This window comes from Triturus cristatus, chromosome 6 (genome assembly GCF_964204655.1).
Source record: "Triturus cristatus chromosome 6, aTriCri1.1, whole genome shotgun sequence".
NCBI classification, from domain to species: domain Eukaryota; kingdom Metazoa; phylum Chordata; class Amphibia; order Caudata; family Salamandridae; genus Triturus; species Triturus cristatus.
Window position 1 is genome coordinate 1,028,144,772 of NC_140589.1, and position 144,179 is coordinate 1,028,288,950.

The following is a 144,179-nucleotide window of genomic DNA, read 5'->3' on the forward strand; positions in this document are numbered from 1 at the left end:
AAAACTGTCTGGCTGAGGAAACGAATCCCAAGGCAGTTGCAAATGCATTTGTTAATATCTCTAGGGGGGATCAAGGGCCTTCTGCTGGTAGGGGAACTCCTGTGTAACGCAAACCAAGAAGAGGTAGTTTGACCCCCCCTTCAAAAGCCCATAAGAACCTTAAAGTTGCTCTTCAAAATGTTGCTAGGTGTGTTAGTGAAGTACGGTTGCATAGGCTAGAATACAGACTGGCTCTAAGGGACAGAAAGGATACCTTAGAGGCTGAAACCTGGGAGGCACTAATCAAAGCTAGCTCAGGTGGAGATTGTACAGTTTTTTGGTGCATTATTAATTCCACTTTTTAGATAGATGATGGAGCTCCTCGTATGGAGATAGCCATTACTGAAGTAGATGGGGTGATACATTTCACTAAAACGTATTCCAACCCCGTCTCGTGTCTTCTCAACAGATAGCTCCCTTGTCCCCCCACCTGAGAAGATCTGCAATTAATTTGGGGTTCACCCTAGATGAGGTAAATAGGGCTCTCATGCGTAGTAAGGGTGGTAAGGCCCCCTGGCTCAGACAGCATCCTTATGGATCTTTATAAAGAGAATATTTCGCTATGGGGCCGTTGTCCATGAAGCATGTGAAGTGAAGGGCTCTTGAGCGCATGGTCGGATGCTTGATTGTTCCGATCTATAACAAAGGAGATCATGAAAGTCCAACTTGTTGACTGATCTTGTTACTCAAATCCCTGGTTACGGTCATAGGCAGGGATTTTTTGGAAAGGCTGGACGGGTGGGCAGAAAGTAAAGACATTTTATCAGACACCCAATATGGTTGCAGAAAAGGTCCAGGGATAATTGAATAGTATCCAAATTTCAATTTATTAATTGGAAAATACACACTGGGCAGGCAAGGCAGCCTGTTCCTGGCCTTTGCGGACTTGTCAAGTGCATTCAATTGCATTAGCCATGAAAAACTGTGGTCCCGCTTAGAAGACTTAGGAGTTGAAACTTAGGATTTGTATGCAGGAAGTAGAGCCAGAGTGAGGTACAGCCTGAGGGGAGAATGAATGGCTCCTTTTACTGTGGATAGAGGGGTGAGACAGGGATATGTCCTTCATCCCTTCTTATTTACCCTATATTTATTTACTAACTTAGGACCAATTCTGGCTAGAGGGTGCAAGGACCTCCCTCAGATTGGTCAACTTCAATTCTCAGTCCTCCTCTATGTAGGCGATGTGGTGCTTAGGGCTCATACACCTTTTGGTCTGCAACATCTTATGATCTCTTTTATTGATACATGGAAGACCCAGGCTTAATTACCAAATTGGATAAAAGATTTTTTTATGAAGTGCGGGAAAGGCACAGTAAGGTGCAATGATTTGTTTATTAACGCTAAGTTAAATTCCACTACCTCTTTATCATATCTGAGGGTTATGTGCTCACAGAGTGCATAATGGAAGGCCACCATGGCCACCATTAATGCCAGGATATTGCATTTTGTTAAGTCAACTGCTGCCCTGACCATCTTTGCACGTAAACTCAGCAATATACCGGTCAATGCAATGCATACAATATACAAGGCTAAATGTGTAACAAAAGCACTTTATGGGTCTAAGCTTTGGGGTTCCTGCAATATTAATTGTCTCCAGATGGTAGAGAACCTATTTTTTAGAAACTTATTGTCAGTTCCCCAGAGTTGTTCATCCCTAGTTGCCATTCAGAATTGGGTATGGCTTTTTTAGCTGACATGTCACATGCCCGCCCCATTCCATTATAGCATAAAGTCTGAACCAGTGATGACACAATCCTGAATGGTAAGGTGATCGAGGGCTGCCTTAAACTGTCTACATTTCTATGACTAGCTAGCAAGTAGTTGTAATGACTTGCGTTGTAATGGCTTGCGATGTAACAATGCGGTGGTTGTAACAACTGCGTTGTAATAGAATGCGTTGTAGCACATTTTTTGTAAACGATGTCTCCCCTCAGTGCATGCGTGTGCCTCAGTATTTCAATGACTGCATGGATTGTAAGTGGGTGTTTACATGGCTGCAGAGGTTCTGCGCAAATGTTATAATGATTGAATAGTGACAGCTTCTTAATTTCGGAAGTCAATAGTTAGTACCTAGGTGATTAGATTAATGTATGCATAGTGCCTGCATAGTCAATGAGTACATCATTTCTGCCTTCCTGATTGCAAGAGTAAATGTGTATTGTCTGGGTAATTGAATAACTCCAGGCATAATGAATAACTGATTTGATGACTGCCTGAGTAGTGGCTGGGTGATTGCATGAGTGACTTGATACTGCTGACAAACTGTGAAAGTACATTAATCGCTGTTAGACACATAACACTTGTCACTATATCTCTGACTCATTGGTTATCTTCTCTTTCAATATTAATCTACCTGTTTTACTGTATATATGCTTTTCTTCTGAGCAATGTGTGAGTGAAATCTAGGTATCACACTTGATATATAATTGCATGCATGGCTCTCTAGAAACATACATTGCTTTGTTACTGAGCATGCACATGCATCAGTAAATTTCTAAAACAAAAAACAAAATTTGGAAATTTTTCAAAGCACAAAACCTTTTGCGAATGACATACCTACATTATTTTTCAAGTATTTTTTCTGCTTCTAAAACGTATATTCAGCATATCTCAGACAAATCATACACTCGAAATAAAGCTAGCACAACAACTCTGGAGTCATTCTGCACTATTAAACCTTCTTAATTTTAAGCAATCATGTTTAAAAAAGAAAACACCCTCACCATCTCCATGAAATTTTAGTATTAAATCAATTTTATTGGCAGAACACAAGGCAGGGCAAACAGGACAATATTGCCTACAACCCAGTGGGCCAGCTAACATCTGGTCTGATCATGATGGCGCAACAAAGAAATAGAGGTGCAATCCCACTACTAGTTAACACAGCGTGTCACCTACAACCCAGAAAGGGCCGGCCGTGTGCAAAAAAAAGAGGGAAGACAGCAGACCGTTCCTACTACGAATGGGTAGGCGTGAAGTCCAGCGTGACATGAGTTTGGGAGCGAGAATAAGCCAACAGCCTGTAATCAATAGTGACTTAAGAGTATTCCGCTTTTAAACAAAGGACAAAGAACTGCAAAAAGAAAAAGGTCTCCCGCCTCCCATCGTTTCTGCCCAGCTGTACGGACTTTCGGGACGCCCATCGTGAGAAAGGAATATATTTCAGAGATGAGTTTCTGATCATACTTTTTACCAATGAGCCATTTCTCGAACGGCCTCATTGGTGTGAGTGCTAGGGGGCGCGTTGTGGCCCTGGAGACCCAGTGCATCATTTGGGAATTTAGAAAGAGATCCTCGCTCTGGAGATTATAATCCTCCTGCAGCTCCTTAAAGGGGATGAGACCCTGGAAATTAAAAAGATGACCTCAGCGCTTGCAACCCCCTCCAACCAACGCTCAGTGAGCTTATTGTCCATCCACGGTGGAAGGCAGGGTTTGAGAAAATCGGGGTCAGTGGCGAGGGAAATGTAGTCAAATTGGCCCGGTAAGAGACCCTATCCCATGTGAGCAGTGTGGGGCAAGTGACCGGCGAGGAGTAGAGTCCTCAGGCGCGTGCAGACCTCAGCAGCCAGGCATCATGCCAGATGTGGTGGCCCACCACCATCTGGTCCATGAAGACCCAGTATTTCTCTGTCATAGGACAGTTCCACTCCACAAGATATCGTAAGAGTGAAGCTTGGAAGTAGCGGGTGATGTTAGGGAAGGCGAGACCACCCTCCTTCTTTGGGCATTGAAGCAGAGTCTTATGCAGCTGAGGCAAAATCGGACCCCAAACAAATCGCTCAATCGCAGTCTGAATGTGGCGCAGCACGTGAGGCGGAGGCTCCAGGGGTAGTGTTTGAAACAGATACAGGGTCCGCGGCAATACATTCATTTTAATAGTTCCCAACCTTCCAAACCATGTCTGGGCAGGCGCCACCAGTGAGCCAGGTCTGCACGAATGCGAGATAAAAGGGTAGTGTAATTCAGCTCCGCTGTTTTAGCAAGGCTTTTGTGGAGGACCAATCCAAGGTATGTAATACCATCTGACACCCAGTCAAAGGCGAAGAGGGTCCGCAGAGGGTCGACCGTTGGCTGGCCTGTGGTGAAGTTAAGTACCTGAGACTCCTGCATATTAATTTTAAAGCCAGAGACTTGGCTGGAAATCCATAGATCATCATAAATAGCCGGCAGGAAGGTCACGGGGTGTGCCACCGAGAAAATAACGTCACCTGCGATGAGGCTGATGAGATGGTGATCTAATCTGAATGGATACCTTGTGCCAAGGGGTTGTCCCGAAGCACTTGAGCGAAGGGCTCCATATAAAGGGCGAAGAGCAAAGGAGAGCGGGTGCAACCCTGCCTTGTCCCATGCCCCACCGCAAATCCATCCGAGAGCAAGCCATTAACCCTAACAGCTGGTATCGGACCACTATATATGCTCGTTACCCACTTGTGAAACCGGGGCCCCAACCCAAAACGCTCGAGAGTAGCGAATATATATGGCCAGTGCACACGGTCAAAAGCCTTTCCTGCGTTGACCGCTAGCAGTAGGGCTTCTTCTTTGGACCGTTGCACCTTATCAATTATGTGGCAGATACGTTTGGTATTGTCCCCACATTGCCGCCCCGGGATGAAGCCCAACTGGTCTGGGTCAACCAAACCTGCCATTCAAGAGTTCAGCCTGTGCGCCAAAATGCTAGAGAACAACAGTGCAGGAAGGATGAAAGTCCATCAGATTAACACAGTTCAGGGACAGCGTGTCCACACAGGTCCATGAGAGCCAAGGAGCAGAGGCCCTCCAGCCCAGCCACGATAAGGATCCCAGAAGCGATCTGGACAACAGCATCAAGCGGGAGACGAATGAGCAGGGCTGCTGGTCAGTGAAGCCAGAACATCTTCTCTTTCTTTCGCCATCGCTGCCGCATCTGGTTTGTGAGATGGGGAGGATTTGCCCACTACCTGCCAGCAACCAGATCTGGTGCCACTGGTGATGGCTGCAGCTTGCTGGCTGGACGAGTCAGGAGGAGGAAGGCCCAGGAGGTCGGCGGCCTCCCGCAGCGATCGCAGATGATGCAATCTGCCCTCATATTTAAAGAAGATACGAAAGGGGTGCCACTAAGCATAGGGGATCCCCTTCTCCCTCAGGTGTTGGGTGATCAGTCGAAATTCTCTCCGCTTTAGCAGGGTGACAGCGTACAGGTCTTGAAAGACCAGTGGGGAATGTCCTCGGAACTGCAGAGGATGTGTGTCTCGGGCCTTGCGGAGGATACATTCTTTCAGCTGGAAGTTGTGCACACATGCTAGGATGTCTGGTGGCAGGACCACGCACCGGCGGGGCAGACCCACATGGTGAACCCTGTCGAACGGCACCTCAGTTGTATACTCCGGGCCCAAGACTTGGCGAAAGAGGGCCGGGACAAACTCCCCGATGTCGTCTTCCTCGGTCCCCTGTTTCACTCCCCAGATGCGAATATCATTGTGGTGGGAGCGGTTCTCTAGGTCCTCCGCCCGCCCCTGGAGCTCGATGTGCTGTTCTTTGAGGTGCAATATTTCCTGTTGCATCATCTCCATTTCTTCATCACGCCCATTCTAGTGCTCCCCAATCTCCAAGACATCGCACCGCACTTCCTGGAGGTCCGCCGCCAACTGATCCTTGAGTTTTTGAAGGTCCACCCTGAGCGACGTCATGAAGGCCTTTGTGGCCAGTGTGTCCGCTCCATCTTAAGGCCCTGTCGTCGCCTCCACCCCTTGACGAACTTGGCCCTGTGTGTCCTTAGGCTGCAGCATGTCCTTCACAGAGCGATCCTTCTTGGGTCGTGCACTCGCCATGCGGGTCTATGTGGTGTTTGCCTCCAGCCACAGGGCACTTCCGGGCGGATCAGCTGACCCACTCACTACAGGGCCAGACACCCCACCACCAGCGGGCAGGTGCGGTAGATAGGGAGCACGCTGCTGGGCTGATGGGTGCTCGAAACCTGTGCAGGCTGCCCACCGAGCCACGCACCTTGACTGCAAGAGACCCCCGCAGGGAGAGCACGCAGCCGGCCGCTACATGTGGTGTGCGGACAGGTGTGGGCCATCGCCTTAGCAACTCCAACGCGCGGTGTCCCCACAGGCCTTAACATGCACCCCCACTCTGCTCCAGAGTCTCTGTCATGCTGTCTTCAGCTGCTAGGCAGCAGGCAAGCCACGGGGTGTTCCATGAGTCTGCCCCACGGAGGCTGTGTGTGTCAGTATGGGGGCAGAGCGACAGCTCCTATCCTGCGCTGCTCACTCACTGGTGCTTGCTGTGGGCCCGCCAGGCCGTTTCTCTCGTGGCGCTGGGTTTGCCGACGTCCGCTGGGCAATTCAGTCTAGAGCTCTCCAGGGTCTCCAGGCCTCTTCCACATGTGCACCCTTTGTGCCCATTGCCTGCCTCCACATCTCCGCACTCACGCTGCTAGGCCGCACACTAGGCCGCTTCCACACCGGGTATAGTCCTGCCGTCGCTGGTTGGGGAGCCACCAGGGGAGTGCCCCCACGCTGATTAAAGAAGCGGCCCCTGCCGTGATGCTGCAGTGTCCCACTATCACAGCTGGGGGGGGCTCGATTACCGTTCTCCGCCCGCCGCAGTACGCGGCCTTCGGTATGAAGCTGCCGGGCGCGTAGCACGGCTCCCCGGGAGATTGTGGCACTGCATCACTGTACCACAGGCCTCAGCTCCTCTCAGCCATGCGGTCTCCGGTTGCTCTCAAGGATCACGGCACTCATCCGATGACCTCCCAGGCAGCAGCAGGGTTTTGCTTGTGTTCTCCGCCTGTTGGAGCATCGGATGGGATGCGATATCAAGGCTTAAGAGCGGCGAGGCCGAAGGGACAGCAAAACACGTCCTATGCGGCCTCCATCTTGGACACGCCCCCTCCATGAAATTTTAATCGCCCTACTGAACATAGATCACCATGTAAACATATGTGTGATTTCTTAATAGATGTACACCTTCAATCGATCTCTCCAGAAATATATACCTCTGTGCATCTTTCAGTAAACTCAAAAGTCCTACCGTATATATAGCTATGCGCAAGCACAAAAAATATATCTCACCATGTAAGCACATGCTAAGCAGTCATATTAGGTAGCCCCTTCGCTGCTAGTCCTTTCCCCCACTGTGCTAAGCGTTTTTTTTGGGCTATTTGGGGTAGTGCGCGCTTAGGCCCCTGTAACTTTTTGACCACATAAGGTATCCACGCCAAATTTGCGTACTTTTCTTCCAACATCATTGGTCTATAGGTACCTAGGGTTTGTGGATTCCCCTTGAGGGGTCCCAGAAATTAGCCAAAATACAGCAAAGTGTTGTTTTTTGGGGGGAAAAACGGGCTGCATCTGGGTTTTTCCCTGCAGATGTTAAAAAAAAGGGTTTGTCGAGCTGAAATCACAATTTTCCCAGCTTTTAGGGAATGAAAGACTTTTGTCAGAAAACCAACACAAGTGAGGTACCATTTTGGAGACCTGGGGGAACGCTCGGTGGGAGGAAATTTGTGGATTCACGCAGATTCCAGAACTTTCGCATACGTGTGACACATACAAAACCATTCACAACGCCACCCGCGGGCCCAGCACATTACAACACTCACACCAGCAGACAGCGCCATTCATGGGCCCATCACATTCACACGCCCACATTCCTGACACAGCAACCACACCAGCTCACGGATTGTGTTGAGTGGCGTTTGGCTAGCAGTGTGTGTAGTGACCAGCAGCTAGTCACTACTCACACACCACCTGCCAAGCGCCAGTCCACGCACACCACACTGCCAGCTAAGCGCCAGTCCATGCACACTGCCGGCCAAGCACCAGTCCAGGCCCACCACACCACACCGCCAGCCAAGCACCAGTCCACTCATACCACCAGCCAAGTACCAGTTCAAACACACCGCCAGCCAAGCGCCAGTACAAACACACTGCTAGCCAAGCGCCAGTCCACGCACACCGCCAGCCAAGCACCAGTCCACGCACACTGCCAGCCAAGTGCAAGTCCACACACACCACACTGTCAGCCATGCGCCAGTCCATGCACACCACCAGCCAAGTGCCAGTCCACGCACACCACAACGCCAGCCAAGCGCAAGTCCACACACACCACCAGCCAAGCGCCAGTCCACGTACACAGCCAGCCAAGCGCCAGTCCACGCAAACCGCCAGCCAAGCGCCAGTCCACGCACACCACACTGTCAGCCATGTGCCAGTCCACGCACACTGCCAGCCAAGCGCCAGTCCACGCACACCACACCGTCAGCCATTTAGGATTTTTTTTTATATAAATAAGAAAACACAAACAAATTGCAAATAGATACAAATCTACTAACACAAAAACTGAAACTAAATACACTACACAAATGCCAACCTTGAAACTGAACAAAAAATATTAAACAATAGAGGCCAGGCAGTTCACTTTACCACTCATGGATACTCCCAAAAATTATTTTGCGTGTGGTACATTCTAAAACAAGCAGGCACACCCAGTTAGAAGGACACTCGGGACAGTAAATACGAGTTTCCTTCCGCATACCTCTTCGCCAACAGACTCTACATCTCCTACTCGGAAAGTCTTTTGAGGGTGTGGGAGGAATGTGATCAGGAAAGTGGTGATCTTTCAGTCTAGCAACATCCTCCACCACTCCAACTCTAGGAACACTTGCCTGTTCCACTAAAACAAGGCTGCCTATTACAGACTCCTGAAACTTAGCAAAAGTCATCTTTGACTCAGGACAAGAATCCTGGAACACAACAAAAGCATTAAAGGTTGCCAAGTGGAAAAGATGGATAGCCAACTTCTTGTGCCAAATGTAAGCCTTACGAACAGCAGCGTACGTTTCCAACCTCTGATCTACTCTGTCAACACCACCCATGTGCCTATTATAGTCTAAAATGCACACAGGTCTGCGCGCTTCAGCAAACTGACCCCAAACAGTCACAGGTGCAGTGCTTTCATCATGGATGGTAGTCAGCATGTAGACCTCTCTCCTGTCTGAAAACTTCACAGTTAGAAGCTCCTCGCAACGCAACGCACTGCACTGTCCCCGCACAAGCTTTTGACAAACAAGTTCTTTTGGGAAACCTTTACGGTTAGAGCGGATTGTGCCACAAGCAACAGTGTCCACTTTGGCCAATTCCTTGAACAACCGCACAGCAGTGTAGAAGTTATCTACATATAAATGGTGGCCTTTGTTAAAAAAAACCTCTACCAAGTTCCCACACAATTTTCTCAGTCACTCCAAAAGTGGATGGACAACCAGGGGGGTTAATCCTGGATTCCTTACCAGTGTACACCCTGAAATTAGAGACATATCCAGTCCTACTGTCACACCGCATATACAGCTTAATTCCATAGCGTGTCCTCTTACTAGGAATGTATTGCCTAAACACCAAGCGGCTCTTGAACAACACCAAAGACTCATCCACTGCAACTTCTTTCCCTGGAGCATAGATCTCAGAAAATCGATCAACAAAGTGATCAATGACAGGCCAAATCTTAAAAAGACGGTCACAATCAGGGTGATCTCGTGGCAAAGCTAAACCATTATCGACAAAATGCATCATCCGAAGTAGAAGCAAATACCTATCACGACCCATGACAGCCGGAAATATAGCAGTTGCCATCAAGGGACTAGTAGACCAATATGAAGAGACATTAATACAATACCCTTAGCACACAACAGAAATAACATCATAGTGTGCTGCATATCAGAATTCCAAAGAAAACAATCAATTCAGAAATCATTTTTTGATGCGAGACTTGTTCTTATTGGTTTTCTTCTAGGTCCTTCTTTAATAACAAGAACTGTGATTCGGTAGAAAAGCCAATGCCAAATGCCAACACGTGTTTCGTCACCTTCTCAATTTACATGCAACTTTGGCTTCAATCAGTATGGTAAATGTGTGATGTTAATTCCGACCCACACGATCCTCCGGCGTGAGTAGTATGGCTTAAAAGATACAGGTACAGTCAACATTCATGTCGTGCGTCGAGAACGCATCCTCTTCTGGAACGGATAGATCAATCTCACGGCGGTAACCTCGAGTACGAGCAGGTTACAGGCGTGAAGTTGTTTACTATACTGATTGAAGCCAATACAGCCTTGAAAAAGTCGCATGTAAATTGAGAAGGCGACGAAACAAGAATCACAGTTCTTGTTATTAAAGAAGGACCTAGAAGAAAACCAATAAGAACAAGTCTCGCATCAAAAAAAAAATTCTGAATTGATTGTTTTCTTTTGAATTCTGATATGCAGAACAATATGATGTTATTTCTGTTGTGTGCTAAGGGTATTGTATTTATGTGTGTACTGTAGCTTCTAGCCACAGTCTTGTTGGAAGAGTTTGGTGGTTCTCCTCTCCCCTTTTAGCACCACACCAAACACCTATCCATAATAGATAGTTGGAGTGAAATTTTCCAGGAGCGCCTTTGTTGTAAAAAAATACCACCATCTTTGTAATTTATCAATATGAAGACATTGATGGCTTCCTTAGCAAGCCCATCAAAAAAGTTAAACCCAAGAACTTCTTCATCTCTTCCAGATTTGTAGGAGTCCACCTGGTAGCTCTAGAGTGGGGCTTAAGGCTGGCACTGTTGTCCCTCAAAAACTGTTCGGCATACAAATTCGTCTGCTCAACAATCTCTGCCAAAAACACATCGTCCATAAACAACTGAAAAAAATGATCGGCAAAAGGTTTTCAGTATTCACTCTACACCCTGGAACACCAGTAAAGTCTGGCAATGCCAGCTCCACCATGCCTGGGGCAACCCAGAGGTCAGCACTTTCAACTGGAAGCCTTGCAGCCCCAGGCTACAGCCCAGATCCCTCTTGCCGCACTATACCAACGGGAAGCCTTGCAGCCCAGATGCCTCTTGCCTCACTATACCAACGGGAAGTCTTGCAGCCCCAGGCTGCAGCCCAGATGCCTCTTGCCGCACTATCGGCACATCAATGTCCTCCTCTAACACAGGCACTTCATCCGCACTAAGAGTAGCTTCATCCGCACTGAGAGTAGCTTCATCATCGGATGATGCCAAGTGGAGAGAAAACTCAATGCCTGAATCTTCCCCTCCCACCTCTGTCTCAGAATCAGAGTCAGTCTCTGGATCATGGTCAGAGGAAGAATCAAAAAGCATTCCAACAACCTGCTGAGCAGTAATCCTGCGGCAAGCCATTATCCTTACTAAGAAAGGAGACTGCACAAACAATTCAACACTGTGCAAAATAAGTAAGTAAAAAAAATGTGTGCCTCTATCACAAAGATCTATATACTCAAAAACTATACGATTCACTTACAAGTGACAGCTACACTCACCAGCACCTACTCTGCAAAGACACAGCAAAAATCAACGATATCCGACTAGAAAGAAAAAAAAACAATTACTCAAAAGACAACAAAATACACATCAAGCACAAATGCAAAACATTTTAGACACTCAAAAAACAGAAGCCAAACATACTGGTATTATTACACAATTTGCAAAAAACACATTCATGCAGAAAAATGAAACTCATTTACATTGTACAAAAAAAGTCTCTTACCAAACACATGCAACTACACAATTTTTTGCAAATCCCCAGCACTCGTTCAAACAATAACTTTTCAAATAATAAATCAGAGTACAACAATAAGTACAGAGTATCTGGAATGCAGGTAATGTTTCTTATTCTTTATTTCCTGTGTGTCTCCAGGCTGGAATATCTCTTAACCCCTTGCGTGCTCATGACAGAACCACTCCGTCATGAGCCACGGGCGGCGTGTGCTCATGACGGAGTGGTTCCGTCATGCTGCGGCCGCTGCAGCCGCTCCGCCCACGCGTCGCTGATTCCCCGCCTGTGTGGGCGAATTAACGAGTGGGCGGAGTCGTGACGGAACCACTCCGTCATGAGCACAGCTCGCCCGTGACTCATGACGGAGTGGTTCTGTTGCGAGCATGGCGGCGCCGCGCTCACCCCGCACCCCCCAGCGCCACGGCAAAATTCGCGCCGCTGCCAAGGGATTAAAACAGTGGCAGCCGACACGTGTTTCATCGCAAAAAGGGTAATATCCCACGACTTTTTCAAGGCTGCAATATACAAACAAATCAATGTATCCCCTTACAACATCTGGAGAACATTAATCAAGGACAAAACTTCTAAGAGGCCAACATGCGAAGAGAGAAGATAGAGACGATATATAGATGTGAGAGAGAGGGAGGACGGGCCGGACTCTTACCTCGGAATCCGGAATCCCGATCCAAACGAGCCCGTTTACGAGTCCCCTGTCTCCAAGGCAACGCTACAAGGGCGGTGACCGGACAGCCAGACACACCCACCTCTTCTGTGTCCTTACAGAGGGAGGTACCCGCGAGACCGGAAACAGGAAGAGATGACCCCGGAAGTGATCCTGGCCAGCCAATGAAAGGAGAGTGGACCGACTGAGGCTGGAATTTTCCTGATATCGGAACGGCGAGAGGAAGAGCCCGAGACAAGGAGAAGCGAAGGAGCGAGGAAGGCGATCCGGAGGAGGAAGTGTGGCGGGACGAGGATCCTGATAAAGAAGGAGAAGCGGAGGAGCAGTGGAGCGAGGAGTGGTGGCATCCGCCGGAGGACGCTGGAGAGCGGCTGTAACTCTGGAGAGTTATGGCGGAGCCGGTGAGTGACAATAGTACCAGAGATCGTGGGGATGGGTATGAGGGAGGCGGATGAGGGAGAACCAGGGGGAGAGGGAGGGGCACAAGGCACTTTTTGAACCACTGGGAGCACATCCCCGATACCTCTCCTAGGACACGTTGAACAAGTACGGCATCCCACCAAGACCATGTTTTCGTTGTGTAAATATTCGTAGGGAACCCCTCCCTTCACAAACCGTGTCCTTAAGTCATGTTGGAGTAGCACAATCCTGGCCATCGTAAACCCCCCGGTGTGGTGACGGGTATACAAACGTATTTCACTCTGCATAGCAGCGACTGACGGCTGTCTTCTCTCCCCTCTTATGAGCCTCCGGGGTGGCCCCGACGAGCCTGACGAGGAGCCTGACGAGACGGAACCAACCAACAGCGACATCCAGTCCATTGACCGTCCTGAAGAAGCAGAATCGCCCACTGTCACTTACCCTGTTGTGGTGGACAATAAAACAAAACGCATCTTTGGAAAAGACATCCACCCTCTGCGTCTGTTTATCCGACCTGCCCTCCCACAATAGATATAAAAAGTCTTAAGGGACTAAGTAGCCCTGAGTAGAGATGGAGAATAAGGTACCAAAATTGGTGTTCAAACTTGAGTAGTGACGATCGTAGATTAGGAATGGGTTGATATTGTATAAATGAAAGTGAGAGAGAAAACCCAATTCAAGAAACGGGGGTGATTGTAGCAACTAAAGGTTTATATGACCGATCAGAATGGTGCAAATCTCATTGTAAAGGAGACTATCATGCATCAGTGCTGATATGGAGTGTCATTCATGTGGATGAAAAACAAGTGTGTTCCCTAAGTTGCCCAGGTTGTGACTAACTAGGCAAATAGTTGGACAAATACCTCTGTCTTAGGAGTAAAAGGCTCCTGAAACAAGAGTAACCAGAGGATAACAGTAATGAGTACCAGATACTCAACAAATTATATCCAAAAAAAACACAGAAAAAAAGGGGGAGGGGAGGGAGGAGTCCAATACCTACATATATTGTGGTTTTAATTCCGTCCCACGGGGGATAAAATCATCTCAATAAAGCTGTACGATGTCCTAAGGTCAGGATGCTGAAAAGTATCACATCTAACGAATCCGAGAGATAAAAAATACCAAAACTAAATAGCTGATCGCTAGATAAGCGCTCGTTTTATTCAAGATTGAGCGGATATGTCTGAGAATGATCAAACAAAGCCAGCAGTCCTAACGTGCGCGTATGGTGCCATAATCCTCACTATGTGCGGGTTAAAATCAACCGCTCTTAGTACGTAATCCAATACCAGAATGAAAGTGTGTTCATAGCTCTGCCCACTTTTTAGGTAAAATCATGCCAGGCAAAATATTGCAAATGCGCGTTCCCCAAGAGGCATACACATATAAAGTAGGCCTCACTTAAGTCAGTCAAAGCAGTTATCAGTAAGGGAACCAAAATTGAGCGGGTGACCGAAGTACAAAGCTCGAATCAAACGTGGCGTCTACAATTATATGGTCATTAAAATCTAATGAGTAAAAAAAGAACATCCAACGCCGCATTATTTGCAAAGTGTATGCAACTTATTGTTGTACTCTGATTTATTATTTGAAAAGTTATTGTTTGAACGAGTGCTGGGGATTTGCAAAAAATGTTGAAAGTTTTTGTTGGCCTTGGTCACAGAGATTGAATTTTGAGGAGGCTAGTGGTTCTCCCCACCCTACGAGCACCGTCACCCAGATATAGCTATCCTAACTAAATAACAGTGATATTCTTCTTATTGGCGCCCACATACCTACAAATATACCACTGTAGCTAGTTCTTTAACATGCAACTGCACAAACAGCAGAAACCACCAGTAACGAAACGCAACCTGCAACAGTCTAAAGAGCAAAAGCCTTGAACTAGAACAAAAAGGGAGAAATAAAGCATTACAATTACAATTCACAAGAAATAAAAACAATTCACATTATAACACGCTATGTCACTACCCAAATGGGGGTAGAAAGGCCAAATAAACGGGCTGATCTGCCCCCGGGGGGGGCAGAATACACATAAACAAATATATGTCCCCTGGAAGCAACCAATAAATTTATTTTTAAATCCCTGGCTCTAGTGGGCTTTTCTGTCCCCCCCCCGGGCCAGAAACGCCAAAAAATATAGGTGATCTATCCCCGGGGGCGGGCAGAAAAGTCTTAAAAATGATTTAGGCCCATAAGGAAGCGACCCTTGCCCAAGGGGTCGCTTCCATTTAAAATTTAAAACACTCCCTGGTGTCTAGTGGGGTTTTCTGGGGGCAGAAAGGCCAATTAAATAAACCGATCTGCCCCCAGGGGGGGCAGAATATACTTAAAAAAAAATATGGCCCCTGGAAGCGACCCTTGCCCAAGGGGTCGCTTCCAATTTAAAACAAACAAATTCCCTTGCTCTAGTGGGCTTTTCTGCCCCCCCCCCGCGGCCAGAAACACCCCAAAAATCAGGCTATCTGTCCCCAGGGGGGTAGAATATAATTTTAAAATACATTTGGCCCCTGGAAGTAACCCTTGCCCAAGGGGTCGCTTCCATTTAAAAATTAATACATTCCCTGGTATTTGGTAGGGTTTTCTGCCCCCCCGGCTCTCGAATCGGCCAAAAAATGGCCGATCTGTCCTCAGGGGGGCAGAAAAGTCTAAATTTAAATTTCCCCCATAGGAAGCAGCCCTTGCCCAAGGGGTCGCTTCCTTTGCACAGAAAATGACATCCCTGGTGTCTAGTGGGGGCATTCCTGGTGCACGATCGCGACGCTGTGAGCGATTGTGCACCAGGAATGCCCTGCATTGAGACATCAGGGGAGAGGAAACACTGTTTCCTCTCCCCCGATGCCTCAAGCCATCCAGATTTGCCCCCCCCCACACCACCGGAGACCAAAACCTACCTCCTCCTTCGTGGACGCTCTGGAACCAAATGGTTTCCAGAGCGTCCAGCGCTTCCTGATGACCTCTGCGCACGCTGTGCATGCTGACATCATGGGGAAGTGTGGGGGGCATCGGGGGTGGCAGCAGAAACTCTTCCGCTGCCATCCCCCTCTGTGGTGCCAAGATCGATGCCCCAGGGGGGGAGCGCCAGCGCTTCCCCTAGGGGTTGTGCTCATGACGGAGCAGTTCTGTCATAAGCACAGCCTAACTGATGCTCATGACGGAATCGCTCCATCATGACCATCAAAGGGGTTAAAAATCACATTGACAAACACATCCCAATGCATACCTAACAGTCCCATAGAGACTGATATCTAGGTTTAGGAGGTCTCCTGAGTCTAATACTTTTAAGCACCCTGCAAATAATTGCGTTTTTGCCAATAGTTTTACCATTGATGAGAGAATGTCCTGCAGAGATAGCTGATCTATAGCAATTGATCGATCTATAGCTAAGACCCCTTTCGAATTGTTCAACAAGGAAGTTAACTATGTCAACGATAAGTGCTTCCACGGAATCCACATTCCTTTCCAAGCACCAACGTACCCATCATTTCCAAATGTTGTTATATCGGTAGTGTGTGCCTGGTACCCAAGATTTTCTGAGGAGAGTTGAAGCTGTTGACGAAAGGCCTGCGAGATCATTGGATCTCCTGACACTCTCCAGGCAAGAAGGTTCAAATTCCCTGAATGAACTAGAGGGTGAATTCTTCCGTCTACGTCTGTAAGAAGATCTACTAGGGATGGAATCAAGAAGGGGAGATCGTAAGCTAGTTCTAGGGAGGTGGGAAACCAAGCCTGAGATGGCCAGAAGGGAGTGACTAGGACAATTGAGCAACGTTGATGTCTCACTTTCTGAAGAACTCTCTGAATCATTGCGAATGGGGGAAAGGCATAAGCTTTGTTCCCTGACCAGCACTAGGAATGCGTTTACTGCTAGAGCACCTGGGTCTGGCATCCAGCTGTAATAGTTTTCTAGTTGGAAAGTTAGTCTGCTGGCAAAAAGATCTATTTTCATTGGCCCCCAAAATTTGTTGAGAGAATTGAAGACAGAGACGTTGAGTTTCCAATCGCTGTGGTCCAAGAGGAACCTTGAGTTCCAGTATGCCGAAATGTTTGATTTCCCTGGAAGGTATTCGGCTTTTAGAGAAATCTTGTGTTCCAGACAGAACATCCAGAGTTTTCTAGCTAGATTGGAGAGGTCTACAGATTTGGTTCCACCTAGGCGATTTATATATGCAACTGCGGACATATTGACCATTTTCAAAATGACAGATCCCCCTTGAAGGGAGTGTTTGAAACTCATTAGAGCATATAGACCGGCGGTCAGTTCTAAGAAGTTTATGTGGTGTTCGGATTCTTCCTGAGACCAAACACCCCCTGTGTTCTGATCTAAGAGACAGGCTCCCCAACCATGAAGGCTTGCATCGGATTCTAAAACGAATTCTGGTGCTGAACCAAAAATTGCTTTTCCGTTCCAAGCATCCAGGTTCTCTAACCACCAAGTCAGTTCTATTCTTGCTTCGGGATCCAGGGAAATGCGATCCCCGTACCAGAGGCCTGAGCGAAGGGCTCTTGCTTTTATTCTCTGAAGAGCACGATAATTTAGGGGGTCAGGAAAGATAGCTTGGATGGAGGAAGAAAGTAGGCCTAGTAGTCTTGCTAGTTCCCTCAAGGATAAGTTCTCTAGTTTCAACACGTGCCTTATCTCTTTCCTGATTTTTGTTATTTTCTTTGGGGGAAGGAGAAGAAGACATTTCGTGGTGTCTACGGTGAATCCCAAAAATTCCATAGTCCTGGAAGGGTATAGTATGGATTTCTCTTTGTTTATGATAAAGCTTAGATTCTCCAACAGGTTTCTTACAGTTTCCAGGTCTTGGATTATCTGAGAGTGGTCTTGTGAAAGAATAAGGATGTTGTCTAGATAAATGATCATGCGGATACCTTTTTCCCTCAAAGAAGATGCTACTGATCTCATTATTTTGGTGAAACACCATGGTGCGGAGGAAAGCCTGAAGGGAAGAGCTTGGAATTGAAAAAGGTGGTTTTTCCATATAAATTGGAGGAAGGGTTGGTGGGCTTGGGCCATAGGGATGGTAAAATAGGCGTCCTTTAGGTCTAGTTTGACTAGCCAGTCTCTTTCTAGTAGTAAATCTCTGAGTAGATGGATACCTTCCATCTTGAAGTGTCTGTAGACAAGATATTTGTTGAGCTCCCTTAGATTTATGACAGGTCTCCAACCTTTGTCTTTTTTCACTACGAGGAAGAGAGTACTTATAAACTTTAGATTCTCTATGGGAACCTCTATGATTGCACCTTTCTGAAGCATTGAAGATATCTCTTCCACTAGTATTTTTTCTTGCTCTAAGGTGAGAGGGATATCTCTAGGGAAAGAAGTTTGATAGGGGGTTTCTATGAAGTCTATCATAAATCCCCTTACTGTGTTGAGAACCCAAGGGTCCTGAGTAATCAATTTCCAATTCTGAAAAAAGAATCTTAGTCTGCCTCCTACTTTCGGGGAAGAAGAAAGAGGGGGAGAGGGAAGGTTTGTACTCACTTGGGGCAAAGTTGGTGTTGGGTGCTCCACGTGATCTGAAGTTTCGAGAGCGAAATCCTCTTCCTCTTTGTGGGTAGAATTCAGTGGTACTGGAGGGTTGGGAACCTCTTCCGCCGTATCCTCTGTATCTGGAGTAGGGCCTGCGATTGAAGCGGCCGGAAGAAAGGCCCCTTCTTCCGGCCCTGCCAAAAAGATTGTTGGTGTTGAAAACCTTCTTCATGTTTTGATGTGCTTTGTCCAGGGCAGTAAAGGTGGATACATATTTGCCAAGTGTCTTGATAAGATCTTCACCAAAGAGGAGTCCTTTAGGATTGGTAGAGGGCTCTTTGATAGCCAGATCGCTCAATTTAGAAGAGATTTTAGTAAGAACTACTCTTCTCCTTTCCGAATTGAGGCTAGCGTTGGCATTGCCCAAAAGAATCAAGGCTCTCTGACTCAGACCTCTAATTACTTCAGTATGGAGGTGTGTTCCATTTATATGGCTATGTTCTGCTGTATCGATGATCCTGGCTAGTGGGCCTAGGATATCAAGGACACGCTCTTGGCAAGTCTTTTCTCGGGTCTCTCCCGAGTTTAAAGAGATATTTTATAAGTTCAGGGTCAAGGTTTGGGGTTTGGCATACTTTCTCATCTATGGAAGGTCTTGAGCATTCGGCTCTTAGAAGATTTCTAGTATCTCTCTCTAGAGGGAACCTTAACCATTTGTTAATGAATTTGCTGACATGTTCATGGGGAAACCACTCCGAGCTCCTAGGGTGTTTTAGATTCAATGGTGAGAACATTTCTTCACCTAGAGGATCTATGATATTATCATTAGAAGAAGAAGAGGGAAGCTCACTTTCACAAGGATGAGAATCGAATTCCTGATCATCTTCATCCAGATCTAGGGCGTATTCATCTGGTACGTCAGAGGCATTGTCATCAAAAACACCGTCTTCAAATTGAAGATTAATATCATGAGCACTTCGATATTTTGTGCCGCTAGGGACACCCTGATAATTTGTGCCGCTGAGGACACCATTAAAAGTCGTGCCGCTAAGGACACCCATAGTGTTTGAGGTGCGGAGACCTCCCGTGAAACTTGAGGTGCTAGGACCTCCCGTGCTCTTGGGGGTTGTATGAATGATATTCTTAGTTTTTTTAAGTCTTTTCCCCCTGATTTCATTGAGATCTTCGTTACATGTGTTATGTTGGTTTTCGAGAAAATCATCTTGGTCAGAGGGAAGTGATCTTTTAGAAGTCACAACCTTGGATAAAGTCTCCAACATACAGGATCTCATTTCGTTATGTATTAGATTTTTAAATGCCTCATTATCAATGTTAGGTATTGGCGCACTGGCCTCATCTGATTCAATGTCAGACATATTGAAATGTATTATTTTCTATGTCTTTTTTTTTTTAAGTTATAAATATTAATAAAAGTGTAATGCTTCCCTCTTATCTTTCCTTTTTTTTTATGGTAATTTAAGGAGTGGTCTAATAAAATAAGGTAAGTTAGAAAAAATATATAAATATACAAATTTAAAATGAGATCACTATATAAATATATATAAACATATATTACTCTAAAATTAGATCACTATGCTAGGTTAGATTTTGTAATTATTAATATTCTGTATAATATTTACTCCTATGGCTTCTTTTAGGGAAGAGTGGGTGAGAAGCAGAGCAAATCAGCTGATCGTCGGTCGAGCAACTGTCACATTGCTCGAGCGAACGATTCAGCAGTCTCCGTGGTACAATGGGGAGGAAAGCACCTTGGCAACGTGGGAGCGCTGCGCGCTCGTTGCCAAGGTGCACTCCTCTAATCGCCCAAATATTGAGAAGCGGAGGTATTAGAATGTCGCCACGATCGCGACGGGAGCGGGAGAGTACCGCCCTTTAAGAATCACCACTGTAGCCAAGCGGGCCAAAACGGAGACAGAGGTAAGGGGGGAGAGCCGTGAGCGGGAGACACGGCTCTCCCCCCCCCAGTTCCTATACGCTGGGCAGTAACGCTGGGCAGTAGAGAACGGAGCAATCGCTGGGCAGTAGAGAACGGAGCGCGAAGCGCCTCGGGGTGGGTAAGCGGGGAACGAAAGTCGATTTCCGTAAATTGGAGATCGACCGAGGTAGTAAGGGAGGAGGGGGGAGTGAGGCCCAAAACTACCGCAATAGAAGGCCAATGACAAGAGGCCAAAGAATTAGGAGCAAGGAGAAAGCCCAACAGTATAAGAAAGCTGTTATACAAATTCTAATCAAGGATATACGATGTCAAATAAGGAGTAAAATAAATCAACTTATCTGCTTGGAGCCGCATTTAAAAGAGGCTGATTGTTATGGTCTCATGCCTTTTATCTTATGTTAACGTTCTACTGTGGAACTTGTTCTTTATGATGTATGCGGCTGCTTGGGACTGCATTAAAAGTAATATGCATAATTTAGCCTCTGGTCTTGTAATGAAATAAAAAAAAACATTTTGTTTAATAAAAAAAATTGCCGGTGCGCGCACGGTGCTCGCACGCATGCGCGCACGGTGCACCACGGATCAGAAATGAATTACTTTTAACCCGATTTCTAAAACATGAAAAGGAGGCAGGGAAGACACTCCCTGACCCCCTAGACCTTCTCAGGGGGTCCCTAAAGGACCTCGTAAATAAAAAAAAAAACATTTCCTTTAATAAAAAATATTGCCGGTGCACGCACCGTGAAAAGCCTTTAAAAAAAAAAAACATTTTAAACTGTTTGTAAGTTTATAGAAGATATTAACTATGCTGTTCAACTTTATCCAAATAAAAAAAAAAGAGCTGAGCCGTTCCATATTACAGGATACAGTCAATCTATAACTATATACATAGGTAGTTTATTGTAAAATAAATATATACAAAATATAATAATACATACATAAATTAGCATTTAAAATACCTTGCAAATTTGCTTAAAAAAAACATAGGTTTCAAACACGTTATAGTTAGGAATTAGCATTTAAAAAACCTTGCAAATTCACTGAAAAAACCATAGGTTTCACACACGTTATAGTTAGGAATTAGCATTTAAAAAACCTTGCAAATTCACTGAAAAAACCATAGGTTTCAGACACGTTATAGTTAGGAATTAGCATTTAAAAAAGCTTGCAAATTCACTGAAAAAAACATAGGTTTCACACATGTTATAGTTAGCTGGACATTTCACTCGTACAAAACCATTGAAATTCCCCCGTTATAGTTAGTTCAGCTAACTATAACTCGCGCGACCACAATCCACTGCTGATGACGTCACATATTACATCACTCACGACATGGTCAGTGACATCACTCATGACATCACTCATGACATCTCAAATGACATCACTCATGACATCACTAATGACATCATCCTTGTGTAAGAGTGGCAGACCTCCTCTTATCCTAATATAAACTTTGATACACACATTGAAAAATACAATCTAAAGTTTTGAAAACTATAGAGATACCAATACCAGTTAGAACAACCTATTCAGTAATTCCAAAATCTACATACGCATCCACTCATTCATCAACACTTCTATATAGTCACTCATACATGTACTCAGTCATCATATGTACTCATACACCTATACATCCTGTTACACACCTACACTCATACATAGAGTTAGTCACACACATACTCACACATGCAAATAAACATCCATTTACTTGCATATACAGCTATACACACACCACTTCACTTACTTCTACAGAAACGTACACATACTTACTCTCTTAAACAATGACTTATAGAAACACATACTTATTTATACAGGAACTCTTCCAATCTCTCACTCTCATATATCCTCACTTATATACATCAATACTCACATATACTAGTTTAAAACATATGGACTTACTCATAAAGACACTATTGAGACAGTCATTCACTCTCTTACCCATACACACACTCTTCCACCCATACTGTCCTGCTCACATACTGTCTTCAAAACACATACAAACAGTGAGTCACTCATTCATGCATCTATACGCTAAGTAACATTCCCCACTGAACCGTACAGACACTCAAACTGATACTCTAAAAACGAACTAATAACCCATATACACACTCATGTAGCTACTCACCAACCCATGCAGCCACTTATACACAAAGTGAGACACTGATACAGATATTTAAATATTTAAACATTACTCACTAATACTTGTATTCACTAAGATACTGTTAATAAGTCAGTTATACAATTAATTTTACAAAAAAAAAACATCCATTTAGACACTTATTTACCCATTTATTCTTCCATTAACCCTTAGATATACATATATTAAAAATATTTATTTTTCAGAAAGACACTAATTCTCTGGATGATGTCATCAGTGATGTCATCAGTGATGTCATTTGAGATGTCATGAGTGATGTCACTGACCATGTCATGAGTGATGTAATATGTGACGTCAACAGCAGTGGATTGCGGTCGCGCGAGTTATAGTTAGCTGGACTAACTATAACGGGGGAATTTCAATGGTTTTGTACGAGTGAAATGTCCAGCTAACTATAACATGTGTGAAACCTATGGTTTTTTCAGTGAATTTGCAAGGTTTTTTTAATGCTAATTCCTAACTATAACGTGTCTGAAACCTATGGTTTTTTCAGTGAGTATATATATATATATCGTAGCTCCAAATCCTCTTCATGTAAAGAGAAATAAGCACTCATGGGAGACGCTCGGAGGAAATTTTAGTCCGAACCAAACAAACGCATTTCAGCGAACTGCCTTCCTCGGTGTTTGTCGACACACCGGGAGGCCGCCATTCTTAATACATGCGTAACATCCGTATGTCAACATAGAAAAGGGACTACACATAGTATCATCGCAGGATGCGCCATTTTGTAATATGCAATTTAGCGATTGATCGATATTCATTTTACCAAATTGCTGTTCAATATTATGAAAAGAAAAATAAACAACCATAGCGATAATTTTTAACTCAATTATACATCTTTTCGAATTACTGTAAACATTCCAATGTGCAAATGACACGTCATTGATCAATACACATATACTCGCTAAACGCCAAATTTATGCCATGAATTGACTGTGACAATGCAGAATTGCTACTACTTTGTATAAGTGTGCAACCTAACCTAGTCTGTATCTGGCGATATCTGTGTTTCCTCAAAATGAATTTAGCCGTGGATCGGCTTAAGTCCCTTTAAAAATATGGACATACTGATACTAGAACAGGCATGTTACTATCATAATTTCTTCTGCCACAGAATATACAGGCATGATAAAACCCACAATTTAATTTATGTTTTGCTGTGGCCTTACCAGATAATCAGCAATTCAAATACCAATTCCACTATAAATTTCATACATGATCATTAAATGTACTATAATTCTTTATCTCCATATTGCTCTACTTTTCCATTGACAATTCATGCAGTTCCGTTTAAGAACCAGGGCCACTATGTCCTATCCATGTTCATAAGTTGATCATCATGACCCCAAGTGTGACGCCAATTCTTCCCCACTGTTCAAACCCTTCGGGGATTTTGTCTGGCAATCCACTAGTTAGCGTGACTCTAACCTTCACAGTTTTTTCAACCAATCGCCCCCTCTGATATTGTCGGGTACGTGGTCTAAACCATAAAACCTTAATAAATTCCTATTACTGGAATGTTTCTCTGCATAGTGCCTCGCTACAGGATATGACGCATCTTTTTTAGTGATTGCTCTTTGATGCTCTAATATTCTAATCTTGAGGGGATGTATAGTGCTACCTATATAACATAGGCCACACGGACATAGTAAGCAGTACACTGCATAAGGGGTACTGCAGGTAATGAATTTGTTTATAATCCTCTTTACCTGTACCTCTGGAATGCTGTAGGAGAGAACTCTTTTACTGTTGGAACACGCCTTGCATTTACCACAAGGGTAGAAGCCCTTCATATTTTTCAGGGTTCCCCCACCCTGGGATTCTTTCTCAAGATGACTTTTCACTACTTTATCTTTCAGAGACCGAGCTTTCTGAATGGTCACTAGTGGATGTGTACGGGATACTTTGTACCAGTTTTGGTGGATGATTGCTGGTTGCAAATAGGGTTGAGTTACCTGCCGTAGTCTTACGGTATAAGGCAGTATGTATTTGCCCCTCCGTTACAAATACCTTCAGATCTAGGTAGTCCACTGCCACTGGACTCACTGTACCTGAAAAGTATAAATTCAGATCATTGTTATTCAGATCATTGATATAACCATTTGCAGACTCAACTCCGCCCTGCCACACTATAAATAGATCGTCAATATAACAATACCATTTGACAACCTTTCCTGTCACATTGCCACAAACATAGGTTCTGGACACCTGCTCCTCCCACCAGCCTATGAACAAGTTTGCATAACTGGGGGCGAAGCAGGTGCCCATCGCCGTACCTGATACCTGTTTGAAGTATCTGTCCTCAAATAGAAATATATTATTTGTTAGACAGAATTTAGTAAATTCCAAAATCATAGCATTGTGTTCAGTGAATCTTAGCTGTCTTTTGTTCAAAAAGTGTTGTAGGGAATTCAGACCATCCCCATGGTTGATGCAGGTATAAAGACTTGTAATGTCCAACACCATCATTAGATATGTTGAGTCCCAGGATATGTCCGAAATTTTGCACAGAAAGTCTTTTGTATCTTTCACATAGCATTTTGGCTCTGCCACAAATGGAAAAAGAAAATAATCTATAAACATAGACATGTGTTTGGTAAGGCTGCCTTGGGACGAAACTATTGGTCTTCCTGGTGGATGCACCTCATCCTTGTGAATCTTGGGAATATGATAAAATGTTGCTACTACTGGATTTAAGCACCTTACAAACAGATGTTCATCCGTTCCTAGCATTCCTTTGATATTCCACATCTTTATCATAGTTTCATACTCACCCACACTTGCCAAATACATTTCACGTGTGGTCAAAACATAATATTTTGCATCCTGTAGTTGTCGAAGTGCTTCCTCCCAATATTGTGTCCTTGTTTGCAACACAACATTACCACCTTTATCAGAAGGTTTTATGATGGTTGTACTATCTTCCATTAGATTTGCTAAGGCAGCCTTCTCCTCTCTGGTTAAATTTTCTTTTCCAACACTCTTCTGGTTCTTACACCTAAAGTTGAGTAAATCTCTTACCATGGCTTCTGAGAACACGTCTATTGAGTCATAGGGCATCTGTGGAACAAACGACGATTTGGGCTTGAAAGGACTTTCTTGCATCCCTTGTTCAATTCCCGCTTTTACCGCTCTTTGTGCCATATCCCTTGCTGAATCTTCCTGATGTACAGACAGTGTATGCAAGTTTTGCAATAATTCTACTGCTTGTATATCATTGCATGTCAATATGTCTGTTGCCGTTATTCTCGATTTTATGGTTTTATTCTCTCTCATAGTAGGTCGTAATTTGAAATACTTGTGCTATTTTAATTTGCGTACAAAACAGAACAAGTCAATTCTAGTTTGCGTGAATTCTAGATGACTGGTGGGGCAAAAAGTCAATCCCAATGATAGAACTTTGATTTCCTTATCAGACAATGTTCTTGGGGTTAGATTTACTACCGTGAGATTTGTTTCACTTATTGTTTCTTGTTGTATCTCTTCTTGCATGTGGCCCAGGATGGTGTTCTTGCTCTTCCTGCCCCACCCTGACCTCCGCGTTCTTCGGTTGCTCGTTCGGGCAGTTTGTTCTTGCCACCCCTTAGCCACGATTGTCTGATAATCTGAAATTCGTCGAAAAAAGGAGTAGTTGTTTTTTCAACTGCAGCATGACTGGCAGTACGGTCATCTTCCGATTCATTTTCGGTGACCTCAGATTCCGATGTTTCTACTCGCACAGTTGCTGTTCTCATTGTCTTTTGTGACAATTCCTTTCTGGGACCATCGAATTTGCGTGCAAATGTTAGCACTCTTCCTTGAAGGTAGTCCTGTTCGTCATGTTCGAGTTTCTCTTGCTTTCTCGACTTAATTTTGTTCTCATATTTCTGCAAGCGTATCTTCATTTGCCCCAATAATTCCTCTATTTCATTTTTATCCTCTTCTTTAGATAACAGTTCCTCTATTTCTTTGATTTCTTGCAGTGCCTTGTCCCGGTCGCTCCAGGCATACTTTACTAGTATTCCTAATGTGCCTTGGCAATACTGTGCTGTGTGATCCGCCCATTCTGTTAGTAATTCCGGGTCCGGGTTTTCATAAGATGGGACAGTATACACTCTTAAACCTCTCGGTACCCTGTTGACTTCAACATAACTTTGGAGTGAAGTTGCCTCCCACCACTTGTGTGTTTCTCGCTCATAAAGTCTCTCCAACTTTACCAACATGCTATTAAAAAGCACTTGTGGACTTTGCATCGATAGAACTGGCTGAATTATCTGTAGTTCTTGTTTTTTTGTTCTTAAACATGCCTTGCGCAGCCTCTCGGCGAGCCGAATCGCTAAACATACTTGATCTCTGTTGGAATCTTTTCCCCGATCGCGTCTCAGTGCATTGCGGGTGCATGAGGTATAGTTAGCAGAACTAACTATAATGGAGGAATTTCTATGGTTTTGTACGAGTGAAATGGCCAGCTAACTATAACACCCCTGAAACCTATGTTTTTTTCTGTGAATTTCTACGTTTTTTTAAATGCTAATTTCTAACTATAACGTCTCTGAAACCTCTGTTTTTTTTAGTGAATTTCAAAGGTTTTTTAAATGCTAATTTTTAAGTGTGATAGTAGTTATACCTATTTTTTTGTACCGATTTTCTACAGTGTTTTAACTGTTTATTTATAAATATTTTATTCATTAAATAACATTATATATTTTTCTGAAAATTGCAAAACAAATTGTAAAAAAAATTAAAACTGAAATAATGAATAGTTTTTTTGTTTTCATTTTTTATTCTCAAAGTGTACACATCACGGTGGGTGCGTGGATTCTAGCCGCCATTTTAGAAAAGTTGTGAAGGATCCGCGTACGGTGTGCGATGGCTGCGTGTTTTTCAGTTACATCATATACATTTAATATTACGTGATGTGCGCGATTGGTATGCGACCAGTCTGCGACTCCTGCGCCCGCGCATATCCGACACATGTGCATTACGGTACGAGATGCTTGCGCGGTGGCGGGTCCCGTGTGACGTCATATATGTACTGGGGCGCGCTGGGGGCGCGACTCCCACAAAAAAAATGTATGTTCCAAAATGATATGTATATGTCTTTAATATACATATTAGGGCACGAGATTATCTAAGATATTCATAAAAATAATATATTTGTAATTATAATAAACTTATATTATTTTTAAATATATTTTCGTGAAGTCAGGTGTGTGCATTGTGAGTGCAGAGAACCAGTTCAGCAGAGCTGCTGTAGAGCCAGAGAAACCAGGTCAGCAGAGCCGTTGTAGAGCCAGAGAACCAGGTCAGCGGAGCTGCTCTAGAACCAGAGACCCAGGTCAGCAGAGATGCTCTAGAGCCAGAGACCCAGATCAGCAGAGCTGCTCTAGAGCATGAGAACCAGGTCAGCAGAGCTGCTTAAGAGCCATAGAACCAGGTCAGCAGAGCTGCTCTAGAGGCAGAGAACCAGGTCAGCAGAGTTGCTTTAGAGCCATAGAACCAGGTCAGCAGAGCTGCTTTAGAGCCAGAGAACCAGGTCAGCAGAGCTGCTCTAGAGGCGGAGAATCAGGTCAGCAGAGCTGCTTTAGAGCCAGAGGAAGCAGGTCAGCAGAGCAGCTCTAGAGCCAGAGAAACCATGTCAGCAGAGCTGCTTTAGAGGGAGAGAACCAGGTCAGCAGAGCTGCTTTAGAGCCAGAGAACCAGGTCAGCAGAGCTGCTCTAGAGCCAGAGAACCAGGTCAGCAGAGCTGCTTTAGAGCCATAGAACCAGGTCAGCAGAGCTGCTTCAGAGCCAGAGAACCAGGTCAGCAGAGCTGCTTTAGAGCCATAGAACCAGGTCAGCAGAGCTGCTTCAGAGCCAGAGAACCAGGTCAGTAGAGCTGCTCTGGATCCAGAGAAACCAGGTCAGCAGAGCTGCTTTAGAGGGAGAGAACCAGGTCAGCAGAGCTGCTTTAGAGCCAAGGGACCAGGTCAGCAGAGCTGCTCTAGAGCTAGAGAACCAGGTCAGCAGAACTGCTTTGGAGCCAGAGAACCAGGTCAGCAGAGCTGTTGTAGAGCCAGAGAACCAGGTCAGCAGAGCTGCTCTAGAGCATAAGAACTAGGTCAGCAGAGCTGCTCTAGAGTCAGAGAACCAGGTCAGCAGAGCTGTTGTAGAGCCAGAGAAACCAGGTCAGCAGAGCTGTTGTAGAGCCAGAGAACCAGGTCAGCAGAGCTGCTCTAGAGCCAGAGAACCAAGTCAGCAGAGCTGCTTTTAAGCCATAAAACCAGGTCAGCAGAGCTGCTTTAGAGCCAGCAAACCAGGTCAGCAGAGCTGCTCTAGAGCCTAAGAACCAGGTCAGCAGAGCTGCTCTAGAGCCAGAGAACCAGGTCAGCAGAGCTGCTGTAGAGCCAGAGAAACCAGGTCAGTGGAGCTGCTTTAGAGGAAGAGAACCAGGTCAGCAGAGCTGCTCTAGAGGGAGAGAACCAGGTCAGCAGAGCTGCTCTTGAGCCAGAGAACCATGTCAGCAGAACTGCTTTAGAGCCATAGAACCGGGTCAGCAGAGTTGCTTTAGAGCAAGAGAACCAGGTCAGCAGAGTTGTTGTAGAGCCAGAGAACCAGATCAGCAGAGCTGGTCTGTAGCCTAAGAACCAGGACAGCAGACCTGCTGTAGAGCCAGAGAACCAGGTCAGCAGAGCTGCTCTAGCGGACACTGACTGACACTGACTGACACTGACTGACTGACACTGACTGATTGACACTGACTGACACTGATTGACTGATACTGACACTGACTGACACTGATTGACTGATACGGACACTGACTGACACTGACACTGACTGACACTGATTGACTGACAATGACTTACTGACAATGACTGACACTGATTGACTGACACTGACTGACTGACACTGACTGACACTGACTGAAACTGATTGACTGACACTGACTGACTGACACTGACTGACTGACACTGATTGATTGACACTTACTGACTGACTGACTGACAATGACTGACTGACACTGACTGACAACACTCTACTACCCTACTACTCACTCTCTACTACTCTCTCTCTACTACTCACTCTCTACTACTCTACTACTCTCTACTACTCACTCTCTAATACTCAATCTCTACTACTCACTCTCTACTACTCTCTACGGATGCATGATTGAACAACTACTGCCTAAATCACGAATTCCTAAACCACGTAGGCTAAACAACGAGCAATGCCAATCCACTACATTTTTAACAACGATTTGTTAAACCACGAAAAAATCCACCTCGTGACTGGCCAATAGATGGCACTATTGTAATAACAATACTTCCACCAGATATTTTTATATTGCTCATTTCCCATTTTCACTACCGTGTTCTTTTTAATCTGCATATTTTTGTCATTTTAAATAAAATAAATATAATAATAGATGATTTGAATAATAATCAATTGTCATTTGATGATACTTAAGTCAACGTATATTTTAACACCCTTCATTCCCTCTCCAATGAGACGCTGACTACCGTAAACACTGTGAGTGAATTTGCACTTAGATTTTTTTTCATTTTCACTTTCCCCCCCTAATTCTATTGAATTCCATGCCTTGCGAACTCCCCTCCTAATAACATACTTAAATCCCCCAGTAAGCTGTTCAAATAAGCACTGGCGGAGAGGCTGTTGAAGATATGTCAACAATACGAGCCTGTATTTTCTGCTCATTTATGACGGAAAGCGCGCAGCTGCAACGCCCACATTGTGCTCTCAGCAATAAAGAGCCGACTCAAAGGAAAATAAACAGAAGATACTAGCTGGTTACTACTCACTGTGATGATTTGCCCGCACACTCCAATGGCTTCCTGCCTCGTGAAGGTACTCAGATGTGGATGTGTTGCCCAAGCTGTCCTTAGCAGATGACTTGTTGGCAATGCCGTAACCATACATATTGGTTTTGCGTTGGCAGTCACAATGGCAGTATATGTTGCATGTGGTGTTTCTTGTGGACATGTAAACCCTGCCATTTCCTTGCCATGTGCGCAACTGGGAGGATGACCTTGTGTAAATTCCCTTTGTGTGTATGTGAGCAGATGCTGTGTGCCATGGCTGGAGCAGCATAGATTTTTTTAAATTTATTATGTCACTGCTGTTTCCAAGTTTCCTAAAGGCGTGGGGGGCGGAAAAGAGTGACGTGCAACACATTGTATCAGTGCCATTGCAGTCCGGGAATCGTTGTTAATAAAAGTCGTGGTTTAGGTCTTCGTTGTTCAGGACTTCGAAGTACAGGATTTGTAGTTGTTCGGATTTCGTTGTTCAGCCAAGTCGTAATTAAAACTTTGTTTTTAGGATGTTTCCCCTCTCTACTACTCACTCTCTACTGCTCTCTACTACTCACTCTCTACTACTCTCTACTATTCACACTCTACTACTCACTCTCTACTACTCTCTCTATACTACTCACTCTACTGCTCACTCGCTACTACTCTCTACTACTCACTCTCTGCTACTCACTCTCTACTACTCTCTACTACTACTCTCTACTACTCACTCTCTACTACTCACTCTACTACTCTCTACTACTCTCTACCACTCACTCTCTACTACTCTACTACTCACTCTCTACTACTCACCCTCTACTACTCACTCTCTGCTACTCACTCTCTACTACTCACTCTCTACTATTAACTCTCTACTACTCACTCTCTACTACTCTCTAATACTCACTCTCCAGTACTCACTCTCCACTACTTACTCTCTACTACTCTACTGCTCACTCTCTAATACTCTCTCTCTCTTCTACTCACTCTCTACTACTCACTTTCCACTACTCTTTACTACTCACTCTCTACACTTCCCTCTCTACTACTCACTCACGACTACTCGCTCTCTACTACTCTCTACTGCTCACTCTCCACTACTCACTCTCTACTACTCGCTCTCAACTACTCTTTACTACTCACTCTCTACTACTCTTCTACTCTCTACTTCTCACTCTCTATTACTCTCTTTACTACTCACTCTCTACTACTCTCTACTACTCACTCTCTACTACGCACTCTCTACTACTTGCTCTCTACTACTCGCTCTCTACTACTCTCTACTACTCACTCTACTACACACTCTCTACTACTCTCTACTACTCCTCTACTCTCTACTACTCACTCTCTACTAATCACTCTCTACTACTCACTCTCTACTATTCACTCTCTACTACTCACTCTAGACTACTCACTATCCACTACTCACTCTCAACTACTCTCTACTACTCACTCTCTACTGCTCACTCTCTACTACTCTACTACTCTCTCTCTACTACTCACTCTCTACTACTCTACTACTCTATACTACTCTCTCTACTACTCACTCTCTACTACTCTCTACTACTCACTCTCTACTACTCTACTGCTCTCTATCTACTACTCACTCTCTACTACTCTACTACTCACTCTCTACTGCTCACTCTGTACTACTCTACTACTCTCTCTCTACTACTCACTCTCTACTACTCTACTACTCTCTACTACTCTCTCTACTACTCACTCTCTACTACTCTCTACTACTCACTCTCTACTACTCTACTACTCTCTCTCTACTATTCACTCTCTACTAATCTACTACTCTCTACTTCTCTCTCTACTACTCACTCTCTACTACTCTCTACTACTCTCTACTACTCTCTACCACTCACTTTCTACTACTCTACTGCTCACTCTCTACTACTCACGCTCTACTACTCACTCTCTACTCTTCCCTCTCTACTACTCACTCTCTTCTACTCACTCTCTACTACTCTCTACTGCTCACTCTCCAATACTCACTCTCAACTACTCTTTACTACTCACTCTACTACTCACTCTCTACTATTCTACTACTCTCTACTACTCTAACTACTTCTCACTTTCTACTACTCTCTCTACTACTCACTCTCTACTACTCTCTACTATCACTCTCTACTACACACTCTCTACTACTTGCTCTCTACTACTTGCTCTCTACTACTCGCTCTCTACTACTCTCTACTACTCACTCTACTACTCACTCTCAACTACTCTATACTACTCACTCTACTACCCACTCTCTACTACTCTCTACTTCTCCACTACTCTACTACTCTCTACTACTCACTCTCTACTATTTGCTCTCAACTACTCTTTACTCCTCACTCTACTACTCACTCTCTACTACTCTACTACACTCTACCACTCTCTCTACTTCTCATTCTCTACTTCTTTCTCTACTACTCACTCTTTACTACTCTCTACTACTCACTCTCTACTATACACTCTCTACTACTTGCTCACTACTACTCACTCTCCACTTCTCTCTACTACTCTCTACTACTCACTCTCTACTACACTCTACTACTCACTCTCTACTACTCACTCTACTACTCACTCTCTACTACTCTCTCTCTACTGCTCACTCTACTACTCACTCTCTACTACTCTCTCTCTACTGCTCACCATACTACTCACTCTCTACTACTCTCTATTACTCTCTCTCTTCTACTCACTCTCTACTACTCACTCTCTACTATTCACTCTCTATTACTCTCTACTAATCACTCTACTACTCTCTACTACTCACTCTACTACTCACTCTCTACTACTATCTACTACTCACTCTCTGCTACTCACTCTCTACTACTCACTCTCTACTACTCTCTACTACTTTCTAGTACTCACTCTAATACTCTCTACTACTCTCTACCACTCACTCTCTACTACTCTACTACTCACTCTCTACTACTCACTCTTTACTACTCTCTACTACTCACTCTCTACTACTCACTCTCTACTATTCACTCTTTACTACTCACTCTCTACTACTCACTCTCCAGTACTCACTCTCCACTACTCACTCTCCACTACTCACTCTCTACTACTCTACTACTCACTCTCTACTACTCACTTTCCACTACTCTCTACTAATCACTCTCTACACTTCCCTCTCTACTACTCACTCTCTACTACTCGCTCTCAACTACTCTCTACTGCTCACTCTCCACTACTCACTCTCTACTACTCGCTCTCAACTACTCTTTACTACTCTCTCTAGCACTTACTCTCTACTACTCTCTACTACTCACTCTCTACTACACACTCTCTACTACTTGCTCTCTACTACTCGCTCTCTGCTACTCTCTACTACTCACTCTCTACTAGTCGCTCTCAACTACTCTCTACTACTCACTCTACTAATCACTCTCTACTACTCTCTACTACTCTCTCTACTTCTCACTCTCTACTACTCTCTCTACTACTCACTCTCTACTACTCACTTTACTACTCACTCTCTACCACTCTCTACTACTCACTCTCTACTACTCCACTACTCTCTACTCATTCTCTACTACTCTCTACTACTCATTCTCTACTACTCAATCTCTACTACTCAATCTACTACTCACTCTCAACTACTCTATACTACTCACTCTACTACTCACTCTCTACTACTCACTCTCTACTATTCGCTCTCAACTACTCTTTACTCCTCACTCTACTACTCACTCTCTACTACTCTACTACTCTCTACCACTCTCTCTACTTCTCATTCTCTACTACTTTCTCTACTACTCACTCTTTACTACTTTCTACTACTCACTCTCTACTACACACTCTCTACTACTTGCTCACTACTACTCACTCTCTACTACTCACTCTCCACTTCTCTCTACTACTCTCTACTACTCACTCTCTACTACTCTCTACTACTCACTCTCTACTACTCACTCTACTACTCACTCTCTACTACTCTCTCTCTACTGCTCACTCTCCTACTCACTCTCTACTACTCTCTATTACTCTCTCTCTTCTACTCACTCTCTACTACTCTCTCTACTACTCACTCTCTACTACTCACTTTACTACTCACTCTCTACCACTCTCTACTTCTCACTCTCTACTACTCCACTACTATCTACTACTCTCGCTCTACTACTCACTCTCTACTACTCTCTACTACTCATTCTCTACTACTCTCTACTACTCAATCTCTACTACTCACTCTACTACTCACTCTCAACTACTCTATATTACTCACTCTACTACTCACTCTCTACTACTCTCTACTTCTCCACTACTCTACTACTCTCTACTACTCACTCTCTACTATTCGCTCTCAACTTCTCTTTACTCCTCACTCTACTACTCACTCTCTACTACTCTACTACTCTCTACCACTCTCTCTACTTCTTATTCTCTACTACTTTCTCTACTACTCACTCTTTACTACTCTCTACTACTCACTCTCTACTACACACTCTCTACTACTTGCTCACTACTACTCACTCTGTACTACTCACTCTCCACTTCTCTCTACTACTCTCTACTACTCACTCTCTACTACTCTCTACTACTCACTCTCTACTACTCACTCTACTACTCACTCTCTACTACTCTCTCTCTACTGCTCACTCTACTACTCACTCTCTCCTACTCTCTCTCTACTGCTCACTCTACTACTCACTCTCTACAACTCTCTATTACTCTCTCTCTTCTACTCACTCTCTACTACTCACTCTCTACTACTCACTCTCTACTATTCACTCTCTATTACTCTCTACTAATCACTCTACTACTCTCTACTACTCACTCTACTACTCACTCCCTACTACTCTCTACTACTCACTCTCTGCTACTCATTCTCTACTACTCACTCTCTACTACTGTCTACCACTCTGCTACTCTCTACTACTTTCTAGTACTCACTCTAATACTCTCTACTACTCTCTACCACTCACTCTCTACTACTCTACTACTCACTCTCTACTATTCACTCTTTACTACTCACTCTCTACTACTCACTCTCCAGTACTCACTCTCCACTACTCACTCTCCACTACTCACTCTCTACTACTCTACTGCTCACTCTCTACTACTCTCTCTCTCTCTACTACTCAGTCTCTACTACTCACTTTCCACTACTCTCTACTAATCACTCTCTACACTTCCCTCTCTACTACTCACTCTCTACTACTCGCTCTCAACTACTCTCTACTGCTCACTCTCCACTACTCACTCTCTACTACTCGCTCTCAACTACTCTTTACTACTCTCTCTAGTACTTACTCTCTACTACTCTCTACTACTCACTCTCTACTACACACTCTCTACTACTTGCTCTCTACTACTTGCTCTCTGCTACTCTCTACGACTCACTCTCTACTACTCGCTCTCAACTACTCTCTACTACTCACTCTACTACTCACTCTCTACTACTCTCTACTACTCTCTCTACTTCTCACTCTCTACTACTCTCTCTACTACTCACTCTCTACTACTCACTTTACTACTCACTCTCTACCACTCTCTACTACTCACTCTCTACTACTCTCGCTCTACGACTCCCTCTCTGCTACACATTCTCTACTACTCTCTACTACTCAATCTCTACTACTCACTGTCTACTACTCACTTTCTACTACTCTCTACTACTCTACTACTCACTCTCTACCACTCTTTCTCTACTACTCTCTACTGCTCACTCTCTACTACTCACTCTCTACTACTCTTCACTACTCACTCTCTACTACTCACTCTCTATTATTCACTCTCTACTACTCACTCTCTACTACTCACTCTCTACTACTCTCTACTACTCACTCTCCACTACTCACTCTCCACTACTCACTCTCAACTACTCTCTACTACTCACTCTCTACTGTTCACTCTCTACTACTCTACTACTCTCTCTACTACTCACTCTCTACTCCTCACTCTCTACTACTCTCCTACTCTCTCTCTACTACTCACTCTCTACTACTCTACCACTCTCTACTATTCTCTCTACTACTCACTCTCTACTACTCTCTACTACTCACTCTACTACTCTCTACTACTCTCTACCACTCACTGTCTACTACTCTACTGCTCACTCTCTACTATTCTTTCTCTACTACTCACTCTCTACTACTCACGCTCTACTCTTCCCTCTCTACTGCTCACTCTCTACTACTGTCTACTACTCACTCCCTACTACTCCACTACTCTCTACTAGTCACTCTCTATTACTAACTCTCTACTACTCTACTACTCTCTGCTACTCACTCTCTTCTACTCACTCTCTACTACTCACTCTCTACTACTGTCTACTACTCACTCTCTACTATTCGCTCTCAACTACTCTTTACTACTCACTCTACTACTCACTCCCTACTACTCTCTACTACTCACTCCCTACTACTCCACTACTCTCTACTACTCACTCTCTACTACTAACTCTCTACTACTCTACTACTCTCTGCTACTCACTCTCTTCTACTCACTCTCTACTACTCACTCTCTACTACTCTCTACTACTCTCTACTACTTACTCTCTACTATTCGCTCTCAACTACTCTTTACTCCTCACTCTACTACTCACTCTCTACTACTCTACTACTCTCTGGTACTCTCTCTACTTCTCATTCTCTACTACGTTACTACTCACTCTCTACTACACACTCTCTACTACTTGCCCTCTACTACTCGCTCTCTACTACTCACTCTACTACTCACTCACTTCTACTCTCTACTACTCACTTTACTACTCACTCACTACTACTCTCTACTACTCACTCTCTACAACTCCACTACTCTCTACTACTCTCTCTACTACTCACTCTCTACTACTCACTCTCTACTACTCTCTATTACTCACTCTCTACTACTCACTCTCTACTACTCACTCTCTACTACTCTCTACTACTCTCTACTACTCACTCTCTACTACTCTCTCTCTACTTCTCTCTACTACTCACTCTCTACTACTCACTCTACTACTCACTCTACTACTCCCTCTCTATTACTCTCTCTCTACTGCTCACTCTACTACTCACTCTCTACTACTCTCGCTCTGCTACTCACTCTCTACTACACACTCTCTACTACTCTCTACTACTCACTCTCTATCACTCTCTACTACTCACTCTCTACTACTCTCTACTTCTCACTCTCTACTACTCACTCTCTGCTACTCACTCTCTACTACTCACTCTCTACTACTCTCTACTACTCTCTGATACTCTCTACTACTCTCTACTATTCACTCTACTCTCTATTACTCACTCTCTACTCTCTATCTCTCTCCCTCTACCTCTCTACCTCTACCTCTCTACCTCTACACCTCTACCTCTACACCTCTACCTCTACCTTACTACCTCTCTCTACCTCTCTCTACATGCACATATATGTGCATGTAGAGAGAGGTAGAGAGAGGTAGTAAGGTAGAGGTAGAGGTGTAGAGGTAGAGGTGTAGAGGTAGAGAGGTAGAGGTAGAGAGGTAGAGGGAGAGAGATAGAGAGTAGAGAGTGAGTAATAGAGAGTAGAGTGAATAGTAGAGAGTAGTAGAGAGTATCAGAGAGTAGTAGAGAGTAGTAGAGAGTGAGTAGTAGAGAGTGAGTAGCAGAGAGTGAGTAGTAGAGAGTGAGAAGTAGAGAGTAGTAGAGAGTGAGTAGTAGAGAGTGATAGAGAGTGAGTAGTAGAGAGTAGTAGAGAGTGTGTAGTAGAGAGTGAGTAGCAGAGCGAGAGTAGTAGAGAGTGAGTAGTAGAGTGAGCAGTAGAGAGAGAGTAATAGAGAGGGAGTAGTAGAGTGAGTAGTAGAGTGAGTAGTAGAGAGTGAGTAGTAGAGAGAAGTAGAGAGAGAGTAGTAGAGAGTGAGTAGTAGAGAGTAGTAGAGAGTAGTAGAGAGTGAGTAGTAGAGAGTGAGTAGTAGAGAGTGAGTAATAGAGAGTAGTAGAGAGTGAGTAGTAGAGAGTGAGTAGTAGAGAGAGTAGTAGAGAGTAGTGGAGTTGTAGAGAGTGAGTAGTAGAGAGTAGTAGTGAGTGAGTAGTAAAGTGAGTAGTAGAGAGTAGAAGTGAGTGAGTAGTAGAGTGAGTAGTAGAGAGCGAGTAGTAGAGGGCAAGTAGTAGAGAGTGTGTAGTAGAGAGTGAGTAGTAACGTAGTAGAGAATGAGAAGTAGAGAGAGTACCAGAGAGTAGTAGAGTAGTAGAGAGTGAGTAGTAGAGTGAGGAGTAATTTATATATATGTATGTGTATATATATATATTCACTGAAAAAACCATAGGTTTCAGGGGTGTTATAGTTAGCTAGACTTTTCACTTGTACAAAACCATTGAAATTCCCCCGTTATAGTTAGTTCAGCTAACTATAACTCGCGCGCCCGCAATGCACTGCTGATGACGTCACATATTACATCACTCATGACATGGTCAGTGACATCACTCATGACATCACTGATGACATTTCAAATGACATCACTGATGACATCACTGATGACATCATCCAGTGAATGTGTGTTTTTCTGAAAATTAAATATGTTTTATATATGTATATCTCAAGGTTGATGGAAGAATAAATGGGTATTTAAGTGTCTAAATGGATGATTTGTTTTTGAAAAATTGATTGTGTAACTGACTGATTAAGTGTATCATAGTGAATACATGGCTTAGTGAGTAATGTTTAAATATGTAAATATCTGTATCAGTCTCTCACTTTGTGTATAAGTGGCTGCATGGGTTGGTGAGTAGCTACATGAGTGTCTATATAGGTTATTAGTTGGTTTTTTGAGTATCAGTCTGAGTGTCTGCATGGTTCGGTGGGGGGTATTACGTAGTGCATAGTTGCATGAATGAGTGACTCATTGTTTGTATGTGTTGAAGACAGCATGTGTGCAGGACTGTATGGGTGGATGAGTGTGTGTATGGGTGTGTTAGTGATTGAATGACTGTCTCAATAGTGTCTTTATGAGTAACTACATATGTTTTAAACTAGTATATGTGACTATTGGTGTATATAAGTGAGTATATGTGAGAGTGAGAGATTGAAAGAGTTCCTGTATGAATAAGTATGTGTTTCTATAAGTGATTGTTTAAAAGACTAAGTATGTGTACGTTTCCGTAGAAGTAAGTGTGGTGGTGTGTGTATAACTGTATATGCAAGTAAATGTATGTTTGATTCTTTATTAGCATGAGTGACTATGTGTGTGAGTAACTCTATGGATGAGTGGCATTGTGTAACAGGATGTATAGGTGTATGAGTACATATGATGAGTGAGTACATGTATGAGTGACTGTATAGGACTGTTGGTGAATGAGTGGATGTGTATGTGGATCTTAGAATTACTGACGAGGTTGTTGTAACTGGTATTGGTATGTCCATTGTTTTGAAAATTGTAGTCTCTATTTTTGAATGTGTGTATCAAAGGTTATATTAGGGTGAGAGGAGGTCTGCCACTCTATCACAATGATGATGTCATCAGTGATGTCATTTGAGATGTCATCAGTGATGTCATGAGTGATGTCACTGACCATGTCATGAGTGATGTAATATGTGACGTCATCAGCAGTGCATTGCGGGCGCGCGGGATATAGTTAACTGAACTAACTATAACGGGGGAATTTCAATGGTTTTGTACAAGTGAAAAGTCCAGCTAACTATAACACCCCTGAAACCTATGGTTTTTTCAGTGAATTTCTGAGTTTTTTTAAATGCTAATTCCTAACTATAACGTGCCTGAAACCTATGGTTTTTTCTGTGTATTTCAAAGGTTTTTTAAAAATGCTAATTTCTAACTATGCCTACAGAGATAGGACATGTGAAGAAAGAAGAAAAAATGCACAGAAAGAAAAAAAAGAAGTGCAGAAAGAAGCAACAGAAATCCTCAAAGACGAACAAAAGTGCAGGAAGAAGGATAACGTGCAGAAAGATCAAAAAGAAGAGCAGAAAGAAGCCTTGTTGCAAAATCATCCTGTACCCTCAACTTTTTCAGACGGACACTGGTGGTAACTGAGTCTGATTAACCAGTCCTAGAGCCAGTGCTATGTTAAAAGACACTTAGAATACAGTGAAAACACCTACATACACTAGGGAACATTTTGCGTTGGGGTCCCCCTGTGATTAGTATGACCTCCTCTGTAAGCCCCTAGTATATAATAGGGCAGGGGGATTAAAACTACCTCTTAAAACAGGCCACAGGGCGTTTTTGCACACGTTAACTCAGGCCCCGTCCCCTCCCTTCACCACTGTGTAAACACGCCCTGTGTCCGTTTTTAGTTGGGAGATTAAGTTAATTTGAATCCTGAGGGTCCCTAGGGTCCAACTAGCCCACTAGGTACCTCCAGTAAGTGCCACAGAGCTGCGTTGCAGAGAAGTGTAAAAAGTGGCACGGCCTGGACCACCTCTCTGCAATGCAGCTCAGTGGCGCTTAGTGGAAGCACTTGGTGGGCTAGTTAGCCCCCAGGGGCCCTCAGTATTGAAGGGAAATTATATCCCCAATTTAAAACGTACCATAGTGCGTGTTTGCACACGTCACCTCAGGCCCCGTCCCCTCCCTTCACCACTGTGTAAACGCGCCCTGTGGCTGTTCTAAGTTGAGAGATTAAGTCCCCTTGAATCCTAAGGGTCCCTAGGGTCAAACTAGACCACTAGGTACCTCCAGTAAGCGCCACAGAGCTGCGTTGCAGAGAGGTGTAAAAAGGGGCTTGGCCTCAGAACACCTGTCTGCAGCGCAGCTCCCTGGCACATACTGGAGATGCCTGTTGGGCTAGTTGGCCCTCAGGGACCCTCAGTATTGAAGAGGAATTAATTCCCCAACTTACAACTCGCCAGGGGGCACGTTTGCAGAGTGCTGCAAGGAGGGGGCGTCGCCTCCGGCAAGATGCCAATCTTTTATTTATTTTAATTTTTTAAGAAGGGGGGCTGTGTGGTTCCCCTTCTTATTCTAATTTATTGGCCCTGATGAACCCATCCCCCAGGGCCTGTCTCCTAATTATATTTTTTTGACCCCAATCCCCAGGGCTGGCCACTGTTTTTTATTATTTTAAAAAAAAATATATTTATAGACACACCTAGGACATGCTGGACAAACCGTACGTACCTATCACCATGACGATTCGCGTGATATTCATTAAAAGGCGACTATGCATACAATGAATCCACGTGGAATGTATTTACACCACTAGTGAAGCTCTGACATGTCTGATGCCCTACCGTGCCTAATCCCGGTAGACACCCTTGTCGTTTATTTATACAAACATGGGTAGCTATTGACGGGCACATTTAATACACATGCACACCAAGCCATTCAAAGGGGATTCGACAAAAATTCGACCAAAACTATGCAAGAAACCCCCCTCAAGATTAATAAAACACACATCCACTGCCGGATGTGTAATACTTTTTATTTTACTCTCTGGAAAGGGGACGAACATCACTTGAGAGTCACAGCGCGCTCCTGGCAGAGCCCAATGCTGTGTTACACCCACCATTGCCTGCTGAGTGCCACACACCTCTGTGTTGTATTCCACTAGCTAGTGCATATGCTATGACACTCTCTAGCCCATGTGCACTGTAACACCACCCCGTGAATATGTCATGCCACACTTGTCTTCGCACGGGTTATATTGCCCCATCTAACATGCCTTCCTCGATGCCTATGTTATAACGCACAGTGCTATGCCATACATATTACAATCTGGGATCCATATCTTTGTCACAGTGCATATGCAACGTTACACTCCCCAGCACATATTTTATATTACAACTTTAGAGACTAGTTAGGTTACACAACACTGCCCTGTGCATATTACACTCTAAGGCGCATATCGCATAGCACGCGCTAGTGCCTGTGCTATCTCGCGCTCTCCAAGGAATCTGTCATTGCGCACAATGTATTGCATATTATATTTCACGCCCGGTTCATCTTATATCACACTTTTTGGTGCATAGTTTATACCATACACTATATCTAGTTTTCATTTTCAATCGTGCTCTCAGGACTATGTTCTATATAACACTGTGTTCACCTACCCTTTTCACGGGCATTACATTTTGCGATAGGGGGTGGAGGGTCAGGGGGTGTTTCTGCCAAGTGAGCCCGGAGTCACAGTCACAAACGTCCTCTTCTTCCTGAATAAAAGTGAGATTATGCTGCATACTTGTTCATATTTTAAGTAGTTCGCACAGACACACGTTTTAAAAACAATAAAGCTCCTAATACCCGCCTTCTCTGAACAGTTAGCTTGCTGCCCCATCCCCCTCCTCCCTATCCTCTGTTGTGTGAATCCATGGACTAGCCTCCTCCCTCCTGCCATGCATGGTCTGATGTGCTGCCACTGCCCTCAATTTAGTATGATGTACCAGTCCACTCCTCCTGCCCTCCATTGCCCAATTTTATGTCCCATCATTGACCTCCTGCTTAAACTCTGTGCTTAGCTTGCTGCCCCCATTCTCCTTCCCCCTGCCCTCCGATGTCTTTGTGCATGCCCCTGCTCCATCCTTTTTGCCCACCATGTTCCATGGACCTGCCACTCCTATCTACTCTGAGTGTTCTGTTGAGCTGCCACTCCCCTCCCACCTGCCTAGCATTGTCAGATGACTGTAACCTGTCCCTGCCACCTCCACCCTGCCTGTCCACATGCCATGCCCCTATCCTCTTCCTCCTGTCCACATGGTCAATTGTACTGCCACACCATTCTGCCCTCCCTGGTCTGTTGTGCTGCAACTGCTCCTCCTGCCTGCCCCGTGCGGTCTGTTGTGAGGCCCCTTCCCCTGAACTTTCATGTCTGTGCACAGGTCCTGACCCTCCCTTCTATCCTCCATCGTCCTTTGTGCATGCCCTTGCACCCTCTTTCTTGCCCATCATAGCCATTGTGCTGCCACTAACCCTCCCACTTGCCATGCATGGTCTTCTGTGCTGCAATGGCCCCTCCCACCTTCCCTGTGTGGTCAGTTAGCTGCCCCTGACCCTCTCCCACCTTCCCTCCATGGTCTGTGTGTATGCCATCACAGTCTCACTGTTGCTCTTCATGGTTTGTCTTGCTTCTAGTGCCCATCCTGTCTGACCTCCATGGCTATCTTGCTGCTCCTGCCCTGCCCCCTTGCCCCCAGCCCTCTGTTTACATGTGCAGACCCCTACTCCCTCCCTCCTGGCTTGTCTGTTCCATTGTAATGCCCCTGATCCGTCCCTCCTGCCCTTTATGGTCTGTTATGCTGCAGCTTTCTCTCCTGTCTGTCCATTATGGTCAGCTAGCTACCATTGCCTCTTGCCCCTCTGTTCTCTGTTGTCCATGTGCATGGTCCTGTCCCCTCCCTCTTGCTTTCTATGGATTGTTCAGCTGCACTCCCGTCCCGCATGCCCTGTGTGGTGTATTTTGCTGCTGCAAACCCTGATGCCTGCCCTGCAGGGTCAGTTTGGTGCACCTCTCCATGTCCCTCCTGTCCTCTGTTATCCAAGTCCATGTCCCTACCCCATTTCCTTCCATGATCCAATGTACCATACTTGCGAACATTTTGAACTTGGTAAGAGGGAGATTTTGAAAAAAAGCTGGGGTATTGTTTTTCCCCTTTGAGTTACATTGAAAAAGAGGAGATTGTAGACAGGAGACAGATCAAATAAAGCCCATTTGAGCTTAAAAACATTGGACGTTTCCTGGCGGAATCGGGTCTGTTGGCATGTATGGTTGTACTACCATTGCCTCTTCCTTCTGCCCACAATGGTCTATTACATTGCCACAGCCTCTCTTGCAAGTCCTGTATTGTTGGTTTGTTGCCCCTGCCCCCCTTTCCACTGCCCTCCATAGTCTGTTGTGCTGCCACGGCCCTTCCTGCCTGCTCAGTGCGGTTAAATTGTTGCCTTTGCACCCTCCTACCTGCCTTCAATTTTCAGAGTCCGTGACCCTGGCCTCTGCCTCTCAACAGCATCCTAATGAACAACTAGATTGCTAACATTCTATATTTATTACAAAAGTGTGGAACGCCTGACGTCATCTTGATGTAATCAAAACTGTAATACCTAGAGCATTTCCTTTAGAAATTACATATATGAGAGGGTCTTATTGGCATCAAAATTATGGTTAGTGCTCTAAAAGACTAAAATAAGGACATATTTTCTGAGTTTTCAAATAGCGACAAAGCACTTTTAAATTATTTGTTATCTTTATGTTTTTTTATCCAGTTGACCACTTGATTAAATGTTGCACTTAGGGGAGAGGATGTGGTGTTACTTCTAGAACTGCAGACTTTGCAACTGGAGACCAGGTTGGAGTTTCTGCTTCAGCTCGACATTCTGTGATTCTGGTCAAATCACATAGGGGCATATGTATGAAAGGAAAAATTAGTCGCAAACGCTGCGAATCGCAAAAAACAGCGTTTGCGACTGATTTTTCGCTATTTCATATATATATGACACACTTCCACACAGAAAAATAAGAAATCACTAAATTAGCGATTTCTTAGGCTGCGAAACATGAAAACAGCGAATTTCCTTGCGAATACTTAATTTGCGATTTCTTAGCTTAGCGAAAATCGCTAACAATAAATCGCCAGCTAAGAAATCGCAAACACATGTATGAAAATTTCGCAATTTGCGATTTTACTAAATTCGCAATTTAAGAAATCACTATTAACACCAATTGCTTGCAGGTGGTAAACTGGTGCAAGGTACTTAAACCACCCCACAATGCAACAGACCCACCCACAATGGCAGCAATGTTCGTGATAGCCAGGAGGCTGCGTATTCGGGCCCTTGCTCAGAGGAGAAGGAGACAGGAACGTATATTCAGGCTGCGCATCACCCTGTTCCAGAACACTGAAGAGGACATCTATGACAAGTACAGACTGCACCCACAGACCATAATGGACCTGATTGAGGAGCTGAAACCCCACTTGGAGCACCCTACACGCAGGACACAAACAATTCCCACACATGTGCAGGTCCTGTGCTCCCTGCACCTCCTGGCGTCAGGGAGTTTTCAACGGGTCATAGCGGAGGTTGGTGGGGTGTCACAGAGTGCACTTTCGCGCTTCTTCCATGTCTTCCTAGATGCAATGCTACTGAGGCTCTCACATCACTTTTACTTCCCCACCACCCAACAGGCATTACAGCAAACGATACTGGACTTCTACCAGATTGCAGGTTTCCCCCACGTCATTGGCTGCATTGACGGGACCCATGTGGCCATCACACCCCCAGCAGAAACTGAATATGTCTACAGGAATCGGAAATGCTACCATTCCCTCAACATACAGATTGTGTGCAACGCTAAGTATCACATCACAGACATCGTAGCCAAATACCCCAGCAGTACACATGACTCCTTCATCTTCAGACACAGTGGAATACACAGACGTCTGAGTGCTGGAGACTTTGGGGAGGGGTACCTGCTTGGTAAATACATTGCACACATCAATACATCCACTACATCACTTGAGGGGGGGGACATTGACTTAACTATTGTGTTTTTGTCCATGCAGGTGACAGTGCCTATGCAGTGCGCGACTTCATCCTGACCCCATACCTGAATCCTGCAAATGCTAGTGAGAGGAGCTACAACAGGGCACACAGATCTACACGCTGCGTCATTGAGCGAACCTTTGGAATCCCGAAGAGCCGCTTCCGGTGCCTGCATAAAAGTGGAGGGGCACTGCAATACAGCCCTGAGACCTGCTGTAAAATCTTGGCAAGCTGTGCAATGCTACATAACATGGCAATGAGGAAAGGCACCACAATTGATGTGACCGATACAGACACATCGGATGACGAGCGCCCTGCTCCCCCTGCCAGACCAGCACCAGGAGTTGGGGCAGCTGCTGGACGCCAGAGACGGACTGAGATCACACAAAACTACTTTTAGGTGAGTATGGATGAAATGAGACAACAAAGCCTGATGATGTGTCAAGTGTTTAATCACACTTCACATGCAAGAAATAGTAATTGTCCCCAGCACATGTTGTACACACAGTGCAGAGAAGGCACAAGTAATAGGGCAAACAGCCTTTTCGGGTTAATGCACCCGTGTTGCAGGCAGTGTCCCCGCAGATGATCACCTCCGTCGCTGCCGTCCAGGGTGAGTGCCCCCCATGGTGCTCCCTTGGCCTGCTACCTGTCTGCCACTGCGGCGTCTTTCACCTGGCAAGGTTGGAGTGATGCTGCTGCGACTTGATGTGTCCTCACTCTCAGCAGAGGCCATTAGTGCGCTGCCACCAGCATTGGCTGTCTGCAGCTGTTCCACAGCAGTGGTTACCTGCGCAAGCCCTCGTGCAATGTGCTGGCAGCAATGTGCCATGTCCACCTGCATTGTTACGCTTCTGCGTGTGAGTGCGCTGGTGGTGGTGCAGAGGCGGTTGACTGCCTTTGTATAATTGTGTAGGCGTGCATTGGCACGTCGTCCAGCCCTGTCATTGGCAGCTTGGGTGTCCCTCAAAGTGGCACAGAGCTCATGTATTGCCGCTACCATGTTCCTATTGTCCTGATGTATGCGGCATAGCTGGCGATTTATTGACCGCATTGCCTTGCTTTGCAGGCGCTGTTCCTGCAGCATGCACTGTTCCAAGCCGGAGAACACGGACCCTTCTCCTTCTGTTGCAGTGCTGCTCCTGGGCCTTGATCTGGATGAGGCCTGTGCCCTTTGCCTTGATGTTTGTGCGTCATGACAGGGCATTTCTGTCACACCCTGACTCCCCTCTCTCCTGTTGGTGTCATCGCCTGTTGCTGGGAATTCCTCGTCAAATGGAGGCAGTGGGGGCACATGTGCGCGCTTCCTGCGCTGAATTGGCTGCTGGTCTGTGTCATCGCTGGAGTCCGCAGGGTCTGCAGGCTCCTCTCCCTCAGCGCTGTCTTCTTGTGGCATGCCATGTGCTGTGGATGTAAAGGGGACTACATGAGTTTGTGTTACTGTCTGTATGTGGCACTCAATAAAGTTACAATTCTTTGACGGCTAACCTCTGACACATTTTCATTCAATGATCCCCAAAACACATATGTTGCATTTAATTTTGATGGTGTCATGGACACACAGTCAGACACAGTACTACGAGTCCCATGATGCATTGCTGTGTGTGCTGTAAGACCTGGCCTGGATTGACATTTTGGGAGTTTACTATGCGCATTTGGGGGAGTGTGCAAGGGATGGGGAGGAGTGCAGGTTGATTTTGCATGAATCTTACCTTGTCTGCTGGATGAGGTGTCGGAGCTGTCTATTGCAGCCACACCACCAACGCTCTCAGGCAGGAGGGTAGACTCCACGAGCTCCTCATGGGGGGTTGGCTGCTCTGCAGTGGATGGTCCTCCTCCAGTCTGATTGGCATCCTTGAGTCTGGCTGCCACCCTCTCCTTGGACCTCTGGCGCATATCGTACCACGGCTTGCGCAGCTCCTCGATGGTACGTGTGGTGACTCCAACAGCATTCACCTTGCTCTGTATTTCCAGCCAGATTTTCCTCTTCCTGGCCTCTGGGACTTTGAGTGCCTTCTTCCCAAAGAGGAGCTCATGGCTGCAGACCATCTCCTCAATGAGGACCTCCTGCTCCTTTTCAGAAAACTTGTGTTTTCGCTTTCTTTTCTCAGCATCCTTGCCCTGCTGTTGTTGTTTGGGATCCATTGCTGGTTGCTGTCTCCAGGAAAGCCTCCTCACACTCCACAAGCAGCCTCTGGGTGTGGCTCAGGTGAGCAGGTGCAGGCAATCACTCCAGTTTCCTGTTTGTGATGTCATCAGCCTGCACCAGGCTTGCAGATTCCCGGTTTTGCGATTTCTTAATTTGCGAATTTCGCAATTAAGAAATCGCAATACGGGATTCTGCGATTTATTTGCGACTTTTAAGTAATCACATATGATTAGCGATTTATTTTTTACATCCCGTTTAGCGAATCTGAATTTGCGTATTTAGGATTCGCTAGAGGGGAGTTTGATACATATGTCCCTTAGTCTCCCCATGTCTACAACCAAAATGAATTTGTTCTTGTGTGATGTAACCAATGCTCATGTAAAACACTCCAATACCTGACAAGTCTGCACTATATAACACTGCAAAAACACAAAATAATAAGTGTTTTGCACACTTCTGTCATTGAGCTATATTTGGGCTACATCTGGGTGATTTTGGGCTACATTTGGGCTCTTTTGTCTCCGGTGGCCATTTTGGGAGATTTATTTGTTATGAAGCTTCCTAATTTCCTCATGTACTGCAGTCTCCTCAGTAGGAAATGCTTTCAGTTTTTTACTTTGATTCCATCATGAAGGTATTCAGATATGTCACACATTTGCCATAAATTCTGAATGTTAGCACTCTAGTTGCTCATTAGATCACTGTAGTAAAACTACTGTTCACCATGGAAGTCTGCTCCTGGTATTAAAAGTGCATGTTTAAGTCTGCATGTCAGAATTTTTTAATGAAATAGAAGAGGATTTGAGAAGTCACTCAAAATGTGCCCTCATTTTCTTTCTTCAGCATTAATCATAATTTCTATGGCAAAATGAACCCCCTCATTGTGTTCCTTTTTAAATTAAATGTTTTAAGTGTTACCAGTTTATTCCAATCAAGATGGCTTCAGGTGTGCCATACTTTTGTCATAATGAAGACAGTAAGCGCTCTAGTTGTTTTTAAGAACACTCTGGGACATTCTGTCATTGGGCTATACTCGGGCTACATCTGGGTGATATTTGGGCTACATTTGGGCTCTTTTGTCTCTGGTGGCCATCTTGGGAGACTTATTTGTTATGAAGTTTCCTAATTTCCTCATTTAATGCAGTCTCCTCAGTAGGAAATACTTTCAGTTTTTTACTTTGATTCCATCAAGAAGGCATTCAGATGTGTCACACATTTGCCATAAATTCAGAATGTTAGCACTCTTTTTGCTCATTAGATCACTGTAGTAAAGCTACTGCTCACCAGGGAAAACTGCTGCTGGTATTGAAAGTGCATGTTTCAGTCTGCATGTCAGAATTGTTTAATGAAATAGAAGAGGATTTGAGAAGTCACTCAAAATGTGCCCTAATTTTTCTTTCTGCAGCACTAATCATACTTTTTATGGAAAAATGAACCCCCTCATTTTGTTCCTTTTTAAATTAAATGTTTTAAGAGTTACCACTTTAATCCAAGCAAGATGGCTTCAGGTGTGCCATACGTTTATCATAAGTAGGACTGTTAGCGCTCTAGTTGTTCTTTGGAACACTCTGGGAAGCTGCAGTAGAACACAAAGGAATCAACTGACAGTCTCTGCCCTTGTTGGATGTACATGTTTTACTGAGAATGTCAGACTTCATTCTCACATGACTGAGAAAGATAATGTGAATTTACAGAAAATATGCTCTCAGTTTAGCTTATAGATCACCTTCCAAACCTCTGTGGGAAAATCATGAGAAAATATTTTTCTCTCAATCATGATATCCCAGCAGAAGGCTTTTTCACATGGTGAAATCACCTTAGAACATACCACAATTCCTAAAATGAGTATGGTACCATCAACAAATGATTTATAATGTAACTAAAGTCTTAAAACCTTCTATTAACTGCAATGATTTTTAATGAGGTGCTATCATGTTTATTGGTCCCAAGATTGCTGCCAACACTTCTTGGATGAAGTGCTGACAGCCAATCAGATCTCAGGATGAGATGTGTGGTTAGGCTCCGCCCACATATATATATGATTTTACTTTTGATTTTCTCAGGAACTACTGAACAGATTGACACCAGACCAGCAAAAGGTACTTCCCTGACCTGAGGACTACCTCTCTGCCATATTTCAAGTAATTCTGTTCAGCCGTTCGGGCTGTACCTTGGACTAAAGGTCCCTATGGAAAAATGCATGGGGAAAATGTGTTTTGGGACCCCCCTTTTTTCTCAGCCCCCGCTTGACAAATCACCCGAGACTTTCAGGGTAGGAGCGGAGCGGAGCGCCCCACCTATTTTGAAAATTTTGAGAGGATTCGTCAACCGGCGCCAAAGTTATTCCAAATAGAATGTTGCGGATTTCCTATGGAACACGGTCCTAACTATAACTATCTACTGGCGACCGCCAGTAGATAATATACATACATATGTAAACATATATATAATCTGCATATCTATATAAATACAAATATAAATGCATGCATACATATACATATATGCATACATATGCATGTTATGTACATGAAAGTTTGAAAAACACTAATACAAGCAAAGCTAAAAAGCCACCTAATTACAAACAGAATTGCTTTAACTTAAACGAGGGCAAGACCTATTGCATTTTCAATGCTTGTTTACTTTGGTTCCATCAAGAAGAAATTCAGATGTGTCACACATTTGCAATAAATTATGAATGGTAGCACTCTAGTTGCTCATTAGATGACTGTATTAAAGCTACTGCTCACCAGGGAAGTATGCTGCTGGTATTCAAAGTGCATGTTTCAGTCTGCATATCAGAATTTTTTAATGAAACAGAAGAGGATTTGAGAAGTCAAAATGTGCCCTAATTTGTCTTTCTGCAGCACTAATCCTAATTTCTATGGCAAGATGAACCTCCTCATGTTGTTCCTTTGCAAATTAAATGTTTTTACCACTTTATTCCAATCAAGATGGCTTCAGGTGGCCATACTTTTGTCATAAGTAAGACTGTTGGCGCTCTAGTTGTTCTTTAGAACACTCTGGGACATTCTGTCATTGGGCTATACTTGGGCTACATCTGGGTGATATTTGTGCGACATTTGGGCTCTTTTGTCTCTGGTGGCCATCTTGGGAGACTTATTTGTTACGAAGTTTCCTAATTTCCTCATTTACTACAGTCTCCTCAGTAGGAAATACTTTCAGTGTTTTACTTTTATTCCATCAAGAAGGCATTTACAAGTCACACATTTGCCATACAAGTATCACAGTAAAGCCAACACGTGTTTCGCGCACTCTGCGCTTCTTCAGGGCTCAGTTAAGTAGCTAATCTCACTTCTTGCCTTGTATTTTGGAAAAAGTTCTCCCATTAGTAGAGTCTCCGTTTTCTAAGTATAGGTTCCTTAATTATTCATGTATACTTGTTGCACAGCTAAAATATATCTTCATAATCAGAGTGTATTCTTTATCAGTCCTCAGTCTACTGATCCTTGATAAGATCTCTCAACCTTTCGACGATCGTCTAACCTTTTCCTCAGCCAGTACCGCAGACCGGACTGGCTTTACTGTGATACTTGTATGTAAATCTGAACATAAAGGAAAAAGAAGGAATCACAGTGATTCTTCTATGTAAACCTCTACAAAGAAAATAAGAATAAACATCAGAAGATGAATACATAAGAAGACTCATATATTGTTTCATTGCTTGTAATATGAAACTATCTCAGATTTGTTTGTGTTGAATATATATATATATAAATATATATATATAGAGAGAGATATATATATATATATATATATTCACTGAAAAAACCATAGGTTTCAGGGGCGTTATAGTTAGCTGGACTTTTCACTCGTACAAAACCATTGAAATTCCCCCATCATAGTTAGTTCAGCTAACTATAACTCGCGTGCCCGCAATGCACTGCTGATGACGTCACATATTACATCACTCATGACATGGTCATTGACATCACTCATGACAACACTGATGACATCTCAAATGACATCACTGATGACATCGCTGATGACATCATCCAGTGAAGGTGTGTTTTTCTGAAAATTACATATGTTTTATATATGTATATCTCAAGGTCAATGGAAGAATAAATGGGTATATAAGTGTCTAAATGGATGATTTGTTTTTGAAAAATTGATTGTATAACTGACTGATTAAGTGCATCTTAGTGAATACATGGCTTAATGAGTAATGTTTAAATATGTAAATATCTGTATCAGTCTCTCACTTTGTGTATAAGTGGCTGCATTGGTTGGTGAGTAGCTACATGAGTGTCTATACAGGTTATTAGTTGGTTTTTTGAGTATCAGTATGAGTGTCTGAGTGTCTGTATGGTTCGGTGGGGGTATTACGTAGTGCACAGGTGCATGAATGAGTGACTCACTGTTTATATGTGTTGAAGGCAGCATGTGTGCAGGACTGTATGGGTGGATGAGTGTGTGCATGGGTGTGTTAGTGAGTGAATGACTGTCTCAATAGTGTCTTTATGAGTAACTACATATGTTTTAAACTAGTATATGTGACTATTGGTGTATATAAGTGAGTATGAGTGAGAGATTGAAAGAGTTCCTGTATGAATAAGTATGTGTTTCTATAAGTGATTAAAAGACTAAGTATGTGTAAGTTTCTGTAGAAGTAAGTGTGGTGGTGTGTGTATAACTGTATATGCAAGTAAATGGATGTTTGATTCTTTATTAGCATGAGTGACTATGTGTGTGAGTAACTCTATGGATGAGTGGCGTTGTGTAACAGGATATATAGGTGTATGAGTACATATGATGAGTGAGTACATGTATGAGTGACTGTATAGGACTGTTGGTGAATGAGTGTATGTGTATGTGGATCTTAGAATTACTGAATGGGTTGTTGTAACTGGTATTGGTATGTCCATTGTTTTGAACATTTTAGTTTCTATTTTTGAATGTGTGTATTAAAGGTTATATTAGGGGGAGAGGAGGTCTGCCACTCTATCACAAGGATGATGTCATCAGTGATGTCATCAGTGATGTCATTTGAGAGGTCATCAGAGATGTCATGAGTGATGTCACTGACCATGTCATGAGTGATGTAATATGTGACGTCATCAGCAGTGCATTGCAGGCGCGCGAGTTATAGTTAGCTGAATTAACTATAACGGGGGAATTTCAATGGTTTTGTACGAGTGAAAAGTCTAGCTTACTATAACGCCCCTGAAACCTATGTTTTTTTCAGTGAATTTCTAAGGTTTTTTAAATGCTAATTCCTAACTATACCTTGCCTGAAACCTATGGTTGTTTCAGTGAATTTCAAAGGTTTTTTAAATGCTAATTTCTAACTATGCCTACAGAGATAGGACATGTGAAGAAAGAAGAAAAAACGCACAGAAAGAAAAAAAAGAAATTCAGAAAGAAGCAACAGAAGTCCTCAAAGACGAAGAAAAAGTGCAGGCATAAAGATAACGTGCAGAAAGAACAAACAGAAGAGCAGAAAGAAGCCTTGTTGCAAAATCATCCTGTACCCTCAACTTTTTCAGACGGATAGTGGTGGTAACTGAGTCTGACTAACCAGTCCTAGAGCCAGTGCTATGTTAAAAGACACTCAGAATACAGTGAAAACACCTACATACACTAGGGAACATTATGCGTTGGGGTCCCCCTGTGATTAGCATGACCTCCTCTGTAAGCCCCTAGTATATAATAGGGGATTAAAACTACCTCTTAAAACGCGCCACAGGGCGTGTTTGCACACGTCACCTCATGCCCCGTCCCCTCCCTTCCCCACTGTGTAAACACACCCTGTGGCCGTTTTAAGTTGGGAGATTAAGTCCCCTTGAATTCTGAGGGTCCCTAGGGTCCAACTAGACCACCAGGTACCTCCAGTAAGCGCCACAGAGCTGCGTTGCAGAGAGATGTAAAAAGGGGCACGGCCTAGACCACCTCTCTGCAACGCATCGCAGTGGTGCTTACTGGAAGCACCTGGTGGGCTAGTTGGCCCCCAGGGTCCATCAGGATTGAAGGGGAATTATTTCCCCAACTTAAAACGCACGGCAGGGCTTGTTTGCACACATTAACTCAGGCCCCGTCCCCTCCCTTCACCACTGTGTAAACACGCCCTGTGGCCGTTTTTAGTTGGGAGATTAAGTTCATTTGAATCCTGAGGGTCCCTAGGGTCCAACTAGCCCACTAGGTACCTCCAGTAAGCGCCACAGAGCTGCGTTGCAGAGAGGTGTAAAAAGTGGCACGGCCTGGACCACCTCTCTGCAACACAGCTCAGTGGCGCTTACAGGAAGTACCTGGTGGGCTAGTTAGCCCCCAGGGGCCCTCAGGATTGAAGGGGAATTATTTCCCCAACTTAAAACGTGCCATAGGGCGTGTTTGCACACGTCACCTCAGGCCCCGTCCCCTCCCTTCCCCACTGTGTAAACACGACCTGTGGCCGTTTTTTAAGTTGGGAGATTAAGTCCCCTTGAATCCTGATCGTCCCTAGGGGAAAAATAGCCCACAATGGAAGGCCAGTAAGCGCAATTGCAGAGAAGTGTAAAAAGGGGCACGGCCTGCACCACGTCTCTGCAACGCAGAGCAGTAGCGCTTACTGGAAGCACCTGGTGGGCTAGTTGGCCCCCAGGGTCCCTCAGGATTGAAAGGGAATTATTTCCCCAACTTAAAATGCACCACAGGGCGTGTTTGCACATATCATCTCAGGCCCCATCCCCTCCCTTCCCCACTGTGTAAACACGCCCTGTGGCTGTTTTTTAAGTTGGGAGATTAAGTCCCCTTGAATCCTGAGGGTCCCTAGGGGCAAAATAGCCAACTAGGTACGTCCAGTAAGCTCCATTGCAGAGAGGTGTAAAAAGTGCCATGGCCTGCACCACCTCTCTGCAACGCAGCTCAGTGGCACTTACTGGAAGCAACTGGTGGGCTAGTTAGCCCCCAGGGGCCCTCAGGATTGAAGGGGAATTATTTCCCAAACTTAAAACGCGCCATAGGGCGTGTTTGCACACGTCACCTCAGGCCCCGTCCCCTCCCTTCCCCACTGTGTAAACACGCCCTGTGGCCGTTTTTTAAGTTGGGAGATTAAGTCCCCTTGAATCCTGAGGGTCCCTAGGGGCAAAATAGCCCACTAGGTACATCCAGTAAGCGCCATTTCAGAAAGGTGTAAAAAGGGGCACGGCCTGCACCACCTCTCTGCAACGCAGAGCAGTGGCGCTTACTGGAAGCACCTGGTGGGCTAGTTGGCCCCCAGGGTCCCTCAGGATTGAAAGGGAATGATTTCCCCAAATTAAAATGTGCCACAGGGCGTGTTTGCACACGTCACCTCAGGCCCCGTCCCCTCCCTTCACCACTGTGTAAACGCGTCCTGTGGCCGTTCTAAATTGAGAGATTAAGTCCCCTTGAATCCTAAGGGTCCTAGGGTCAAACTAGCCCACTAGGTACCTCCAGTAAGTGCCACAGAGCTGTGTTGCATAGAGGTGTAAAAAGGGGCATGGCCTCAGAACACCTGTCTGCCATGCAGCTCCCTGGCGCATACTGGAGATACCTGTTGGGCTAGTTGGCCCTCAGGGACCCTCAGTATTCAAGGGGAATTAATTCCCCAACTTACAACTGGCCAGGGGGCGCGTTTGCAGAGTGCTGCAAAGAGGGGGCGTGGCCTCCGGCGCGATGCTGGTCTTTTATTTATTTTATTTTTTTAAGAAGGAGGGCTGTGTGCCCCCCATTCTTTTTCTAATTTATTGGCCCTGGGTCCCCATCCCCCAGGGCCTGCACCCTAATTTTTTTTGTTGAAAAAAATTAATTTGGGCCTCCCAAGGCCTTAATCGGCCCCGGGGACCCCAACTCCCAGGTCATGGCCTTTTTTTTTTTTATTCTTTAGGAGGGGGGCTGCGTTGCCCCCCTCCTCAGGCCACATATGGCCCCGGGGACCCCATCCCCCGGGGCTGGCCTTTGTTTTTTATTATTTAAAAAAAATATATATTTATAGAGACTCCTAGGACATGCTGGACAAACCGTATGTACCTATCACCATGACGATTTGAGTGATATTCATTAAAAGGCGACTATGCAAACAATGAATCCACGTGGAATGTAATTACACCGCTAGTGAAGCTCTGACATGTCTGACACCCTACCGTGCCTAATCCCGGCGCCCCTGCCGGTGGGTACTCTCCACACATTTAATACACACGCACACCAAGCCATTCAAATGGGATTCGACAAAAATTCGACCAAACTATGCAAGAAACCCCCTCACGCTTAATAAAATACACATCCACCGCCGAATGTGTAATACTTTTTATTTTACTCTCTGGAAAGGAGATGAACCTCACTTGAGAGTCACAGCATGCTCTTGGCTGAGCCCAATGCTGTGTTACACCCACCAGTGCCCACCGAGTGCCACACACCTCTGTGTATTCCACCAGGTAGTGCATATGCTATGACACTCTCTAGCCCATGTGCACTGTAACACCACCCCGTGAATATGTCATGCCACACTTGCCTTCGCAAGGGTTATATTGCCCCATCTAACGTGCCTTCCTCGATGCCTATGTTATAACGCACAGCCAGCGCTATGCCATACATATTACAATCTGGGATCCATTTCTTTGTCACAGTGCATATGTTACACTCCCCAGCACATATTTTATATTACAACTTTAGAGACTAGTTAGGTTACACAACACTGCCGTGTGCATATTACACTCCAAGGTGCATAACGCATAGCACGCGCTAGTGCCTGTGCTATCTCGTGCTCTTCAATTAATCTGTCATTGCGCACAATGTATTGCATATTATATTTCACGCCCCGGTTCATCTTATATCACACTTTTTGATGCATAGTTTATACCATATACTATATCTAGTTTTCATTTTCAATCGTGCTCTCAGGACTATGTTCTATATAACACTGCGTCCACCTACCCTTTTCACGGGCATTACATTTTGCAATGGGGGTGGATGGTCAGGGGGTGTTTCTGCCAAGTGAGCCCAGAGTCACAGTCACAAACGTCCTCTTCTTCCTGAATAAAAGTGAGATTATGCTGCATACTTGTTCACACAGACACACATTTTAAAAACAATAAAGTTCCTAATACACACCGTCTCTGAACAGTTAGCTTGCTGCCCCATCCACCTCCTCCCTATCCTCTGTTGTCTGAATCCATGGACTAGCCTCCTCCCCGCTGCCATGCATGGTCTGATGTGCTGCCACTGCCCTCCATTTAGCATGATGTACCAGTCCACTCCTCCTGCCTCCATTGCCCAATTCTATGGCCCATCATGGACCTCCTGCTTAGCCTCTGTGCTTAGCTTGCTGCCCCTATTCTCCTTCCCCCTGCCCTCCGATGTCTTTGTGCATGCCCCTGCTCCATCCTTTTTGCCCACCATGTTCCATGGACCTGCCACTCCTATCTACTCTGAGTGTTCTGTTGAGCTGCCACTCCCCTGCCACCTGCCTAGCATTATCAGATGACTGCAACCTGTCCCTGCCACCTCTACCCTGCCTGTCCACATGCCATGCCCCTATCCCCTTCCTCCTGTCCTCCATGGTCCATTTTACTGCCACACCCTTCTGCCCTCCCTGGTCTGTTGTGCTGCAACTGCTCCTCCTGCCTGCCCCGTGCAGTCTGTTGTGAGGCCCCTTCCCCTGAACCCTCTTGTCTGTGCCCAGGTCCTGACACTCCCTTCTATCCTCCATGGTCCTTTGTGCATGCCCCTGCACCCTCCATCTTGCCCATAATAGCCATTGTGCTGCCACTAACCCTCCCGCTTGCCATGCATGGCCTTCTGTGCTGCCATGGCCACTCCCACCTTCCCTGTGTGGCCGGCTAGCTGCCCCTGACCCCCTCCCACCTTCCCTTCATGGTCTGTGTGTATGCCATCATAGTCTCATTGTTGCTCTCCATGGTATGTCTTGTTTCTAGTGCCCATCGTGCCTGACCTCCATGGTCATCTTGCTGCTCCTGCCCTGCCCCCTTGCCCCCCGCCCTCTGTTTCCATGTGCAGACCCCTATTCCCTCCCTCCTGGATTGTCTGTTCCATTGTAATGCCCCTGATCTGTCCCTCCTGCCCTTTATGGTCTGTTATGCTGCAGCTTTCTCTCCTGTCTGTCCATTATGGTCAGCTAGCTACCGTTGCCTCTTTCCCCTCTGTTCTCTGTTGTCCATGTGCATGGTCCTGTCCCCTCCCTATTGCTTTCTATGGATTGTTGTGCTGCACTCCCGTCCCGCGTGCCCTGTGTGGTGTATTGTGCTGCTGCAAACGCTGATGCCTGCCCTGTAGGGTCAGTTTGGTGCACCTCTCCATGTCCCTCCTGTCCTCTGTTATACGAGGCCATGTCCCTACCCCAATTCCTCCTGTCTACCATGATCCAATGTACCATACTTGCGAACATTTTGAACTTGGTAAGAGGGATATTTTGAAAAAAAACTGGGGTATTGATTTTCCCCTTTGAGTTACATTGAAAAAGAGGAGATTGTAGACAGGAGACAGATCAAATAAAGCCCATTTGAGCTTAAAAACATTGGACGTTTCCTGGCTGAAACGGGTATGTTGGCATGTATGGTTGTACTTCCACTGCCTCTTCCTTCTGCCGACAATGGTCTATACTATCGCCACAGCCTCTCTTGCCAGTCCTGTATTGTTGTTTTGTTGCCCCTGCCCCCCTTTCCACTGCCCTCCATAGTCTGTTGTGCTGCCACTGCCCTTCCTGCCTGCCCAGTGTGGTCAAATGGTTGCCTCTGTACTCTCCTACCTGCCTTCAATTTTCAGAGTCCGTGCCCCTGGCCTCTGCCTCTCACCAGTATCCCAATGAACAACTAGATTGCTAACATTTTATATTTATTAGAAAAGTGTGGAACGCCTGACGTCATATTGATGTAATCAAAACTGTAATACCTAGAGCATTTCCTTTAGAAATTATATATATATGAGAGAGTCTTATTTGCATCAAAATTATGGTTAGCGCTCTAAAAAACTAAAATGAGGATATATTTTCTGAGTTTTCAAATAGCAACAAAGAACTTTTAAATTATTTGTAATCTTTATGTTTTTTTATCCAGTTGACCACTTGATTTAATGTTGTACTTAGGGGAGAGGATGTGGTATTACTTCCAGAGCTGCAGACTTTGCAACAGGGGAACCAGGTTGGAGTTTCTGCTTCAGCTCAACTTTCTGTGATTCTGGTCAAATCACTTAATCTCCCCATGTCTACAACCAAAATGAATTTAATCTTGTGTGATGTAACCAATGCTCGTGTAAAGCACTGCAACACCTGACAAGTGTGGACTATATAAAACTGAAAATACACAAAAAATAAGTGTTTTGCACACTTCTGTCATTGGGCTACATGTGGGCTATATCTGGGTGATATTTGTGATGCATTTGGGCTCTTATGTCTCTGGTGGCCATCTTGGGAGATTTATTTGTTATGAAGTTTCCTAATTTCCTCATTTACTACAGTCTCCTCAATTGGAAAGTCACTCAAAATGTGCCCTAATTTTTCTTTCTTCAGCACTAATCATAATTTCTATGGCAAAATGAACCCCCTCATTGTGTTCCTTTTTAAATTAAATGTTTTAAGTGTTACCAGTTTATTCCAATCAAGATGGCTTCAGGTGTGCCATACTTTTGTCATAAGTAAGACAGTAAGTGCTCTAGTTGTTCTTAAGATCACTCTGGGACATTCTGTCATTGGGCTATACTTGGGCTACATCTGGGTGATATTTGGACTACATGTGGGCTCTTTTGTCTCTGGTGGCCATCTTGGGAGATGTATTTGTTATGAAGTTTCCTAATTTCCTCATTTACTGCAGTCTCCTCAGTAGGAAATACTTTCAGTTTTTTACTTTGGTTCCATCAAGAAGACATTCATATGTGTCACACATTTGTCATAAATTCAGAATGTTAGCACTCTAGTTACTCATTAGATCACTGTAGTAAAGCTACTGCTCACCAGGGAAGTCTGCTGCTGGTATTCAAAGTGCAGGTTTCAGTCTGCATGTCAGAATTGTTTTATGAAATAGAAGAGGATTTGAGAAGTCAAAATGTGCCCTAATTTTTCTTTCTGCAGCACTAATCATAATTTCTATGGCAAAATGAACCCCCTCATTTTGTTCCTTTGTAAATTATATGTTTTAAGTGTTACCACTTTATTCTAATCAAGATGGACTCAGGTGTGCCATACTTTTGTGATAAGTAAGACTGTTAGCGCTCTAGTTGTTCGTTTGAACACTCTGGGACATTCTGTCATTGGGCTATACTTGGGCTACATCTGGGTGATATTTGTGCTTCATTTGGGCTCGTTTGTCTCTGGTGGCCATTTTGGGAGACTTATTTGTTATGTTTCCTCATTTACTACAGTCTCCTCAGTAGGAAATACTTTCAGTTTTTTACTTTGATTCCATCAAGAAGGCAATCAGATGTGTCACACATTTGCCATGAAATAGAAGAGGATTTGAGAAGTCACTCAAAATATGCCCTAATTTTTCTTTCTGCAGCACTAATCATACTTTCTATGGCAAAATGAACCCCCTCATTTTGTTCCTGTTTAAATTAAATGTTTTAAGAGTTACCACTTTATTCCAATCTAGATGGCTTCAGGTGTGCAATGCGTTTGTCATAAGAAGGACTGTTAGCGCTCTAGTTGTTCTTTAGAACACTCTGGGGAGCTGCAGTAGAACAAAAAGGAATCACATGACAGTCTCTGCCCTTGTCGGATGTACATATTTTACTGAGAATGTCAGACTTCATTCTCACATGACTGAGAAATATAATGTGAATTTACAGAAAATATGCTCTCAGTTTAGCTTATAGATCACCTTCCAAACCTCTGTGGGAAAAGCATGAGAAAATAGTTTTCTCTCAAACATGATTCATGATATCACAGCAGAAGCCTTTTTCACATGATAAAATCACCTTAGAACACACCACAATTCCTAAAATGAGTATGGTACCATCAACAAATGTTTTATAATGTAACTAAAGTCTTAAATCCTTCTATTAACTGCAATGCTTTTTAATGAGGTGCTATCATGTATATGGGTCCCAAGATGGCTGCCAACACTTCTTGGATGAAGTACTGACTGACAATCAGATCTCACGATGAGACGTGTGGTTAGGCGCCGCCCAGATATATCTATCTTTTTAACTCTAATTTTCTCAGGAACTACTGAATGGATTTACACCATTTAAGCAAAAGGCATGAGTCTGAACTGAGGACTACCTCTTTGCCAAATTTGGTGTAATTCCGTTTAGCAGTTCGGGCTGTAGCTGCGTCAACAGGTCCTATGGGAAAATGCATGGGGAAAAAGCATTTTGGGACCCCCCTTTTGTCTCGGCCCCCGCTTGACGAATCACCGTGAAATTTTCAGGATAGGAGCGGACCGGAGCTGGCCAAAAGTTTGGAAAATTTCGCGAAGATTCGTCAATCGGCGCCAACGTTATTCCAAATAGAATGTTGCGGATTTCCTATGGAAAATAGGTCCTAACTATAACTACCTACTGGCGACTGCCAGTAGGTAATATATATATATATATACAGCAGGCCTGTTCATTCCGGAACCCACTTGGTGTTTTATTGACATTTGAGAGTAAGCCATGGCAACTCACTTGAGGAGACTGACGGCACTACAAGAACCAGTGGGCCATGCTGTGGCCACGCCCACCTGGGCGGGGAGTAACGAGATTTAATCCAGGTGCCAGAAGAAATCGCCATGGCATTTTCTCTGTGAAGTCCAACCCTGGAAAAAGTGCTCTCAAGCACGAAACGGGTCGGAAAGGACTTTTATTCCTGAAGGCAGTCCTATGTTCCTGCTTGTATTTCTCCAATAAAAGACGGCTTATTGAACTTACCTCTGCGGGCTCCCTCATTGCAGGCAAACTTTGGTTGGTATATGAGCGGCACTGCCTGGGCCGCGAGGAAAGCCCTGCTGCACAGCGTGCAGTCCTGCTGATACGTTAATTACGGGTTAGCTTCAGGAGAGATATGCTGATGGGGAAAGACACGAACATGCAGGACAGCAGGCCTGTTCATTCCGGAACCCACTTGGTGTTTTATTGACATTTGAGAGTAAGCCATAGCAACTTACTTGAGGAGACTGACGGCACTACAAGAACCAGTGGGCCACGCTGTGGCCACGCCCACCTGGGCGGGGAGTAACGAGATTTAATCCAGGTACCAGAAGAAATCGCCATGGCATTTTCTCAGTGAAGTCCAACCCTGGAAGAAGTGCTCTCAAGCACGAAACGCGTCGGAAAGGACTTTTATTCCTGAAGGCAGTCCTATGTTCCTGCTTGTATTTCTCCAATAAAAGACGGCTTATTGAACTTACCTCTGCGGGCTCCCTCATTGCAGGCAAACTTTGGTTGGTATACGTATATATATGTATATATATGTATATATATCACCTACTGGTTAGTTAGGACCTATTTTCCATAGGAAACCCGCCACATTCTATTCCCAATAAGTCTGGCGCCGGTTGACGAATCTTCGTGAAATTTTCCAAACTTTTGGCCAGCTCCAGTCCACTCGTATCCTGAAAGTCTCTGGGTGATTTGTCAAGTGGGGGCCGTGACAAAAGGGGGATCCCAAAACACGTTTTCCCCATGCATTTTCCCATAGGACCTTTAGCCGCAGCTACAGCACGAACTGCTGAACGGAATTACACCAAATTTGGCAAAGAGGTAGTCCTCAGTTCAGACTCGTGCCTTTTGCTTAAATGGTGTTTGTTGAGTCTGTTGAGTAGTTCCTGAGAAAATTACAGTTAAAAGTAAATATATATCTATGGCCTCGGAGGATGCGCGCACCCTATGCGCACCCTGAGCGCACCCTCCCAATCACGCGCTGAATGATAATTGGCTGTCAAGTGGTTGTCAACATTCGAAACCAGGAACTGTTGGCAGCCATTTTGTGCCTCGGTAGAAGCGAGGCTGAAGATGTCTGTGGAATGAGTGTGTAAAACATAAAAAGGGAGCAGGGTAGAAATACTCTGACCCTCTAGACCTGCTTGGGGGTCCCAGAAGGACTCCCAGGACCCCCTTTTTTTTGTTGAAAAAACTGCAAAATGAGTGCTGGTTGCACGGATCCGGCCGTAAAAAAAGAAAACGAAGCGCGGGCTACCGCGCTTCTTTAATAATTAGCCCCCGGGGGGGCCAAATCCCGGAGGCAAAAAACATCAAATGTAATGGGGGCCTAGGGAGCCCCCCAGCCCCTGGGGACCGCTACCCCCGGGGCTATAAAATAAATGGATGGGGGGGCTGCTTGGCCCCCCTCCTGGAGCCCTCGGGGGGCCTGGGGACCGCCACCCCCCAGGGCCGGCTCCTGCAGTGTCCTGAGGAGCCCACCCCCAGGACATTGTTGTTTGCAATGAGAGGGCGGGAGTCTCCCACCCTCCCATAGCAAACTTTGTTTGGATTTTGAAAGAGAGGGAAGGGAAACCTGCTCTCCCTTTCAAAATTCAAACCATATTGCTTTTCTACACGGGGAGCTGCATGTCAGCAGCTTCCCATGTGGAAAAGCAATGCCGGCTCCCGAATGACGCGGGGAGCCGGCTGGGACTGCGGGGGCTCCCCCCACGGTCACCAACGTTTTTTATAAGCCCCGGGGGATGGGGTCCCAGGGGATAATAAAAATTAGTGATAGAGGCTAGATTTTTTTTTTACAGTAAAATTAGGAGTCGTGCATCCAGCGCGCCCACCTGGTGTGCACGCATTGGGTGCACGACTCCTATCGCATTGGGTGCATGATTTCTCTCACGTAGGGTGCGCGATTCCTAACGCGTTGGGTGCGCGACTCCAAGCAAAAAAAATGAAATTATTTTGAGATAAACATCAAGCTTATGTGTTTCGTTCTTGAGTGGCTCTAAAAAGAGCCGTTGTGTTCATTGAGAGTTTTTGGTACTTATAAGTAAGTACCTATACAGAGCCTAAAGTTGTTGAGGAAGACTCTGTTATCCTCATCAGTAAAATGTACACCATCTCTCCTATAGATATCTTGCATATGAAAACGCAGATTGTTATTGTAAATGGACCCCATTCTATAGTCTCGGAGAAAAGCAGAAACAGATTTATTCACATGTTTCCTAGCTTTCTCAATCTGTGGACAAAAATGATTGGACCAGTTCCATTTCTGCCTTTGGCATATGTTAGAATAGACAAAGGCAGTTTGGGGAAAAAGTGAAATCAATTCTGCAAAGGTGTCCTTGATAAGCATTTCCAGACCTACCCCAGTGAAAGTGCCTAGGTCATTGCCACCACAGTGCACAATTATGAGGTCAGGGTGTTGGAGATGCAAAAAGGATTTTACCAATGGCATCAATTGGTGCCACTTTAACCCTCTCTGTCCAATCCATTTAATGTCTACATTTGGCAAACCTAGGTCTTTGTGAATGCCTTTGTTTTCTGCATCTTTGGCTCCAAAAAATATAGCTGTGTCCCACAATCCACACTCTAAGCATCTTGAAGGGAGGTCTGGATGCACTCAGATGGTCTCTGTAAATGAAATGGCAGTTTGAAAAGTAAGATTTTTCTAAAATGGTGGATAAGATGCAGTTTTGAAAAAAGAAAAGAAATGATTGGTTGTTTGACAACATTCTACACTGAAAACGAGGGTGCATGTTTCTGTTTTTTAAACGCATGATTCTTATTGGTTAACGAAAACTGATTGAAAGGAACATTATATATGATAAGCTGATATGTTGAAAAGTCAAGCACACTTGCTGTTTTGATTAGCAACATTGTGTGCTGAACTTGTGACCTGTGTGCTCAGTTAAGTGTTCCATGAACTGTTTCTATGGTAACAGGCAGAAGGCAGATTGGGGGTAGGGTTCAAATATATGTCATTTGGAAAGGGTTGAAATGTTTAACCAATAGAAATGTGTGTTTGATTTTGAAAAAACGTGGGAAGGAATGTGATTTGATGTTTACATGTATATGTGTGGAAAATGAGAGGGAAACATTGCCATTCTTTGGTTTTGCTGACAGGTGCACAGTGCAGAGATTCTGTATAAGAAAATCTGGTGTGTGACTGACATACTTCTTAATCTACAAAACAACTTGAAAGGTGAGTTTCTTAATTGGGAGGGGGTGTATGTGGTCCATTTTGATTTTAATCACACTAATGTATTTCTCCTGCTAAAGTGCAGGGAGTACTTTTTTGTGTGTAGAATCTTATTGTCAGTGTGTGTGCATTTAGAAACTATCCTGTGATAAGCATTTGTGTTTTTCATGTGTTTGCAGACAGATAACTGTTTTGTTTTCATGTTTTGGTAGAAATATAAACCAGTCATTGTTTATGTATTTGCAAAATGAGTCAAATTTCTATAATAAAATGCAATACTCCTTCTAGATTATGAAATGCGTTTTGGTAAAATGCAAGGGATAATGTTGTTTGTCTAGAATCACACAGTGAGTCTGTGTGCATTTAGGAATCATTTTGAGAGAAACATTTTGGTACTAATGTGTAGTAGAAAATGTTCTGCAATGTGTGCAGTCACCTTACATCTTGTAGACTAGTAAATTTATTTTTGTAAATTACAAGGGATAGTGTTGTTTGTTTAGAATCACACAGTGAGTCTGTGTGCATTTAGGAATCATTCTGATAGAAGCACTCTATACAAATGTGTAGTAGAAATTTTTGTGGAATGTGTGCAGTCACCTTACGTCTTGTACACTACTAAATGTGTTTTGGTAAAATGCAAGGGATAGTGTTGCTTGTCTAGAATCACACTATGAGTCTGTGTGCATTTGCGCAACCGTTGTGAGAGAAGCATTTGGTTACATCAGGTATTTGCTAAAAGATAACTGTTTTAAAATCGGTTATGTTGCCAAGTTTTAGTAGTATTAGAAGCCAGTCATTACATATGCATTCACAAAAGTCAGGCTTTCATAGTAGTGTGCAATATTGAAATATGTAGAATCTCTGCAGTCACATCAGCCCTTCCACACTAGTGAATGTGTTTTGGTAAAGTAGAAGGAATAGTGTTATTTGTCTAGAATCACGCTGTGAGTCTGTGTGTATTTAGGAACCAATTTGAGAGAAGCATTTGGGTGTTTCATGTTTTTGCAGGCACATAAGTGCTTAAAAACGTATCCTGTTCTTACATTTTGGTAGAAATAGAAACCAATTATTGTTTATGTGTTTGTAAAATGAGTCAGGTTATGCACTAATGAGCAGTAGTAAAATATGTGGAATGTGTGCAGACAGATTACCTCTCCAAGAATGGTAAATGTGTTTTTGTAAAATCCAAGGGATACTGTTTGTTTTCTAGAATCACACTGTGAGTCTGTGTGCATTTAGAAGCTGTACTAAGAGAAAGATTTGGGTATTTTATGTATTTGCAGACACATAATTGCTTGAAAACCTATCCTGTTCTCATACTTTGGTAGAATAAGAAACCAGTCATTGGTTAGGTATTTGTAAAAAGAGTCAGGGTTCTACAATTATGTGCAGTAGTACAATATGTGGATTGTGTGTACTCTGTTTACCAATTCCGGACAAGAAAATGTGATTTGGTAATATGCATGGGATAGTGTTTGTTGTCTAGAATCACACTGAGAGTCTGTATGCATTTAGGAACCATTTAGAGAGAAGGTTTTGGGTACTTTATGTCTTTGCATACACATAAGTGCTTAAAAAACTCTAATCATTTAGCGAGTACCCAAGTACTCATACACTAAGCCAGGCTTTAGCCAATGGACTGTTTCAAAGGTCTATCCACTATGCATGCAGGCCACTAACCACCTACAGACTTGTCTTTCACACCATCAATACCCCAGTCAGTATTCATACAGTTCCTGCAAACACCCTGTCACTTCCCTTACACTACTCCACTGATTTATTCAGCACCATGTAGTAATCCATTTACTGCGCCAAAAAAACAAACACTTATAAATTCACCCAGGCACTCTCCTTGTAATTCAGTCAGTACCCAAGTACTAATGGAGTGAGGCAGGACTTAGCACATGGATTCATTCAAACGCCAATCCACTATGCATGGAGGCCTCTAACCACCTACACAATTGTCTTTCACTACTTTAATTGACTAGTCAGTATCTATATACTTCAATAAAAACCCTGTCACTCACCTTGCACACCTCCAGTGACTCATCCAGCACCATGTACTAATCTATTCACTGCGCCAAAACTGAAAAACGTAAACGTTTCACCCAGGCACTCTCCTAGCAATACTCCAATGATTCAGTCAGTACCCAGGTACTCATGTAGTGAACCATGCGTTAGTACATGGACTGCTTCAAACGTCTATCCACTATGCATGAAGGCCTCTAACCACCGACACACTTGTCTTTAACACCTTCAATACCCCAGTCAGTATTCATACAGTTCCCGCAAACACCCTGTCACTCCCCTTACACTCCTCCAGTGATTTATTCAGCACCATGAAGTAATTAATTTACTGCGCCAAAAAAACAAACACTTATAAATTCACCCAGGCACTCTCCTTGCAATACTCTATACTCAGTACCCAAGTACAAATGGAGTGACGCAGGCCTTAGCACATGGATTAATTCAAACGCCTATCCACTATGCATACAGGCCTCTAACCAGCTACACACTTGTCTTTCACACCATCAGTACCCCAGTCAGTATCCATACAGTTCTTGCAAACACCCTGTCACTCCCCTTGCACTCCTCCAGTGATTTATTCAGCACCATGTAGTAATCCATTAACTGTGCCAAAAAACAAACACTTATAAATTCATCCAGGCACTCTCCTTGCAATACCCTAAACATTCAGTCAGTACCCAAGTACTAATGGAGTGAGGCAGGCCTTAGCACATGGATTAATTCAAACGCCTATCCACTATGCATGGAGGCCTCTAATCACCTACACAATTGTCTTTCACTCCTTCAATTGACTAGTCAGTATCTATATACTTCAATAAACATCCTGTCACTCCCCTTGCACACCTCCAGTGATTTATTCAGCACCATGTAGTAATCCATTTACTGTGCCAAAAAAACAAGCACTTATAAATTTACCCAGGCACTCTCCTTGTAATACTCTAAACATTCAGTCGGTACCCAAGTACTAATGGAGTGAGGTAGGCCTTAGCACATGGATTGATTCAAACGCCTATCCACTATGCAGGTAGGCCTCTAACCGCCTACACACTTGTCTTTCACACCTTCAATACCCCAGTCTGTATTCATACAGTTCCTTCTAACACCCTGTCACTCCCCTTACACTTCTCCAGTGACCCATTCAACATCATGGACTAATCCATTGACTGCACCAAAACCCAACCACTTATAAATTCACAGAGGCACTCTCCTTGTAGTACCTTAATGATTTAGTCAGTACCCAGCTACTTATGTAGTGAACCCGGCCTTAGCACATGGAGCACTTCAAACGTCTATCCACTATGAATGCAGGCCTCTAACCACCTACACAATTGTCTTTCACTCCTTCAATTACCCAGTCAGTATCTATAAACTCCAATAAACACCCTGTCACTCCCCTTGCACACCTCCAGTGACTCATCCGGCACTATGTACTAATCTATTCACTGCGCCAAAACCCCAAAACTTAAAAGATTCACCCAGGCACTCTCCTTGCAGTACTCTAATGATTCAGTCAGTACCCAGGTAGTCATGCAGTGACCCAGGCCTTAGCCCATGGACTGTTTCAAACGTCTATCCACTATGCATGCAGGCCTCTAACCACCTACACACTTGTCTTTCACACCTTCAATACCCCAGACATTATTCATACAATTCCTGCAAACACACTGTCTCTCCCCTTACACTCCTCCAGTGACTCATTCAGCACCATGTAGAAATCCATTAACTGTGCCAAAAAACAAACACTTATAAATTCATCCAGGCACTCTCCTTGCAATACTCTAAACATTCAGTTAGTATCCAAGTATTAATGGAGTGAGGCAGGCCTTAGCACATGGATTAATTCAAACGCCTATCCACTATGCATGCAGGCCTCTAACCACCTACACACTTGTCTTTCACACCATCCATACCCCAGTCAGTATCCATACAGTTCTTGCAAACACCCTGTCACTTCCCTTGCACTCCTCCAGTGATTTATTCAGCACCATGTAGTAATCCATTAACTGTGCCAAAAAACAAACACTTAGAAATTCACCCAGGCACTCTCCTTGCAATACTCTAAACATTCAGTCAGTACCCAAGTACTAATGGAGTGAGGCAGGCCTTAGCACATGGATTAATTCAAACGCCTATCCACTATGCATGGAGGTCTCTAACCACCTACATAATTGTCTTTCACTCCTTCAATTGACTAGTCAGTATCTATATACAACAATAAACACCCTGTCACTCACCTTGCACACCTCCAGTGACTCATCCAGCACCATGTACTAATCTATTCACTGCGTCAAAACCAAAAAACTTAAAAGTTTTTCACCCATGCACTCTCCTAGCAGTACTCTAATGATTCAGTCAGTACCCAGGTACTCATGCAGTGAACCATACGTTAGCAAATGGACTGCTTCAAACGTCTATCTACTATGCATGCAGACCATTAACCTACTACACACTTGTCTTTAACACCTTGAATTCCCCAGTCAGTATCCATACACTTCCAGAAAACACCCTGTCACTCCCCTTGCTCTCCTCCAGTGATTTATTCAACACCATGTAGTAATCCATTAACTGTGCCAAAAAACAAACACTTATAAATTCATCCAGGCACTCTCCTTGCAATACTCTAAACATTCAGTCAGTACCCAAGTACTAATGGAGTGAGGCAGGCCTTAGCACATGGATTAATTCAAATGCCTATCCACTATGCATGGAGGCCTCTAATCACCTACACAATTGTCTTTCACTCCTTCAATTGACTAGTCAGTATCAATATACTTCAATAAACACCCTGTCACTCCCCTTGCACTCCTCCAGTGATGTATTCAGCACCATGTAGTAATCCATTTACTGTGCCAAAAAACAAGCACTTATAAATTCACCCAGGCACTCTCCGTGTAATACTCTAAACATTCAGTCAGTACCCAAGTACTAATGGAGTGAGGCAGGCCTTAGCACATGGATTGATTCAAATGCTTATCCACTATGCATGCAGGCCTCTAACCACCTACACACTTGTCTTTCACATCTTCAATACCCCAGTCAGTATTCATACAGTTCCTTCTAACACCCTGTCACTCCCCTTACACTTCTCCAGTGACCCATTCAACATCATGGACTAATCCATTGACTGCACCAAGCCCAACCACTTATAAATTCACCGAGGCATTCTCCTTGTAGTACCTTAATGATTCAGTCAGTACCCAGGTACTTATGTAGTGAACCCGGCCTTAGCACATGGAGTACTTCAAACGCATATCCACTATGCATGCAGGCCTCTAACCACCTACACAATTGTCTTTCACTCCTTCAATTACCCAGTCAGTATCTATAAACTCCAATAAACACCCTGTCACTCCCCTTGCACACCTCCAGTGACTCATCCGGCACTATGTACTAATCTATTCACTGCGCCAAAACCCAAAAACTTAAAAGATTCACCCAGGCACTCTCCTTGCAGTACTCTAATTATTCAGTCAGTACCTAGGTACTCATGCTGTGAACCATGCGTTAGCACATGGACTGCTTCAAACATCTATCTACTATGCATGCAGGCCTCTAACCTACAACACACTTGTCTTTAAGACCTTGAATTCCCCAGTCAGTATCCATACACTTCCTGAAAACACCCTGTCACTCCCCTTGCACTCCTCCAGTGATTTATTCAGCACCATGTAGGTATCCATCTACTGTGCCAAAAAACAAACACTTATAAATTCAACCAGGCACTCTCCTTCTAATACTCTAAACATTCAGTCAGTACCCAAGTGCTAATGGAGTGAGGCAGGCCTTAGCACATGGATTGAATCAAACACCTATCCACTATGCATGCAGGCCTCTAACCACCTACACACTTGTCTTTCACACTTTCATTACCCCAGTCAGTATTCATACAGTTCCTTCAAACACCCTGTCCCTCCCCTTACACTTCTCCAGTGACCCACTCAACATCATGGACTAATCCATTGACTGCACCAAAACCCAACCACTTATAAATTCACCTAGGCACTCTCCTTGTAGTACTCTAATGATTCAGTCAGTAGCCAGGTACTTATGTAGTGAACCCCGCCTTATCACATGGAGTACTTCAAACGTCTATCCACTATGCATGCAGGCCTCTAATCACCTACACAATTGTCTTTCACACCTTCAATTGCCCAGTCAGTATCTATAAACTCCAATAAACACCCTGTCACTCCCCTTGCACACCTCCAGTGACTCATCCGGCACTATGTACTAATCTATTCACTGCGCCAAAACCCAAACCCTTAAAAGATTCATTCAGGCACTCTCCTTGCATTACTCTAATGTTTCAGTCAGTACCCAGGTACTCATGCAGTGAACCATGCCTTTTCACAAGGACTGCTTGAAATAACTATCCACTATGCATGTAGTGGTCTAACCAGTTTCACACTTGTGCTTCAGGCCTACATTTCTACAGTCACTATGCATACACTCCAGCAAACACACTGTGACTGCTGTTGCAAACCCATAGTGAGTCTTTCAGTACCATGTAGTAATATATTCAGTAAAGTAAAACTCAAACAACTGTGAATTCACCCAGTGTCTCTCCTTATAGTACTGTAATCATTCAGTCAGTAAGCATGTACTCTTTCAGTGAGGCAGGCTTTAGGGCATGAACTGCTTCAAAGTAGTATGCACTATGCATGTAGTGGTCTAACCACCTTCACACTTGTGCTTCAGGCCTATAATTTCTTAGTCAGTATTTATATAAAATGTATTTGTATAGTAATAGAAAAGTATAATTCATAAAGATATTAATATACATTTATTTGTGATTAATGTTTACAGATACTGTTTATTACCATTAAAATAGAGAAATCATGCCGTACAAAGTAAGAAAAAGAAAAGAACAGAACAGAAAAAGGACAGTTACTTGAAGAAAAATCAACCACAAGTATTGGATAAACAACATAATGTGGCTAAAAAGAAAAAAGCTTCTGGTAAGATCACAAAGCAATTTATTAAAAAGGTTTGTAGGACCATACAGAATGTGCAGAGTGCTGAAACCTCTGAGAATGCTTCAATGAGAAAAAATATTCAAAATAATAGGAAAAGCAAAAAAGCAAATGGTCAGTCAAAGGAGACGAAGTATGGTAAAAGAAGACAAAATCAGTATAAAGAAATACGCAAAAAAATATTATAAAAGAGAGTAGTACATAATTTGCTGAAAGATACGAAGAAATATAAATAGAGAGCTCTATTTTATAAAAAGAAGAAGCATATTGAAACCATTGTTGAAAAGGCTTTTGAAGTAAAAAGGAAACTATTCATTTTAGTATTAAACAGAATTTGATCACTAGACAAACCAATCCATTTAAAGAAGGCCAAAAGTAAGAGGAAAAGAGTAATTAACAGAACACATTGTTGTGATTTTTTTGGGGTGAATGGAAACACAGTTCAAGTTCAGAGCCTTTCTTTAATGAAGAGAGGTATTTACAGAGCAATAATGTATTGCATGCAGTTGACACCAGTGGTCGAGGTTATGAGGTTTGAAATGGTTGTCCAATTCACAAGGAGAAAATGGTTCAAAGAAATGCAGAAGAAGTGATAGCTGATGAAGTTCTAGGGAGACGTCCTAAAGACCCTGTGTACACTTGGGATTGCAGTAGTATTTGTAGTGTACGACAAGAATCTATTGATAAATAATGCAGTTTCTTACGAGCATATAGTATAAAAAGTGTTAAACAAAAGATTAAGGTGTTGCAAGGACTAGACCCTTACAGAGTGAGAAAAAATACTGGTTTGCAAGGTCATTCTCTGGCTTGTCTTTCTAGGAAAGTTTGACAAAGAGTTTTTCACCATTTCAGAATGTTGGCAGTACATCATACTCAAATGCGGAAGTTAGTGAGAAGATTGCATTATGCAAAAAGTCCAGCACTAAAGTTAAATGAGTTGAACAGTGCTCTTTTGCGTGGGTCAGTATCAGATGTGAAGAAGGTTTGTGATGATATTTAGTTTTGTTACTTTGGCCCTCAGCAAGAGAGTGCATAAACTGACACATTAATAGAACAAAATGTTGAAGACAATGTAGAACCCATGATTACAAAAAATTTTGAAGATCAAATCACAAAGTTTAAGGTGATTTCAGGTGATAGACCAAATGTTTCTTGTATTTGTTCTCGGCGAACTCACTATAAAAATCAGACTAGGAGTGTCAATCTGTATTTAAAAAGTGAAACAGAAAATAATGATAAGTGGAAGGAATTTGCAACTTATTTGTTGGTAGAGGATTGTTGTGATTTGGGTTCTGACCAGCGTATGTGCAAATATTGTTATAACAAATTAGATGAGAATAAAATGCCTGCTAGAGCTGTTCATAATAATCTAGAGTTGGTTGCTATTCCTCCAGAGATGATAGATTTAAATACCTATGAGTCTATTCTCATCCAATGTGTGCACCCGTTTCAGGCTATTGTTCGTATGGAGCCTAAAACAGGTAAATTGCCTCCATCAGATTTACAAAGAGGATTGAAAGGAAGAGTTGTGTATTTACCGTTAGATTTAAAGAAAAACATTGAAACTATTGGTGTAAACCATGCAGAAAATGAACCACAAGTTATTCTAGTTAATGGTGTTCCTACTAAGAATAAGAACATTTGGCAAGAGTTAGTGGATGTTAGAAAAGTGCAAAAGGCAACATTGTATCTGATAAAAAATAATGAGTACTGTAGAAATGTGTTTGTAGGAGAAGAAGAAATAGATTTAGCAGAAGATACTGAAACTAAGCCTGGGCAAAGCACTACGCTACGCTCGCGTAGTTTGCGAAGTTCGCGCTACTTCGCACTACGTGAACTGCACGTAGCACAGTGCGAACACGCGTAGCGTAGTGTTGCGTAGTGCTGCGGTCATTGTTTGCTTGCTCGCGGTCCTCAACGTCAAGTTGGCAACCACGAGCAAGCAAAATGACATCCCGGCGAGACTTTCTCCTTGTTCGCGATCAGCAACATCAAGTTGGCGATCGCGAGCATGGAAACTAAACCTCCTGGCGAGATTCCCAACGCGAGGAGGTCACGTTTCTCATTGCGAGTGGTTGCGTATGCTCGCGACCGCTCGCGATGAGAAACTACCAGTTCGCGTTGAGAAAGCTGCCGCTTGAGTAAAAATCTACTCGAGCAGCAGAAAACTACAGCTCGCACTGTGCAAGATGCCATTTTCAATGATTGCACAGTGCCGGTTGCTTGTCCGCACTGTGCAATCATTGAAAACGACATCTGGCACAGTGCGAACAAGGTACTACGCAGTTCGCGAAGTGCTACGCGTAGCTCGCGTAGTGCGAACTGCACTTTGCGTAGCTTCGCGAAGTGCTACTTTGCGAACTACGCCCAGGGTTAACTGAAACATCAAGTGGACAAATTGAAAAAGTGTACATGTCCAGGTGTGAAGAAATCTATGAACATTACAGTGTACATCCACTTCATTCCAAAGAAGTGATGGGGAATACGACTGAGTTGTTCTAAATGAAAAAAGCAAAAGGAAGTCCCATGAGTGTATGGGAAGAGAGCTTGGAAGCTCATTGTTTCCCGCAGTTGTTTCCGACAGGAAAAGTTGGACGATATGATGAACGTCCTGTGCAGATTCCTGCATCTGAATATCGGACAGCAAGATTACATGCAGAAGATCCAAGATTTCGACAATGTATCTCTTATATGTTTCATCTTCTGTTTGAAAGTGACTTGTCTGGACATTCATATGCTGTAAATCACACTTTAAAAACTGGAATGCATCTGCAAAATGTAACTGCAAAGGATTTTTTGGAAAAAGGGCATCAGAGAGATGATCATTTAGAATCGCAGTTGATTAATCTGATGGCATGTCAGCGTGGGACTAATGAATATTGGTACCGTCGTCATGGAGAACTGAAATGTATGCTACAGAACTTAGGAACTCCTACATGGTTCCTTACACTAAGCTGTGCTGAGTATGCTTGGGATGATTTACTTGAATTTCTTCGAGAGGCAAATATCAATATAAAAAATATTGAATACAAGACACCTGGAGAATTGTGCTCTTTGGATCCTGTTAATGTATGCAGATATTTCAATCATAGATTTGAAGCTATGATGTCTTTCAGCTGCAATAAAAAGAATCCTCCTCTCGGAAAAGTTGTGGATTTCTTTTGGAGAAAGGAGTATCAAGCAAGAGGTGCTCCTCATATACACATGTTGTTGTGGATCAAGGACCCCCCCCAAATTTGGAACAGATACAGATGATACTGTTTTGTCTTTCATTGAAGAATATGTCACATGTGCTGTACCCAATAGCAGAGAAGATAAAAATGTAAAACAACAAGTCTTACGATTCCAAAGCCATAGATGTGGAAAATACTGTCGACGAAAGTACAAGTCTAACGATAAGTTCTATACCAAATGTAATTTTGCATTTCCATGTCCTGTATTGTCCAAAGGAAGAGTTAACAGTTTTATGTCAGCTATGCGACATACCTTTACAAGAAAGTCTCTGAAAAATATCAACAACTTAAGAAGAAGCGAAGAGTCAAAATACATAAATGACTACAATCCAGTTAGTTTATCCATGTGGAACGCTAACATAGAAATTCAATATGTTGCGGACAATTCCATTGCTGTTGCTCGTGGGAAGAGATTTCTCCCAAGAAGACTCTAAGTAAGAAATTATACAGTTTCAGTTTGAAGATGTTATCGCATCGTGAAATTGGAGCATATGAATACTCAGATCGGTTATCATCTGCAAGTCTATACTCCAAAAGTAGAAGAATCATCTGGGTGAGTCTAGGTCTTGCAGGAATGCAAAATCGGGTACTGAAATCTGTTCAAGAAATTGAATATTTAGCAGAAAAAGAACCCGAAAGTACAGATATTTTGAAAATGAATATGTTGGACACATATTACCCAAACAGAAGTCATCATCTTGAGAACATGTGTCTCTATGAAGTGCTGCAAAACTACACTTTTAAACGGAATACTACAGAGAACATCAATGATGGAAAATATGCAGTGATTGGTTCCGAAGGATGTTTGGTGAAACAAAGGAAAGGAAATGTAATTAATAACAGGAAACTGAGTTCCGACATTGCTGATAAAAGGGAATTTTACTATTTAGCCCTTCTGAAAATGTTCAAACCGTGGCGTTCAGAACTGGAATTACTTGGAGATTTTCAGAGCTATGAAGATTAATTTAATGCTTGTAAAGATAGCATACAATGCAGTGCTTTTGCAAATTATGTGAAAATGTTGAATGATGAAATTGATCAAGAAGCTACAATTGCAGCTGAAATTGCTAGAGACAGTTCTCAAGACAGTCAAAGTTCTGCTGCACTGAGTCAAGATCCACTAGGACAACCAATTGTTGAAAATGAAGCAGCAATTGTCATGAATGAGGTGGAAACAGCAATGCATCAAGCTCAAGAAGATGTAATGGAGTTAGGAAACTTGGAAGAACAACTAAATGTTGAACAGAAACAAATATATCAGCAAGTGAAAGAACAGATTGACCATGGATTACTTCATGAAAAGAAAGAGTGCTCATGCACATCATTTCAACCTATCCGAATGTATGTGAATGGTCAAGCTGGAACAGGAAAACGTTTCTTAATTAAAGTAATTACACGTTATCTGCAGAAAACAACTGAGTCACATTTGTCTGGTGTTGTCACTGCTACAACTGGGTTGACAGCACATAACATTAAAGGAATTACTTTACATTGTTTTCTAATGCTACCAGTAGAGCATGAGAACAAATTGGAATACCACAAGCTATCTGGAGAAGCTTGTTGTGAAGTTTCAAGAGTCCTGAAGGAAATGAAACTTCTCATTATTGATGAGGTAAGCATGGTCTCAAACTTAATGCTTGCCTTTGTGCATTTAAGAATGCAGCAAATTCTTAAAACAGAGTATGACGTGTTATTTGGAGGAAAACACGTCATAGTTTTTGGAGATCTACTGCAACTGACTCCTGTAAAAGGATAACCAGTATTTAAAACACTTGTGCATGAAGACACCAGAAAGTCTCTGGGTAGTGTTGGAAACGTGGACATTTGGTCAGTCATATTTTGAATACAAAGAACTGACGAAAAAAATGTGACAGGCAAATGATGCTGAATATGGAAGTATTCTTCAAGATAGAAGAATTGGACTTCTGACAGAACATGGCAAACAAGCTTTGCAGAGTCAATTACTTTCCAATTTGTTTCCAAATGAAAATGTTGTTCCTGAGAAAATATACATGAAAATTGCAGAAAATAAATCTGTAATCTGCTTAATGCCAACACTGCGCGAGTGTTCTATATTCAACGAAGAACTATTGAAACTGGAAAATGAAGAAATTATAAAAATGGAAGCCATCGATATAATAGAGCATGAACGAATCACTATTATTTTGACGGGAAAATTGAAAACAAAACTGTATTCTTTAGAAAAAAAGATATCTAAAACGGCTGGCTTAGAAAAGAATCTGTATGCATGTATAAACTGTCCGGTAATTTTAAGGCATAACTTGGATGTAGACAAAGGTTTAGTTAATGGAGCAATGGGTAAAGTTTTTTAATTATCAGAAAAAAGATGCAATTGAATTTTTAAAAATTAAATTTGATCAGATTGAAGAAGTTAAAGAAATTGGTCGTTGTTCAGTTTGTTTTTTGCTTGTTAAAGATTTATATGTCCGTAGGAAACAATTTCCATTTTCTCTGGCATACGCAGTGACTATTCATAAATCTCAAGGATTAAGTGTAGACAGTGCATTGGTGAATATTGGATCTACTGTGTTTAAAGAGGGTATGGCATATGTTGCTTTGTCGCGAGTCAGAACATTATCAGGTTTGTTTTTGATTGATTTTGATGACACAAAGGTTACTGCATATGCAAACTGTGTAAAAGAGTATAATAGGTTAAGAAGAGCGTATGCTCCCAATTTAGGTCAATATCCTGTATTTGAAAAGCGTGTGGTTGGTCGAAAAAGAAGGTATGAGAATATCTGCACTGAAGGTGTAGAGAAAGGAAAAAAACAAGATGATGTTGTCATTGCAAGCAAAGAAAAAGGACACTGTTGAAGAGATTGTTGGTTATCAGTTTGAAAATAGTTTAAGTGTCAACTGCTATGCTAATGTAGTGGTCAATGTTGTTTTTTATCTTGAAGGTTTGCAACAACAAATTATGCAGAAACGGGAAAAAAGATTTTGTTCCTTGTTGCATTCTCTTTATGAAAAATTGAGAACTGAAGTAAAATACAAACTGTTTCTGATGTTCGTAATCTTTTGGATGTATGTTCTGGTTCTACACAATTTATGCAAAATATCCAACAAGATGCTCAGCAATTTTTAATGCTTATGCTTACCGTTTTTAAAAATGAAGGTGTAGAAATAGAAATTATTGTTGGCCTTTGTTACAAATGGGAACATCATTGTGAAAATTGTATGTATACATCTAGCACTAATGTAGACACTGAAAGATTTCTATATTTTACATTACCGGACTGTAAATCAGTGTCTTTCAATAAATTAGTTAAAGCTGCAAATCAAAACATGGAGTTTAGCCAATGTAAATCAGAAATGTTATCAACATTATTTTTACAAAAATATGGACAAAATATGATTTTAATGATTCAACGTTGTACAGCTGATGGAAGAAAATTGGACACTTTAATAAAGCATTTTGTAACAACACAACTATCACTATCAGGAAGGACTTTTGTAGCAATTGAAATAATTTTCCATGATGGTCCTTCCACAACATCTGGACATTACACTGCCTATCTAAAATGTGACAAAGGCTGGACACTTTGTAATGATGCCCAGTTGGTTTTCAAACAACGTTTGCCTAGTGAATTACGAAATTCCTACCTAATATTTTTAAAGCCAAAGTTTTAGGAAGATAATTCAGTCTCCGAGGAATTTATTATTATAATTTAATAGGATTACAATTGGACAATGTACATAAAAACAGTGCAAAAATACCATTTGGCCTTAAGGAAAGGTATATTGTTTCAAAACATTTCCCATTGTAACTATTGAAGGATCGCAACTATTTCAATCATTCTTTTTTAGCATCTTTGGAGAGATATCTCTGTGCTTACCTCCTGTCACTCTCATGCAATTCTTCAATCATCCAACTATATGTTTGAACTATGGACTTTTTGTTACTCGGTGAATATTTTAAAGTGACAACATTTACAGTTTTTATAAATTTAAGTTATAAAATTTTGTTAGCAGTAAGCATTTTATATATGTGTGATTTGTATTTTCTGGTATTTTACTGAGAATAGATTGTTTTTTTTTTTTTAAACAATCTTTTTGATTGTTTTTTTTTACCCACTGTTATGTGATGAGTACGATTGAAATCACTATTTCTAGTGAAATTCAATATATTCTGAGAACAGAAAAAAAGGAAAACAAATTACTTTGTTTAAATTATACTGTGTTGTTAAAAATGTATTATTACATGTTATAACTATTTTTTCCTTTCTTTCACAGATCCTAATTCTAAAATAAGCAATTTACCCCAATTTACATTACAAAAAAATCAGAAAAAATGTGTACCATTTTTTATTTCTGTTACTGTGAAGGTAAGTTTAACTAATTATTAATATGCACAATGGGCAGATCTGCAAGAAGCTACAAAGTTTGAATATGTTTTTCAAAACACTCTGTTTATACCTATGTAGTTTTGGAATCTCTCTGTCATAGGATCCCAGGTGACCTGAAAAAAAAAGATTTGATTGTTTCAAAACATTTCCCATTGTAACTATTGAAGGATCGCAACTATTTCAATCATTCTTTTTTAGCATCTTTGGAGAGATATCTCTGTGCTTACCTCCTGTCACTCTCATGCAATTCTTCAATCATCCAACTAGCAATATGTTCGTATTGTAACAGTCTGCCAATACCTAAGCACTTATGGGGCAGATTTAGAAGCATCCTGCACCAACAATATTTCACTTTTTGTAACGTAGTAATGGTGCCAGACACGCCTTCATACTTACAAAGAGAGAAAAAGACACTTTGTGTACCTTTTCTTCCACATGTAAATACGACCTCATCATACACACCACTTTACGTTGATAGGGCGTTCTATAAGTGTTGCTGTGCATGATTGCACACAATACCCATAGAACAAGACACATCTCCAGATTTATCAAAAATCATAAATCTGGACATGTGTGTGAATGCTGCACCATTCTCCAGTTTGTGTAGCAAGGCACAACAAGGAGAATTGTTTTCATTACTCCTCTTTTTTTTATCTTTCAATGAATGTTACAATGCTCAGCATACATTGAAGGAGAAAAATGCCTTTACTGATTGTCTTTGTGCAGGAAGGTGTGTCTTCCTGCCCAAAAACAAACTCCACATGACACAGATATCCTTGCACCATGGTGCAAGGGTGCCTGTGTCACCACATGGCTGCAGTTTAAGCAGCCGTGCAGAGAGAAGCATAGACTTGCAACTTATTTATGTACATATGTTGCATCCCTGTGCTTCGGAAGTACCACAGCCCACTGCAGTTAACCCCTTCGCTGCTGCGGACATTCCGCTGCAGCGCTGGGGGGGGCAGGGGGGCAGCGCGGCGGGCCTGTGCTCATGACGGAGCCGCTCCGTCATGAGCCACAGTTGAGCTGTGCTCATGACGGAACGGTTCCGTCATGACTCCGCCCATTTGCGTTGTCGCCCCGCACAGGCGGGGAAACAGCGCCGCGCAGGCGGAGCGGCCGCCGGCAGGATTGTCATGACGGAACCGTTCCGTCATGAGCACACGACAACCGTGGCTCATGACGGAACGGTTCCGTCATGAGCAGGGAAGGGGTTAAAGAGGTTACTGTGTGATGCTGCAGCACTTCCTCATAGTTCTGAACTTATACATTCACCATACACTACTAATGCATTCGCTCAGTGAATTATGCACTACACATACATTCATCTAAACTTTCACACACTAACATACAAATATAGCTCTTTTTTTAAACCAGAAAAGTTAGTTCTTGCAAGAACTTTCTTTTTATTCTTTTTTCTTTTATATTCTTTTTTTTGATTTTCAGAACAATTTTTAATTTTTTTTGGTTTTTCTTGAAAAAAAGGAAAAAAACAGAACTGGAGGAACAAAACAATGATCTTCAGGGAAAATAAAAATAAAAATCTAACAACGATGGTTCTCTTGTAACCTGCAAATTAAATCAATAGATTGCTCTCCGTAACAAAGGACTGCATTAAACTTCAAGCAGTGCCCCTTGAGTGTTGCAAACTGAGGACAGATGACCAGGTGTTGTTCCAATGGATCCACGCGAGAAGTACTTGGCTGTGATGTCTGTGAAGGTCCAGAAGGAACTCTCATTCTTCGGCACTCTTCACGTGCCAGGTTTACTGGATGCATGGTTTTCAGATGTTTTTTCATGCTGACTGTACCACATGAGTACTTCTTTGCTGGATCGCCACGGGAGAGCACTCTTTGCATATATTGCATGTCACTTTGGTGGCATTTGTCTTGGATTGTCCCTCTGGAAAAGTAAAAAATTTCCAGACTACAGATGAATATCTTTCTGGGCGTGGTGGTTCAACCAGAAATTCATCTTGTGAAGAATGTTCAGATGCTGGTGATGCCTGCTGCCCTGAAGCCATTGTTTTCCAAAAACGTTTGAACTAAGTGTAAACTTAGCCAAAAAAAGTTCTTCTCAGCAGAGAGATGCTCCTCCAAAGAAGGTGTAAGAAGAATGATTGAAATGGGTGGGGTCTTTCAATAGTTAGAATAGGAAGTCTAATCAACCAATCAAATCTCTTTTTTTCAGGTCACATGGGATCTGCGCACCCTGTGCATAGGCAGCACGCACCAAGCGCGAATTGCATTTAAAAGAAATATAGGTTGATTAAAAGTAAAAAAATATTAATTTTATGAATAGCTTAGAATATGTCTTCCCTTAATATTTACATGAAATACATATATATGTGTTTTTTGACATTTAAAATATTTCGTGGGATTCGCGCACCCACTGCATCAAACACATACATGACATTTTGCGGAAGCGCACCAGCGTCGCGTAACGCATTTCGTATGTGTCGCGTATGCGCCTGGAGTCGTGTACCGGGCGCATAGCAATCGCGCACGAAAATACGTACCCAATGCAGACCGTATGCGGATCCTACACTACAATTGTATGTTCCACACAGGGATCGAGAAAGGTAGGCATTGGGTGCGCGACTCCAAAAAATAATTGAAAAAAAATTATAAAATATTACAAATATAGTTTAAAAAATATTTTAAAAAAGTAGTTCAACATTTTTTACAAATATGTTTTACAAAAAGTTCATTAAAAACATGTAGGGCCATATGTAGGTAGCTAAATACCGGTCGGTAACGGCCGAAATTCGGTAAATATCCCATTACCGACCGGTATTTAGCCAATTGAGATGTAGGAGTCCAAAAAGAAGGATTCGGTAATTATGAATCGGTAAATACCGATTCGTCTTTACCGAATTCTAAATTTCCAATTCATAATTACCGAATTCATATTTTCCGATTCGGTAAATATGAAATGGTAAAACGAGAAAAGAGATGTAGGTAAATTCGGTATTACCGAATTCCATGAAATTCGGTATTTAAGAGTCGGTAATTAACACTGAGTGAAAGCAGGTGGTAATCAGCCACAGTGCATATAAGCAATCCCAAAATGCAACAGCGTGAACACCATGGCGGCTCTGTATGTGATTGCAAGGCGCCTACGTCTACAGGCAGCTGGTCTGAGGATTTGGAGACGGGAGGAACGCATTTACAGACAGCACATCACACTCTTTCAACAGACTGAGGCTGAGATACATGAAAGGTACAGGCTACACCCCCAAACCATCATGGACCTGATAAGGGACCTGCACCCACTCCTGGACCATCCAACAACAAGGGCGCATGCCATACCACCACATGTGCAGGTGCTCTGTAGCCTACATCTACTCGCATCTGGCAGTTACCAGGGGGTGATAGCTGCGGTTGGCGGGGTATCCCAGAGTTGCCTGTCCCGTTTCTTCAGGAAGTTCCTGGATGCCATGATGCAGAGAATGCAACACTACATTAGCTTCCCAAACACACAGGCTGAACTGCAGAAAACAAAGACCGACTTTTACCAGATGGCACAGTTCCCGCATGTCATAGGCTGTATTGATGGCACACACATTCCAATCTGCCCACCAGCAGCCACTGAGCACATCTACAGGAACAGAAAGTCCACCCACTCCATAAATGTGCAGGTAATCTGCGATGTAGGCAACATAATCACTGATATCGTAGCTAAGTTTCCTGGGAGCACCCACGACTCCTACATCTTCCAGAACAGTGGGATCTACACACGCCTGGTTGCCGGAGAATTTGGAGAAGGATACCTGCTAGGTAAATCACTGTGACACTCCCTAATACTTACCGCATATGAATGTGTATTGAGGTATGTGACTAATGGTACTCTCTTACTCACCTAGGCGATAGTGCATATGCCGTGCGGTCATTCATCCTCACTCCCTACCTACACCCATCAACCCTGAGTGAGAGATGATATAATGTGGCACACAAATCAACATGCAACATGGTGGAGCGCACGTTTGGACTATTGAAAAGCAGGTTCCGCTGCCTCCACAAAAGCGGAGGCGCACGCCAGTACACACCCATCATCTGCTGCAAGATCATTGCCACTTGTGCAATGCTGCACAACCTTGCCACAAAGACAGGTACAGAGGTGGAAATAACAGATTTTGAGGACAATGATGATGAGTTTGCACAGCCAGTGCCCAACGCAGCAGGAGTGGCAGCAGCAACAGATGGGAGAGTGAGACGGGCAGAGATCACATGCAACTATTTCTAAGTAAGTAAGGGGACACAGCCAGTAGTTGGATGCCATGACGTAGTTTTAATTAGCCGGCACTACGCCACAACACAACGGCAAAACTGGCCTATCAAATTGGTGACATCCATAGTTGGAAGTCAAGGGTTCCTTCACCCAACTGTGTCCTGTAATTGTGTGCTGCATCAGCGTCTGCGCCCACGCACTACAGTGCGGGATGCCAGTGATTGAGTGTCCTCACTGGCTGAGGGACCAGTGGCAGCCTCATGCCGTCTGATGCTCCTCCGTGTGTCTGTGACAGGGGGGGGTAATGCTGCTCCTACTGGTGGTGTCCTCGCTGTCCCCAGCATCCACAGCACCAGTGGTGGCAGACTGGCTTGTAAGCAGTACCTCAAGTGCACTGGTCACCTTCACCAGCCCCCTTAAGACATCATTGCTGCAGCGCGCAAGCCCCTCCTGCATTGCCACGGAGTGCCTGCAGAGCAGAGAAGTGGCAGTTGCTAGGCGGTTCACTGCCCTTGTGTGGTGATCAATTTTCTGCCTCTCCCTTCGCCGTGCTGCTCTGTTCTCATACATCTTTGTGCACAGCAGCATGACGGACTGGGACATGTCCCGCATGCCCGCAGCCATCTCCCTCATGCCCTCAGCCATTGAGCTTATGCCCCTGTCAATGTTGCCCATTGTGTCATTGAGGCCCTTCATTTGGCGCTGTACTGACTGGATTGCCTTGCCTTGTAGGCGCTGCACCTTCACCATGGTGGCCTCCAGCCCTAAGAATACACCATGGCTCTCACCCTGTGGAGGTGGACTGCGCACCCGAGCCCTGCGGCGGCGTCTGGCACCTGTGTGTGCTCCCTCAGAGGCGGAGGGCAAACTGGCATTGCTACCATCCAGTGGCACAGTGGATGTTTTCTCCCCCCTCGAGTCTTCTGATGAGGACTCTGACACATGCAATCTGGCAACAGCACGCCTCCTAGACCTGACCAATGCAGGTGGTGTTGATTCGGGTGATGCCAGCAGGAGTGGCGAGGCTGGATGTGGTGGCGAGGCTGGCTGTGGTGGCGTGGCTGGCTGTGGTGGTGAGGCTGGCTGTGGTGCTGTTGTCTGCCCAGCACTCGTGGTGGCCTTCTCTGTGCTGTCCTTCCGGGGTGCCCTCTCTCCCTTCTCCTGAGCAGTCCTGTGCGAAGTATCGCCTGTGGACAGAAATTCAACATCAGCTCAGTGTACCTGCAGCCCTGCATTGCTAACATCATAATACATTTCTGCAACACTATCTCATTGTCCTCTGCCTGCTTATCACTAATGTGTGTCACATGCCTTGTTGTTCTGTGCGATTCTTGTCATGATTGGGGTTTCACAGACTACATCTCCCATAATGCATTGCTGGTATGCACAAACACCTGTATTGGAGTGGGATTCACATTGCCCAATTGGGGATTTGGGATAGGGGAAGGGGGGGCACAATGCTGTGGATGCGTCTTACCTTGTTTGGTAGCAGCTCTGGCAGAGCTGTCTGCATCCCCAATCCCAACGACACTTTCAGGCTCAATCGTGGACTCCACGAGCTCCTCAAGTTCAGTCAGGGCAGGTACCCTGTTCCTTCCTCCTCCTGTCCGGCTGGCCTGTTTCTTCAGATCAGCCATCTTTCTCTTTGTGATGATACGGATGTCGTACCACTGCTTCTTCAGTACATCAATGTCCCGGGGGGTCACTACTATGGCATTTACCTGCGCCTGGATTCCAAGCCAGATCCTTCTTTTCTCTGATTCAGCCACTTGCAGGGACTGCTTTCCGAAAAGCTTATGGTGCTGCGTCACCACCTCCTCCACAAGTACCTGCAGTTCCTTTGGACTGAATTTGAGTTTCCTCTTCCTTTCCCCTCCATCTCTCTCTGTGTCCTGGTTGGCCATTGTGTCAGATTTCTTGTGCACGTTCCGGCACTGGCTCTGTTGCTCTCCTCTGCACTCCCAGCCTCTCCAGAGTCTGCTGATTGTGTGCACCTGCCTGGGTGTGGCCACTTCCTGGTTGGGTGGGGTGGGGTTTGCACAGGATTGGTTGATTCATCAATTGCTGTTCATTTGAATTACCGAATCGGTAAATTCCGATTCGGTATTTACCGAATCAGTAAATACCTAATCGGTATTTACTGATTCGGTAAATACCGGTTCGAAAACTCCGGTCGGTATTGTAGAATCGGTAATCATTTACCGATTTTTACAGAATCGGTAAGAGTTCCCGAAAAATTAGGTACATAGGAAATACCGATTTCTAAATACCGATTCGGTAAAATTCGGTATTTAGGAATCGGTATTTCTAGGTTACCTACATATGGCCCGTAATATTTATTAATTTTAAAAAGTATGTAAAATAAAACTTTAAAAAATGGTGAAAAACAGTATAAAAACATAAATAAAGCAATTGATACACTGAAAAATAAAGATTTAGAAATCCTATGAAATTCAGTAAAAAACCATAGGTTAGAGATAAGTTATAGATAGGAATTAGCATTTAAAAAACCATTGAAATTCACTTAAAAAACCATAGGTTTCAGGTATGTTATCGTTAGGAATTATCATTTAAAAAACCTTTGAAATTCACTGAATAAACCATAGGTTTCAGGCACGTTACAGTTAGGAATTAGCATTTAAAACACCATAGAAATTCACTGAAAAAACCATAGGTTTCAGGGCTTTATAGTTAGCTGGACATTTCCCTCGTACAAAACCATTGAAATTCCCCCGTTATAGTTAGTTCAGCTAACTATAACTCACGCCCCCGCAATGCACTGCCGATGACGTCACATATTACATCACTCATGACATGCTCAGTGACATCACTGATGACATCACTGATGACATCTCAAATGACATCACTGATGACATCACTGATGACATCATCCATGTGATAATTTGATGCATCTTCTCACAACCTAATATAACCTTTGATACACCCACTCTAAATTACATACTGCCATTCTCAAAACCATAGACACTCCAACACCAATAAGTACATACCCACTCACTGATTCTTAGCTCTACACACCCATCTACTCACTCACCCGTACAGTCACTCATACTTATGGTCACTCAGTACAGGACTATCATATGCACTCATACACCTATATAGACACTCAGACACTGCCACTCATGCATAGAGATACTCACACACCTACTCAGTCATGCAAATAATTCATCACACTGCCATTTACTGACCTATATAGTTATACACACACTAGCTCAATTACTCATACAAATACTAGCACATTCTTACCCTCTTATACAATCAATGATACAAGCACACACTCATCCATACAGCCCTCTCACAATCACACACTCTCACTTATAGCCATTTTTGTACTCTAACACACATATATACTGCCGTTCACATATGTACTAAATCACACATGTACTACTGAAATATACATTCACTCACTAACACAACCATACACACACTCACCCACCCATACAGTCCATCACAGATGCAGTCTTGAAACCATGCACCCAGTGATTCACCCACTCACATATCTATGCACAGAGTCACACACACCCCACCCACACAAACACTCAGGCACCCATACAGATACTCAAACAACCGATCTATAACCCATATAGACAATCATGTAGAAATTTGCAAACCCATGCAGCCGCTTACACACCAACAGACAGACGGACATTCACACAGTTTAGTCACTAACCCATGCATTCAGTAAGATACGTTTAATCACTCACTTATAGAGTCAGTCACGCACCTACAAAATCATCCATTCACACACTTATACACCCACTCATGCTTCACTATACCTTTCCCTATATATAATAAACATATTTACACTTTACAGAAACACACAGACACTGGATGATGTCATCAGTGATGTCATAAACGTGCCTAAACCCTATGTTTTTTTCAGTGAATATATATATATGAAATTCACTGAAAAACGTGCCTAAACCCTATGGTTTTTTCAGTGAATATATATATATGAAATTCACTGAAAAAAACATAGGTTTCAGACATGTTATAGTTAGGAATTTCGAAGGTTTTTTAAAAGCTAATTCCTAACTATAACATGTCTGAAACCTATGGTTTTTTCTGTGAATTTCAAAGGTTTTTTAAATGACAATTTTTAAATGTATTAATTGTTATATTTATTGTTTTGATACTGATTTACTACATTTTTTAAAACTATTTATTTTTAGATATTTTATTTTTTAAATGACATTATAATTACATTATACATTACATTACGAAATATACTTTCCCAGAATGAATTACTTTACTTGAAATACTTTGCAAATAGGCAATAGAATTTTAAGTACAGTAGTTACAGTTGTTGCAATGGGCAACACGATTTCAAACCCAATGCAACATTGAGCTCAATGGGAATTTCTAGTTAAATGCAATTAGTTACTTTATGGATTACCTTTCTAACCACAGGACTGGATCCTAGATTCAGTCCTGGGAAATCTCCTGTAAACAGTTGAGTAAAAGCGTTTTGGTTACACTAGTGATTTTTAAGGAATATTATTGTTTTTAAAAGTTGACAGAGAAACTTTTGCACATAGAATCACCAATGGTATCCTATGGGAGGAAATTCACTTAGCAGGTAAGTAGTGTTATTGTTACTTTTTCTTACTCAGTGGTGGATCCTGGATCCAGCACTGGTGCATCTCCTGTAAACAGTTGAACGAATGCATTTAAGTCATACAGGTGATTTTTAAGGAATGTTTGCAGTTTGTGAAAATCGACACTAAGAAACTTTTCTGGTGAAAATCAGACAATGGATTCCTATGGAAGGAAATACAAGTTACTGGTAAGTATGGTTAGAATTACTTTTCAGGGTCAGTGCTGGGCTAAAAGATGCAGCACTTGGTTCTCTCCTGATAACAGGTGAGTAAATCTGAATTCGTTTTTCGGATGATTTTAGGTGAATATTTTAAAGTTCCAAAACTCCACACTTGGAAGAATTTCCAAGTGAAACCAGACAATGTTAGCCTATGGAAGGAAATTCAAGTTACTGGTAAGTATGGTTAGAATTACTTTTCAGGATCAGTACTGGGCTCAAAGATGCAGCACTGAGGTCTTTCCTGATAACAGGTGAGTAAATCGGAATTCGTAGTTCGGCTGATTTTAGAGGAATATTTGTGAGTTCCAAAACTCAACACTTAGAAGAATTTCTAAGTGAAACTAGTCAATGTTAGCCTATGGAAGGAAATTCAACTTACTGGTAAGTACGGTTAGAATTACTTTTCAGGATCAGTACTGGGTGCAAAGATGCAGCACTGAGGTCTCTCCTGTTAACAGGTGAGTAAATTGGAACTCGTAGTTCGGCTGATTTTACTTTGGTCCACTATATATAGAGCCACTTTCCTACCCCATGCCCTCCCTTCACCACTGTGTAAACGCGCGCTGTGTCCATTTTAATTTGGGAGATTAAGTCCCCTTGAATCCTGAGGGTCCCTGGGTTCTAAGTAGCCCACTAGGTACCTCCAGTAAGCACCACAGTGCTGCATTGCAGAGAGGTGTAAAAAGGGGCACGGCCTGGGCCACCTCTCTGCAACGCAGTGCAGTGGCGCTTACTGGAAGCACCTGGTGGGCTAGTTAGCCCCCAGGGGCCCTCAGGATTGAAGGGGCATTATTTCCCCAACTTAAAACATGCGATAGGGTGTGTTTGCACACGTCACCTCAGGCCCCGTCCCCTCCCTTCGCCCCTGTGTAAACGCGCCCTGTGTCAGTTTGAAGTTGGGGAATTAATTCCTCTTCCCCTATGGGCCAACTAGCCAACCAGATACCTCCAGTATGTGCCAGGGAGCTGCATTGCAGAGAGGTGTTCACAAGCCACACCCCTTTTTACAACACTCTGCAACGCAGCTCCGTGGTGCTTACTGGAGGTACCTGGTGGGCTAGTTGGCCCCCAGGGGACCTCAGGATTGAAAATGAATTAATTCCCCAACTCAAAACACGCCACAGGGCGTGTTTGCACACATATCATCTCAGGCCCCGCCCCCTACCTTCACCACTGTGCAAACACGCCCCGTGGCTCGTTTTAAGTTGGGGGATTAAGTCCCCTTGAAACCTGAGGTCCCCTGGGGGCCAACTAGCCCACAAGGTACCTCCAGTAAGTGCCACGGAGCTGCGTTGCAGAGAAATGTAAAAAGGGGCATGGCCTCAGAACACCTCTCTGCAACGCAGCCCCCTGCCGCATACTGGAGATTCCTGGTGGGCTGGTTGGCCGCCAGGGACCCCCAGCATTGAAGGGGAATTCATTCCCCATCTGCAAATGCGCCAGGGGGCTCGTTTGCAGAGTGGTGCAAGGAGGGGGCGTGGCCTCTGCCGCGATCCTGTTTTTTTTGTTGTTTTTTCTAATTTATTGGCTCTGTGGACTCCATCCCCCAGGGCCTGCCCTCAATTTTTTTTTTTAAAGTAAAAATCGGGAAGGGGGCCGTGTGGCCCCCCTCCTGAGATCATAATTTGCTCCGGGGACCCCATCCCCCAGGGCATGGCCCTTTTTTAAATTATTATTATTTTGGAGGGGGCTGCCTTTTTCCCCTCCTGTGGCCACTTAAGGCCCCAGGGACCCCATCCCCCGGGGCCGGCCTTTGTTTAAAATATATATATATTTTCAATTTGAGGAGGGGGGCCGCATGGCCCCCCTCCCGGGCCACTAATAGCCCCGGGGACCCCATCCCCCGGGGCTGGCCCTCTCTGTTGGGGGCCGTGGGGGGTCCCCAATCCCCCCACTGTCCCAGCCAGCTCCCCGCGTCTTGCAGGAGCCGGCATTGCTTTTCCACATGGGGAGCAGCTAACATGCTGCTCCCCCTTTGGAAAAGCAATCTGCTTTGCTATTTGGAAGAGAGAGCAGGTTTTCCAAATAGCAAAGCAGTTTGCAATGACAGGGTGGGAGCCGCGAACTGCCATAGCAAACTACAGTGTCCCGGGGGTGGGCACCCCGGGACACTGCAGGAGCCAGCCATGGGGGGTGGTGGTCCCCAGGGCCTTGACAAGGCTCCAGGAGGAGGGCCGCGCGGCCCCCTCCCACATTTTACAAAGCCCCGGGGGGTGGTGGTCCCCAGGGCTGGGGGTCCGTCACGGACCCCCCAAAGTGAATCTTTAATGCCCCGGGGAGGTGGTGGTTCCCGGGGCATGTGGGGGGCTTGAGCCCCCACACAGGGTATTTTGTTTAAAAATAAAAGCCCGGGGGGGCAGTCCCCGGGGCCACAGGGGACTGTGAGCCCCCCGCCATTCATGTTTTAAAGCCCCATGGGGTGGTGGTCCCCGGGGCACGGGGGGCCTGAGAGCCCCCCTGTAACTAATTTTAAGAAGCCCCGGGGGATGTGGCGGTCCCAGGGCTGGGGGGCCTGAGAGCCCCCCTCACCGAATTTTAGAAGCCCCGGGAGGTGGCGGTGCCTGGGGCTGTGGGGGGCCGTGAGCCCCCCGCCTATATTTTGATAAAGCCCCAGGGTAGCGGTCCCCGGGGGCAGTGTGGGGGGATTGGCCCCACACTTTTATTTATCATGCCCCCGGGACTTGGCCATCCCGGGGGCTAATTAACAAAGAAGCGCGGGAGACCACCCTTCGTTGTTTTTTTCCATCAGCGGGATCCACACACGCAGCGCGGCTTTTGCTGATTTAAAAAAACTAAATTTGTTTGGGGGGCCTTGGGGGTCCATCTGGGACCCCCTGAGCAGGCCTTTTTGCGTTCTGCATGTTTTTTCTTCTGTTTTCTTGTGTGCCTCGGTTCTACCGAGGCACAAGATGGCTGCCAACACTTCTTGATTTTGAGTGTTGACAGCCAATTAGCATACAGTTCGTGCTCGGCAGGGTGCACGGATCCACCGCGCCCATAGATATATCTATGATTTTACTTTTGATTTTCTCAGGAACTACTGAACGGATTTACACCATTTAACCAAAAGGCACGACTCTGAACCAAGGGCTACCTTTTTGCCAAATTTGGTGTATTTCCGTTCAGCAGTTTGGGCTGTAGCACCGATTAACGGTTCCTATGGAAAATTGCATGGGGAAAACACGTTTTGGGACCCCCTTTTTTCTCGTCCCCTCTTTGACGAATCACCCTGAGACTTGCAGGATAGGAGCGGACCAGAGCGCCCACCAGTTTTGAAAATTTCGCGAAGATTCGTCAACCGGCGCCAAAGTTATTCCAAATAGAATGCTGCGGATTTCCTATGGCTAATAGGTCCTAACTATAACTACCTAGTAGCGACCGCCAGTTGGTAATATATATATATATATATATATATTTATATTTATATATAGATATATATATAAATTCACTGAAAAAAAATAGGTTTCATGGACATTATAGTTAGAAATTAACATTTAAAAAACTTTAGAAATTCACTGAAAAAACCATAGGTTTCAGGGACGTTATAGTTAGTTGGATATTTCACTCGTACAAAACCAGAAAAATTTGAACGTTATAGTTAGTAGAGCTAACTATAACTCGCGCCCCCGCAATGCACTGCTGATGACGTCACATATTGCATCACTCATGACATGGTCAGTCACATCACTGATGACATCACTGATGACATCTCAAATGACATCACTGACGACATCACTGATGACATCATCCAGTGAATGTGTGATTCTGTAAAGTTTAAATATATTTTATATATGTTAATGCCAAGGTGTATTGAAGAATGAGTTGGTGTATAAGTATGTGGGTGGAGGATTTAATAGTTGTGTGACTGACTGAATAAGTTAGTGATTAAATGTGTCTTACTGAATGCATGGGTTAGTGACTAAACTGTGTGAATGTGTGTATCAGTCTCTCAGTTGTTGTGTAAGCTGCTGCATGGGTTGATGATTAGGTACATGACTGTCTATATGGGTTACTTATTAGTTGCATGAGTATCTGTATGGGTGCCTCTGTGTTTGTGTGTGGGTGGGTGGGCGGTGTGTGACTTTCTGCCTACATGTGTGAGTGGATAATTTACTGGGTGTATGGGTTCAATGGTGCATGTGGAAATAGCTGTATAGGTGAGTGAGTGTGTGTATCAGTGTGTTGGTGAGTGAATGTATATCTCATTGGTATATGTGTGAGTAACTACATATGTGAAGACAGTATATGTGAGTGTTGGAGTACATAAATTACTATATGTAAGAGTGAGTAACTGTGAGAGTGGCTGTGTAATTGTGTCAGTGATTGTAATGAAGAGAGTAAGTATATGTTAGTATCTGTATGAATAGTTTAGATGGTGAATGTATAACTGTATAGGTGAGTAAATGGCAGTGTTATTAATTCTTTACATGACTAGCTAGGTGTGTCAATAACTCTATGGATGATTGACGGTGTATGAGTGTATGAGTGTTTGTATTGGTATATGAGTACATATAATAGTGCTGTATTGATGAGTGACAAATGCAAAAACAACAATTGATGGACAGAAACCGGTCCTAGGAAGCTTGTTTCCGGTCCAGGGAAGGCACGGCTTGGCAGTTCGGGCTGGACTGTTCCCATGAGGCACAGGGTGAGACTGATTTGCATATGGCCATGTCTGAACTGGGGTGGCAGAGTGGGCTAAAGAACGGTGATGGATTAAACCCAAATCAGTTGACTGGGGGTGAGTGCTTGCAATGTTCAACACTCCGTCCATCATTTCCTTTGGGTATTGATGAGTGACTGCATATATGAGTAACTGTATGGGTGAATGAATGAATGTGTGTGTATAGCTAGGAATTAGTCAGTGGGTATATAGTAACTGCTATTGATTTGTCTATGGTTTCAAAAATTGTAGTCTGCATTTTAGAGTGGGTGTATCAAAGGTTATATTAGTGTGTGAGGAGGTGCATCAGATTATGTCATCAGTGATGCCATCAGTGATGTCATTTGAGATGTCATCAGTGATGTCATGAGTGATGTCACTGACCATGTCATGATTGATGTAATATGTGACGTCATCAGCAGTGCATTGTGGGGGCGCGAGTTATAGTTAGCTCTACTAACTATAACGTTCGAATTTCTCTGGTTTTGTACGAGTGAAATGTCCAACTAACTATAACGTCCCTGAAATCTATGGTTTTTTCAGTGAATTTCAAAGGTTTTGTAAATGCTAATTTATAATTATAATGTTTATTAAACCTATAGTTTTTAAATTATCATTCCATTCTCAAACTGGTGAAAACAGCCGATATCGCCAGTTTTCCAGCAATAGCTTCCGCAAAATAAATCGCCACAAATGAGAGCAAAAACTAACGCTAATAATATGTAGAGTAGGCGTTCCTATGGAAAAATAACATGAAAACACGACTTCCCGATATTTTCAACGAGCAGCCAAATCTGCGGTGCGATCCAAAAACAGGCAATAAGCTGCGTTAGCAGTAGAAATGTAACATCTGCCTTTTACTGGTGTAAAGTAGGATGACTACCTACAGTGTGAATGGGTGCCCAGCCAGGAATCACATCTGAAGACCAACACGTCATAGAGTTACTGATCATGCACGTCCCACACCCAAGAAGGCCACAAAACCCACTGCCACCACCCTCAGGACCTCCCCCTGGACCACCACCCCCCTACTACCACTGAGGCAGGACACAACAGGACAGCGAACCATCCAAAAACGGCATGGCCCGTCAGCCACACAATAGCTGAATGTTGTGAGATGTGGCAACCAAACATGTGTGAAGGACGCAAGTCACCCACCAATAATAATGCACACAGTACCAAGTGTAGCGGTGATGTGCTGGACAGACCTCACTTTGCAGAGCACAAACCTCTCCATGTGTACATATACTGCTGGTGCTTGTATTGTTGTGGACAGTGGACGCAACCATGTTACCTCAGCAGTGGGGAAGACCTCGGTCATGTACCTGTGTCGTCGTCCCCTGTAAGTAGAAGCACAGTGGGCCGGTCCAACGTACGCCACTCCAGCGTAGAAGTTATGTTATGTTAAAAGTGATTTGTAGAGCGCTCGTTCACCGGTTGGTTTCTTGGCACTGATGAGGCAGAGTATCGCAGTCCGGACACACTAATTATAGGAGCATGAGAAAAGCCATGTTTTGAGAGACTTTCTGAAATTAATCAGGTTTGTGCTTAATCTGATTTCCAATGGGATGGAGTTCCATAGTCGAGGGGCAACGGTCGCGAACCTGCAGCCCCCTTGCCACTTCAGTTTGAAGGTGGGTACTGCAAGTAGGTGAAAATGGGCTGAGCGGAGATTGCAAGAGGGTGTATATCAGGAAATGCGGTCAGCAATAAATTTGGGGCTGCGATTATTTATGGATTTATACACCAGGCAGGCAATTTTAAAGGAGCAGCGTTAGGGAATAGGTAGCCAGTGTCATTTTTTTAGGAGAGGGGAGGCGTGTTGCCATCTGGGTTGTTTGTAGATTAGTCTAACCGCTTGATTTTGAACTAGTTGTAGTCTTTTTGTTAGTGCAATTGGGAGTCCCAGGAAGGTAGCGTTTGCGTAGTCAAGCCGGGATAAAACCAGGGCTATCATGACCTGGATTAGTGCAGTTTGGGATAAAAGCCTGCTTATTTTCCTTATTTTGCGTAATTGCAGGAAGCAGGTGGAGATCACTGTGCTTATGTGTGATTTGAGGGACAGATCATTGCTTAAGGTGACCCCAAGGCTCTTTACTGAATTGGCGGGAGAGGGTGGGGGGGCCAAGGTTGTTAGGCCAGTAGTGAGGGCCCCAGTTATTTTGTGCGGCACCTATCAGTATTAGTTCGGTTTTGCTGGGGTTTAGTTTTAGCTGATTGTGATCCATCCATTGGCGAATGAAAGTCATGGTGTATTTGAAATCCACAATCGACTGGGGGGAGTTGTCGATGTGGAACAGGATTTGGAGGTCGTTGGTGCAATTTAAAATAGTGACTCTTCTTTCTTTGAGGGCGCTTATTAGAGGGTGGAGGTAGATATTGAACAGGTGGGGGGAAGGGATGAGCCCTGTGGGACCCCACATGTTGTTGTTAGCTTGGGGGCAGTGAACGAGCCGGAGCAGACTGCCTGGGAGTGGTTGTTTAAAAAGGATTTGATCCAGCAGAGAGCTGGGCCTCTGATGCCTGCCTCTTCAACCCTTTCGGCTAAGATTAGGTGATCGACCATATCAAAGGCCGCCGAAAGGTCAAGCAGTACCAGGGCCTGTGGCGTGCCTGTATCTGCTTTCTCACGTAATGAGTCAAGTACAGCTAAGATCACAGATTCAGTGGAGTGTGCAGGTCGAAAGCCAGCTTGACTAGGGTCGAGGAATCCAGTCTGATCCAGGAAGTTAGAAAGGCAACTGGCCACATGAGCCTCCAAAAGCCAAAAGTGTGAATAAATAGTCCAGGGATCTTGGAGTGGTTCACTTGTCTGAAGGCCAATGCGTCTGCCAGAGCAGCGGCCCTCACCCTGCCACATGGCTGCCGCCATGACAGTGGGTCTCCTCGTGACAGACACCCTGCGAACACAGTGGCACAGCACCGCAGAGTTATGTCTGTACACACTATTGCCTTTGATCTAAACTGCATACAGCAGGGCTCACAACTCAGATAGAGTTGCGATTGCAGATGACGCAGTCCAGTAGGCAAGACATATTGCTCCCAGTGCAGCCCGCCCGGACCACGCATCATCGCAGACGGCGTACACGCTGAGCGCCAGAGGTGCCACTAACTCAGTGGACCACAAGTCAATGCCACGTGGCCTTATTAAGGCAGAGTTCATTAGAAAAAAAACATTGCTACCAGTGTGGCCTGCCCGGACCACGCATCATCACAGGGTGCTCACACGCTGAGTGCTTCAGGTGCTGACCACTGCCTCTGGCCTACACTGCGGTCAGCATGGCTCACAATTAAAATTGAGTCTTGATTCATTAATTACAGTCCAGTAGGCAACTAACGACAACGTCCCTGAAACCTACACAATATCCTTTTAGTATCCTTGCTTCAGGAACTTTTTTGATATCAATTACAGCTTTAGTATAATGACCAAATTCAACTTGCAAGTCCAAAGGAGCACTGAATGGCAGTCTACACTGTGGCTGGCAGAGCTCATAGTTTGAATTCAGTCTTGATTCATTAATTGCAGAGTCCAGTAGGCAACTAACTATAACGTTCCCGAAACCTACACATTTCGAAAATGTATTCCATACATATTTCATCTTTTGTTAGCTACACTGCGGTCAGCAGAGCTCACAATTTACATTGAGACATGATTTATTAATTGCAGACAGAATTGTACTCTATGTCCTCGGATTTTGTGGGCTGCAGGGCTCACAATTCAGATCGAGTTGCGATTGCAGATGACGCAGTCCAGTAGGCAACAGACATTGCTATCAGTGCGGCCCTCCCGGACCACGCATCATCGCTAGCTGTGCACACGCGGAATGCTTTTGATGCCCCATCCTCAGTGCACCACATCTCATGGACCCTTTAAGATTTAATCTTTTGTGTATGATTTCTGATCTGCTACCCCAACTCAGTGTACCACAAGTCATGAACCCTTTACAATAGAATCTTTTGTGTATTATTTCACATCTGGTGCCCCTACCTTAGTGCAGCACAAGTCATGGACCCTTTATGATTGAATCTGTGTGTGTGATCCGATGATTACTGTTGTACTTGTTGCCAGCACCAACCATTCCCTGAGGGCTGGCTTACACTCACCCCACATGCATCCAGAACAGACATCACTGAACATGTGACCCTGGTAATAAAAAGGGGCCGAGCACACATGCCCATACCCAGTTCCACTATCTATCTTACTGCGTCCGTGTGTTCATTAGGTATGCATGATGCTGCCCCTGGGCCCTACCACATTACATTCTGCTGTGGACAGCGCTTGCAACCATGTTACCTCTGGCAGTGGGAAAAACTATGGTTATCTAACTTTGTCTTGGTCATTGTATAAGTACATAGGTAGAGACTGGATCATTATAGTACTGCAAGGAGAGTGTATAGTGAATTTATAAGTGCTTCGGAATTGTGATTGGATAAGTACATATGTTAACGAAGCCTAACCTCCGAACACGAGCTTGGCTCTAATTGGCTGCCCTCCATGTGCCAAAAACAGAAATTTGTACTTTGTATGGCCCTGTATTGCTACAGCTGCAACACTGGGTGGAGGGAGTGGATGGGGTGCAGCAGCCTGGGTGCGCAGTGGCAGGCAGACACCTCTGAGCAGTGGAAGTGGATGAGGTGCAGCAGCCTGGAGGCACAAAAGTGGGACAGCCATTTAGGCATGCACAGTCGTATGTACCATTACTGATTCTGATTCTGGGCGCCAAAACCAGTCTGAGGCTAATTTATTATTGGGACCCAGTACCTACCTGTGCTTGCCTGTGATCGTCCTGTTTGCTGTTTTCCTGTCTCCCTCCTGCCACCCGATCTCCAAACACCGCGGCCGCTATGTGGAGGAGGACTCCATTTCCCAGGCTCCTGAGCGCCGGAAGGCGGAACCCAGCATCGTAGCACACGCGCCTGGAGGCGCTTTAAATTTCAGCACACCTCCGGTGGAGCGGGCGCCAAAACCAGTCTGAGGCTAATTTATTATTGGGACCCAGTACCTACCTGTGCTTGCCTGTGATCGTCCTGTTTGCTGTTGTCCTGTCTCCCTCCCGCCGCCGCATCTCCAAACACCGCGGCCGCTGTGTGGAGGGGGACTCCATTTCCCAGGCTCCTGAGCACCGGAAGGCGGAACCCCGCGTTGTAGCACACGCACCTGGAGGCGCTTTAAATTTCAGCACACCTCCGGTGGAGCGGGCACCAAAACCAGTCTGAGGCTAATTTATTATTGGGACCCAGTACCTACCTGTGCTTGCCTGTGATTGTCCTGTTTGCTGTTGTCCTGTCTCCCTCCCGCCGCCGCATCTCCAAACACAGCGGGCGCTGTGTGGAGGGGGACTCCATTTCCCAGGCTCCTGAGCGCCGGAAGGCGGAACCCCGCGTCGTAGCACGCGCCTGGAGGCGCTTTAAATTTCAGCACACCTCCGGTGGAGCGGGCGCCAAGACCAGTCTGAGGCTAATTTATTATTGGGACCCAGTACCTACCTGTGCTTGCCTGTGATCGTCCTGTTTGCTGTTGTCCTGTCTCCCTCCCACCGCCGCATCTCCAAACACTGCGGCCGCTGTGTGGAGGGGGACTCCATTTCCCAGGCTCCTGAGCGCCGGAAGGCGGAACCCCGCATCGTAGCACACGCGCCTGGAGGTGCTTTAAATTTCAGCACACCTCCCGCGTCGCAGGACAGCGCGCGGGCAGCGCCGGGCTAAGCCCGGGCAAAGGGCGGGCCGTCTTTGTCCGTCCAAGGACGGAGGAGGTCGGGTCGGGCCTACTTATTTTCATCGTGCCTGGTGGATCTGGGATACACGTATTGAACACGGCGACCAGATAAGTCATTAGGTGTATCCTATTGAACATTTACTGTCTTGATTCAAGACTATTTGTGGTGCCCCTCACGGCTGTGCGATTGACATTTACGTTTTATTTGTTTTTTGTTTGTTATTTTTTTTTGGGGAGTTCCTGGTAATATGGCTACATCTATTGCCAATTCCAAAGGGGGGGCTGGAACATTGGATGCGTATTTAAAACGGGCCGAAACAGCGGTGGACAAAGAGATAGAACTGGTAGAAAGGAGGCTATCTCTGGATCCATCCAATGCTAACATTAACAAATTGACCAATCCATTATCTATCGCTTGTACGGGGAATCTTCAAGTACCTATGGTATTGCTACAAAACCAAGACCCACTAAATATACTAAATGCTTCCTGTTGTTTTGCTCCTAGCCCGATGACTTCACCCCCCAACACACACACTATGCAGGCTCGGGCCAAGCCTGTCACTAGAGTTAAAGAGCTATCAAGGAAGTGGAAGGCTGATAGTGCCATTAAGGGTAGCAAACCACATGCCAAACAAGCGAGGAAAAGTAAATCTACTGTTGGCCAGAGTTCTCCGGTAACAAGTCAACAATCCCAGATTAATAAACCTAAGTCTCACGCAGAGGGAGTCCAAATGTCTTTTACATCAAATAACCCTATTGAGGGCGACCAAATGCTTAGATTCTTGGGGGCTTTTGAGGAGCGCTTTAAAGCTCTGATCATCCCTGTTATGGAAAAACTTGAGTTAATCGACCACAGGTTGATAGCTTTGGAAAGTCAGGTATGAAATCATCAGGGCTCTTCGACGAACACCAAATTGACAGCCACTCGTTCTGATTGTGCTCCCACACATTTGCCGTTAGCCACAAGTTTGAATGGTGATGCACAAACATTTAGGGATCAGGTAGCAGTGCAGGTAACGACCGCACCAAACAACTCAGCTACTACAAGAAGTATTATTCCTGGTTGTGGAGGTTTTAGGGGTAGTCCAAATGGTATTCACCTTACTTCTCACAAACACATAAAATTCCATCTTCCCCCAGAGGCGTGCCCATACACGGTTATCTTGGCCAATGTTCCCAAAACATTGGATGGCCAAGAGGAACATTGGTCATCACTTAAAAATAAAGTATTACATCATTTGAATTCTAGAACTGTGTTGGGCGATAACCTGTTTAAAAATTTCAAGATGGTTCGAAGGGTGGATTGGGTGGGGGATACCAAGAAGGGCATGGGTGGAGATTGTGTCGTTGTTAACTTTGCATCTCCTCACTTGGTTGATCATATCCTACGACAGGCAGGTTCATTGAGGATACACCAAGACGGTATCAATATACTGCCTTTAGGGTATTTTTACCCCCCACGCCCCACAGCCGCTATTAGAGGGAGTAACCTCACTCCTTGTTTGATACTAATGTTAGACCCATTGAAGTAAGCAATAGATTTGAGGCGTTGAGCTCCCTAGATTGTAATGACTGACTGGCTCATGGTCAAGATCAGGGTTTGCGAGGACCTTATTTGGCAAATCTCTCTGTAGGAAATACATCATCTGGCGGAGGGTTACTAGGTGTAATATTCCCAGAACTAAGTGAAGTGGCTCAGACTAGTGTATCTGTTAATACTAATAGTCATGTGCAAGTGGCTTCGAGCCAAGGGGACCAAGTCATTGGAGACTTGCAGGAAGCCTTATCATGTGGTCCCCAAGATAGGGACGATGATAATGTTTATTCATCTTTAGTCTCCTGGAATGTAGCAGGGCTTAGAAATAAAGTTGTGTCATCTGATTGGTCTAAGTTCTTGGAGACCAGGGATATTATATTACTGCAGGAAACCTGGTCTACTGTTTTAGACCATAGACCCGGTTATCTCAGTTTTTATGTTCCAGCTGTTCCTAGTCCCCATGGAAGAGCTAAGGGGGCACTATTAACATGGATTAAACAGGACAGCGGGTATCTTTTGACTCAATTGGACTCGAAAAGTAATGACATCTTACTTATCCAAGTCCAGCGCCCTGGACTAAAGGATCTTTTTGTTTTTAATATTTATGCTAGAGGGCTACTGGGGGGAAAATCTTCAAATACTGTGGAGGAGTTGGACCAGCTCCTTGATGTATATAGCCAAGAGGGTGATGTCATAGTAGCGGGTGATTTTAATTGCTGCTTTGAACCTCTGGACATTAATTATATCGATCTTACCTCAGAAGAGGATCGTATTTGGAATATTCCCCAGTTGACACTCTTGCCAATCAAAAAATGGACCGAGGCTGTACTTCAGCTTAAGGTACTTTGTATTGGCCATGGACTACGTGCAATAATTGGTAGATCAGCCTCCGACACACATGGGGCCTCTACTTATAATAACGGACTTCGTAAAAGCCGCATTGATTATATTTTCACTAATACAGAACACTGGTCTAGTATTAAGGATATGATAGTGGTGGAAAGGGTGGAGAGTGATCACGATCCCTTACTACTATCATTTAAATTATTTAATACTAATTGTCAGGAGGCTCCTTCTAGGAAGGTGGAAATTGTCCAAACTAATGATTTAAGGCGTGTCAAATGGAATAATTGTCCAATGAATGAGAGGCAGATTTGAACTATTAGGGATTTAACCACTAAAGCCACTAATGATTTACAGAATTGTATTGCTCAGAAGGAAGATATGGGCAAAGTAATATTATCCATACGAATTTCTTTAATCAACTTAGCGTTTTTTTTATAAAACAGACTCATGCCAAACCTAATAGGCCACCCAGAAAGGAGGACCAATGATATGGGAAATCATGTAGGGTCGCATATCAGGCCTTGTCAGATGCAGTTAAAACTAAGGACATAGCTGGTATAAGGAAAGCTCGTGAATCTTATAAAAAAGTCCAATATGAGGCCAAACGTGCATGGGATCAGGATTACTGGAGTGATCTTCACACTGCCAGTAAAGAACGATCTATGTGTTCTTTCTGGGACCTGGTCAGGTGGGGCAGGGGATCAAAAAGTGACAAACCAGTTAATTTTGTACCACCCAACTTGTGGGTTTCGCACTTTGCATCTCAGTTTGCTTTAATAGATGCATTTGAGGGGAGTTGTTTACCAATTATCTCTGCCACCATGGGTACAACTCCTCTGGTTTTTGATTTGAATGAGGTGCGAAAGGTACTGAATTCTATCCCCAGAGGCAGAGCCCCAGGTTTAGATTCGGTTCCGGCTGATCTGTTCATGCACGATAAGGAACTGTGGGCACCTTACATTTTATGCCTAGCTAATTGCATATCAAATGGTTCACCCATACCTAATAGCTGGAAGGGCGCCCAAATTATTCCAATTTTTAAAAAGGGAGAGCGCTCTGATCCAGGTAATTGTAGGCCTATTAGCCTGATCGATTGCACTCAGAAGGTGGTGGCTAGGCTCGTCTTACCAAGAATCCAAGGGTGGATAGAGGAGGAGGAAGTCCTATCACCACTCCAGGCAGGGTTTCGTAGCCACACGAGTACCATAGACCAGGTATTTAGGTTTTTGTTAATTTACTGGCGGGTGGTTCTGCTGGAAGATGGTATGTTATTTGCAGCCTTTGTTGATTTAAAATCAGCTTTTGATTTAGTTCCTCGAGCAAAAATGTGGTCAGTTTTTAAAGATCAAGGGATGCCTATTGATATTTTAATTTTTTTAATGAAATTACATGAGGATAATTTTGCTCAAGTCAGATGGAATCAATCGGGTAGTGTCACAGATAAATTTCCAATTGCCAGGGGAGTACGCCAAGGGTGCGTTTTAGCCCCGACTCTTTTTTCCTTATACATCAACAGAGTGATCAACTATTTTAACAGAACCCCGACTGATGCTCCAAAGTTGGATGGCAAGCTGATTCCTCTGTTGATGTTTGCTGATGACACTCTATTAATTTCCAAGACTCAACAGGGCCTACAAAAAGCTATAGATGTGTTTGAAGTCTTCTGTAAAGACCATGGGCTCATTGTAAATGTAACCAAAACGAAATTTATGGTCTTGCATAAATCCAAACACGTCAGAGGGACCGTGTTTATGAATGGAATTAAATTAGAGCAGACAAGGGTTTTTTCATACTTGGGTATAACCCTAGCAACGAAATTGGAATGGAAACCGTACATAGACCAAGTGGTAATAAACCATGCACAGTTAACTGGTGCACTAACAAAAGAGCTTCACCTGTCTCACACTAAACCTTTGATCCCAGCCCTCAAAATATACGATGCCAAGATAGGTCTGGCAACTCTCTATGGGGCAGAATTGTGGGGGTATTCCAATCTTACCCAGTTGTCTAGGGCTCAGAATAAGTTTTTGCGTGTAATTACCGGCCTTTCGATATCAACTCCTCTAATTCCCCTGTATTACGATCTAGGTGTTTTGCGCCTAGAGGACATAGCACGCTATAGACCAGTGGCTTATTGGAGGCGGCTATGGGTAACTTCTGAACTTTCCGAATATGCCCGGGCTTTTCTGAATGTCAGGGGGACCGATAAGGCGCAAAAGATTCCATGGATGAGGGAGGTCAGGTTACTTTACTCCGCTATGGGCCTAGCAAGTCACTGGGAGGAGCTCACTTTACATATTTTTCCCTCCAGAAAAATTCTAAAAGACTTATATTGGCGGGTGGTTTCGGAAAGAAGATTTGGTTCAAGCATCGGTCCGTCTCTAACCTCGGACTTCTTGGCACTCAAGGACAGGCCCTTGTTTGAAAATTATTGGGACTGTATTACAGTTGTGGAGGACAGAAAACGATACAATCAATTCAGGGTGGGCACTCTTCCAGTAAATCTTTTTGTCGCCAAATGGCGAAAAGGCCTTAACCCTGACTGTCCTTTCTGTCCAGCACAACTGGAAAACATTGTGCATATTTTATTTGTCTGTCCGGAGTATAAAATTCCAAGACGGGTCTGGCTTAAACCAATCTCCTAATGGGTTTTCGGTCAGGTGTTGAGGCTTTGCGGTGCCTTAAAACAAATACATCTCAATCTGTGACTATTGCTGTTGCAAAATTCCTCCACTGGACTTGGATTATTCGTGCTCATAAATTACGACTCATTGGATAACTTGGTAATTTTAACACTTTTATGGGTTTTTAACAAATGAGATATTTATTTACTTATTTATAATTGTCGCTGCTATGTATGTCACACTGGCTGTCTGCGTTGAGATTCTGGTCCCCTCCCTTGTTTTTTGTACCCCTCTTTTTTTTTTATAAATTGTCTATAAAAGTTTCTGTTTTCTTTTATGATGTAAATCGAAATAAAGACTTGAAATTGAATTGATTCTGTACTCTTTTTCAGATGAGTGAGCTTGAGGGCACCACTATGTCTTGGCACGTGGTTGGAGACACACCGGTGGCGGAAAGGTGAGCTGTGAGGGTTTTGTCCATAGTGTGGGCACTCACTGTCCCTCTCCCTCTCTTCCTTTCTCTCCCTCACACTCTTTCTCTCTCTCTTCCTCTCTCTCACACTGTTACTCTCTTTCTCTCTCACTCTTTCTCTCTCTTTCTCTCTCTCACTCTTCCTCTGTTTCTCTCTTTCTCACACTGTTTCTCTCTTTCTCTCTCTCTTCCTCTCTCTCACTCTTTCTCTCTCTCTTCCTCTCTCTCTCACTCTTTCTCTCTTTCTCTGTCTTCCTCTCACTCTTTCTTTCTTTCTCTCTCTTCCTCTCTCTCACTCTTTCTCTCTCTCTCTCCTTTGATGGACGCATGACGCACAATCTCATCTTGCTTTTTGTCTAGCAGGCCTGTGATGCTGCGTGGCCATCCTGCAATCAACACCCACCCTGAATTGTGAGCTCGGCTTGACCCTGTGTACACAACGGCTGAGGAGGTTGCTTCGGCATGTGGTGGACCCTCTTACACAAATGCCTGTGGCGGAAGGTGAACAGAGCGGCTTGTTTCCGCAGCAGCGGGCAGTCACCTCTGGGCTGTGAGAGTGGATAGTGTGCAGCAGCCTGGGTGCACAAGAGCGGGCAGACACCTCTGAGCAGTGGGATTGGATGGGGTGCAGCAGCATGGGTACACAGGAGCGGGCAAACACCTAATGGCAGTGTGAATGGATGGGGTCCAGCAGTGTGGGTGCGCAGAAATGGGCAGTCACCTCCGGGCACTGGGAGTGGATGGGGTGCAGTAGCCTGGGTGCACAGCAGCGGGCAGATGCCTCTGGAAAGTGGGAGTTGATGGGGTATGGCAGCCAGGGTGCGCAGAGGTGGGTAGACACCTCTGGGTGGCAGGAGTCGATGGGGTGCAGCAGCCTGAGTGCGCAGGGCGGACAGAACACCTCTGGGTGGCGAGAGTCAATGGGGTGCAGTAGCCTGGGTGCACAGGGGCATAACAGAGAATTACACGTGTGCAGTTTTATGTACTCTGCCATTACTGATTCTATACTATATTTCAAATGACTAAACTTGAGGGCTGCACTATGTCCCGGCATGTGGTTGGAGACACACCGGTGTCAGAAAGGTGAGCTGTGAGGATTTTCTCCACAGTGTCAACACCCACTCTCCATCTCTTCCTTTCTGTCACTCACACTCTTTCTATCTCTCACTCTCTATCTCTTCCTTTCTCTCTCATACACTCTTTCTCTCTCTCTCTGTCTCTTCCTCTCTCATTCTTTCTTTCTCTCTCTCGTCTTCTCTGTCATGCTCTTTTTCTCTCTCACCCTGTTTCTCTCTTTCTCTCTCTCTTCCTTGTATCTTACTCTTTCTCTCTTTCTCCCTCTCTCTCTCTCTTTCTCTCTTTCTCTATCTTCCTCTCTCTCTCACTTTTTCTTTCTTTCTCTTCCCCTCTCTCACTCTTTCTCTCTTTCTCTTTCTCTCTCTCTCCTTTGATGGACGCATGATGCACAATCTTATCTTTCTTTTTGTCTTGCAGGCCGTGATTCACAAATTGTCGAGGGATGACACGCCATGCCTATACCTACTTTTATTTTGTTGTTTTGTTTAAATAAAATGTTTTATATGTAAATCCATAGATGACTGAGATTCTTATTTGTCCAACCTCAAATGTATGTTCTTAATTCTAATTGTGCAAAATCATCCAATTTGTTATTTTCAAGATTTCCTAAGGTTGCTCTCACATTTGTTTGTGAGGGGTGGCGGTGAGGGGGGATGGCGGACAAGGGGCTGGTGGTGGGGAGTGTCGGAGCAGTGTGGGGTGTCCGAGCTGCATGATCGTTGGCTCCATTGCATCTATTGTCATTCAGATGTGGCTCTGGGCTGGGCTCCCTTTCATGTTGCAGGTTGTAGTCCGACTTTACACCGACTTTACACCAGCTCAGAGCAGGTGTAAACTTCCTACTACTAACACACCTTATCGCCTGTTTTGTACTCTCTTCGATGATCTTGCTGGTGGTTGAGAAACTTGCGAAGTGATGTGTTTGCTGCTTTTTGCACTGGTACGCCTACTGTACATCTCATTCACAATATTTCCCGGGCTCATCCGTGACAATGCTTTTTGAGGCTGCTATCGCTGGTAAACTGGTGATATGGGCTGTTTGCTCCAGCTTGTGAATTGTGCATTAAATTTATCACCATTTTGGATGCAATAAAGTGCGTTAACTCAGCAATGTGCCCCTCAGAATATTCCCCGCGGTGTTTGAAAGACTTAAGAAGTACTCGAGAACCGTCCAAAAAACAAACGAGAACCCCCTTCCGTGGCCAAATCCGGCCACGAGGACCCCATTCCCCAGTACCTGGCCTCACCGTTGGGGACCGTGGGGGGATCCCCAAAGCCCCCATGGTCCTGCTGTCTTCCCGCATCCTGCAGGAGCCAGCATTGCTTTTCCACATGGGGAGCTGCTGGCATGCAGCTCCCGTGTGGAAAAGCAATCAGCTTTGGATTTTGGGAGCGAGAGCAGGTTTCCCTGCTTTCGCTTCCAAAATCCAAAGCAAGTTTGCTATGACAGGGTGGCTCCTGTCCTGTCCTGTCATAGCAAACAGCAGTGTCCCGGGGGTGGGCACCCCGGGACACTGCAGGAGCCGGCTCTGGGGGGTGGCGGTCCCCAGGGCCATCACGGGCTCCAGGAGGAGGTCCGCGTGCCCCCTCCCAATATGAGAGAAGCCCCGGGTAGGTGGTGGTCCCCAGGGCTGCGTGGCCCCAGTGGGCCCCCGCTACTATTTTTTAAGAAATGCCCCCAGGATCCAGCCTACCCGGGGGCCTCATTAAAATAAAACACGGGAAATTTTAAACAATTTCAGCGGAATTCGCGACCCAAGCGTGTACGGTCCGATTCTTTTTTTTTTTAAATGCTTTTTTGGCCCTGGGGGTCCTTCTGGGACCCCCTGAGTAGGCCTAGGGGGTCAGGGTGTTTCTACCCAGCCCATTTCTCTTGTTTTATATCTATGATTCTCTGTTTTCTGGTGACTCGCTTCTACCGAGTCACAAGGTGGCTGCCAACACTTCCTGGTTTGGAATGCTGCCAGCCAATTAGAATGATGCTTGTGGTTGTGGCATCCAATTAGAATGAAGCTCGTGGTCAGGAGGGTTCGCAACTCCACTGCTGGCCTAGATATCGAAACTTTTATTTTTTAATCTCTCAGCAACTACTAAACGGATTTACATAATTAAAAAAAAAAATCGCTTTCTCAACCAAGCTCTACCTTTTTGCCAAATTTGGGGTAATTCCGTTCAGCAGTTCGGGCTGTAGCCCGTCTCACAATTTCCTATGGAAATTAACATGGAGAAAACGCGTTTTGGGACTCCCTTCTTTCTCAGCCCCCGCTTGATGAATCACCCCCAAACTTTCAGGATAGGAGCTGAATTGGATATACTTTTTTGGGGAGAATTTCGCGAAGATTGGTCAAGCAACACGAAAGTTACTAGCAAATTAAAAAATGCTTTTCCTTCGGAAACTAGGTTCTAACTATAACTAATATATTATACATATATATATATATGTTGTCTTGTGTTCGCCGAGAGGAAGTACCAAGACAGCCTGCTTTCCGTTGATATCTATATATATATATAAGTATATATATATATATATATATATATATATATATATATATATATTCACTGAAAAAACCACACGTTATAGTTAGCTGGACATTTCTCTCATAAAAAACCAATGAAATTCCCCCGTTATAGTTAGTACAGCTAACTATAACTTGCGCGACCGCAATCCACTGCTGATGACGTCACATATTACATCACTCATGACATGGTCAGTGAAATCACTCATGACATCACTGATGACATCTCAAATGACATCACTGACGATGTCACTGATGATGTCATCCAGTGAACGTTTAATTTGCAAAAATGTTTATAAATATAGAGAAAGGCCTGTTAAAGAATGAGTGGGTGTACAAGTGTGTAAAGGGATGATTTTCTGTGTTGTGTAACTGACTCGACAAGTGAGTCCTTTAACTACATCTTACTTCAGACTAGTGCATAAACTGTATAAATGTTTTGTATGTGTCTGTGTGTTGGTGTGTAAGTCGTGGCATGGTTTTGTGAATAGCTATATAAGTGTCTATATGGGTTATTGATTGCTTGTCTCAGTATCTGTATGAGTTCCTACGTGTTTGTTTAGGTAAAGTGTGTGTGAGTGTGCATAGATGAGTGAGTGTGTGATTCTATGACTGGATGTTATTAAAAGTGCATCTCTGAAGGACTGTATGGTTGAGTGAGTGTATGTATGGCTGTGTTATGGTTTGAATGTATATCTCAGTGGTACATTTGTGACTAACTAAATATGTAAAAGGCATAATATATGTGTGTAAGAGTATATAAGTGGTTAGATGTGAGAGTGTGTGATTGTGACAGTGACTGTATGGATGAATGTGTGCTTGTGTCAATGATTCTAATTGAGCATAAGAATATGATACTATTTTTGTGAGTGAGTGAACTTGAGTGTGTATAACTGCATTAATGAGTAAATGGCAGTGTGATTATTTGTATGAATGACTAGGTGTGAGAGTACCTCTATGGATGATTGTTAGTGTGTGAGTGTCTATATAGATATATGTATAAATTCATATGATACTTTTTTATGGACTGAATGTAACTATGAGTGACTGTACAGGTGAGTGTGTGGAGGTGAATGAAGATCTAAAAGTTTTTTTTGGGGTATGCAGTTATTAGTATTGCATTATTTATGGATTTGAGAATGGAACTGTGTAATTTTCAGTTGGTATATCAATGGTTTTATAAGGGTGTGAGAAGATGTAGTAATTTATCACATTGATGTCTTCAACAGTGACATCGTCAGTGATGTCATTTGAGATGTCATCAGTGATGTCATGAGTGATGTCACTGACCATGTCATGAGTGATGTAATATGTGACGTCATCAGCAGTGGATTGCGGTCGCGCAAGTTATAGTTAGCTGTACTAACTATAACGGGGAAATTTCATTGGTTTTTTATGAGAGAAATGTCCAGCTAACTATAACGTGTGTGAAACCTATGGTTTTTTCAGTGAATTTGCAAGGTTTTTTAAATGCTAATTCCTAACTATAACATGTGTGAAACCTATGTTTTTTTCAGTGAATTTGTACGGTTTTTTAAATGCTAATTTTTGAATTATTAAATTATATATATATTTTTTTTATAAAAAAAAAATTCCTATGTATTCATTTATATATTATCTGTATCCTTTTATTTGTTTTTGCTCTTTTTTTTAACTTTCAATTAGGATAAAGTTGAACAGTTTATTTAATTTTTGCAATTAATTTTTCTCCACTTTTTTTTTTTAATATAAATTCTTGGGGTGCGCGCTCAGAGCGCACACCTAGTACGTTTTCGTAAGTTTTTTATGAATACCGTCGTACGTTATTTACGTACGCATACATACGTTATAGTGCGCGCTGGGAGCGCGCACCCAGTACGCATGCGTACGTACGTATGCGTACGTACGCATGCGTGCGTGCGTCGTACGCGCTCCACGCGGTTCACTTCCGCATACGCTTAAATTACGCGCGTTAACGTTCGCGTATACGCGTGTGCTCCTACGCGTTTGCGCATGCGTAAACACAAGGTGCGCACTCGGAGCTTGCTCAGTGCATAATAAAACAACACTTCTAATTGGTTAACATTACTTTCAGTTTCTGATTGTTTCAACACCACACCCAATCCCCTCATGGCAAGTCATGTGATCAAGAATCATCACTTTTGATTGGTTTGAAGTACTTTCAGTTCCAGATTCTTCCCAAACCACACCTACTCCCCTCATTATTAGTTCTGATTCCTTTGGAGAAGGAGCTATTCTGTTGTTGAGAGACAATGGCTGAACAGCAACCATCTTCAGACACTGAGCAGGACACTCTTGAGAGGCAGAGGAACAGGAAGCAGAAAGACAGCTTTATATGGCAGTTTTTTACTTTCCCAGAGGGACAAAAAAAGGTAAATGCACCGAAAGTTACTTGTACATTGTGTCAAAAAGTCTTATCACGTGGGAATGCTAACAAGAAATATTCTTTTAGCATACACACAATGACGAGGCATGTTGAGGCAATGCATCCAGTATCTTTTCGTCGAGCTTCTGGAGCAAACCCTCCACCTGCTCAACCGACGACATCTGCAGCAGCTCAGCCGAGCACATCTTCGGCAGCTCAGGCGAGCACTTCTTCTGCAGTGGTGCCTTTGCCTTCTTCCACACCTCTTTTTGGACCACCTTGTTTGGCGAGGTTGTCCACACGCGGCACTGATTGCGGTCGACTTATTTCTGTGGGTGAGACCAGTCTTGATCTCATTCAGAGAAAATTTGATGCGCATGAGTGCAGTAGGCCATAGATGTTTTTTCATTTTTTTCGTTTTTCTCTTCCTGTTTTCCTACATTAACTCAAGGGCTCTTTTAAGAGCCACTTAAAAACTAAACCCCAAAAAATTTTGGGGGGATTTATTTATTTATTTTTTTTTTTGGGGTGCGCGCACCCTGCGCGCACCCTAGGATGTTTTAATTTTTTTTTTTTTTTTTTTTTTTAAATTTAATGTACAAAGAAAGGTGAAGAAATGGAAGCATGAAAAGGGAGGATTGAGAAATACAAATATTTTTCACTTATTTTTTAAAAAAAATAACTTATTTGGAAAAAACAAATTTTTAGTATTTTGCAAGGGAACAGAATTTCGATTTTTAATTTTTCTTTCTAGTTCTGCAAAAAAAGAAAAAAAGTATTAATATTCAATCATACATTTCAAAAAGCATTACATGTTTTTACATATTTTACCAAGCAATTTTTTGCCCTTTTTTTTCTGTTTTCAGAATTTTTTAATTTTCACTTAAAATAGTGAAAACAATTGTATTCATCATTTAACAGCGGGCAAAAAAAAACAATCTGAAAGATGGTTTAAAAAAAGCCCAAAAACTATCCTCACTAAAATATACCTTGTTAGAAATATTACATATATATTACAAGTACTTTTCTAGATGAATATACATTTTCTAGATAAACCGTCTTTAAACCTTGTCGCAAAAGCACACATGCCAAAATAATTTCTGTCAAAGGAGTCCACAATTGTTTTTATTACTTTTCCTTTAGGCCAAATAGAAATTTCAAAATCCTTTTTAAGTGATATCTTCAATTATAATCCTTTAAAATTACAAAAAATGCTTTCTTTAGATGCAGTTTTTAGTTTTCAAAATTTAGGTTTCAGAAAAATTAAGTAAGAATTGGGTAAATCATAAGGCAAACGTTGCTTGAAAATCAATTGGGAATCATTACACAGTGTCCAGCCTTTTTCACATTTAAGATAAACTGTGTAATGTCCAGAAGTTACAGTAGGTCCTTCATGAAAAATCATTGCAACTGTAACAAAAGTTTTTCCAGAAATCGATAATTGTTGTCCTATAAACTTCTTTATTAAAGTATCCAATTTGGAACCATCAGCTCTACAACATTGCATCATTAAAATTACCAACTGACCATATTTCTGTAAAAATAACGTGGAAAACATGTCAGATTTACATTCAGAACATTCCATGTTGTGATTGGCATCTTTAACTAATTTACTAAAAGTCACCGATTTACTTTGTGGTAATGGTAAAAATATGAACCTTTCTGAATCAACATTACTACTGCATGTGTTCATACAGTTTTCACAGCAATGTTCCCATTTGTAAGAGACACCAAATAAGTTTTCTACTTCTACTCCTTCATCTTCAAGTACGCTCAGTATATATATTAAGAATTCCTGTGCATCTTGCTGGACATTTTCTTTAAACTGTGTAGATCCAGAACATACATCTAAAAGATTTCTAACATCAGAAGCACTTTCTATTTTAGTTTTATCATTACTCAGCTTCTCATAAAGGAGACTCAGCAGAGAACACAATCTTTTTCCATGATTTACTATTATCTGTTCTTGCAACTTTTCAAGATAAAATACAACATTCAGCACTACATTTGCATAGCAGTTGACACCAGAGCTATTTTCAAAATGGCAACCAACAACCTCTTCAACACTGTCCTTTTTCTTTTTCCTTGCTATCACATCACTGTCCTTTTTTTTTTGTTCTGTTCATCCACATTACAGATATTTTCAAATCTCCTTTTCCGAGAAACAACATGTTTTTCAATCACAGGATACTGTCCTAAATGAGGAGCATAGGTTCTTCTTAATCTATTATACTCCTTTACACAGTTTGTATCAGCACTAACTTTTGAGTCATCAAAGTCTATCATAAATAAACCAGATAATGTTTTTACTCGTGACAGAGCAACATATGCCATACCTTCTTTGAACACAGTAGAACCAATGTTTACAAAAGCACTATCTACAGTCAATCCTTGAGACTTGTGAATAGTTACAGCATATGCTAGAGAAAACGGAAACTGCTTTCTACGCACATATAAGTCTTTCACAAGCATGAAACGAACCGAACAACGACAAATGTCTTTAACTTCTTCTATCTGATCAAATTTTATTTTTAAACATTCAATTCCATCTTTTTTCTGGTAATTAATAAAACCCACAACTCTTCCCATAGCTCCATTCACTAAACCTTTTTCTACATCCAAATTTCTCCTTAAAATCACTCGACAATTCATGCAAACATATAGATTTTTTTCTAATCCAGCTGTTTTGGAAATGTTCTTCTCTAGTGAATCCAATTTGTTTTTCAGTTTGCCTGTTAATGTAAAAGTAATTCTTTCATGCTGAATTTTGTCCTCTGCTTCCATTTTCTTAATCTCTTCCTTTTCCAATTTCAAAAGTTCCTCATTGAATATTGAGCACTCACGTAGTGTTGGCATTAAGCAGATTACAGTATTTTTTTCAGCAATGTTCTTGTATATTTTCTCTGCAACTATTTCTTCATTTGGAAATAAATTATGTAGCATCCTACTTTGTAATGCTTTTTTGCCAACTTCTGTGAGTAGTCCAATTCTGATATCTTTCAGAATACTTGCATAATCTTCATCGTTTGCTTGTCTCATATTGGTAGTGAGTTCTTTGTACTCAAAGAACGACCAAATATTTGCATTACCAATGCTTCCTAATGACTTCTTCGTGTCTTCATGTGTCACAGTATTAAACACTGGTTGTCCTTTAACTGGAGTGAGCTGTAAAAGATCTCCAAAAACTATGACGTGTTTACCTCCAAATAACACGTCATAGTCTCTCTTAAGAATTTGTTGCATTCTTAAATGCACAAAGGCAAGCATTAAGTTTGAAACCATGCTCACCTCATCAATAATGAGAACTTGCATCTTCTTCAACACTCTTGAAACTTCGAAGCATGCTTCTCCAGTTAGCTTGTGGTATTCTATTTTGTTCTCATGCTCCACTGGTAACATTAGCAAGCGATGTAAGGTAATTCCTTTTATGTTATAGGCTGCTAACCCAGTTGGAGCAGTTACCACACAAGACAAATTTGAAGCAGTTTTTTGCTGTAGGTAGCTTCTGATGACTTTTATTGAGAAACTTTTACCAGTTCCAGCTTGTCCACTCACATACATCCTGATTGGTTCAAATGATGTGCATGAGCACTGTTTTTTTTCATGTAGTAATCCATGATCAATTTTTTTGGTGACTTCTTCATAAATTTGTTTTTGTTCTTCATTCAGTTGTTGTTCCAGATTTAGTAAGTCTATTGAATCTTCCTGTGCTTGATTCATAGCCGTTTCTACTTCAGTCATGGCTACTGCAGCTTCATTTTCTACGATTGGTTGTCCTAGGGGATCTTGGCTAAGTGTTCCTGAACTTTGGCTGTCTTGAGAACTGTCTCTAGCTACTTCAGCTGCAATTTTTGCTTCCTGTTCATTTTCTTCATTTAACATTTGGACATAAGTTGTGAAAGTACTGCATTCTATGCTGTCTTTGCTAGCATTAAAAGAATCTTCATAGCTTTGAAATTCTCCCAGTAGTTCGTCCTCTGAACGCCATGGTTTAAACAGCTGTAAAAGAGCCAAGTAGTAAAATTCCTTTTTTTCAGTAGTGTCGCAACTCAGCTTCCTGTGATTTATCAAACTTCCTTTTGTTTGCTTCACCAAACATCCTTCCTCACCAATGACTTTATATTTTCCATTGTTGATGTCTTCTGTGGCTTTCCGTGAAAAAATGTAGTTCTGCAGCACTTCATAGAGACACATGTTCTCAAGATGATGACTTCTTTTTGGGTAATATGTGTCCAACATGTTTGTTTTCAAAATATCTGTACTTTCTGGGTCATTCTCGGCCAAATATTCAATTTCTCCAACAGATTTCAGTACCCGATTTTGCATTCCTGCAAGGCCTAAATTGACCCAAATTATTCTTCTGGATTTCGAGTAAAGACTTGCAGATGATAACCTATCTGAGCATTCGTAGGATCCAATTTCTCGATGCGATAACATCTTTAAACTGAAACTGTACAGCTTCTTACTGACAGTCTTCTCGTGAGAAATCTCTTCCCACATTTCCTTCAATTCTGTTTTCTCAGATTTAGTGATGTAAGATGTGACATACCGAGCAACAGCAATAGAATTGTCTGCCACATACTGAATATCCATGTTAGCATTCCACATGGTTAAAATGACTGGGTTGTAGTCATTTATAAATTTTGACTCTTCTTTTCTTCTTAGGTTGTATGTATTTTTGGGAGATTTTCTGGTTATAGTATGTCGCACAGCTGACATAAAACTGTTGACTCCTCCTTTTGAAAGAACAGGTCTAGGAAATCCAAATCGACACTTTGTGTAGAATTTATCTTTGGTCTTGTACTTCCGTCGACAGTATTTTCCACACCGATGACTTTGGAAACGTAAAACTTGTTCTTTTAACTTTTTCTCTTCTGTGCTTTTAGGTATAGCACATGTTGCATATTCTTCAATGAAAGATAACACTGCTTCATCAGCATCTGTTCCAAATTTTGGGGCATCCTTGATCCACAACAGCATATGAATATGAGGAGCACCTCTTGCTTGGTACTCTTTTCTCCAAAAGAAATCCACTACTTCTCCAAGAGGTGGATTTTTTTTTTGCAGATGAAGGACATCATAGCCTCAAATCTATGAGTGAAATATCTGCAAACATTAACCGGATCCAATGAGCACAGTTCTCCTGCTGTCTTGTATTCAATGTTTTTAATGTTTGAATTTGCCTCTCGTAGAAAATCCAATAAATCATCCCAAGCGTACTCGGCACAGCTTAGGGTTACAAACCATGTAGGAGTTCCTAAATTCCGTAACATGCATTTTAATTCTCCATGGCGTCGGTACCAATATTCATTTGTCCCACGCTGACAAGCCATCAGATTGATCAGTTGTGTTTCCAAATGATCATCTCGGTGCTACACTTTCTCCATAAAATCCTTAGCAGACACATTATGTAGATGTACTCCACTTTTTAAAATGTGATTTACTGCATAAGATAATGCAGACAAGTCGCTTTCAAATAAAAGATGAAACAAATAAGGAATACTTTGACGAAATCTTGAATCTTCAGCATATAGTCTTGTAGTCCGATACTCAGAAGCTGGAATCTGTTCTGGGCGTTCATCGTATCGTCCACCTTTTCCTGTAGGAAACAGCTGAGGAAAACATCGAGCTTCCAAGCTCTTCTCCCATACACTCACGGGAGTTCCTTTTGCTTTCTTCATCTGAAACAGATCAATAGTGTCTCCCATAACTTCTTTTGAATGAAGAGGATGTATGCTAAAATGTTCATAAATTTCTTCTTCTTTTGACTTGTCCACTTTTTCAATTTGTCCAGTTGGTGTTTTTGTGTCTTCTTGTAAATCTTCTTCTTCTTCATCTATATAAATTGATTCATACCATTTATTATTCCTTTTCAAATATAAATTTGCTCTTTGTACTTTCCGTACATCTACCAGCTCCTGCCAAATCTTCTTATTCTTTGTAGGTACACCATTAACCAGAATAACTAATGGTTCAGTTTCCAAAGTATCTGCATCAATAGATTCCATATTTTTTTTCAAATCCAAGGGCAAATACACCACTCTTCCTTTTAAACCTCTCAGTAAATCTGAAGGAGGTAATTTACCAGTTTTGGGCTCCATACGTACTATGGTCTGGAACGGATGAACACATTGAATGAGTATAGACTCATATGTATTTAAATCAGAAAGTTCGGCAGGAATAGCATCCAATTCTAAATTATTATGTACAGCTCTGGTCGGCATTCTATTTTCTTCTAACTTATTATAACAGTATTTACAAATACGCTGATCTTCACCCAATTCAAAACAATTTTCCAGAAATATATATGTTGCAAAATCCTTCCACTTATAATTATCTTGATTTTCACTTTTTTTATACAGATCAACATTCCTTGTTTGAATTTTATAATGGCTTCTGCGGCAACAAATACAAGTAATATTTGGTCTTTCATTAGAGATGATAGTAAATTTTGTCATTTCATCCTCAAAATTTTTAGTAATAATGAGTTCTACATTCTGTTCCTCATTTTCCTCATTAACTGTGTCCTTTTCTGCACTTTCTTGTTCTGGACCGAAGTAACAAAACTGAATCTCATCGGTAACCTTCACTACATCTGATACAGATCCACGGAACAGAGCATTATTTAACTCATTTAACTTTACTGCTGGACTTTTAGCAAGATACAATGTTCTCACAAACTTTCTCATTTCAGTATGATGAACAGCCAGCATTCTAAAATGATGAAAAACACTTTTACACACTTTTCTAGATAGACAAGCCAGAGAATGTCCTTGCAAACCAGTATTCTCTCTCACTCTGCATGGATCTAGTGTTTGAAGCACCTTCATCTTCTGTTTTACACTCTTTTTACTATATTCTCTTAGAAAGTCACGTAATTTATCAATAGATTCCTGACGCACAGTACAAATACTACTACAGTTCCAAGTGTACACTGGGGCTTTTGGACGTCTCCCCATAGCCTCAGCACCCATTACTTCTTCCTCATTTCTTGGGACCATTTTCTCTTTTTCCATCACACAACCATCCTTAACTTCATATGCTCTACCATTGGTGTCAACTGCATGCAACAAACTATTACTTTGAAGATAACTCTCTTCATTAAAAAATGGTTCAGTACTTGAACTGTGCTTCTATTCTCCCAAGAACACTTTACAAAAGTTACTTTTTTTCACTTCTCTTTTCCTTTTGCTTTGTGACTTTATTGCATTGACTAATTCATCTAATCTACGCATCCTATTCAAAATTAGAATAAAAAGTTTTCTTTTTATTTCCAAAGCCTTACTTACAATATTTTCTATAAAAAAAAAATTCTTAATAAATTTTGATTTTTTCTTATATTTTTTCACATCCTTTAGCAAATTTAACATCACTCTTCTCTGAAACATTTTTCGACGAATGTTTTTAAAATCTAATTTTCGTGTTAAATCAGTTTTACATACTTCTGATTGTACATTAGCTTTTGTTTTTTGCTGTTGACTCTGTTGTTGCTTTGTACATAAAACACTGTTTGTTTTACATTTATTTTTGCCATTTTCTTTTTTTTGAAGATATTTTTAAAGAAAACTTTAGTTTTCTTACCAGTAGAGTTTTTCTTTTTTCCATCACAAGCTTCTCCTCCTATTTTTTTCCCAGTTTTGTCCAGATATACTTGTTGTTGCTTTTCTTTCCTCTTTCTTGTCCTTAAAGGCATTTTTTTATTTTTTCACTGTTGCTCAGCAATACCTGCAAGAAACTTAAAAAAAAATCTTTTTTGTAATTATAATTCATTAAAATATTTTTTAAGCTTTTCATTAATTTCAAATGTTTTACCATTTGCCTCTCATTTGTGATTTACTAATTTGTGCAGAGTGCTAACCACCACAGTTGAAAAAAAAACAAGCTGCCCCTTTCCTGCAAGTGCAAGTCTTTCAGAACAACTGCAACACACTTTAAATCTCTGCCCACAATTCCTGTGCGCACACAGCCTCATGGTGTGATTCTAGGCAGAAAACAATATTTGATTGGCAATTTAAATGCACATTTACTACTGTGGTAGAGCAAGTGATAATTGCTGTTACAGCCTGACACATTTTCCTTATAGTTTACAGAGACAGAAAAGAGCACATTTCCTAACAGCTACTTCATACCATGAGCATCTGCAACCTGGGTGAGTGATTAGACTAGAGCAAAGAAAATGAGGCCTTGATGATGTTGTTATGTGTTTGCGTTATACACTGCTATCTGAAACATCACACAGAGCTAAGTACTATGCATGGGAGTGTTGGAGAAGCTGCTGCATGTGTGCCAAGAGTGTGTTTCTTGAGACTGTGTATTCTCTGGTGCAAGAGAGATGAGCAAGGAGACTTCCAGAACTGCAAGAAGACTGCAGGGATGTATGTAACAGTGCATGTGTGCTAAGGGATAATTTGAGTTTAGAAAACAGGCTGCCCCTTTCCTGGGACTGCAATTCTTTCACAACAACAACTTCACAAATTAAATCTCTGCCCACAATTCCTGTGCGCACACAGACTCATGCCGTCATTTTAGGCACATAACACAGGCTGCCCCTTTCCTGGGACTGCAATTCTTTCAGAACAACAACTTCACAAATTAAATCTCTGCCCACAATTCCTGTATACACACAGACTCATGCTGTGATTTTAGGCACAAAACAGTGTTCCTGGATAGTACCAAATTACTGTTACAGCCTGACACATTTTCCTTATCATTTAGAGAGGCAGAAAAGAGCACATTTCCTAACAGCTACTTCCTACCATGAGCATGTGCAACCTGGGTGAGTGATTAGACTAGAGCAAAGAAAATGAGGCCTTGATGATGTTTTTATGTGTTTGCATTACACACTGCTATCTGAAACATCACACAGAACTGAGTACTACGCATGGGAGTGTTGGAGAAGCTGCTGCGTGTGTGCTAAGAGTGTGTTTCTGGAGACTGTGTATTCTCTGGTGCAAGAGAGATGAGCAAGGAGACTTCCAGAACTGCATGAAGACTGCAGGGATGTATGTAACAGTGCATGTGTGCTAAGGGATAATTTGAGTAAAGAAAACAGGCTGCCCCTTTCCTGGGACTGCAATTCTTACTGAACAACAACTTCACAAATTAAATCTCTGCCCACAATTCCTGTGCGCACACAGACTCATGCCATCATTTTGGGCACATAACACAGGCTGCCCCTTTCCTGGGACTGCAATTCTTACTGAACAACAACTTCATAAATTAAATCTCTGCCCACAATTCCTGTGCGCACACAGACTCATATCGTCATTTTAGGCACATAACACAGGCTGCCCCTTTTCTGGGACTGCAATTCTTTCAGAACAACAACTTCACAAATTAAATCTCTGCCCACAATTCCTGTATACACACAGACTCATGCTGTGTTTTTTGGCACAAAACAGTGTTCCTGGATAGTACCAAATTACTGTTACAGCCTGACACATTTTCCTTATCATTTACAGAGGCAGAAAACAGCACATGTCCTAACAGCTCCTTGAGACCATGACCATGTGTTACAGGGTGAGTGATTAGACTAGATCAAAGAAAATGAGGCCTTGGTGACGTTGAATGTGTTTGCGTTACACACTGCTATCTGAAACATCACACAGAGCTGAGTACTACGCATGGGAGTGTTGGAGAAGCTGCTGCGTGTGTGCCAAGAGTGTGTTTCTGGAGACTGTGTATTGTCTGGTGCAAGACAGATGAGCAAAGAGACTTCCAAAACTGCATGAAGACTGCTGGGATGTATGTAACAGTGCATGTGTGCTAAGGGTTATTTTCAGTTTTGAACATATGGCAACTACCTGTGCCTTTGCTATTTTGAAAGGAAAATCTACCCTGTTGGTTTCAAATGTTTTAGCTTTTGCCTCTCATTTCAGATTAAGTGTTTTCTGCTGAGTGCTAACCACCACATTTGAAGAAAACAAGCTGTCCCTTTCCTGCAAGTGCATGTTTTACAGAACAACTGCAACACAAATTACATCTCGGGCCACAATTCCTGTGCGCACACAGCCTCATGGTGTGCTTCTAAGCAGAAAACAGAATTTGATTTGCAATTTCAAAGCACATTTACTACTGTGGTAGAGCAAGTGATAATTACTGTTACAGCCTGACACATTTTCCTTGTAGATCACAGAGGCAGAAAAGAGCACATGTCCTAACAGCTACTTCATACCATGAGCATGTGCAATCTGGGTGAGTGACTACACTAGAGCAAAGGAAATGTGCCTTGGTGACGTTGAATGTGTTTGCGTTACACAGTGCTATCTGAAACAGCACACAGAGACTGTTTTTTGTCTGGTGCAAGAGAAATGCATGAAGACTGCTGGGATGTATGTAACAGTGCATAGTTTCAGCACACCTTTGAAACATCTCTGTCAACAATTCTTCTCTGCACACAGACTCATGGTTTAATGGTAGGCACAAAACAGTATTCCTCATTGTTACCAGAACATATGGCAACTACCTGTGCCTTTGCTATTTTGAAAGGGAAATCTACCCTGTTGGTTTCAAATGTTTTAGCTTTTACCTCTCATTTGCGTTTTAGTGTTTTCTGCTGAGTGCTAACCACCACATTTGAAGAAAACAAGCTGTCCCTTTCCTGCAAGTGCATGTTTTACAGAACAACTGCAACACAAATTACATCTCAGACAACAATTCCTATATGCACACAGACTCATGCTGTGTTGGTAGGCACAAAACACAGGCTGCCCCTTTCCTGGGTCTGCAATCCTTACAGAACAACAACTTCACAAATTAAATCTCAGACAACAATTCCTATATGCACACAGACTCATGCTGTGTTGGTAGGCACAAAACACAGGCTGCCCCTTTCCTGGGACTGCAATTCTTACAGAACTAATGCTAATTTCAAATGTGTTGCCATTTTCCTCTCTTTTCTTTCAAAGTGATTTCTGCTAAATCCTAACCATCACAATTAAAAAGAAGCTGTCCTTTCCTTTCAACTGCAAGTCTTAGTTTTCAACAGCAACACAAATTAAATCTCTGTCAACAATTCTTCTCTGCACACAGACTCATGGTTTGATGGTAGGCACAAAACAGTATTCCTCATTGTTACCAGTACACATTAACTTATGGTGAAAACATACTCCATAATATCTTACAAGTTCAAAACAGTTAAATATCTCCCAAACCTCAAAATGTAAAACATAACTTTTGAAGAAGATTCACAATTCTAATATTTATCTCAAAAATCACCACATACATCCCCTCTCAAACTCATAACTCACCTTTAAAATTAGTTAGTTGAGAAAGAAATGTGCCACTCAAACAGCAGACTATCAGAGTCAGAATATCAGAGCTCCACACCTCTCTCCTCTCTCCAGAACCAGTAAATGGCAATGTTCCCTCTCTTTTTTCACACATATACATGTTAATTTCAAATCTCAGTGCTTCCCACTTTTTTTCAAATGAAATCACACATTTCTATTGGTTGAAAACTTCAACCCCTTTCCAAATGTACCCTTCCCCCAACTTGACTTCTGCCTGCTTCCAAAGCAACAGCTCATGGAACACTGCTGTGAGGAGAGAGGTCAGAAGTTCAGCAGACAATGTTTCATATCCAAAGAGCAAGAGTGCTTGACTTTTCAAACCTAACAGCAAATCCATAGTAATGTTCTGCGGTAACACATTTTTCTGAACCAATACAAAACATGCTTTTAAAAATTTAAACATACAGCCTAGTTTTAACTGTAAAATGGTTTGAATCTGCCAATGACTTCTTTTTATAAAAAAAAGTATGTGTGCCTCCATATTTCAACTGTCTTTCATTTCATATTGCCTTTCTACTGAAAGACACCTCCTGAGTGCATCCAGATCTCCTTGGATGATGTTCACAGTGTGGATTGTAGGTCACAGCTATGTCTTCTGGAGTGAAAAGTTTGCAGAAAAAAGAGGTATGTGAGAGACCTTGCTTTGCCAAATGTAGACATTAAATGGATTGGTCAGAGAGGGTTAAAGTGGCACCAATTAATGCCTTTGGTGAAAACCTTTCTACATCTCCCACAGCCTAACCTTTTTATTGTGCACTGTGGTGGTAATGACCTAGGCACTTTAACTGGGGTAGGTCTGGAAATGCCTATTAAGGACACCTTTGTGCAATTGATGTCGCTTTTTCCACAAACTGCCTTTGTATATTCTAATATATGCCAAAGGCAAAAGTGGAACTGGTCCAACCACAGATTGACAAAGCAAGGAAGCACGTCAACAAATCTATTTCAGCTTTCCTCAGAGACTATGGTATGGGTTCTATATACCACAACAACTTGCGTTACAACATGCAAGACATTTATAGAGGAGATGGTGTACACTTCACTGATGAAGGCAACAGAGTCTTCCTCTTGAACTTTAGACTCTGCATCGGTACTTACTTGTAGGTACCAAAAAACACACAATAAACACAAGGGCTCTTTTTAGAGCCACCTTATATCTAATCACTTAAATGCGATTTTTTATTCTTTTTTTTAATCAGCGATATTTTTTAAAAAAATATAAATCTTTTTTTTGCCCTACAAGGTCCTACTGTGACCCCCTTACAATGCCTAGTGGGTCAATATCTCCCCACTCTGCCCCCTTTTCACGTTCTCCCCCTTTGTTTATCACCCCCTCTTTATGCGAGAGACAAAATGGCGGCCGCCGCTTCCTGATTTCCACCGATTCGACATCTAACAACCAATCAGGAGTGCGCTCGCGCACGGCAGGGTGCGCGCACAGGACTTGCTCAGTGCGCGCACGCTGCGCGCATATAGATATATATATTGATTTAAATGCTAATTTCTCAGGAAATACTGAACAGATTTACACCAAACCTGCAAAAGGCACTTCATGGACGTTATAGCTACCTCTCTGACAAATTTCACATAATTCTGTTCAGCCGTTCGGACTGTAGCTGCGACTAAAGTCCCTATGGAAAAATCCATGGGGAAAACGCGTTTTGGGACCCCCCCTTTTTCTCTGGCCCCGCTTGACGAATCACCGCGAAACTTTCAGGGTAGGAGCTGAGCGGAGCGCCCCATTAGTTTTGAAAATTTTGCGAGGATTTGTCAACCGGCGCCAAAGTTATTCAAAATAGAATTTTGAGATTTCCTATGGAAACACGGTCCTAACTATAACTACCTACTGGCGACCGCCAGTAGGTAATATATATGTATATATATATATATATATATATATATATATATATTATCTACTGGCGGTCGCCAGTAGATAGTTATAGTTAGGACCGAGTTCCCATAGGAAATCTGAAAATTCTATTTTGAATAACTTTGGCGCCGGTTGACTTATGTTCGTGAAATTTTCAAAACTAATGGGGCGCTCCGCTCAGCTCCTACCCGGAAAGTCTCGGGGTGATTCGTCAAGCGGGGGCTGAGAAAAAAGGGGGTCCCAAAACGCATTTTCCCCATGCATTTTCCCATAGGACCTTTAGTCGAAGGTACAGCCCGAACGGCTGAACAGAATTACTTGAAATTTGGCAAAGAGGTAGTCCTCAGGTCAGGCATGTGCCTTTTGCATATAAGGTGTAAATCCGTTCAGTAGTTCCTGAGAAAATCAAAAGTAAAATCATATACATATCTGGGCGGAGCCTAACCACACATCTCATTGTGAGATCTGATTGGCTGTCAGCACTTCATCCAAGAAGTGTTGGCAGCCATCTTGGGACCAATATACATGATAGCACCTCATTAAAAAGCATTGCAGTTAATAAAAGGTTTTAAGACTTTAGTTACATTATAAATCATTTGTTGATGGTACCATACTCATTTTAGGAATTGTGGTATGTTCTAAGGTGATTTTACCATGTGAAAAAGCCTTCTGCTGGGATATCATGAATCATCTTTGAGAGAAAACTATTTTCACATGCTTTTCCCACAGAGGTTTGGAAGGTGATCTATAAGCTAAAGTGAGAGCATATTTTCTGTAAATTCACATTATCTTTCTCAGTCATGTGAGAATGAAGTCTGACATTCTCAGTAAAACATGTACATCCAACAAGGGCAGAGACTGTCAGTTGATTCCTTTGTGTTCTACTGCAGCTTCCCATAGTGTTCCAAAGAACAGCTAGAGCACTAACAGTCTTACTTATGACAAAGGTATGGCACACCTGAAGCCATCTTGATTGGAATAAAGTGGTAACATTTAAAACATTTAATTTAAAAAGGAACAAAATGAGAGGGTTCATTTTGCCATAGAATGTATAATTAGTGCTGCAGCAAGAAAAATTAGGGCACATTTTGAGTGACTTCTCAAATCCTCTTCTATTTCATTAAAGAATTCTGACATGCAGACTGAAACATGCACTTTCAATACCAGCAGCAGACTTCCCTGGTGAGCAGTAACTTTACTACAGTGATCTAATGAGCAACTAGAGTGCTAACATTCTGAATTTATGGCAAATGTGTGACACATCTGAATGCCTTCTTCATTGAATCAAAGTAAAAAACTGACAGTATGCCTACTGAGGAGACTGCAGTAAATGAGGAAATTAGGAAACTTCATAACAAGTCTCCCAAGATGGCCACCAGAAACAAAAGAGCCCAAATGTAGCACAAATATCACCGAGATGTAGCCCAAGTATAGCTCAATGACAGAAATCCCAGAGTGTTTTAAAGAACAACTAGAGCGCTAACAGTCTTACTTATGACAAAGGTATGGCACACCTGAAGCCATCTTGATTGGAATAAAGTGGTAACATTTAAAACATTTAATTTGCAAAGGAACAAAATGAGGGGGTTCATTTTGCCATAGAAATTATGATTAGTGCTGCAGAAAGAAAACTTAGGGCACATTTTGACTTCTCAAATCCTCTTCTATTTCATTAAAAAGTTCTGACATGCAGACTGAAACATGCACTTTGAACACCAGCAGCAGACTTCCCTGGTGAGCATTAGCTTTGCTACAGTGATCTAATGAGGAACTAGAGTGCTACCATTCAGAATTTATGGCAAATGTGTCACATCTGAATGCCTTCTTGATGGAACCAAAGTAAACAAGCATTGAAAATGCAATATGTCTCGCCCTCGTTTAAGTTAAAGCAATTCTACTTGTAATTAGGTGGCTTTTTAGCTTTGCTTGTATTAGAGTTTTTCATATACATACCATGCATATGTATGCATATATGTATATGTATATGTTTGCATGGATTTATATTTATATAGATATGCAGATTATATTTATATGTTTGGAGAAGGTGACCATCTACACTGACCTCGCTAGCGCTAGCTGCGCTTTTTGCCTGCTTTTCCGATTTTAAAATTCCCGTTTTGTATTTTATTCTATTTGTGTTATTTTTACCTTGTTTTTATCTGCACCGGCCCCCCTGGCCTTATTCTTGCACCATAAAACCCCCCTGGGGACCATCTTCACTGCCTTTGGCGGGTCCGGGATCACGGGGTACCGGGGACGACTTTGAGCGCCATTTTGCATCGGGCTGGGGCACTCTCGCGCAATCTCGCGAGATCTCGCCCTTCTGAGCCTACTTGAGCCTTCTTTCGGTCACGCAGCGGTGACGCGCAGCGGTGCGCCTTCATCGCGCCTGAGTCCAGCCAGAGTCCTGCCCGTCTGCGCTCGTCAGCGCTAAGGCAGGGCTAGGGCAGGGGACTCTGGACTTCTCAGGATGATATCAACTGAGAACCTGCGTCTTTTACGACACCAGGTATGTGACTGCTGCCTCGGCTCCTTGGATCCTCTCAGTGGTCCTTTCCAATGCCCCACTTGTCCTTTTAAACTTCCTATACCAATGTGCATTAATAGTCTCCAGTTGAGGCCCTCGGCGGACATTCAACCAGCCGATACCATAGGCACAGTTAATCAATCCATCCTCAAAGTTATGCATTTGAATGTTAGATCACTCCCAAGAAGTCCTCTCGCTGATTTCTGATGACAATCCGGACATTTTTTTCTTTACGGAAACTTGGCTGCACGACCAGTCCATGGCGGTCATTAATCTAGCCCTTCCTGCGGGCTACATTATGCACTCTCTCCCTCGCAAAGCCAGAGGTGGAGGTATTGCAGTTGCGGTAAAAACTTGCTACCCCTGCATCTGGAAACCTATCACCATAGCAGGTTGCGAGAGTGCTCTATTTAACATCTCAGTGAATCCCCATTTCACCTTCACGGGACTTCTAATTTACAGACCTCCTGGGCCTGACGCCGTTTTTCGTCAAAGCCTTCCGGAGGTAATTTCCTCCTTAGCTTTAAAGACTGCCAACTTTACGATTATCGGCGACCTCAACCTGCATATGGACGCGCCACTTTCCAACTCTATCCATAGCTTGTTGGCTGATCTTGAGGCGTTCCAACTGATCCAAATGGTACAATCCCCTACTCACTCAGGCGGCCATCTATTGGACCCTGTTTTGACGAATCTTTCTACGAATATCTCAGTGCTCCATCCCAGACCCATGGCATGGACTGACCACCATCTCATTGAATTTCGTATTACAACCTCCTGTTCCCTTCGTAAAAACAATCCCTCAGCTAGTCTTAGACGCTCTTGGAGAAACTTAAATTTAGAGCATTTCCATCAGCTCCTGATGAAATTTCATCCCCTACCCCCCACTGAAGTTTCCCGCGGCTATGACAGCTTCTGCGAGTGGCTAAATAACGCATTAGATTCACTTATTCCGGCTAAGTGGAGTAAGACCAGATCTAGCCCTTCTAACCCCTGGTATAATGATTCCCTCAAAATTCTCAAAATCTCCTGTAAAAAGGCAGAACGCGCGTGGCGCAAAACGTATGATACTGACCTCAAGGCAGCCTATAGGGCTTGCACTAGAGTGTATCATCGGGCTATATGTACGGCCAGGGCGGCTTTTTACTCTCAGGAGATCAAGAACAGCACCAACCCCACCAAGGTCATCTTCAGGGTGTGTAAGGACCTTACTAGTAAAAGGACTGATACTGCTGCCCTCCAACCCTCTATGACGCACTGTGAGGACTTAGCCTCATTTTTTGTCGAAAAGGTGGAGGCTATCTATAAGTCATTCGCCCAGCTTCCTATTGCGGAGACTAGCCCTACGTCACTGGCTCATAAACCATTACTGATTATTCCTAGTCCGACCTTGGATGAATTCTCTGCCTTGACGACTAAAGTTAAATCAGGCTCCCCGGACGATCCCATGAGACCCTTTCAATTCCGGGAATTCGCTGAAGGCTGCTTCCCTGCTCTTCATGGCCTTATTAATCTGTCCTTCAGCACGGGTAGTGTTCCTAAAGCTTGGAAACAGGCGACGGTTATTCCAATTCTTAAAAAACCCGCCCTTGATCCCACCAAGCCCGAACACTACCGACCTATTTCCCTTTTTCCTTGGCCAGCTAAATTAGCAGAAGCTCATGCTAATGCTATTCTATCTTCTCACCTGCAGGAAGCAAATATATTGGACAACTCCCAAAATGGGTTTCGTGCAGGCCACAGCACAGAAACTGCCCTCCTGGCTGTGGTGGAACACATCAGGCATCTGTTGGATCTGGGTCAGACGGCGGCACTGATCCTTTTGGATCTCAGTGCCGCCTTCGATACGGTGTCTCACCAGATTCTTTTACATCGCCTGATGGAAGCAGGAGTTGGAGAGGTGGCACTTGAGTGGTTTCGCTCCTTTCTTAAAGATCGAGCCTTCAAGGTTTCCACACCCCCTTTTGTTTCTGCTTCTCGCCCCATACCCCTGGGTGTTCCCCAAGGGTCGGCCCTGAGCCCTACCTTGTTTAACTTATATGTTCAGCCATTAGCGGAGGTAGCCCACAGTTTTGGTCTCTCCTTAGTGTCATACGCCGATGACACACAGGTGGCGGTGGCTCTTAATGGCGACTCCAACATGGATGCCCCCACTTTTCAGTCAGCTCTAAAAGCTGTGGCTGGCTGGATGGCGAACAATCGGCTCCAACTTAATGCCTCTAAGACCGAGGTCATTATTTTTGGTAGGGAAAGTGAATTATGGGGAGATCAGTGGTGGCCTTCTGATCTCGGCCCCGTTCCCTCCCCTGTGACTGAGGTTAGAAACCTTGGGGTGTGGTTCGACCATAAGCTCTCCTTCACTTCCCACACAAAACGTGTGGCCGGCACCTGTTTTGGTACCCTGCAGTGTCTCCGACCAATCTTTAAGTTCTTCGATGCGGAGACCAGACAGATTATTGTCCAAGCCCTGGTTCTTACCAGACTAGATTATGCTAGCTCCCTGTTTCTGGGCCTTAATCAGGCCGAGCTATCTCGTCTTCAGAGGGTTCAGAATGCGGCAGCTAGGATGCTTGTTGGCCTTCCGAAGTTTGTCTCGGCCCGTCGGACTATTCAGGATCTCCATTGGCTGCCGGTGGGGCAGAGAATTAAGTTTAAAGCTCTTTGCTTAACTTTTAAGATTCTCAGAGCAGCCTCCCCTCCCATCCTTGCACAGACTATCCAGCACTATGTCCCTGCTAGAGCTCTTCGCTCTGCTGGATCTAATTTGGCCATTGTGCCACGTTTTAAAAAATCTAGGATGGGCGGACACTCTTTCTCAGTGTTGGCGGCTATTCTCTGGAATTCTTTGCCTGCCCCTCTGCGCTCCATTCCTGAGTTGCTTCCTTTCAGAAAGGCACTTAAAACCTTCCTTTTTACCACAATCTAGGCCCATCTTTTCCACCTTTTCTGTCTTGCTGTGTTGTTATTCTCCATAGCGCCGGGACGCCACTTTGCTGCGGCATCCGTGCGCTATACAAAAATCATATAACATAACATAACATAACATATGTATATATATATATATACACATACATATATATAAATGCATATGCATATATATGCATACATATATGTGCATATGTGTGCATGTACAGAGAGGTAGAGAGGTAGAGGTGTAAAGGTAGAGGTGTAGAGGTAGAGAGGTAGAGGTAGAGAGGTAGAGAGTAGTAGAGAGAGAGGTAGAGAGGTAGAGAGTAGAGAGCGAGTAATAGAGAGTAGAGAGTGAGTAGTAGAGAGTAGTAGAGAAAGTATCAGAGAGTGAGTAGTAGAGAGTAGTAGAGTGAGTAGTAGAGAGTGAGTAGTAGAGAGTGAGTATTAGAGAGTGAGTAGTTGAGAGTAGTAGAGAGTGAGTAGTAGAGTGAGTAGTAGAAAGTAGTAGAGAGTAGTAGAGAGTGAGTAGTAGAGAGTAGTAGAGAGTGAGTAGTAGAGAGTGAGTAGTAGAGAGTAGTAGAGAGTGAGTAGCAAAGTGAGTAGTAGAGAGTAGTAGAGAGAGAGTAGTAGAGAGTGAGTAGTAGAGAGTAGTGGAGAGTGAGTAGTAGAGAGTGGTAGAGAGAGTAGTAGAGAGTGAGTAGTAGAGAGTGAGTAGTAGAGAGAGAGTAGTAGAGAGTAGTAGAGTAGTAGAGCGTGAGAAGTAGAGAGTGAGTAGTAGAGAGTAGTGGAGTAGTAGAGATTGAGTAGTAGAGAGTAGTAGAGAGTGAGTATTAGAGTGAGTACTAGAGAGTAGTAGAGAGCGAGTAGCAGAGAGCAAGTAGTAGAGAGTGTGTAGTAGAGAGTGAGTAGTAGAGAGTGAGTAGTAGAGAGAGTAGTAGAGAGTGAGAAGTAGAGAGAGTAGTAGAGGAGTAGAGAGTGAGTAGTAGAGAGTAGTTGAGAGCGAGTAGTAGAGAATCAGTAGTGGAGAGTGAGCAGTAGAGAGTGAGTAGTAGAGAGTGAGTAGTACAGAGTGAGTAGTAGAGAGTAGTACAGAGTGAGTAGTATAGAGTAGTAGAGTGAGTAGTAGAGAGTGAGTAGTAGAGAGAGAGTAGTAGAGAGTGAGTAGTAGGGTAGTAGAGAGTGAGTGGTAGAGAGTAGGCGAGAGTAGTAGAGTGAGTAGTAGAGAATAGTAGAGAGTGAGTAGTAGAGCGAGTAGAAGAGATTAGTAGAGTAGTAGAGAGTGAGTAGTAGAGAGTGAGTAGCAGAGAGAGTAGTAGAGAGTAGTAGAGAGTGAGTAGTAGAGAGTGAGTAGTAGAGAGTAGTAGAGAGCGAGTAGTAGAGAGTGAGTAGTGGAGAGTGAGTAGTAGAGAGCGAGTAGTAGAGAGTGAGTAGCAGAGAGTGAATAGTAGAGAGTGAGTAGTAGAGAGAGAGTAGTAGAGAGTGAGTAGTAGAGAGTAGTAGAGTGAGTAGTAGAGAGTGAGTAGTAGAGAGTAGTAGAGAGTAGTAGAGAGAGAGTAGTAGAGAGTGAGTGCTAGAGAGCAGCAGAGAGTAGTAGAGTGAGTAGTAGAGAGTAGTAGAGAGTGAGTAGTAGAGAGTGAATAGTAGAGAGTGAGTAGTAGAGAGAGTAGTAGAGAGTGTAGTAGAGAGTGAGTAGTAGAGAGTAGTAGCGAGTGAGTAGCAGAGAGTAGTAGAGAGTGAGTAGTAGAGTAGTAGAGAGTGAGTGGTAGAGAGTAGTAGAAAGTAGTAGAGTGAGTAGTAGAGAGTGAGTAGTAGAGAGTGAATAGTAGAGAGTAGTAGAGAGTGAGTAGTAGAGAGTAATAGAGCGTGAGTAGTAGAGAGTGAGTAGTAGAGAGTGAGTAGTAGAGAGTAGTAGCGAGTGAGTAGTAGAGAGTGAGTAGTAGAGTAGTAGAGAGTGAGTAGTAGAGAGTAATAGAGTAGTAGAGAGTGAGTAGTAGAGAGTAGTAGAGAGTGAGTAGTAGAGTAGTAGAGAGTCAGTAGTAGAGTAGTAGAGAGTAGTCAGTCAGTGTCAGTCAATGTCAGTCAATTTCAGTCAGTCAGTGTCAGTCAGTCTGTCAGTGTCAGTCAATCAGTGTCAGTCAGTGTCAGTCAGTGTCAGTCAGTCAGTGTCAGTCAATCAGTGTCAGTCAGTCAGTGTCAGTCAGTGTCAATCAGTGTCAGTCAGTGTCAATCAGTCAGTGTCAGTCAGTCAGTGTCAGTCAGTCAGTGTCAGCTAGAGCAGCTCTGCTGACCTGGTTCTCTGGTTCTAAAGCAGCTCTGCTGACCTGGTTCTCTCTCTCTAAAGCAGCTCTGCTGACCACGTTTCTCTGGCTCTACAGCAGGTCTGCTGACCTGGTTCTCTGGCTCTACAACAGCTCTGCAGACCTGGTTCTCTGGCTCTAAGGCAGCTCCGTCGACCCAGTTCTATGGCTCTGAAGCCGTTCTGCTGACATGGTTCACTGGCCCTATAGAAGTTCTGCTGACCTGGTTCTCTCCCTCTAAAGCAGCTCTACTGACCTGGTTTCTCTGGCTCTGCAGCAGCTCTGCTGACCTGGTTCTCTGGCTCTACAGCAGCTCTGTTGACCTGGTTCTTAGGCTCTAGACCAGCTCTACTGACCTGGTTCTCTGGCTCTAAAGCAGCTCTGCTGACCTGGTTCTATGGCTCTAAAGTAGGCCTGGGCGGTAAATTCCGTTCCGTTCGCGGAATTTGCGAAGTTTGGGTAATTTCGCGTTCCGCGGAGAACGCGAAATTGCAAAAAATCTACGTTCCGCAACTTCGCGAAATTTTTTGCTTGTTCGCGTTCTCAATATGCGTGTTCGCGAGATATTTCACCCCGAGCACGCAAACAGCGATCGCGAACAGGAAAAAAGTATCGCGAACAAGCAATTCCGCGTGCTCGCGGAATTTCTGCATGTTCGCGGAGATTTTTTACCGTTTCGCGGAGATTTGCGTAACGCGATTACGCAAATTCCACCCACCCCTACTCTAAAGCAGCTCTGCTGATTTGGTTCTCTGGCTCTAGAGTAGCTCTGCTGACCTGGTTCTCTGGCTCTAAAGCAGCTCTGCTAACCTGGTTCTCTGGCTCTAAAGCAGCTCTGCTGGCCTGGTTCTCTGGCTCTAAAGCAGCTCTGCTGACCTGGTTCTCTCCCTCTAAAGCAGCTCTGCTGACCTGGTTTCTCTGGCTCTACAGCAGCTCTGCTGACCTGGTTCTCTGGCTCTACAGCAGCTCTGCTGACATGGTTTTCTGCACTCACGACGCACGCACCCGACTTCGCGAAAATATATTTAAAAATAATATAAGTTTCTTATAAGTACAAATATATTATTTTGATTAATATCTTACATAATCTCTTGCCTTAATATGTATATTAAAGACACATACATATCATTTTGGAACATACATTTTTTTTGCGGGAGTCGCGCACCCAGCGCGCCCCAGCACGTATATGATGTCACGCGGGACCTGCAAGCGTGCAAACATCTCGTACCTTAATGCGCATGTGTCGTGAATGCGCGGGAGCAGGAGTCGCAGACTGGTCGCATACCAATCGCGCATATCACGTGATATTAAATGTATATGATGTAACTGAAAAACACGCAGCCGTCGCACACCATACACGGATCCTTCATGACTTTTCTAAAATGGCGGCTAGAATGCGCGCACCCACCGTGATGTGTACACTTTGAGTGCGCGACTGCGAAAATATATATATATTTTTTTAAAGAAAATGATATAAATATATCAAAATATAAAATGAAAACAAGAAAATTAATCAATATTTCAGTTTTAATTAAAAAATGATTTTTTGCAATTTTCAGAAAAATATACAATGATATTTAATGAATAAAATATTTATAAATAGTTAAAAAACTGTAGAAAATCAGTACAAAAAATAGATATAACTACTATCACACTTTAAAGTTAGCATTTAAAAAACCTTTGAAATTCACTGAAAAAAACATAGGTTTCAGAGACGTTATAGTTAGAAATTAGCATTTAAAAAACCTTAGAAATTCACAGAAAAATCCATAGGTTTCAGGGGTGTTATAGTTAGCTGCCCATTTCACTCGTACAAAACCATAGAAATTCCTCCGTTATAATTAGTTCTGCTAACTATAACTCACGCGCCCGCAATGCACTGGTGATGATGTCACATATTGCATCATTCATGACATGGTCAGTGACATCACTGATGACATCACTGATGACTTCTCAAATGACATCACTGAGGACATCATCCACTTGACAATCCGATACACCACATCATACACTAGTATAACCTTTCATCACTCACTGTAAAATACAGAGTACCATATTTGAAACCATTGACACACCAATACCAGTTACTACATACCCACTCACTGATTCCTAAGTCTACACACACAACTACCCATTCAACAACAGAATCATCTATACATGCAGTCATTAATTAATAGAACACTATCAAATGCACTTATACACATATATAGACATTGACACATCAGCAGTCATCTTAGTCGGTTATGCAGTCATCCTACTCACTCATGAAAAAAATGTATCGCACTTAAATTTACTCACTTACACAATTATCCAACGACACCTCATTTATTCAAACACATAGTAACTCATCGTTAATATATTAAAAAAGCACCATTACAATTATACACTCATTCATATATTTACTCTCACAATCACTGACTCTTACACAAACGTATTTATATACACCAACTCTCACATACAATGCCTTTTATTTTTTTACTTTGTTAAAGATGTACAACTAAAACATATATTCGCTCACCAACACACAAATAAATACACTCAGTCAACCAAACAACTGTTTCCACATGCACTCTTAAACCAATACACCTAGTCAATCAACCATTCACACATCTATGCATAGAGTTACACACACCCCATCAAACCACACACAAACTCAGTGTCCCATACAAATACTCACCCAACTAATCAATAACTAATATACACACTCATGTAGTTAGTGACCAACTGAGGCAGCATGTTATACAACAACAGAGACAGTGCTGCACACATTTACATAGTTTAGTTACAAATCCATGTATTAAGTGAGACACTTTTAATTACTCACTTAAAAAGACAGTCAGACAGCTACTAAATCCTCCATCCAGACAGTTATATATCCACTCAATCTTCAATACAGATTGGTATATATATAATACATATTTAAATTTCAAACTAAACCACATTCAGTGGATGATGTCATCAGTGATGTCATCAGTGATGTCATTTGAGATGTCATCAGTGATGTCATCAGTGATGTCACTGACCATGTCATGAATGATGCAATATGTGACATCATCAGCAGTGCATTGCGGGCGCGTGAGTTATAGTTAGCAGAACTAACTATAACGGAGGAATTTCTATGGTTTTGTACGAGTGAAATGGGCAGCTAACTATAACACCCCTGAAACCTATGGTTTTTTCTGTGAATATATATATATATATATATATATATATATATATATATATATATATATATATATCAAATGACAATGGAGTGTAAATAAGAGGGACAAGTGAAACAATCTAGGGCACCCCTCTCTGAGCCACATGGGTAGAATTTCTTACCCCTTGATGGATGGTAGTTATAGTTAGGACCAAAGTTTCCATCCGAAAAGTGTTTTTTGTTTTGCCAATAACTTTGGCAGCGTGAGACAAATTTCCACAACACGTTTACAAACCTTCCCCTTTTTGGTTTAGCTCTGGTCTTGAAAGTTTCCTGGTGATTTGTCAAGTGGGGGCTGTGAAAAAGGGGGGTCCCAAAATGCATTTTCGCTATGTTATGTCTATAGTGATTTTTCATTTTTGAACACAACTATAGCCCAAACTGCTGAACGGAATTACACCAAATTTGGCAGAAAACTAGATATTATCGCGCACTAAAGCTACGCAAACATTTCTTCAATAGCCCAAACGATAACACTCAAGCAACTAAAGAAACACCAATCGCTTCGCGATCAGAAGGACTTAATGTGGCTGATATGAACCTTCTCAAAGACATTACTGAACTGGCATTTGAACAAGAAAGCAGCTCAATCACCACTACACAGGCAGGAATTGGATCTGATCTTAACATCTTGGAGTCTGCACCAACGCCTTTTAAACCTAAGTCTGTGTTTACACCGCTCATGCCAAAGGATGGTATCGACATTTTTGCAGAAAGGGTGATAAAAGACCTCAAGGATTTGGCAATAAAGAGCAGCAGTGACTTCATCAAAACGCAACACAATGTCAGAATTGGATACGCCAACGTCATGAAAAAAATTAAAGAAAGAACTGACATTGTAGTACGTTGTTCTGACAAAGGAGGGAATGTAGTCCTTTGGCCTATTGATATGTACAACAAGGAGGCACTAAGTCAATTACAAGACAGAGAATGCTACAACCGCATCTCTGCTACAGGCATTATCAGCGTGAAAGAAAAATATCACAAGTGCCTATATGAATGGAGATGTGGTGGTCTCATCTCAAAAGCTGAATTTGACTTCCTGAAAAATGACTATCCCATCACGCCTCAATTGTATCTACTCCCGAAGATACAAAAAATGCTCAAACTCCCCCTGGCAGGCCAATTATATCTGCAATTGGCAGCCTATTTGAAAACACCAGCAGATTTGTGGACTATTTCCTGCAACCTTTTGTCAAGGAACTTCCCGCTTACATCAGGGACACTGGTGATTTCTTGACCAAAATCTACGATTTATCATGGCAAGATGACTTTGTCTTTTTGACCCTCGATGTACAAAGCCTGTATACGAGTATCAGACATAAAGATGGCCTAAATGCACTCAATCACTATTTAGGCACCAGACCCATACAGTTACACCATCACACAATCATGTTGTTACATATGACCGAATGGTGTCTGGACAATAACATCTTCATGTTCGACAGGCTATTGTACAAGCAAACACAGGGGACTGCCATGGGTACCTGCTTCGCCCCCAGCTATGCTAATTTGCATATGGGCTGGTGGGAGGAGCAGGTACTCATGAAGAGACATGCGAGCCATTTTTCCAACAATGTCGTTCTGTATAAAAGATATATAGACGACGTTTTCATCCTATGGCGGGGCACTGAACAAAGTGCAATTGATTTTGTGTCTGATATCAATGATAATTCACTTAATCTCAAGTTTACATGTGCCACCAGTAAAAAATCTATTGTCTTTCTAGATCTAGAATTGTATATAGAAAATCAAAAAATACAATCCAGTACGTTTAGGAAACCAACGTCTGGCAATGCTATCCTTCATGCCGATAGTTTCCACCCTCGTAATCTCATAGAGAGCATTCCCTATGCGGAATGCTTGAGGATGAAACGAAATTGCAGCACCCAAGACAGTCTCAAGACATCCACAGACAGTCTTTTCACACGGCTAAAGAACAGGGGTTACAATACCAAAACACTTAGATCAGCGAAACAAAAATGTGAGAAATTTAAACGTGAAGAACTGATCTTCAAGGACAGCAAACAACTAACACAGAAAACAATAGATAATACACCGAGAATCATCACAGGTTACAACACTTACCACACAAATCTCAGGAAGATCTTTTACAGACACTGGCACTTAGTACGGAATGACCCCACCATAGGACCAACCTGCACTAAATTCCCCCAGTTGGCGTTTAGAAAAGCTAAGAGTATGCAACAAGAATTGGTAAACAACGCACCCGTACACACCAAGGGGGGAACTTGGCTCAGACCCCAGAGGGGTTTTCAGAAGTGTTCCAAATGCAAAGCTTGCAAACATGGTGTGAACACAAGAACCATCTCTCTTCCCCTTAGAAAAACCCCTTTTGAAATCCGAGGAAGTTTTTCTTGCAAAATTGATTGCGCAGTATATGTCCTCCGCTGTACCTGCAACAAATTGTATGTAGGGAGTACGATACATCCAGTACATGTCCGGATATTACAACATCTTAGGGCCATCACAAATGATGACCCGACCTATCCGGTAGCGAGGCATATCAATCTACACCATGAAGGCAAAATAGATGAAATCTCCTATTTTGTTATTGACAGCATTGCGAAAAACATAAGGGGAGGAAACAGACAATTAAGTGTGAGACGACTGGAATCGAAATACATTATACTTCTGGACAGCAAAATCCCCAATGGGATGAACGCTGACGAAGCACTTAATGTACATCTCTAAAAATTAGGAATGGCCTACTGTGTACGTATCCCGCTCCTGAATTCCGATCCGCACATTTGCTTGTTCCTCCTTTTCATAATTGTTTAAACTTTTATGGCACATACACCTTCACTACATTTTTCTTATCTTTATCTTTAACACATTGCTTGCCTGCCCACTTGGGCTTTACCAACAAGCATCAAAACAGTTTCATATAGTGCATTTCACACAATAGTGCATTATGACAATCTTAGTATTTTATGCAAAAGACAAACCAACACATGGTGCTTTTCTTGCTAAAATGCAGTGATAATTTTTCCATTACAGGTTAAATGCAAAGTGTATTGTATCTACTATTGCAATTTTTGTTAAATGGTTTAGACATACCTGTTATTTTCTTTATGTCTATGTATAGAGTTGCTGTGACAACCATGGTGGAATGTGCCTCATTTCAGTTATATAAACAAACACTGTAGAGGGACCAGATGTAGTGAAGAAGACGGTTTATCCGTCGAAACGCGTCTGGGCGTCCTTGTGAAATAAAATATTTCTTTGATTCATCATCCCACGGAGTCAGCGCCTGGCCTTGTATTTTGAATCCAGGATTGGTTTAATATATATATATATATATATATATATATATATATATTCACTGAAAAAACCATAGGTTTCACACATGTTATAGTTAGCGGAAATTTTACTGATAAAAAACCAATGAAATTCCCCCGTTATAGTTACTGCAGGCAACTATAACTCACGCGACCGCAATCCTCTGCTGATGCTAATACTGTATTTAGACACTTATTTGCCCATGTCTTCTTCCATACATTTTTAGCTATACATATATTACAATTTTTTTTTTTTCATAAAGACACATATGTCATCAGCAGAAGATTGCGGTCGCGTGAGTTATAGTTGCCTGCAGTAACTATAACGGGGGAATTTCATTGGTTTTTTATCAGTAAAATTTCCGCTAACTATAACATGTGTGAAACCTATGGTTTTTTCAGTGAATTTGCAAGGTTTTTTAAATGCTAATTCCTAACTATAACGTGTGTGAAACCTATGGTTTTTTCAGTGAATTTGCAAGGTTTTTTAAATGCTAATTCCTAACTATAATATGTTTCATACCTATGGTTTTTCCAGTGTCTTTGTAAGATTTTTAAAATGGTAATTTCTAAATATAATGTGTCTGATTCCCAAATTCATTTAATTTGTATGGTTTTTTAAATGCAAATTTTTTTTATGTCATTTTTTGTAAGCCTTTTTTTAATAATTTATGTACTATATCCTGCATTATGGAAAGTTTTTTTTTTTTTTTATGCATTTTTTTCCGTGCGCGTACGGTAAGCTGACGCTACGCGCTTGTAGAATACGCGTACGGTAAGCTGACGCTACGCGCTCTGGACGTAATTAGTGCAGCGCGCCTACGTGATACGTGCGTGCCGTACGCGTATACCCGGAAGCAACGTCGCGGTTACGCAGGGGCGTGTAATGCGCATGCGCGATACGTGATACGTGCGTGCCGTACGCGTACACCCGGAAGCAACGTCGCGGTTACGCAGGGGCGTGTAATGCGCATGCGCGAAAGTGACGTAAGCGCTGCGTAAGCGCACCGTAAGCGTCACGTGCGCGCACGGTAGGTCATGTGACTTACAAAGAACACTTTTTATTGGTTGAAATTACTTTCACTTCCAGAAACTTCCCACACCACACCCATTCCCCTTATTACTGCTTGAAAGAACACTTTTCATTGGTTGAAACTACTTTCAGTTCCAGATTCTTCCCACACCACACCCATTCCCCTCATTTCTGCTTGTGATTCTCTAGGAGCAGGAGCTGGATTGACATTGGGATACAATGGCAGAACAGCAGGGCTCTTCTGAGAGTGAGGCCAGCAGCACCACCATGATCCAGAGAAGGAGGAAACAAAAGACTTCTTTTGTATGGGAGTATTTCACTTTTCCAGAGGGGGAGAAAAAGGTGAATGCTCAATTGGTCACTTGCATACTTTGTGATCGTGTTTTATCAAGAGGAAATCCAAGGAAGAAATATTGCTTTGGAAATCACTCTATGACGAGACACCTTCAGGACAAACACCCAAGGACCTTTGCTCGACATACTGGAGAAAACTCTTCAGTAAGTCACCAGAGCCCAGCCTCAGATGCTCAGCTGAGTACATCATCGGCAGCTCAGCTGAGCCCTTCCTCTGTTGTTGGAGCATCACCTTCTTCTTTTCCTTTGGACATCAACCCTCGATTTGCGAGTGTTGAAATGAGGTGTACAAAATGTGTTGGTCTTATTGTTTTTGGGGAGGTCAGTCTTCCCCTTATTAACAATAAGATAGACCAGCATGTTTGTAGACGCTCATAATACTCCCATTCTTTCTTTCCTCCATCCCTGTATGAACCCAACGGCTCTTATAAGAGCCAACCTTACCTCACAATTTTTTTTATTTTTTTTAAGCTTTCCTTTTTGCAAATTTTTTTTTGCCGTGCGCGCACGGTATGCGTAATTCCGCGAATTTCGCGGAATTCCACAGGTCACCGTGCGCGTACGCTACGCGCATACGGCGATTTTTCGAAAAAAAAAAAATTTCATTTTTGCCCTTGAGGGTCCTTCTGGGACCCCCTGACCAAGGCTAGGGGGTCAGGAACTGTCGAGCCTGCCCCCTTTTCACATTATCCACCTTTTTTATTCACCCCCCTGACAGTGCGAGTGAGAAAATGGCGGCCGCCGCTTCCTGGTTTCGACCGATTCGAATGTTTACTATGATCTAACAGCCAATCAGAATCGCGCTCGCGCACGGCACCGTACGCGTACCGTAAGCTTACCGTAAGCGCACGGTAAGCGCACCGTAAGCTGCCACAGATATATATATTGATTTAAAGGCTATTTTCTCAGGATCTACTGAACAGATTTACACCTAACCTACAAAAGGCACTTCCTTGACCTGAGGACTACCTCTCTGCCAAATTTCTAGTAATTCTGTTCAGCCGTTCGGGCTGTAGCCCTGTCTAAAGGTCCTATGGAAAAATGCATGGGAAAAACGCGTTTTGGGACCCCCCTTTTATCTCAGCCCCCGCTTGACGAATCCCCCCGAGACTTTCAGGGTAGGAGCGGAGCGTAGCGCCCCACCTATTTTGAGAAATTCGCGAGGATTCGTCGACCGGCGCCAAAGTTATTCAAAATAGAATGTTGCGGATTTCCTATGGAAAAGGGGTCCTAACTAGTTATTCAAAATAGAATGTTGGGGATTTCGTATGGAAAAGGGGTCCTAACTATAACTACCTACTGGCGACCGCCAGTAGGTAATATATATATATATATATATATCAAATGACAATGGAGTGTAAATAAGAGGGACAAGTGAAACAATCTAGGGCACCCCTCTCTGAGCCACATGGGTAGAATTTCTTACCCCTTGATGGATGGTAGTTATAGTTAGGACCAAAGTTTCCATCCGAAAAGTGTTTTTTGTTTTGCCAATAACTTTGGCAGCGTGAGACAAATTTCCACAACACGTTTACAAACCTTTCCCTTTTTGGTTTAGCTCTGGTCTTGAAAGTTTCCTGGTGATTTGTCAAGTGGGGGCTGTGAAAAAGGGGGGTCCCAAAATGCATTTTCGCTATGTTATGTCTATAGTGATTTTTCATTTTTGAACACAACTATAGCCCAAACTGCTGAACGGAATTACACCAAATTTGGCAGAAAACTAGATATTGGTCCAGAAAGTTTGCTTTTTGTGATTTGATGTAAATTCTTTCAGACATTTTTGAGGCATGTAACTTAAAGAAAAATAGAGATATCTGGCAACGCGAGTAATTGCAGTGTACTAGCGGATCCTATTAAAATTTGATTGGTTGCCAATACTTAAACCAGGAAGTGTTGGCAGCCCTCCTGGGACTCGTCTGGAGTCACAGATAAAAAGTAAAAAATAAAGAAAAGGACTAGAGTAGGAATACCCTGGCCCCCAAGATATGATGGGGGGTCCCTCAGGGACCCTGCCTGGGGTAAAAAGCATTTTTTTAAATTTTGCCTCAGACTCGAGGGTGAATCCTCTGCAATATAAAAAAAAAGCAAGCATGGCCTTCCATGCTTGCTTTTGAAAAAACCCCAGGTGGGCCAGGTCCCGGGGGTTTATTTTATTTATTTATTGAGTTTTATATAGTGCTGGCTAGACCAGGAGGTATCAGAGCGCTTTACATAAGGAACATGGTTACAAAGTTACATCAGTTTCTGGAGCTTAGTTACAGGAATTACATGAGTACAAAAGCATAGCATAAACATGAGGAAAACATAGGCAAGGGGATAGATGAATAGGGGAGAGAGGGAAGGAATAGGGGAGGTAGGGAAGAATAATAGAGGGAAGAGGAGGGGGAGGGTAAACGAGGCACAACAGGGAGACGAGGAAAAACAGTGTTCGACGTCTGGCTGGGTAGGTGACGGCCGAGGGGTGAACCAGAGCCAAACTCCTCTATAGCTGCGTGGGACAGTTCCACCGGTCATCGGCCAAATGTTGCTCGGGCAGCGCAGTACATACAAAAAGGTTATAGTTTCCGCCTAGGGGGGCATAGTCCAAAAATTCCATCGTGCGCGCCGGTCACGGTGTAGAGTGCTGTGCTGTCAGCGGTAATGGGGTAAAAACCCAGGCCTCCGCTGTGTGAGACTCCCTTGTCGCTGTGGACTCTCTCTGCGGGGTCTCTGAGACTCCAGGGTATAAATGCTGGATCCTTCCCCAACAAGGGAAGGAGTGCTTTGGAAAGGGGCCCACTCATGGTGGCCATTATTAGAAAATTGGTGTGTCAGGTGTCCCCAGAGGTGGTCATTTTGACCTAATTTCACTTCAATAGATCGGACTAGCTGATTCGGCCATTTTGATTCTTAGTGAGGACCTTAGAGACAGTGATTTAACAATGATACACTCCGTACAAGGTAGCCCGTGCAAGATGATCCCTGTAAGAGAAATGTACTCCCTAGCATATTAAATCTAGCACCAGTCTTGAGGAGACTCTCAAGTTCTGAAACAAATATAAAAAATATCAATTGCCGCACCTCTAGTGGGACTTCTTAACCCTCCCACGAGCCTGTCGGGACCAACGGTTTCTGAGTCAAATAAAAGTAAAAGTCGCCGCACCTCCAGCGGGACTTCTTTATAACAAATACAGCTTCAGTAAAAAAAAAATCCCCAGGGCTCAACACACAGAGCCTGCGGCACCCGGCACCAGTCTCCAACAACGAGGCAGCATCGCAGGGCAGATCGGGCCAGGATCACAGAGGCATTGGGCCCAAGATCCTAGAAACGTGTGCAGCACTCCGGGCTAAAAGCTGGGTCATAAGCCGGTAGTGTTCACTTCCAGAGCCTCCGATGACAACGGTGGAAGGTATTTTGAGGAGCAGGAGCAGGGCAGATACAGCGGAATGTACCATCAAGTCAACGGCATCCCAGGACCTCAGCAGCGGGGAAGGGGGAGGCTGGGGTGTGCTTCTCACTTCTCCCTTCTCCCGGCAGCAGAGACCCAACGTTCAGCTGGCAGATGCAGAATCATAGGCAGGAACCCCTCATGCTGCCTCACCGGGTACGGGGGCTCAAACCCAGAGCTGTGGCCCGAATTTAAGCCACCTGCGGAGATGGGGGCTCGGCACCACCAGAACTGGGCATGGAGTCAAGCCGCAGGTCGGATCAGACCCACAGCACAGCAGCAGCTCCACGATCGCGCCAGCTGGTTTGCGGGAGGGGTGTGTGCTCCCTACCTTGCCCAAAAAGATCCTCACCGCCACGCTATGGAGTTCCAGGTTCATTGAAAGGCCGGAAAGAGACTCACTCATGAAAGAGACTCCAGCAGCAGCAGGGGCATCACTTTCCTCCGGGACTGGGAAGGCTTAGCTCCTCACTCCGGACCAAGGCAGACCCAGGCAGCATCAGCATCGAGGACAAGACTTCAGGTAGCTGTAAAACCAAAATGATCTTCTTTGCAGGGGATTTAGATGAATCATTATGTTGAAGGCAAGTTACATAGTAGGGGGCTGTCGAGTAGAAGAGTGGATGGGGGCATAGCAGGGATATTCACCAAAAAGTGCTCCCTTGCCCAGGAGCTTCCAAGGTGAGCTCCAGCTCGGCAGCCATCTTGCTTACTGAGTGGGGGTTATATGATAAATATAGGAGGGGGCACACAGACCCCCTCCTAGGGCTTATCAAAGCCCAGTGGACTGCCACCTCCCTGTGGCACATTTTTTAAAGTATGCATGGAGGCCCACTGGGCCAGCCCGCAGCCCTGGGGCCACCACCCCTTCCGGGCTACTTCCAATAATAATGGGGGCCTCGGGGACCCCCAGCCCCGGGTACAGCCTCCTCCCCCAGGCTAATTAAAGTACTATGGGGAGCCTAGTGGACGCCGCCTGCCCAAGGCCAAACCACCTCCTCAGGGTCAAGGTTTTTGTAAAGGAATGGGAGGGTGGCTGTGGGGCCCCCCTCCTAAGCCAGGCTGGCCCCTAGTCAAGGAAAGTAGGGGGGCGTGTGGCCCCCATTCTGGACATTGCAGTTTCCTATGGCTGCTCCCGCCAAACTATAGCAAACCTGCTCTGCTTTCATTAAGGAAGAGGAAAAATGCTTTAACTTGCTGAAAGCGGTGCTTGTGTCTTTTTCCCTGCCCGCTGTCAAGCGAGTATGAAAACAGACACATTGCTTTGAGGTCCAGGGAGCTGCATCTTAGTGTTCCCTGGGTCTCAAAGCAATACCGGCTCCCACAGGAAGCAGGGAGCCGGCAGGGACTACTGGGGGCTTCAGTGTTAAAAATGTGGGTCATTGGATGGGACCAAGGCCCCCACACTACAGGCCAGGCCCTGGAGGATGGGTCCATGGGGACAAAATTGTCCCGGGCGGGCCAAACACATAGTAAGAGAAAAAGAAAAGCTGCCCACTCGCCGGAGGCCCCATCCCCTTTCTCAACCATTCTGCAAACGCGACTCCTGGCATGCTGCTGGTTGAGGGGGATGAAGTCCCCTTGGCTGCTGAGTGTCCTTAGGGGCCAACAAGCCCTCCTGTTACCTCCAGTAAGCCCCACACAGTGGTTTGCTGAGAGGTGGTCAGAGGCCACACCCTCTTTCTCCACCATTCTGCAAAGGCGCATCTCAGTGCACAGCTGGCAGGAGGATGAGGTCCCCATGACTCTTAAGGGCCTCACAACTAAAGTGGACTTCTTTCCCCAACTAGCAATGCAACAGGAGGTGCATTTTCAACATGGTGGAGAAAGGGGGCATGGCCTCTGATGACCTCTCAGCAATCTAGCTGCG